At 42.8% G+C, this 117,732-nt stretch overlaps 2 protein-coding genes and 2 long non-coding RNA genes across 9 annotated transcripts; 2 read left to right on the top strand and 2 right to left on the bottom strand.

The window, feature by feature from the left end:
* Positions 1–56,432: 56,432 nt before the first annotated feature.
* On the top strand, positions 56,433–84,266 carry LOC120371996 (carboxypeptidase B-like). Its single transcript, XM_039488607.1, has 11 exons — positions 56,433–56,503; positions 56,612–56,687; positions 61,855–61,979; positions 65,851–65,950; positions 66,044–66,145; positions 66,983–67,084; positions 71,506–71,616; positions 71,709–71,799; positions 72,506–72,711; positions 82,242–82,326; positions 83,899–84,266. Exons 1-11 carry the CDS (start codon positions 56,433–56,435, stop codon positions 84,084–84,086), a joined length of 1,257 nt encoding a protein of 418 aa, XP_039344541.1. The 3' UTR covers positions 84,087–84,266.
* LOC120371998 lies at positions 66,991–74,228 on the bottom strand. The gene is made up of 3 exons (XR_005584687.1): positions 73,822–74,228; positions 72,239–72,281; positions 66,991–68,001 (listed from the first exon to the last, which is right to left on the bottom strand). It is a non-coding gene; the product is annotated as an uncharacterized LOC120371998 (long non-coding RNA).
* On the bottom strand, positions 82,462–102,150 carry LOC120371997. Of its 3 annotated transcripts, none has more exons than XR_005584684.1 (5): positions 101,871–102,150; positions 96,404–96,760; positions 87,314–87,459; positions 83,852–84,022; positions 82,462–82,668 (listed from the first exon to the last, which is right to left on the bottom strand). It is a non-coding gene; the product is annotated as an uncharacterized LOC120371997 (long non-coding RNA). The 3 variants fall into 3 exon arrangements; XR_005584686.1 differs by having other exon boundaries at positions 82,462–82,592; XR_005584685.1 differs by lacking the exon at positions 101,871–102,150 and adding an exon at positions 96,901–96,917.
* LOC120371995 (mast cell carboxypeptidase A-like) lies at positions 96,968–117,478 on the top strand. Of its 4 annotated transcripts, XM_039488605.1 has the most exons (13): positions 96,969–96,983; positions 99,285–99,354; positions 99,521–99,726; positions 99,815–99,890; positions 101,940–102,064; positions 105,505–105,607; positions 106,234–106,335; positions 107,701–107,802; positions 109,163–109,273; positions 110,939–111,029; positions 111,209–111,414; positions 113,491–113,575; positions 117,132–117,478. In XM_039488605.1, the coding sequence occupies exons 3-13, from the start codon at positions 99,656–99,658 to the stop codon at positions 117,317–117,319; spliced, it is 1,260 nt and encodes a 419-aa protein (XP_039344539.1). In that variant the 5' UTR covers positions 96,969–96,983; positions 99,285–99,354; positions 99,521–99,655; the 3' UTR covers positions 117,320–117,478. The 4 variants fall into 4 exon arrangements, with proteins under 4 accessions (XP_039344538.1, XP_039344539.1, XP_039344537.1 ...); XM_039488604.1 differs by lacking the exon at positions 99,521–99,726 and having other exon boundaries at positions 96,968–96,983; XM_039488603.1 differs by lacking the exons at positions 96,969–96,983; positions 99,285–99,354; positions 113,491–113,575; positions 117,132–117,478 and adding an exon at positions 113,161–113,479 and having other exon boundaries at positions 99,541–99,726.
* The last annotated feature ends 254 nt before the right edge of the window (positions 117,479–117,732 follow it).

Raw genomic sequence — 117,732 nt, 5'->3', positions numbered from 1 at the left:
TACTAATTTTACAGTTAATTACTTATACTTTCAATCTTACCCTTAACCACATCCTCATCTGTTCCTCTGCCCTGTCTATCTGTTGCCCGCCGCCTGTTCCCCTCCTATTTCCCTCTGTGCCTTTTCATCTGGGCCTGTTCCTGCTGCCTTTTTTTTATCCCCTTTTTCCTCAAAAAACATTCTTTTCATCCCAACCTCTTTTAATTTACAAATAAATATTCCCAATTCTTTAATCAACAAAAAATCTTCTTAAAAATTTTTCTCTAAAAAACAAAAAAAAAAATGAACACTCAAAAAAAAAAAACAAAAATTAAAGGGCAAAACAAATTAAAAAAAAAAACAAAAATAAACTTTAAAAAAAAAACAAACACAAAAAAAAAAACAACAAATAAAACCAAAAAAAAATCACAAAAAACAAAAAAAAAAACCAAAACAAAAAAAAAAGCAAAAATTTTGGTTCTTTTCAAATTTTTTGTCCCAGTTTTTTTTTCCTTTTTTTTGTTTTTTTTTTTTCAATTTCAATTTTTTTTTTTGTGTGTTTTTTTTTTACAATCAATTTTTAGTCATCATTTTTTCTTCACCTCCAGTGTTATCATTTTCAAATATTCAGGTTATCATCATATTTTCAATCATTTCAATCAATCAAAAAAATCAAATTCAATCAAATAAAATCAATCAATCCATAAAATCAGGCAAAGCAAAATCAATCCAAGATCTCAGTCACGTGATCATCAGCAGGCTTTCTCCAGTCCAACACTCCATCATGTTCAGCAGTCTACTCCTTGCACTTCTCTGGCTCAGTTTCTTCAATCCTACTGTTTGCAGCAGTCAATCCATAATTGCATCCCGCATCTTCAGACTGCTTCCAGTAAGTTAGTTCAGACCTGCTGCTTGCAGGCTCAAATCATATCTTGTTTCAGTTTTTGTCTCTTTTGTTGCAATCTTTTGTTTTTTCTTTGCTGTTTTCAGCTTTTTTTGCATTGAACAGTTTTTTTTGCAATGATTTGTTCTTCAACAAATTGCAGCACAGCCCAAAAAGCTCCAGCTTCCCAAAGCAGCTTTCATTCTTCTCCACACACACACCAGTCTCTGCCAGCTGCACTCTTTTCTTCTCCTCAGGCCTGGCCACACCTGGGGCCCTGGGCAGACACATACTTTACAAGGCGATCTGGGCATTCATTCTACTATGTTAGATATGGCTGCATTCATGCTTCTGGCTCTGGGGATTCTTCATCTGTTCTGCTTTGGGGCCCTCAACTCCAACCGCAACATACTCTCTACCTCTGTCGTCACCCTGTCCCTGCTTCCTCTCCCTCTCATCACCCCTACCTGCCGCATCCCCAATAAAGATTCCTGCCCAATCTGCACTGCATCGGAAAGCCAGTGCGGGAGCTTGAGTGGGTGCAGTGGGAGGCAGGCAAAGAAGGCAAAGGCAGAGGGCTCGATCCCCAAGGCAAGGAGGGGGCAATCGGGTCACAGGAGCAATCGGCCGCACAGGGGTACACACATCGACTAAAGGCAGCGTCCCCATATAATAAAGGGGGCAAAAGGGCACCAGGGCAAGCACCAATAAAATCCCATTATCCCGGCATCAATATCAAAAAAAAAAAATTTCAAAAGCCAGGGACAACCACAAAAAAAGCCAAAGGAAGAACAAGAATCGGAAAAGTCCAAATAAACCATCACTCCAAATGTCTCTGGAACCTCTAAATCTGGGAAAAGAACTGAATCTGTCCTGTCTAAAACTACATCCGGTCGGGTGGCGGCAGGTGTGTCGTCGCTTCTGGGCCAGCTCCGTGCGTCGGCAGGGGCAGTGGTCCCGGCAGGTCTCCCGGTGTGTGCCGCTCCGGCGCCGCGCGCGCAGCACGCGCCGTCAACCGGCCGCAGCGCGCTCCAGCCTGGCGCGCCCAGCGCAGCGCTCGAGTTCATCCATCACACATCACTCGCCGCACATCAGGTGGCCTTTCAGGCGCCCGCCGGGGGCCGGCGGCAGGCCCGTTTTTGTGGCCGGCCGGCCGGCGGTTTCGCCTGGGCCCGCGGGGCCGCGAGCAGGGTTGTAGGCCCGGCCTGTGCTAGCATTTGCTAGCGCCTGGCCCTGCGCCATCCGCCTCGTGCCTCCAGCCGGCCTTGCTGCATGCCTCCATCATTCAGCCTATTCCATCAGTATCATCTCATGCAAGGCATCACATATTCTGTTGCATGATCAAGTGCAAGCTGCAGTGGCAATCAGAAGGCAAGGTGATTCTGATCTATGATCATCAATCAGATCTCTCGATCCAAAAAGGTCAAGTCCAAGATAAAAGGGTGGAATATGGATTTAGCAGGGGGGGAATGGCTTCCAAAGGGGGGGGGCTTTTTAAAGGCAGAGGGGCCAGTTCCAAAGCTGCTGCAGCCATAGCTGCAGGCTCCGGGATCGGGCTGGGGCGACCGCTGCAAAGCGCAAGATCCCAAACCCCAGCAATGGCGGGTAGCGGGGGATCCGCATCCATGCACCAAAATCCAGCATCACAACAACGCCCATCCAAATCACAAAAGCCAATCATCACAACAAGTGTAGTCATAAATCCAGCACCAATCATTCTCCACACAAATGTCTCAACACCATCCCATCAATACCTGTTCAATGAATAGCTGCACACATTTACATTAGACTGTACATTCATTTATCTCCGAATACAGCTGCCATCGATTTCTGTACCCACACGGATCTATCGAGTCGGATCAGGGTCCCGTCTATGATTAGCCTGTTGAGGAGGGGCCCAGGATCTAGGTGAGGTCCAGGAGGTGTTAAGGCTTCGGGGGACTGGCCTCTCAATGCCCAGCCTCATGGCTTCTAGGGTCCCCACTCCAGTCCCCCGGCCCCGAGGGGTCCGGAGGGCGGCGGGTCCGGGCAGGGCGGGGGGGGGCGATGAGGGGAAAGCAGCGGAGAGGATGCGCGAGCGATGCTCCAGCTGTCGTGGAGAACCTTCCATATATGCCCTTCATACATATATCATGCATCCCTGAGTCCCATGGCTTATAGTGAGTCTCAGACTGAGTAAACTGAGTAAAACTGAGGAGTCCGATGGGATGTTCGATCCCGTTTCCCCACCCGTTCCCCACCCCCTTTGCACCCCCAGTGGCTGCGGCACTCCCACCCGTGTGGCCGGCAGGTGGTGGTGCTAGGGGTCGGCTTGGCAGGCTCGGGGGATATCGGGGGTGTATCGGGGGTACAGGGGCGGTAGCCGGGATCAACACGGGGCGGTAGCAGAACAGAGGAGGCCAGGGGTCGTAGCAGGGGCAACATCATCCATAGGGAGGGACTCTCAAGCTCCACCAAACCTCTCACACCACAAAAAAACTCTGGCTCAACCGGCAACACAGGCTGGCTCCCGGCGGGGGGCGGCAAAGCTCAGAGGGGGCTCTGCGCCCTCTGCTGCACTCCTGCCTTTTTTCTCTCTCTTCCTCCATACCTCCCTCAGCCTCTGACTGAGCCCCGCCCTCGAGCTGCAGCCTCTCCAAAGAGCTTAAGCAAAAGCAAATCCAAAGTTTTTCAAAAAAAAACCTTAGACAGAAAGACAGCTCTTCCCCGCCCCGGGACAGGGAGCTTCTCTCCCTGCCAGCGGAGACGAGAGGGCATTCCGACACCGTCCTTTCTTCCATTATTCATGCACTGGCCATTTTTCCGATGATGCGTTGGTTCCTATGTTGCTGCTGTGTGCTCTGCTGGGGCTGGCTCTGGCTGGCCTGTGCCTGCCCTTCACGCCTGAGCCGCCCCCTGCCACTGCGCGCCTGCTCCTGCCGCCCTTCGACGCACGCCTGCCACGCCGCCCTCGCCTGAACTCAGGGTGCCACGCGCTCTCGCGCCTGCGCACTGAGCGCGCCTCAGGTGCCTTCAGGACGCCTCCCTCCTCCGCGCCGCCACTGAGACTCACTCAGCCGCCCCCCCTCCTCCCTTTCCTCCTTTCCCACCAACACTATCCTCATTCAATCATCACGTCACCATCATGTTTCATCGCGCGTATATATGAGCAGCAGAGCTTCAGTCAGTTTGATTGCAGCAAAAGGTTTTATTTCTCTTCTCCAGCATATCTTTTTATACTTGAAGGCAGCAAGCAAGCAGTGTGCTATTGGTTTAAAAAAATTTACACAGCAGCAGCTGTAACCAGGTAGTAATTATATCATCCTAACACCTGTTTGACTTATCATCCTATTTACTGCCTACCAGCAGATAAAAACTAGCCTCGACCTTGAAGTCTAAACACTTCAGCTCTCACATACTTATCTGCCAAGTTCCCACACTCATCTACCAGAGAGCATCCATCTTTCCCATCTGCAGGTTGGCTGGTTGTGGATGCTATCTGCTGGACAAGGCCATTTATGTGTGTTGGATACTCATATCAACTTAAGATGAGAGATGATCTCACTGTCTTCTCATGCATCTGCAAGGCAATTCATCTTCCTATCTGGGGTATGAGTTCCATAGGAGTAACCACATCACAGGCTTGTGAGTTTTATTTTTAAAATTATCTGGGGGGAAAAACAATTGTCTAACAGCAGAAAATGAACAGAGAGGTACATTGGTCAGTGGTTTTGATCACTTTGGCCTCAGGAAAGCTTGTGGCTTAGTAACAAGTGCAGGAAAACTACTGCTTGGTGTTCTAAGCCTGTACAAATCTGGGGCAAATAAGAGAGATGTATACTTGGATGTGTTACTATGGGAGAGGTAGAGAAGGGGTGCACATGGTGTGTTTTTAATGAACAACCAACCCCACATAGGTAATTAGAGGGAGTAGGGGATTAATCTTTTGCTACATAATTCTTTAGTCATGGCTTTTATTGGAGGAGAGGAAGAGAATAGGTGCTAAATGTGTGTGGTTCCTAGTCTAGCATTTGCAAAATCAAATTAACAGATGGTGGATAAGAAACTACCCAAATACTACAGATTAAAATCAAGAAATCTTAAAAAAAGACCAGGCTTCCAAGTTTGCAGCCTCCAGAGACGCTAGGTGGAGGCAGCACTGCTAACTCTTTTAAAACACAGAGTCAGAAGAGTGGGAAGGACAGTATGTACAGTTCCCGGGCCCTCTGCAAAGCCACCAAATTGACATTTAAGAGCAGACTCATCCCTGGTGCTAGTGCTATGGGCTGTTGCAGCAACACAAGTGTGTTCTTGCTTTTGTGCCTCGTATCTCCTAGCCTGCCTTGGAATGCTCTCCACAGGCCAAGTCTTGGTCTCTTGCACAAAATCTGCCTGTGCTCGCTATGTGTAAGGGGGGAGAACAAAGCACTAGCACAGCTCCTTCACAGCCACTACTACAGCCATTGGCCATAGTGACAGCAGCTGCCCCTAATTATGGGGAAGGAGACTTGGCCCAGTGAATCCACATAGTGAAGACCCCCCTCCCTGGCCACGCCCCCATTTCCTCCTCTCTACTTCTGTGGAGAAAGCTGCCTCTCCACATTCTACTGTCGCGGTTCAGCTCTTTGTGTATGGTCAGAAGGAAGGAGTAAGATTTGGCTCCTTAAACACATCGGACGACTCCAATTCACTTCAGTGGGCCTTTAATCAGGCCTGTATAATTTGCCCTATATAAATGCTAGTTATACAGGCCTAAGGAGAACAGACCCCTAAGGGCTTAATAAATACACGGTTTAATAAATATACTGTACACATTGTCCATGTATGCTGGAAGGACGACAGGAGACACTGGATGTGGTTTAATTAGGCCACAACTTTATTCTTAAGTGTCTGGGAGTACCCAGCAGATAACCGTGTACAGTGTAGGTAGTTCCATAATCATTTCACTATATACACCAGGAGCTTCCATCAGCCCGCCCCCTTAACCATCTTGGTCCCCAGCCAGCCAGCTGCTGGGACCTCACCAAAATGAGTGCTAGGGGGTGGCTATAAAGGAGGGGCCCCAAACACTTTCTGTTTCTGCTTTCTTAAATCTTTTACCAATCCACTTTATCTGATCACTGTATCCATTCCCTATGGAGTACTGGTAATGGTCATCCGCCCAACCATGTAAAGAGTTGTGATATTATAGCCTAACTCCCATTTCATGTTTGCCCCAACTAAGCTCCCTCAAACCCACTGTGGGGAAGATGGAAAAACCCCACTTCACCTTGGTCAATCTGGCAGTGAAGGAAAAAAATTTCTTCCCAGCACCCCAAGAAAGGAGCAACTAAGGGCTAGTCTACACTTACCTGCCGGGTCAACGCGGTGAGTTCGACTTCTCGGAGTTCGAACTATCGCGTCTAATCTGGACGCGATAGTTCGAACTCCCCACGCGCTCCGGTTGACTCCGGTACTCCACCACTGCAAACAGCGGTGGCGGAGTCAACCTTGGAGCCGCAGACTTCGATCCCGCGGCGTCTGGACGGATAAGTAGTTCGAACTAGGGTACTTCGAGTTCAGCTACGCTATTCACGTAGCTGAACTTGCGTACCCTAGTTCGACCCCCGCCCTTAGTGTAGACCTGCCCGAACACAATGCCCACAGCAAGTCCTGACAAAACCTGGGATTTGACTACTTCCACAGGTAGGTGCTGCTCCATCTGGTTCACGTAAAAGAGGGCTTTTCCTGCACCAGTGTGGACCTATATAGTCCCCCACTCTTCTGATAAACCTGGGGGGATGGATCAACATCCCGATGCTGACCTGGTCTTCAGCTGCAGCAAAGTCATTCCCTGGCTCTCTAACTCTTATGGAGCACACACCTTTTCCAACAAGCCAGCCAAAGGTGCCCACAGCTTAATGTGTGGTGAGGTCATTATAATGTGACTATTTTAAAATAGATGCATTTATAGATCATCTTTCATCCAGAGAAGGGCCACAGCACTTTACCAACTATGAATCTATCTCTATACTTTCCTCTGTTAGTATGGGAAACTCCTGCAGATATTAATGGGGTCTCTAGCTGTGAATCAAGAACAGTATACAGTCCTAAATACAGGAATTACTTCACCCGCTCCTGTCACTTCACACATATATGCTGTTGCCATGTTTGAATGAATATTTTGTATTTCCTTTCTGCTGGCAGAATCATGTTTAAGCAATGGTACACCTGAGATGTGCATTATATTTATTCTATTTATTGTGTAATAGTACTTTATATGACTCATGTTTCATACTGAACATCCTCCTAGCTTGTACTTTGTGTTCTTATGTTCCATCATATATGTGCGCACTTACTGGACTAAATTCCAATGAAGACAATAAAGTTATATCGGGGATGAATTTGGCCATTATCCTAACGATTTCTGTTTCACAGTGTTTGTCAAGGTACTGCAGAGTGAATTATGCCAAAAGGCTTTTCTGGTTTTCCAGAATTATTTTGTTAAGATTCTCATCATGTACTTAAACAACAAGGAGTCCGGTGGCACCTTAAAGACTAACAGATTTGTTTGGGCATGAGCTTTCGTGGGTAAAAAAACCCACTTCTTCAGATACATGGAGTGAAAGTTACAGATAAAGGCATTATTATAGGGACACATGAAGAGAAGGGAGTTACCTCACAAGTTGAAAACCAGGGTTGACAGGGCCATTGCCTTGTGAGGTACTCCCTTCTCTCCACTTTTGAGGTAACTCTCTTCTCTTCATGTGTCAGTATAATAATGCCTGCATCTGCAATTTTCACTCCATGCATCTGAAGAAGTGGGTTTTTAACCCACAAAAGCTTATGCCCAAACAAATCTGTTAGTTTTTAAGGTGCCACCGGACTCCTTGTTGTTTTTGTGGATACAGACTAACATGGCTACCCCCTGATATGTGTCATCATGTACTTGACATTCTGGCAGCTTCAGTGGCTGTGTATGATTCCCACGTTTTTCTCTTTTCCTTGTGTAGCTTCCTGTCAAAATATACTGTATATTACAATTGTACATGCTGATGTTCCCCAAGATAAGTTTTGCAAAGGAAAGAGGGCCAAATATCAGAAACACTGAAAAAAAACCTACAAAGTGGGAGGTTGCTTACATTGACAATTATCATTTAAGTTTGTAGAAAGTTGTTTTTAGTATGTGATGTTAAAACACTAAACACAAAATCTGTTCATTGTGTTAGTAGTAGTTAGAAAAAGTTTTGAAAGGCATATCTTTGAAAACAGCATGACCAGATCCAAATATACACTATCTATCTACCCTCATCAAGCTGTTGTTATCCCACTGCAAGGCCAAGGTCTCTTCCACGCTGTTCCACTACATCATGCTGATGGGCTTGGCCAAAACCCCATGACACCTGAGGGTGCAAGCCAACGAGGCTGAGTTATCAATCATCAAGTCTGTTTCCCCAGCAACCTTGCTACCAAGGCTGAACTAGCACATTGCTAATCCGACTGGCAAGAGTTGTCAGGCTCATTGCCATTGACTGTCACCTTAGGTTCAAGCCCTGTGTATACATTCATTCAGATCATTATGGGGGGATAACGGATGAATTTAAAACAGCGCAGCAGTGATAATTGTAGTGGCTAGTGTGATGTCCTATAACTTTAAATATATGTATGAAAAACTAAAGCAACAAGATCTAAATGTAGAATGTTTTCTACAGTGTTTTTGTGCAGATAATTTGTAAAGTGGTGAATGTTAACTGTTTGTTGCTTTCTTAGAAATTATTTTAAATTGCATAAGGCCTTCTTGTGTAACTGTATTATTCTTGTATGGGATAACAGTTGCTTCTGTTGTCTTTATTATCAACATTAATGCCTGGGTCATCATTTAATAGATAATGTTTTTCACAGGGGCAGCTTTCCTGTTATGTTGGCCATTAGAGAGTGACAGTTAAAACGTTTCCATTTTATTACAAGTACTTAAGAAGTATTAGAGTTATGATGAAAAGCTGAAAACTGGAGAAAGTGGCAAAGATAATGGCAGTTTGAATGAGATGTTCGCTCTGTTCCTCAATCACGATCAGTCATACCAAAGTTCTCATAATTAATACTAGACTGTGTTCATTGTGCTCCGGGGAGGGTCTGATCCAATTCCCTTTGAAATAAATGCAAAGACTCCACGTGACTTCATTGTAAATTGGATCAGGCACCAGACTCCATGGAGTGTTTATTTGCAGAAAGAATGCAGGATTGGGCCCAAACACAACACTCAGAACTTCTAGGCTAAAATCAAATGGCACCACTCCTGTCTATGTTTTGAACGCTAGAAACCATGCAAATACTTAGCAGTGCTCAGCCCGTGGGCACAGCCTTGTAGAGATTTCCACACTGCAGAAAACAGATGAGGATTATAGTACATCTGGGCCTGTACATTCTTATTTAACTTACTCGGTCTCTATGTACTTTAATTATCTCTATTATTATTATTATTTATATTGTGGAAGTGCCCAGAGGCCCCAGTCAGGATCAGGGCCCATTTTAATGGGAGGCAAACGCGCGCGTGCACACACACACACACACACAATCCCTGCTTCATGGAGCTTATAATCTAACTGGGGGAGCATATTGGCAATAGCTAGAAGCCAGCTGAATAAAAATTAGTTATTTGTGGTAAAAGTGCAAAAATTTCAAACTCATATTTGTCCCACAGGTTTAAAAAGAGCAATTAATTAGCAATTAATTGGTCCTTCTGCTCCTTTTTATCCCTTTGCCACTGAAAAAGGGGAAAAAACAGAATATTGTAAAGGTTTTAATTTGGTGTTTTCTTGTGGGTGGGGGGGGGAGGGGACAAAGTTTCCCCATGCACAAAAAAAATTCCCCCAAATGTTCATAAAAACAGGCTTTTTAATATAAAACTCAAACACAATAAAATAAATCAAATCTTTGGACCGGATCTATTAGTGGCTAGTTGCCCCTGTTTGGCAGCTCTTTCATAAAAAGAAGGGTTCTTAAGGGAAAAAGGCAACAATAGATCAATGGTTTTCAAACATAGTTTGGGAACCCCCTTCGAGTCCCTAGATCACAGTCTAAGGGTCCATAAAAGAAGACTATGAAAATAAAAAAGTCAGAGCCCAGAAAAGGCATCCTGGTTTTCTGATCAAAAGTATGGGAATATCCCCATCCACAGGTCAAAACCCGGACGTGTTATCATTACCATAGAAGCCCAGTTTAGTGCCCTTTCTCATGCTGCATCACATGTCATGCTGAGCATGTGCAACATTTATAGTTTAATTCTGTTCTGTCCGTTTCCAGAAATTGTTCAGGAGTCCACAAATGGGAAAAAAAAGGTGAAGACCACTGCAATAGATAATTCTATACCTATGAAAAGGAATATACGGCAATGTGTATTAGCTATGCATAAATAACCTGCGATCACATATTCCTTAGTTCATTGCACAAAAGATATACATCTACTATATATAAAATATATACACATAGAAAAAAACAAATCAGAGCTGGAAATAAGAGTCTATATATTTATTATTATTATAACTTAGAATGTAATTTTTCACTGTGAAAAATAATCAGGTAAACCAACAATGTTTAAACACACCCCCATCCCCTCACTGTGTACACCATATGACCACCAAGAAAGATTGTAAATGACCTGCAGTGTACCCTTCAGTGATATGGTAAAAACAAATTTTATTATGTGTACATTTTAGTTAATAAAAATATATTAATTTTTAAACTTTTTCAAGAAGCTGGCTCAGATGATTACTTTAGTATGAATGTCAAGAAAAATACAGAAAAGAGTGTGCATTTTCCCATATTATACACTGTTCAGTATGATATTACAAAGCATCTCTGTGCTTTCCATATGGAAATGGTGTATATCTGATATAATTGAGTAGTTTCTCTGGGTATTTACACTAACTTTGTCAATTACCTATTTTATTTATTATCCCTCATAAATCTTTACATGAGAGTTGAGCAGTGGATGTGTTTATTGCACAATCATTAAATAGATGAGATATTTTGATAGTCATGTATTACTAGTTTGAAAATCTATCAACATTTTGACAGGAATCCAGTAGTAATTATACTACTAGTCTCAGAAATAGTAATGGTTTTTCACAAAAGGTTTTCCCGTCAAGTTTTTTAAGCTGTCAGAAACATTAAAACAACCTCAGTCGCACTTAAACTAAGCACTGATTCAAGTTAATCTTCAGTTTGTAACCAGTGGTGGTTTGTTCAAGTTTTGTTTGCCTACAATGTCTAATGCATGTGTTTAGCTTCAGCAGGATATTTGTGAACCTACTGAGGCTACTATTTGACAGTACAAACTAGGAGGCAAGACACCTGGGCTCTGAATGGCTCAGCCGCTGACTCTGGTAGGGCTCACTGCAGTCAGGAGGCATGATCACTGCACAGGTAGGCATATCTGAGCTAGCTTTGATTGAGATAGTTCACTAAAAATAGCAAGGTAGCTATGGCAGCATGAGCAGCAACTCAGGCTAGCCTCCTGACTACAATTCCACCGGAGATCCTAGGTACACAGTTGGGCAGCTAACATGATGCCACAGCTACACTACACTACTTTTAGCAAGCTAGCTCAGCCAGCCAGCTCTGGTATGCTTAAGTGTGCTGTCCCGACTGTGGGGTAGGCATACCATATGTGACCTTAGGAGAGTCTTTATTTTATTTTTTTGATAGGTAAACAAGAAAGTCATACAGGTCTGTTGCATCTTGCATCTTCCCAGAAATATTTAACATGCATGAATTCAGCTTTACACGGTTGGCAAAAACAAAAAAAGAGAAAAACAACAATTAAAATACTGTTCCTATAGTGTGGGCGATTCCGCCCGCCATTACACTCAATGTAATTTTGACTATACGCGGTTTTCGCTTTACGCGCTGACCGCGGAATGTAACCCCAGCGTAAGATGAGACAGGTCTGTACTTCTTTAAAAATGAAGCCTCTCAATACCAGTGTGATATCTTTGGCTGAACAGTGCTATAGAGAATCAGTTTAAACGAGTGTGTGTGTGTGTGTGTGTGTGTGTGTGTGTGTGTGTGTGTGTGTGTGTGTGTGTGTGTGTGTGTGTGTGTGTGTGTGTGTATAAAAAACACAAAACAAAAGAAAGAATGCTGGGTTGCAAAATTGGAAATGCAAATTGTCTACAATATATACTCCTAAAGGTTAGGAAGCGGTAATGTGATTTTTACATTGCTGATGAATTTGGTTTGTGAATTAGTTTACATGATAGACTATAAATGCTTATTAAACTCAGTGAGACTATTCAGGTGTATAAAGTTAAGAATGTGCCTAAGAGTTGGCAGGATCAGGGCCAAAAAGAAACCTTAAAGTTCAGGTTTGTGGTCAATACATTACCTTTATGTGGACCAGTGAACTACGGTATTGTCATAATGTTACAAAAATATGGTACATTTGAAAAATCTTAAGTTATGTTCTTCAATTTTGACCCTCTCTCCAATGGAATGCTGGAAACATTTAATAAATTACAGTCAAGAGGCACATTTTTCACCCTGCATTTTAGTGCTTATCTTGGAGCAGGTTTAGGGTCAAATTCTCTACAAATTAACTCCATTGACTTAAAGTTACACTATCAAAGAATTTGGCCCATTATATTTGTGTAAAATAAGTGGTAACGGTAAAGTGGAATAAGAGCAGCTCTCTTTTGTGTTACCATTTTGTTGATAATGCGTCTGTGCAACAGAAGAGGCTAGCAGTATTTTGTCAAATCTACAGCTCCATAAATTCCAGCTCTAGACATGCTGAGTAGTGTTTTGAGGAATAAGATCCTACTTAAAGTAATCAAGGTGGATGAATCTGGCCCAATGAATTGCATAGGCTGTGACATCTTTTTTTCTTTGAATTCTACACTAAACCAGCCATGTCCGTGCCTGCATTGTTCATTTTCCTTTATAACATACTGCATATACCAACCAGCAACCACGTGCAGTATTTGTGTTGTAGCCACATTCTCACACACTACAAATGCTAATCAAGTACAGTTTGGCTGTTTTTAGGATTTTGGAGGGGCTTAAATTTGATGAACTGTATCTATTAAAGTTTATGCTGAATTCTTGTAATACATGTTCTTTTCTTAACCTTCGGATAATACTTCATCCACAGTTATTAAAGTGGAGGAAAACACAGATGATAATATCAAGGATGCAATCCATAATTTTGTCATCTTATGTTTCTAGTTTTTTTAAATCCAATACACTTCAATAAAACATAAGGAGAAAGGATAAGGCACTCTTATTTGTGGACTTTGTCTATTACCTCAGATTATGTGCAATTACTTTTAAAGGACATCATCAGCTTGGAAAAAGTCAGGTTTCTGTGTGAAAATGTTTTTTTTTATTTTTATTTTTTTGTAAATAAGATCTAAGGACAAAAACTGATTTTTCTTTCTAAATTTCAGTCTGTTCACTTTGTAAAGTTACCACCACTCCTTGTGCAATAAGATTCACTGTTTCCTCTGTATATTCAGTTTCTCCTTCCATTTGTGTGGATCTTTCACAACAGGACAGAAAACTTTTTTTTAAAATGGAAAACAAGTAATAAACACACAAAATGGGAGGGGGACTCATTGGCAGGAGTAGTATCTGAAGCTATTTTCACTATATTACTATTAATAATTAGGCAACTTGAAATCTAATCTGTTTCAATGTCCCTTTTCAGCTCTTTATTTTAAAAAACAAAGGGGGAGGGGGCGCAAACGTTGTTTGGGCCAATCAAGGCTGATTCCCATTTTAGTTTGGTTTAAAGATCTACATCTTCATACACTATAGCAGGGGTAGGCAATCTATGGCACGCGTGCCAAAGGCGGCATGCGAGCTGATTTTCAGTGGCACTCACACTGCCCCGGTCCTGGCCACTGGTCCAGGGGGCTCTGCATTTTAATTTAATTTTAAATGAAGCTTCTTAAACATTTTAAAAACCTTATTTACTTTACATACATACATGCATAAAACAGTTTAGTTATATAGTATAGACTTCTAGAAAGAGACCTTCTAAAAATGTTAAAATGTATTACTGGCATGTGAAACCTTAAATTGGAGTAAATAAATGAAGACTTGGCACACCACTTCCGAAAGGTTGCTGACCCCGGCACCATAGCAATCAGAAATGTAAAAATACATGCAAGTACATAAAGTTTTATACCTAGAACTTAAACTGTTGGAAGATTCTATATTTCACCAATTTATTTCAGCAATGTTTTAAGGGCCTGATGCTAAGAGTTTTGCCATCAACTTCAGTGAGGATATAACCAAGCCTTAAAAGCAATTCTGAAATAAGATGGTCCTGTGATCAAACATGACCCTTCAGTGTGGCTTCTAGCATTCTCTCACACCATTCTGAGATGGGTCTACCTTAGTTCTTTCTACCTAAAGAATTACTTTCGGGAACAAACTGTATTTCAAGCCTGTTAAATGAGACTAACTTGGAATCCCTTGCAATGAACAATATTTAAGAGGTTGCATAGCATGGGTGGGATTATCGGAAGCTCTTCGTGTTGATTTAGCTCTGGTCCTATTGATGTCAAGGGATGGCTTTCCTATTGACTTCAGTGGAAACACACCAATACTGAAAATCAATCAGAAGTAAAATATCAGATGTATAATGTTATCTCTTCTTGTACACACATGAAAATGACATACAATCACAACGCCAGCACTTGTGTCGCAATGGGATGTACACAGTGCGACCCATGAGCTGCTTAACAAAAAGCAATGCCAGTCAAAGTGATAGAACCTTGGGCAGTGAAGTTTTGGGGCCTCTGATTCAAGAAGGAGGGCCAGTTCTTAAATGTGGAATTGCTACACTCACTCAAATTAATATTTAATCTTTGATTCCCTTTTGACTTTCAAACCAGCTTCCTAGCCTTTTTATCTGCCTTTTCCAGTGCCACAGCATTTCTTTTTACCACATATTAATCAGAAAATTAAGCCAATGCTATTGGCACTAGATTGTGCCTCACTAACTGAGAGTTTGGAATAATTTGCGTTAACATGTACAGTGTTGCTTAGACACAAACAGTAGAATAAAGCCATTAATTGGGGGGAAAAAAATCATAGCAGCATAAAAACTTTTATTGGCACTTAAACATATTTTTCCCTGATTGAAGCAGAATTCATGAAACAATTACAACCCCATGACAAAGGCTGGTAATGATTAGCCTTCAAGAACTGCTGTTATTTTCTGACAGTTCAGACGCTGTTTTTGTTTGTTTCAGGAAAGGAAGCATCAAATCTTTTATGGACTATCCAAAATGAAGAGACAGAATAGTGCCTGTTAATTATCCAGTGTCAGCATTTCACTAAAGCTCCCACTGTAGAACAGAAGGCTTATGTAATAATTTAGAATTCTAATTAATTCTTGTCACCCAAGCAGAGTTTTTGAAGTAATAACATGCACTTTAGTACCGAGCACTTACATATTTTCCACCTTTGTACAACATAATATAACCCAATTACAGTAAAGGAATTATAAGGGGAACAGCAGTTATGAAACAATTTTATTAAGTACTGCCAAAATGACAGAAGAAATGACAGAAAGAGAAATGTTATAAAGAGAAAAGTCAATGTTGTAACAAAGTCTATTTTACATGAGCTCTTTCAGCTATTTCACTAAAATTTCTACCGCTACCTGAACAAAGATAGCTACAAATAAAATTGCACAAGAATTACTACTTCCATCTAGCAGTAACACACATTACTTTTCTTGTTAACTTACACTAACACAACAATGTTTCCAAAGATCAGGGGATTCTGAATAGTGTTCTTAAATGTGGACCACACTTCAGAAAGACCATCTCCTGGATCACCTCCCCTTCCAATCAAACCTATTCAAAATCATTCAACATCCTTGTGGCAACTACAGCATTAGTTTATATAGAAAAGCAGTATTGGGAAAGACATTGTACATTTTTATCTGCTTTTAATACAACACATATTTACTCCTCTTTGAAAAAGGACTGATCTCATGGTCTCTTCTGCTCTTCATGTCAGCTGCCTCTTCCATTTGTTCCTGCCCATGATCCTGTACCTGCTTCTCTGTTAACAGGCCCCTAGGTCACTGAAAGGGACTACTGTACCCCTTTCAGAAGTTGGATTTGTTTCACCCAAGTTTTGCATACCCCCAAGTTTCACCTCACTTAAAAACTACTTGCTAACAAAATCAGACATAAAAATACAGTGTCACAACACATTATTACTGAAAATTGCTTACTTTCTCATTTTGTCTGTATGCAATTTTAGTTTGTACTGACTTCGCTAGAGCTTTTTATGTAGCCTGTTGTAAAAGTAGGCAAATAGCTAAATGAGTTGACGTGCCCCCTGGAAGACCTCTGCATACCCCTGGTTGAGAACCACTGCCATAGATTGCCTTCTCCTCATCTCATTTGACAGGACCACATTAAGGCACAGACACTATGACCCAGATCAACAAAGGGATTTAGTCTAAATACTTATAATCACCTGTCTTCAAGAGGCAGGGCCTAAATCAGAATCTCAGCTTTCATTTTAAAAAAAATATTAGATGTTTACCCCTTACTGTTAGAAGCTAGGACTGGACAACAGGGGATGGATCATTCAATAATTCCCCAGTTCTGTTAATTCCCTTTGAAGTATCTGGCACCGGCCACTGTCTGAAGACAGCTGGGCTAGATGGACCGTGGGTCTGACCCAGCATGGGCATTCTTATGTTCCTCCTGGTTGTGAAGGAAAGCTTGAAAACATAATCACAGTTAACCTATGCAATGATGTTTGCTTGAGTCTTCAGACAGCATGAAATAGTTCTAAGAGTGGGGAGTGTTCAATTCATCTGAATAGGGTCTTAACTCCAAGCACCACTGCCCAGGAGGCCCTACCAACACGGCCCAAGCAGAGATCTGTGTGTAACAAAAGAGCGCAGCTAGCCCAACCCACCCAGACAAGCAGATATACTTTGGCTGCTGGGTAAATATTGAGGGTCACCCTGCTTCTCCAGAGGGAGAGGGTGCCCCTGCTCCTCTGCTGATACTGCCTCATGCCACTACTTCTCTGGGTGAGGGGAGGGGGGCTGTCAGCCCTGCTCCAAGTGTGGGGGCCCAGTGCAGACATGGGGCTATAGGGGCAGAGACACAGGGGCCCCATGTCAGGGCTCTGCCCTAGATTTTCTTAAACTCACTCTCCGCTTGCACATATTGCCTGGCATTCTCAGGAAGAGCCCGTATAGCTGAAAACAAGGTCTAGCAGAAACCTAGGTCAGATGCCAGCTCCCTACTGACCACCACCAAGCAATTCACATGGTGCAAGATGAAAACTAACATCATAAATTAAAACATGCAGCCTATTCAATGACAACTTACTTTGGGTTAACACAACTTGGTGCAAGATGCCAGACACAAAAATAGCTAGATTTTAGTACTATAATTTGAATTCCATGATGATGGGTTGCGATCCCCCAGCATAAACACACAGCTGCGAATGGATATACCATTGCTAAAGAACAAATGCCAGAAACCCAAGAGAATGACTTGAATGAAAAGCTCAAACAAATCCATAATTTGCTTCTTTTTCCTCTACCCTGAATGAGAGAAACATATTAACATCTGATGTTTCTACAATTGTAGAAACAACCAAGTAGGAACAGATGTATCCCAGCTGCATAGAACAGTGAAATATGCTGGATAATAAGGATAAGCATTTCTTGCTGAGGGGTAATTCATTAATGGTATATCCTTAGCTTCCCATTACAAAACATGAAGGGTTTTATTTTGACATCACTTATGCAACACATAACACACAGAAAAGTGATGTGTAACATCAACATTCTGTTTAACTTGACACTTGAATCGTCTGTTATTTTAAATATACACAGAAAGATCATGAGCATTTCAAACAGGAGCATGGATCAAGACAAAGGAGGATGAAATAGCCCAAAATAAGCAATTTACGCATCATTGCTTCTTGGAGAGAATGAAGGACAGGAAAAAAAAATTGATCACAAGTTACAAGAAACTCTGCACAGATTTCAATGATATAATACTGACTTTTTGCAGGAACCATTTGCTGCTTTCTCATGAACATAAAATAATCCCTACAAACTTGATATAACAGCTATCCTCAAACATCTAGGATTTTCCCCTACAGCATAAATAGAGATTCTGTACACCGATCATAAAACAGTCTAAAAAATATGACTGCATGAAAATAAAGAGGAAAAATGGCACCTTGCTAAGAATGACAAAAGTTTGGTAGTTAGGCCTGTAAATTGGTGTCAATCCCACCCTACTCTTGCCAGGATAGGTTATACATACATTGCATATACTGAAATTTACTCCTTACCTGGGGTTTGGGTTTAACTGGTGACTCAAATAACAACAAACACAAATCTCAGCCTAAGCTTTCTAGACGGCTGGCTGTTCCAAGTGTTTTGCATGCGCAACCTCCTGTCCCAGGCTCTAGTTTGCTCTATGTGGAGAGAAGCTTTTATAGCCTGATTAAAGTTAGCTGAATTCATATAAGAAACTCAGCAGTAATTCCACTGCATTTTCATGAAAGCTTCAAATACCTGATAGGATGCCTAAAACAAGAGTCCTAGTATTCTACCCTGTTACAAGGCCTAGTATCACGACCCTGGTGTGATGTCTTGCATTGGCAAAGAAGGTACTGTATACTCAGCCCCTGGCTTTGTCCCATCCATCTTGCAGGGCAAAGAGATGCAGCAGATGGGGCAGAAATTTGGGATTGGAGCACAGGATCTCTCTGCCCTCTCTGTTTTTTCCTTTCATATTCACATCATGACACTAAAGCATTAGCATGAGGTAAATCATACATATGTATAAAATTCATTCCATGTAGATTATCTTCAACACTGTAATTATTTAAAAAATCCCCCTCTTTATAGTTAGAGACAATAGAATATACAGAATATATATTTAAAAAAAAAATCAAGCAGATGTTCCTTATGGATTTTAATCATGTTGCAAAAATTATACTATAGATGCATATGAATTATGCTATATTCTGTATTGCCATTGCCTCTGCAGTTCCATTTTGTTCAAGTCACTAACTCCCCATTGTTAGTAAAGTTTGAGCATCCCACCTGGATGTTTTCTCTTCCACACTTTGCTTGCCTTTGCCCTAGCGCTCCACTCTCCTGAAACTTCATCCCAGTTCTCCTCCCCTCTGTATTTCTACCCTTTCATGTACCCGCCCAACTCTTATACCAGTTGCCACTCCAGATCTGCACACACGACAAACAACTATATCTTTAAAAAAATAAACAAACACATTTTGGTTCCAACAAACTCAAGCAACTGCAGTATCTTATCTGTGTTTTTGTGCTCCCTTGACCTACCTTCAGACTCCCCTTCCCTCCCCCTTAGTGTTATCGTTCATGTTGTGCTTAAATTTAAGATTGAAAATTCTTGGGGAAGAGATGCTGTTTTATATAATTGTTCTGTAAATCGCTGGGTGCATTTAAGATGCTGAATAAATATTATTATTTCATAAGACTACTAGTAGGTATTTCTGTTCATGCATACAGTCAAAAAACCCAGAAGCCAGTCTGATCATTGAAAATTCTGGCCTGTTTCACCAAAATCCAATGCTTACGAGACCATCACTGATCCACAATTTAAAAAGTAAGTGAGAAGTGAGGATTCATGGTTAAAATAATATTTGAATTTTATAACTAGTGATAGGGCAATATTTTTTTTTAATATTTTTGTTAGCGTAAGCCATACTATAGTACAATTTAAATACCCTTTCTTATGTTCCATATTCTTTATGTCAATATTACATTGTATCACCAGATGGAAAAAAAACACAAGTTAACATTACTTGTGTAATGAGTACTGTGGTCTAGCATATTAAACACGGGCAAGGGTGGAAAGGGAGTAAAATTCTGTAGAAATGCAAACTATTAAGGCCAGTAAGGGGTAGGGGCACAAATAAAACTCCCCCCATTTCTGGTTCCTGTCTGCGCTTTTAGAACACTGCCACTTCTCCTGTTCCTTTGGCAGATGTTTCAAGATTGAAACAAATGTCACTTTTTGAGCAAGAGTTACTTTTGGAAATTTTGCAAACATCAACCTTGATTACTATGCCACTATCATCACCATAGCGGCAAACTATCTGGAGAGCCACAAAAATTTGCAATTTTTTTGTAAAATAATGCCTGTTTTCTTCAATTTTCAAAGCACAAATCCATCAAAAATATTCCTTGGAAGATAGTGCACCCAGCTCTACCAATAAGGAACAAAATATTCAAACAAAAACCTCTCTCCCTAGGGTTTTCTGTGCTTTGAACAAAAAAAAACAAAACAAAAAAGGAGCCACTCTCCTAAATCCAAAAAAACAAATGCTATACACCAGAGGAACAATTTTGTTTACTATAACTTTTAGAATGACATATATGTTGTTATTATCGACTCTCTAGTGATTAAATGTTTTTTTGTTTGTTGGATGGTTGGTTTTAAATGGATGAAGCAAATCCGATGTTGCAATATGCAAGTACATAGCGCACAACAAAGATAGACACAGTTGTCCATACAGTCTCCAGTGTAACATCTATATTATCTGCAATAATTGAAGACCTCATGAGTATACTTACTGGGCCAGGGTGTAGCACTACAGCTTTGGGAGTTGCACATGTGCAACTGAGACCAGAATTTGGCCAGATATTTTCTCTCTAGGCCTAACCAGCCAGAATCTTAGCAACAGATCATCTCACAGCTACAAGGCCAAGCTCAGCCCAGGTGTAATGACATTGACTTCTTACCCCAGGGCTACCAACACCATGGCAGGACTTTCAGCAGAACTTTTACAGATAAAATTACCTGGAATGTACCATTCATGCACTTTAGGCATATCACTTCTCAAAACAAGAGATAGTCTTAGTTAAGAAGCAAACTTTTGCAACTCCACTGCCACATTCAAAACACTGCCAATATGAGTATGTACAACATTACAATAGTGTCAGCTCACCTCATGATAGGTAATCTGTGCCTTAGTTTCCCTTGCTCTCAGATAGCTGGGTTCTTCAGCCAGTCAGTGGTTTTACTGCTTTCGCCTTCCAGCTAAAGCCAAAAAGCCTTCCCCTCCCAGAGTAAATGAAGTCCAAAGCACACACAATATAGCTTTGGCCCTCCCCAGGCCAGAGCCTTCACCCCCTCTGGGAGGGCTCACCAGGCTAGACAATTTCTTGGTCACCCCAAGTCAAACAGTTCATTCTTCCTTTGCTTCTCAGTGCAGAGCACACACAGTTCCTCAGCCCTGGACCACAGAGCTGTCCATACCATCTCTAAGTGAGAATAATGTATTACAGATTCCAGCCCTGGAACCTTAACCACAAAGGGCTGGCTGGCCTTCTCCCAGGCCAGTTTCATCCACTGCCTATCTTCCTTTGAGGCAGCCTAGGAGCTAGCACCAAACGACTAAGAGCTGAGCAGAGACACACCCTGCTACTAACAGGGAACCAACAATGGTTATAGCAGGTGGAATGCAGCCTATAGGCAGCAGACCACTGTTGAGGGCACAAAGCTTGGTTTATATAGTGCTGCACCCATTTCTCAGCAGGCTTACTTTACAATCCTGTGAGCCTCTGCAGATTACAACTCACAGAAGGTCTGTCTTTATGGGACCAAAACTTGAAGCAGAGACATACAGACCCAGGCCTGTCCTGAAAGGGACAGTAAATCCTGTGGCAAGCACCTTTCACAATGTGTCCTTAATCTTCATTGGTACCTCTAGGAGTTGCTGTAATACATATATTAATACTAACAATTTTTGTCCATTAGAATGACCTATTTCTCTGGACATTAAATTTTGGGTGTGCTGAGTTCTGCAATAGAGATGGGTGCTCTGTTTAACTTTAGCAATTTACCGCTGCATGAGTTTCCTTTGCAGATCAAGAGATAATGTGGAAGTAGAATTTTCTGTTGATTTTTTTTATCTTTCTCCCCCAGAAACAATCAGAAATTGATATTCTTGCAATTAACGTCAACCAAGAACAACCCCTCTTAAATCAGAGGACAATAAAAATACCATGAGCTCCTTGAAGCAGGAATTATCCTCAAAAATTTTGGGGAAATGCCTATCATATAGCTGAAGTCACCATTAATAAGTAACAACAAAACCTATATAAACACCCTAGCAGCCAGGATAGTGAAGCAATAGGTAGAAATGTAACTTGACATGAAAAATAATCATTACTAGCATACTTTCCTTAAATTCTTTTGAAAAACAGTCTTTTTTATTTAGTGGCAAGTTTGAGTTTAATTGGACAAGGAGCTTTTGAAATAAGGGACAAGAAATAAGGGACAAGAAAATAGTTGTTTTTTGCCTTTTGAAAAGTCTAATGATTTTTGTCCATTCGTAATTTAAAAGCTTGTTCTAAAAACTTCTAATTTCCTTTTATGGTAGTTCTCAGTGGCAACTGATAAGCAGGACTATTTTTACTGAAGTGTAAATTGAGGGAATAATCACATTATTAGAGGTCAAATATAGAACCTTCATTATGTGGGGGTTTCACAGGATAGTAGAATTTCTATGAAGTGTCCTGCAGACATTAGGAGCAACAATAAAGATATGCAGAGGTTGTAAACTCAATGATACAAAGGGCTATAGCTTGCTAGGGTTACAAAGGAATTTACTTGTGTATCCTGTGAGAGAAATATCTACAATCATAACACTTACAGCTTACTCCAGCACCCACAGAAGTCAAAGGGGGTTTTTCCATTAATACTAATGGAAGCTGGATCAGACCATTACTCTCCACTTTACATTTCACAATGCTTTAGAGGTCATCTCAAAAGCAGAGAGAAAAATATATGGCTGAAAGTACTTACAGAGCTGCCACCATTTTTAAGTTCTAGAAGAGGAATAATTACAGCTCATGGAACTTAGAAACTGTGCTGGCTTTGCTACTACAGCTGCAATTCATGACACTGATAAGCTCCATTTGCACAGCTGAGAGAGGTCATAAGTGCCATATGTGAAAGAACTGTAGTTTGCACCAGTTAGAAGCTTCAGTGGCAGAGCTGCCAGAGCTTGTAACTTCCACAGTATAATTCAGTGCAGTTACTGGGCAGCTTGGACTTTGGGATATTGTGGCTACCCTAATATGTGTAAGCTTGCAAAAATAGTCAATAGAGAGCATCTATGAAGATAACCTCACTTCATGCAATTTTTACTCTCCATCAGGCACCTTGTGTTACTGATAAACTCTGAGACTGCTACATATGTATTGTAATACCCCACAAACCCTTTAATGGCTTGTAGAGTTTGCAAGCCCCCCAACCAACACTTTATAGGTCCTGATGGCAGATTTTACCATTTCTGCCAGCCTTGCAAGAATCCAGTGGAGACTGTAACTCATGTGAGCTCCTATCACCCACTTGTCAGACCTTACAAGAGCCATGAATCATGGTGACTTATATTTGTTATGAATCCCTTATATAGCAAACACTTGTGAGTTAAAAGGTTCATCAGCTTCCCGGTAGAGCTTGTAAATTCCTGAAGCACTGAAATAAGAGACATGCAAAGGTTATTAGAGAGACAAGGTGGGTGAGGTAATATCATTTATTGGACCAACTTCTGTTGGTGAGAGAGACCAGCTTTTGAGCCACACAGAGCTCGTCTTTAGGTCTAGGAAAGCTACTTTGAGTGTGACAACTAAATGCAAGGTTTAGCAGAAGTAGTTAGTGCATATATTCTAAAGCAGGGGTTCTCACAACACATTTTTTGGTGGCCTCAGAGTGCGGCCACCAACTTTTTTCTAAAACACTTAATAACTTAAGGAAAAACAAATAAATATGCATGTATACACATCCAGATCATTGTAATTTATTTATGTAGAAGTGGTTTTTTTGGCGGACTCAGTAATAAAAATAATGCTGTGAAAGTGATATTTGTATCTTTGTTAATATCGCTTTTCACAGCAAGTCCTGGCAAATTAAGAGCTGGATGGAGGGGTGGGATATGAGGCAGTGGGGGCCTGGGAGGATAGATGTGGGGCTGGGGAAGGGAGCAGAGAACAGGAGTGATGGATGGGGGGGGCCCGCTGCAGCCATGTGGTCGGGGCTGTGTGTCAGCACCTGGGGCTGGAGGTCAGTGCCCTGAGCCAGCACCCACTGGAGCCTGGGGTCAGTGCCCACGGCTGCTGATTGGCTCCCAAGGCCGGGGCTTGGCGCCACACAGCCAGAGCAAGGGATTGGAGCCCACCACTGCGTGGCCAGGGATTGGAGCCTGAAACTCCATGGCTGAAGGCCAGGGCCACGTGGCCAAAGCACGGCGTCAGCGCCTGAAACCCCAGAGCCAGATCTGGGTGTTGGCATCCCATGGCTGGAGCCTTGGTCTGCAACTAGGATCCCTGAGTCCCTGTTGCCCAACCACCTCAGGGCTGAAGCCCGAACCCCACTAAGCCCCACCCCTCCCCCTCTGGTAGAGAACTCACCTTGCTCCTTCAGCGTTTTGCCTCATCTATCTCCAGAGGCGGTGCAGGGCAGTGCATCCAGGAGCAACAGGGAAGGAGCGGGAGGGACCAATGCTTACCGCCCCCCATCACTGCCCAGGAGACTGTCGTGGCCGCAGGCAGGGCCGTAGCAACAAAGAACGTGGCCCCCTCTGAACATATGTCCGGGGCCCCTTACAATGCAGAAACTGGAATGCGGTATTTATTTTATACAATATATAGGGTTCATATTATGTATACATAGGCCTACAGTGTACATGTATTCCGTATTTACGCAAAGCGCTTCTTTCGAGCCTTGTTCTTCGCAAATTGGTTAATCAATGCGTCATAGTCCAGAGATCTGGCAATCTTGTTTTCGACTGAGATAACTGCAAGCGCAGAAAGCCTGTCATCTGTCATGGCTGAGCGCAGGATATTCTTGATCAGTTTCATTCTGCTGAAGCTCCTTTCAGCACCGGCAACAGTAACTGGTGTGGTCAGAAGAATTCTGATGCAAATGCAAAGATTCGGATATATCTCCTGAAGGCTGTTCTTGTATATGTATGTTAAAAAATTGCTTGCCGTGACAAGTCCTCTCTCTTTCTCAATGACATAAATAAAACGATTCAATTCCATTATGAGTTTGTTGGCATCAATGTCTCCCATTTTTCTTTCAAAATTTTTGCTGTGATTCTCCAGTTCATTTTCTCTGTGACACTGCTTCAGGCTGTTAGCGTTGTACAGAAATCCAAACAACTTATACCACTCCACGAGTTGGTCAAATCGCGATGAAACAGAAGATATGGCCTGATCAGTGAGAACAAGAAAGAACTGCGATTTGAATTTTTCTTCGGCAGAAAGACGACTCGAATCATCAGCACATTCGTAATCAAACATTCTCTTCTTACGTCGCACCCTGGTTTCTGGAAACACCTGCTCAATACCCATATGCTCTGCTATTTCACGTGCTTTTGTGACCACAGAGTTATATCCTGCATTTCGATAGTCTTCCAAAAACTTCATTGTAGCACCGACTTCTGCCTGCAGTACGTCAATTGACACATCTGGTGACTGAATTAATTTGCTGGTTTTATTGACGTGAAATAGTATATCGTACCACGTGTACACAGTCAGAACAAAAGGCCACGTAGTAACATGGTCTAAAAGCGCACCGGCTTCTGTTGCTGTATTGCCATCTTTCTTTTTGAGTGCATATTCTCGCAAAGATGACAAAGCATTGCACAATTCTTCAAGGTGATAACACAATGGCTTCACAGCATCAATTCTCGACTCCCAACGAGTGTCCGATAACCCTTTAACAGATATTAGCATATGTTCTTCCTTGCGGGGCCCCCTCTGGTCGGAGGGTATGGAGGGCGCTCGCTACACCTCTGGCCGCAGGGAAACCCTCTGGTAGTGGCATTTGAGAAACATTGCTCTAAAGGGACCATTCAAAGTAGATTGGCCCATTAACACCTCTGCAGCCATAGGACAAAAAGAGGGGGATAGTGGGTTATAGATTGTTGTAATAAGCCACAAATCCAGTGTCTCTATTCAGTCCATGATTTTTAGTGTCTAGCAGAGTTATGGATTTAAGTTCCCAGGCTTGTTTTTTGAAAGTGTTGTGCAGGTTTCCATTGAGGATGAGGACTGATAGATCAGATATCGAGTGATCGCTTTGTGAAAAGTGTTCACCCACAGGTGATAGGGTGTTTTTGTCTTTTATCATTTTGCTGTGTCAGTTCATTTGAGAGCGTAGTGATTGTCTGAGGTAGCTATATGAGGGTTGTCCATTATCTTGTAAATATTTGAGGCAGGCAGCTATGCCATCATTGTGAGGGATGGTGGTGTATAGAGAAGTGACATCCATGGTGGCAAGGATGGTGTTCTGAGGAAGGTTGTTAACATTTTGGAATTTGTGGAGGAAGTAAATTTTGTCCTGGAGTCCTTTATGTGGTCAGTGGTTTGAGGATGGTTGCTAGGAGTCCTAATAATCCTTCAGTAAGTGTGCCATGGCCAGATATGATGGATCTGTCTGGGTTCTCTTGTCTGTGTGTCTTGGGAAGCATGTAGAAGCATAGGTGCTGGAACTAAGAGTGCTGGGGGTGCTGCCAAACCCCCTGGTTTGAAGTGGTTTCCATTATATACAAGGTTTACAGTTTGGTTCAATGATTCTCAGCACCTCCTGTGTACACGGTCCCTGGGGTGAGTTTCTGGGGCATGAGTTTGTAGAGTTTCTCTTTGAGTTGTTTGGGGAAGGATTTGATGATATCCTTAAGTTCCTGGGTAAATTGTGGTGTGGTGTCTTCTCTGAGTTCTTTATAGTAAGTGGTGTCAGAGAATTGTCAGTTGGCCTCATTATCGTAGTCATCACAGTTGAGGACTACATTGGTGTCCCCTTTGTCTGCTGGTTTGATCACTATCTAGTGATTAGATTTCAGGGATTGTATAGTAACTCTTGGTGGTGGAGAGATTATGATGTGTGCATACAACAACTGCAATGATTATAGAATTCTCCAGTTCTTTGTGAACTCTAAAATGAAAGACCCCTGGAGATTACAAAAGTTGCCTGCTTGCCAATGCTAAACATAAAATGAACCATGAGTCTGAGAAGAATGGCTCCTGAAGGTTCCTAGCATGAGTGCAGAGTCTGTAAGCCTGAAGCCCTGAAATTAATAGCTCGCGCAGTTTGCAGATTCCATGAGACTGTCCAAACAGTTTCTAAAGTTAGTAAGAATGAAATTATGGAGTCATGAAGATAATAAAGTCCACTGGATAGTTGAACATATGAACATAAGAACGGCCCTACTGGGTCAGACCAAGGGTCCATCTAGCCCAGTATCCTGTCTTCTGACAGTGGCCCCACAAGGAATGAACAGAACAGGTAATCATCAAGTGATCCATCCCCTGTCACTCATTCCCAGCTTCTGGCAAACAGAGGCTAGGGACACCATTTCTGCCCATCTTGGCTAATAGCCTATCCTCCATGAATTTATGTACTTCTTTTTTGAACATGGTCTTGGCCTTCACAACATCCTCTGGCAAGGAGTTCCACAGGTTGACTGTGCGTTGTGTGAAGAAATACTTCCTTTTAATACTGCCTATTAATTTCATTTGGTGACCCCTAGTTCTTGTGTTATGAGAAGTAATAAACAACACTTCCTATCTACTTTCTCTATACCAATCATGATTTTATAGACCTCAATCACATCTCCCCTTAGTCTCGCTGAAAAGTCCCAGTCTTATTAATCTCTCCTCATACGGAAGCCATTCCAGACCCCTAATCATTTGTGTTACCCTTTTATGAACCTTTTCAATTCCCATAGATCTTTTTTGAGATGGGGCAACCACATCTGCACGCAGTCAGGGCCGCCCAGAGGACTCAGGGGGCCTGGGGCAAAGCAATTTCAGTTTGCCTGGGGCAAAGCAATTAAAAAAAATTGCAATACTATATTCTCATGGGGGCCCCTGCGGGGCCCGGTGCAAATTGCCCCACTTGCAACTCCCCTCCCCCTCTCCCTCCCATGGGCAGCCCTGGGAAAAATAAACCTTCCGCATCTCGGCACAAACCCAGTTTTGAGAAAACTTCTTTACAAGGTATCATTGGTTCTCAGCATTAGCTAGTGCTAAAAGGCACTAAAGCTCATTAAAAGGGTTGGACAAATATTTTCCATCAAAACTTTATTTGGATAATAAACTAGGGGTTTTTAAAAAGCAGAAAAAAATCACGGACAATGTCTGCTTTCCTTCAAAATTTGTTGTGTTTTTTTTAATTGAAAAGCTGAAATTAGTCTGCCAAAACCTGAATATGGTTTGGGGTTTCAGAAGTGTGTGGCCAAATATTTGCTGCTTGCTGTGTTTGATTGTATAAAGAAACAATACAAAAATTCTGCTTAAAAAAAATCCAAAACTTTTGAACCACCTCAGCTTGTGACCAAACGCCTGAGCCCATCCAGTCAGAGATTTTTCCAGGTTTCTGATACTCTGCTGGCTTCCTTGACTCGTATCTGTCTCCATAACTTTGGGTTCATTTAGGTTAGAACATAAGAACAGCCATACTGGCTCAAACCAAAGGTCCATCCAGCCCAGTATCCTGTCTACCGACAATGGCCAATGCCAAGTGCCCCAGAGGGAGTGAACCTAACAGGTAATGATCAACAGGTAGTGATCTCTCCCCTGCCATCCATCTCCACCCTCTGACAAACTGGGGCTAGGGACACCATTCCTTACCCATCCTGGCTAACAGCCATTAATAGACTTAACCTCCATGCATTTATGTTTCCTAGAGACTGGCTCCATGGGGTCCCTCACAAACTGGAGACGGTTACTGTGGGTTTGTCTTTAGTATAGACTATGTACATACTCCACAAAGTGAGCATTTGAGCTTGTTCCAGAATCTGGGATGAGCCTATGTTGTGAAAACTGAAATGCTCAAAATAGCACATGCATGTGAATGGACACAGGGTGCTAAAATTAAATTAACCCAGGGGTTCTCAAACTGAGGGTCGGGACCCCTCAGAGGATCACAAGGTTATTACTGGGGGTCACGAGCTGTCAGCCTCCACCTCACACCCTGCTTTGCCTCCAGCATTTATAATAATGTTAAATATATAAAAAAGTGTTTTCAATTTATAAGGGAGGGAGGGGGTCACACTCAGAGGTTTGCTATGTGAAAGGACAAAAGTTTGAGAACCACTGAATTAACCCCTCTGAAGCCTCAGGGAATGCGGGGGAGAGGGGTCTCCCTTGGTAGGGTTGGGAAGGAGCTAGGTGGTGTAGGATATTGCTCTTCTCATGTGATCCCTCCCCCACAGGGGCGGCTCTAGCGATTTCACCGCCCCAAGCACAGCAGGACGCCGCGGGGGGCGCTCTGATGGTCGCCGGTCCCGCGGCTCCGGTGGATATCCCGCAGGCGTGCCTGCGGATGCTCCACCAAAGCCGCGGGACCAGCGGACCCTCCGCAGGCATGCCTGTGGGAGGTCCACCGGAGCCACCTGCCGCGCGACCGGCAGAGCGCCCCCCGCGGCATGCCGCCCCGAGCACGCACTTGGCGTGCTGGGGCCTGGAGCCACCCCTGCTCCCCCAGTGGCTAATTTTAAATGAAGCTACCCTCCCCTGACATGAATCTCCCTCTGGCACTGAAATTAAATATAGACTATAATTTGGCATTTGAGAAGTAAAAGGGATGGTAGCCCTAATGGAAAAGCTAACAGCTTGGCTCTTCTGCAGGCCTCAAACTGCTGAATGAGCTTTAGGGTAGGGAAGGCTGTGCCTCCCAAACAGCCTGGCCCTGCCCCTATCCGACCCCCACCCACTTCCTGCCCCTTGACTGCCCCCCCCCAGAATCCCCGACCCATCCTGCTCCTTGTCCCCTCACCATCCCCCAGAGACCCCACCCCCCAACACCACCCCGGGACCCCACCCCAGCTCCCTGTCCCCTGCCTGCCCCAACCCCATCCACCGCCTCCCCCCGCTGAGTCCTGACAGACCCCCCCGAATACCCACAATCCAACCTCCTCCATTCCCTGTCCCCTGTCCCCAACCTCTGCCCCCTCCCTGTCCCCTGACTGTCCCTGGGACTTCCTGCCCCTTAGCCAACCCCCTCCCCCCTGGCCCTGGCCCCTTACCCCCCGTTTTCCGCACACCGGGAGCCGAAGCGCATACCGAAGCATCCTTCGACAGCTGCAGCGTGTCTCCGGCGGGGCCGGAGCCCCTCCCCGCGCAGAGCCGTGTGGTAAGGGGGCGGGGCTGCGAGCTCCACGCCGAGCGGAGGGAGCTCAGCTCCGGCCCCGCTGGAGCTTGCAGCCCTGCCCCCTCACCACACGGCTCTGAGCGGGGCGGAGCTCAGGGGCCCTGCCGGAGCCACGCTGCAGCGCTGTCCTGGGACGCTGCTGGGTGCGCTGAGGCTCCGGGCAGTGATGAGCTGCCAAAATACTAACAACCGGTTCCCTCCTCCTCCTCCTCACCCCAGGAGGGGTCATGCCCTCCCTGGGGACTCCTGCCCCGTCCAACCCCCCCATGTTCCTTGACAGGCCCCCCCGGACCTATGCCCTATCCACCCCCCTTCCCTGTCCCCTGTCTGCCCCCTGCCACCCCATCCAACCCCTTCTCTCATTCCTGATGGCACCCGGGGACCCCTACCCCATCCAACCACCCCTTCTCTCTGCCCCCCTGACTGTCCCTGGAATCCCTACCCCTAACTGCCCCCCGCCGCCCCATCCAACCCCTGCTCCTTCCTGACTGCCCCCTGGGACCCTTGCCCCCGTTCAATCCCCCTGTTCCCTGACCTCTGACCGCTCTGACACTAATCACCCCCCCAACTCCCCTGCCCCCTTCCCACACCGGCTCCCTGCTCCCTTACCGTGCTGCCTGGAGCTGGGGGCCCAGCTGGGCTGGGGCTGGGATTGGAGCCACCCAGCCGACGTTGGGGCCGGACCCGGGGGGCCGGACCCCGGGGCAGGAACCACGCCGCCGGGCCGGACCCCGGGGGCCGAACAGGAGCCACGCTGCCGGGCTGGACCTGCGCCGCCCGGCCTGGACCCCGGGACAGGAACCACGCTGCCCGGCCTGGACCCCAGGGCAGCAACCGCGCCGCCCGGCCCGGACCCCGGGGACCGGCCCCCGGGGCAGCAACCGCGCCGCCCGGCCCCGCCCCCGGGGACCGGCCCCCGGGGCCGCAACCGCGCCACCCGGCCCAGACCCTGGGGGCCGAACAGGAGCCACGCCGCCGGGCAGGACCCGCGCTGCCCGGCCCGGACCCCGGGACAGGAACCGCGCCGCCCGGCCCGGACCCCGGGGGCCGAACAGGAGCCACGCCGCCGGGCAGGACCCGGGGGCCGGGGCAGGAGCTGCGCCGCGCTGCCCTGCCCGGCGAGGTTGCAGCTGGACCCCGGGGGCCAGGAGCCGCACCGCGCCGCCCAGCCCCAGGGACCAAGGTCCGGCCCCCACCTCGCCGGGCAGCGCGGCGCCTGGAGCCCTCCACCCGCTGGCGCCCCCGCCCCCTGGCCCCAGCTCAAACTCACCTGGTGGAAGCCTCTGCTTTCTTCTCAGCCCTCCCAGGCTTCCCGCGCGAACAGCTGATTCGCGGGAAGCTGGGGAGGGGGAGGAGAAGCCGGAGGAGCGTTTAGAAGAGGAGGCAGAGTGAGGTGAGCTGGGGCTGGGGGAAGGGCAGGGAGCTGCTAGAGCTTTTATTAAATTTAAAAGCCCTTTTGGAACTAGTTGTTCCTCCAGGAACAACCGGTTGTAAACGGGCTTCTAAATTTAACAACCGGTTCGTGCGATCCGGTGCGAACCGGCTGCAGCTCACCACTGGCTCAGGGTGAGGAGCAGAGGCGGGGTCGGGCCAGGGGTGAGGCAGGAGCCTCAGCCGTTCTCTTGGGGGCCCCTGCGGAGCCCAGGGCAAATTGCCCCACTTGCCCCTCCCTCTGGGCAGCCCTGCACACAGTATTCAAGATGTGGGCATATGATATTTTCTGTCCTATTATCTATCCCTTTCTTAATTATTCACAGCATTCTGTTTGCTTTTTTGACCGCCGTTGCACATTGAGTGGATGTTTTCAGAGAACTATCCACAATGACTCCCAGAACTCTTTCTTGAGTGGTATCAGCTAATTTAGACCCCATCATTTTATACGTATAGCTGGGATTATGCTGTCCAATGTGCATTACTTTGCAGTTATCAACATTAAATTTCATCTGCCATTTTGTTGCCCAATCACCCAGTTTTGAGAGATCCTTTTGTAGCTCTTCACAGTCTGCCTTGGTCTTAACTATCTTTAGTAATTTTGTATCATCTGCAAATTTTGCCACCTCACTGTTTACCCCCTTTTCCAGATCATTTATGAATATGTTGAATAGGACTGATCCCAGAACAGACCCCTGGGGGACACTACTATTTACCTCTCTCCACTCTGAAAACTGACCATGTATACCTACCCTTTGTTTCCTATCTTTTAACCAGTTACCAATCCATGAGAGCACCTTCCCTCTTATCCCGTGGCAGGTTACTTTGCACAAAAGCCTTTGATGAGGGACCTTTTCAAAGGCTTTCTGAAAATGTAAGTACACTATATCCACTGGATCCCCTTGGTCCCCCTGCCTGGTCCCCCTCAAAGAATTCTAGTAGATTGGTGATTTCCCTTTGCTAAAATCAGTTGAAACAACACTTTAAAAGAAAACAGGTTAAATTTGGTTCCCCAAACTGTTAAAACAAGCTAAGAGAGCTAAGACAAACAGAAGAATAGTTAACATGAAATATTTAAAGGACTTTTTTTCTTTTTTAAAACAAACATACCCTTGCAGTGATCTCATCCCAAACAGCACTGGGCTAGTTTATAGCAACAAAAATATGAAGTTTGATTAGAAATTGTCTATTCTCTAAACCCAATTATTCTATTGTCCAAACAGAGAAAAAACAGAAAACTGAAATAAACAGCATAAGTAGTGAAAAGTTTGATTTTAAAATATTCCTTTACTTAATATTCTAAGGCCCCCAGTCTACGATGAGCTATATGCAGGTGAACCTCTGGGGCCACACAGGATTGAGGACTAAGTCAGCAGTTCTCAAAATGTGGTCTATGGGGAGCGGCTGGTCCTTTGGAAAAACCTTTGGCATGGTGCTGGTTCCTCCTTGTTTTCACATTATAGTGGAGTAAAACAAGCTCAAAAGTACATTAAACTCTTTTCCATGTAAGCCAGTTGCTGCAAGGATGTTATGTGATTATGAATGAAAGCAGCTGAGGTCAGCACAGTTTGTGAATGGGAGGGGAAGTGGTACACAAGACAGTCTCTCTCTGACCATGTGGTCTACACTCTGAATAAGAACCTCTGATGTAGATTTATTTTAAACAGATTTTTTTAAAAACATGCTTATGTGATTTCTCAGATTATTTATATAGACATTCATACATATACATATAGAGACATTTATAGTACACATTTATATAGACTGTTCATGTTCTTCCAATCTCTTATCCTACTGCTTGATTGTAATTGTTCAAGGCAGATTTAATTATACAAGGTAAACAGTATAAATCAAAAGCCCTTGCAGAATTGTACTGCAAAAAAAACAAAATCAAGATCTGTAATGACCTTTTCTCCTTACACTCAATTACAAAAAAGGTCCCTTCAATGGGAAAATCTTACTTTTATGATTGTTCTTCTATTGACCTATTTGTTCTGAACTCCCCTGAAAATTTATGAGTACTTTTTAAACTTTGAGATAAAAAGAGTGAAGTAGGTCAAAGTACACTTACATCTATTTTCTGTTATTGCGACACACTGTACTGTAGCAGCCAGAGTCAGCCTGAATTGTATGAGACTTGGAGGGTCAGAATGGTAATAAACTTAAAGCAAGCTGTATTCCCTATAGGTTTAAATGCAAAATAAGAATGTAACTTTTTATTGCCAGTTTTAAAACTTATGCTGTTTTTCTTCCCTTTTAAGGTCAAGTATGAAGTGTTTTGGAAAACAAACAATAAAAAGCATTATTAGAAAGAAAGGAAGATGATATTTCCTTCAGTCAAAGAATACAGAATCATTCTATCATTCTACTGTAACTTTAAGTTGCAAATAGCAATGGCAGCATGAATGACGCAGCGGTTAAATTGCAAATGCAGTATTTAAGACAAAGCTTGAATTCAAAGAACATTGAGATGAGGTGAGAAAGAGTCACATGGGTTATTAGATTATTACTGGAGTCCAGACATTCCACCACAAATCCACATAATATTTAAAATTGCCATACATGGTATCATTTTATACACTAAATATATACACTTTACTATCAGTAATTGATATGAATAACATAAATCAAGAGGTGTAGTTAACATTTGACAATGGCATAATCTTTAACAGTGTAAATATATGCAGAGAACTTGGTAATAGTGGGGGATTTCAATATTGACTGGGTACGTCACTAAGGACAAAATGCAGAGACAAAATTTCTCAATATTTTAAATGACTGCTTCTTGGAGCAGCTGGTACAGGAACCCACAAGGGGAGAGGCAATTCTTGATTTAGTCCTGAGTGGAGCACAGGATCTGGTCCAAGAGGTAACTATAACAGGACCACTTGGAAATAGTGACCATAATATAATAACATTTAACTTTCCTGTATTGGGAAGATAAAAAGGCATCTTTTAAAAAGTGGAAGTCAAATCCTAGTGAGGAAAATAGTAAGGAGCATAAACACTGTCAAATTAAGTGTAAAAAGGTAATAAGAAATGCCAAAAAGGAGTTTGAAGAACAGCTAGCCAAAAACTCAAAAGGTAATAACAAAATGTTTTTTAAGTACATCAGAAGGAGGAAGCCTGCTAAACAACCAGTGGGGCCCCTGGACAATCGAGATACAAAAGGAGTACTTAAAGATGATAAAAGAGGAGGGAGCACTGGGTGGGGTGGTGGGGTGGTGGAGGACAAGGCCACGGTGCACTTCGAAACGTATTGAATGCCAGCTTTCTGTTGCTTGGGCAGTCCTCTGGGGTGGAGTGGTTGGGTGGCCAGAGGCCCCCCCACCCCGTGTTCTTGGGCGTCTGGGTGAGGAGGCTATGGAACCTGGGGAGGAGGGCAGTTGGTCACACAGGGGCTGCAGCGGCAGTCTGTGTTCCTCCTGCTGCCTGGTCCTGCTCAAAGATACACTGGAGAATATGAGTTTGATCCTCGAGTAGCCTGAGCATTGCTTCATGCCTCCTTTCATCACGCTGACGCCACATCTCCTCTCGCGCATCCCTCCTGTCCTCTCATTCATTTTGTGCTTTCCTGCACGCTGACATTGTCTGCCTCCACGAATTCTGCTGAGCTCTTTCAGTGTGGGAGGACTGCGTGAGCTCAGAGAACGTCATCACGAGTGCGTTTTTTTCGCCTTCTAATCTTCGCTAGCCTCTGGAATGGAGACGATACAGTGAGCATTGAAACATTTGCAGCTGCGGGAGGGGGGCGGGGAAAAGGAAGAGTAGTATTTAAAAAGACACATTATAGAGAACAATGGGTACCAGGGGCGGCTCCAGACCCCAGCATGCCAAGCGCGTGCTTGGGGCGGCATGCCGCGGGGGGCACTCTGCCGGTCACCGGGAGGGCGGCAGGTGGCTCCGGTGGACCTCCCTCAGGCGTGCCTGCGGAGGGTCCGCTGGTCCCGCGGCTTCAGTGGAGCATCCGCAGGCACGTCTGCGGTAGGTCCGTGGGACCGGCGCCCGGCAGAGCGCCCCCCGTGGCGTGCCGCCATGCTTGGGGCGGCTAAATGGCTAGAGCCACCCCTGATGGGTACACTCTTCCATGGTGAACCAAGCTGTTAACATTACATAGCACATGTGCTTTCTTTAAGAGGTCGCATTTTGACTCTTATATTGAGGGCCTGCTGTTTGGAATTCCATGTTGGAATGGTTTCAAATAGCAGCGCCCTCATGTCCCATACCAAGCACCCATTGGGTTGGCCATTTAAAAGGAGGGGCTCCGGTTTTTGGGTTAACGTGCAGCACAAACCCAACTAAAGCTCTCCACCCCACCCTGGGATGATTGCTTCCCCTCCCCAACACTGTGCGGTGCACAGCAGAGATGATTTCTGTTCAGCCACTGGCAAACAGCCCAGCAGGAACAGCCACCTCTGAATGTCCCCTTAATAAAATTCCCCTATTTCAACCAGGTGACCATGAATGATATCACTCTCCTGAGGATAACACAGAGAGATAAAGAATGGATGTTGCTTGAATGCCAGCAAACACTGGAACCATATGCTGCCATGCTTTGTTATGCAATGATTCCAGACTACGTGCTACTGGCCTGGTGTGGTAAAGTGTCCTTCCATGGCGGACAGAATAAGGCTGTCCTCCCCAGAAACCTTTTGCAAAGGCTTTGGGAGTACATCCAGGAGAGCTTCATTGAAATGTCCCTGGAGGATTTCCACTCCATCCCCATACACGTTAACAGACTTTTCCAGTAGCTGTATTGGCCGCGAATGCAACCCAAGTCTTCAGGGCAAATTAATCATTAAACATGCTTGCTTTTAAACCATGTACAATATTTACAAAGGTACACTCATCAGAGGTGCCTTCGCTGCCTTCAAGGTCTGTGAGCCCGCCTTGAACGGGTTGGCTGGGTACTGGGTCCAGGGTGATAAACAGTTCCTGGCTGTCGGGGAAAATGTTTTCTCCGCTTCCTTGCTGTGTGCTAACTTCAACGTCCTCCTCCTCCTCCTCCGCTTCCTTGTCCCCTAAATCCGCATTCCTGTTGCATGAGAGTCCATTGACGGAGTCAAAGCACAGGGGTGGGGTAGTTGTAGGGGCACCCCCATGCAGCTCATCATAGAAGTGGCATGTCTGGGGCTCTGCCCCGGAGCGGCCGTTTTCTTCTCTGGTTTTTTGGTAGGCTTGCCTCAGCTCCTTAAGTTTCACGCAGCACTGCTGCGGGTCCCTGTCCTTCATGCCCTTTGAGATTTTTTCAAATATTCCGGCATTTCGTCTTTTGAAACAGAGTTCAGATAGCACAGATTCATCTCCCCATAAGCGATCAGATCCAGTATGTCCCGTTGGGTCCATGCTGGAGCTCTTTTGCGATTCTGGGACTCCATGGTCACCTCTGCTGAGGAGCTCTGCATGGTCACCTGTGCTGATCAGCTCATGACGCTGGGCAAACAGGAAATGAAATTCAAAAGTTTGCAGGGCTTTTCCTGTCTACCTGGCCAGTGCATCGGAATTGAGAGTGCTGTCCAGAGCGGTCACAGTGGAGCACTCTGGGATAGCTCCTGGAGGCCAATACCGTCAAATTGCATCCATACTACCCTAAATTTGACCCAGCAAGGTCGATTTCAGTGCTAATCCCCTCGTCAGGTAGGAGTACCGAAATCGATTTTAAGAGCCCTTTAAGTCAACAAAAATGGCTTAGTCGTGTAGACAGGTGCAGGGTTAAATCGATCTAACGCTGCTAAATTTGACCTAAATGCATAGTGTAGACCAGGGCTAAGAGCAGCACAATAAAAACTGGAGACCTTGAATGATAATAAAAATAACTGAGTTGATAAAAACTGGACTGGGTGGGAACCTTGTGTAGGACATATTGTGTTTCTAATGTTACAGGTAATTTCTTTTGCCTTTCTTTCTAAACATATTTTTCCAGTTGGTTTCAAGTTGATCCAGCTGTTTCAAATACACAATATTGAGAGCATATTAATATGACAGATAACTAGCAGCTGTTGCTGGAAAACTAACAAAGCAAGAGATGGATGCTGCCTCTAAGAATGAACTTGTCCTATAGAACCGAACTTCTTCTCGAATATTTTGCTCTTCTTTTGAGTTTTTTTGTGATGAAAGCTGGATTGATGACACTGAGGGAATACATCTTTTCTTGGTTTAGTTCTAGTAAATGTATTTTAAGAAACACATCCAGGGGTGGACTCCTTCAAGCAACTGAATAGAAAGGAGTGTTTTATATACCACCCCGCTTCGGGCCAGCCCTACCCCGGGCGCCAGGCAATACCAGCAGAGTCGGTGGCACTTCCAGTGGGTAGGCCCCTAGCCTGGGCAGCCCAGCAGGAGGCCCCAGTTGCCACAAGACCCTGCCTGGGGCCTGCCTGGGGGGGCTAAGGCCTGGGGGCTGGGGTGCTGCTGGGGGCTCTGCCTAACGCGAGCCCCCCTGAGCTCGCAGGAGCCCCCCTGCTAGCGGCCCCAGGGCTATAGAAAGCAGGGGAGCGCGGGGGCTTAGCAAGGCGGGAGAGGGCCCCCCCACAGCGCTGCAAGCCCCGGGGCCCGGGCTGGAGGGAGGAGGGGGAGGAGGCTGGAGGAGGGGAGGGGGGGGGAGCACCACTGCCCCTGCCCCTGCCCCCTGACCTGCCACCCCCCAGCCCCCCCCCCCCCCTGCCCTCGCCTGCCCCAGCCCAGCCCAGCCCCTGCCCCTGCCCGCCAGCAGCCCGCCTCCAGCCAGCCCCAGCCCCCCCTGCAGCCTGCCCACCCAGCCCCCCCCCACCAGCCTGCCCTCCAGCCCTGCCCTCTCCGCACCCCCCTGCCAGCCAGCCTGCGCGCCCCCAGCCAGTCCCTCCTGCCCTGCCTCCCCCTCCAACCCTGCCTGCACCCCACCCCCCCCTGCACCCACCCCCCCCACCCAGCCAGCCCCACACCCCACCCTGCCTGCCCTGCCTGCCTGCCTGCAGCCAGCCCCCCCCTGCCCCAGCCAGCCCCCTGCCCCCCCCAGCCCTGCCCTTCAGCCCTGGCAGCCCCTGCAGTGCCCAGCAGTAACCCTGCACACCAGACAGGGGCAGACGGAGCAGAGCATGCACACACCACACATGTGCACAGTGCACCAGACAGTAAGTGTGAAAAATTGGGGGGGGGGGGGGGAAAAAAAGAAAAGAAAAAAAAAAAGGGGAAAAACCCAGGTATTGGTATCTGGTGTCACCACCCACCCCCACCCACAGGAGGACCCACGTGTGAAGCGGAGCTCATTAGCTAGTCTCATTTCATCTTTTTTAAAAAACTTTTTTTAGGTAGAACATACATACATATATATATTCCCATGTCAGGCTTGCTTTTTTCTCTTCGCCCATCCGGGAGGAAAATACAGACATATGGTAAACCTATTTGGTAAAAAAAAATACAAAAATACATCCCTTAAAATCAGACTTTTTTTAGGGAACTTAGGGTTGCTAAGAAATGAGGCTATTTTTTTTTTGTTTTTTTTTTTTTTTTAGTCATCCCTGCCGGGGCCCCGCCAAAAATGTTCAAATTGGGCCCCACACTTCCTAAAGCCGGCCCTGTTTATATATATAGTTCTTTATTTTGATAGCCTCTCTAATCTCCCTTAGCATTTCATTGTCACTATCCCTGTCCTGGTCAGGTGGTTGATAATAGATCCCTACTGTTATATTCTTATTAGAGCATGGAATTACTATCCATAGAGATTCTATGGAACATGTCGATTCATTAAAGATTTTTACTTCATTTGATTCTACATTTTCTTTCACAAATAGTGCCACTCCCCCCGCACAACCTGTTCTGTCCTTTCAATATATTTTGTACCCTGGAATGATTGTGTCCCATTGATTGTCCCCACTCCATCAGGTTTCTGTGATGCCTATTATGTCAATATCCTCCTTTAACATGAGGCATTCTAGTTCAGTGGTTCTCAAAGCCTGTCAGATCCATCCGATCGCGGCTCCCACTGGCCGTGGTTCACCGCTCCAGGCCAATGGGGGCTGCAGGAAGCAGCACAGGCCGAGGGATGTGCTGGTCGCCCTTCCCGCAGCCCCCATTGGCCTGGAGCGTCGAACTGTGGCCAGTGGGAGCCGCAAGCAGCCGGACCTGTGGATGTAGCAGGTAAACAAACCGGCCTGGCCCGCCAGGGGCTTTCCCTGAACAAGCGGCGGACTGGCTTTGAGAACCACTGCTCTAGTTCACCCATCTGATTATTTAGACTTCTAGCATTTGTGTACAAGCACTTTAAAAGCTTGTCACTGTTTATTTGTCTGCCCTTTTCTGATGTGTCAGATTCTTTTTTATGTGAATGTTTCTCATCTGATCTGGCCCATACTTTATCCTCTTCCATCCTCTCCTCCTGACTAGAACCTAGAGAATTTCTATCAATAGACTCTCCTCTAAGAGAAGTCTCTGTCCAATCCATGTGCCCCGCTGCAGGAATTGGCTTTCCCCCATCCCTTATTTTAAAAACTCCTCTGCGACCTTTTTAATGTTAAGTGCCAGCAGTCTGGATCCACTTTGGTTTAGGTGGAGCCCATCCTTCCTATATAGGCTCCCTCTATCCCAAAAAGTTTCCCCAGTTCCTAATAAATCTAAACCCCTCCGCTCTACACCATCCTCTCATCCATGCATTGAGACTCTGAAGCTCTGCCTGCCTATCTGGCCCTGTGCATGGAACTGGAAGCATTTCTGAGAATGCTAACATAGAGGTCCTGGATTTTAGTCTCTTTCCTAGCAGCCTAAATTTGTCCTCCAGGACATCTTTCCTACCCTTCCCTATGTCACTGGTACCTACATGTACCACGACCACTGGCTCCACACCAGCACTACGCATAAGTCTATCTAGATGCCTCGAGAGATCTGCAACCTTTGCACCAGGCAGGCAATTCACTGCTTGCAAGTCATGTTGTTACTGCTTGTAATAGGGTGGTTTGTTCAGTCAACAGGCCTAGTGGTCCAGGCCTCCAAGTCAACTCTTTCTATCAGTTTGTTGCAGGATGGTTTGGTCAGCCAGCAGGCCTATTGGTCTGGGCCTCCAATTCCAGCCTGTTAGTTCAAGGTGTCCCTGCCCCCTGGATGAGGTCTTGGCTGAACTGGCCTCTTCGATGATAACCTCTAGCCCTGCCCTCCTTGGGGCCAGTGGCATAGTTCCAGGGTGATTAGGGGGACCTCTCCACAAGGGTCTGGCCCAGGGTCCTGAAAGTGGAGCAGCAGCAACCCACTTGCTCACCTTCCCCTACACTACTTCCTCCCACCATTGCATTTTAGTTTAGGGCATGGTCACAGTGGACTTAGGGTCTTTACTTTCAAATCGACCCAGTCTAGGGCCAATGCCTGCAGCCTTCTCGAGCCCTTCCCAACAGTTCTCCCTTCCTCCTGGGGAGTGTCTAGGATGGCAGAGGAATCTTACAGCTGTAAGCCTGGCATGAACAAGGAGAGAAAACAGAAGTAAGGAAACAGAGGGTTAACAATGGACAAAACATGAATTCACAAGTGGCCTCATAAATAACAGGTAGTCAACAGATAAGGAAATAGTAAGACGAGTAATGTGTGATAAGCTGGTAGCTGCAGTTTTGCTTACTAGCATATTTTACAGCTTGTGGACAGTTGAAGATTTGTACTGGGGTTGGTTACAAAAATTAGTATGGAAATTATGAAGTGTGGTACAATGTAAAATGTAATGTGAATTCATTAGTCTGTTTTAGAATATGTATATAATGTGATTTATTATTAGGTGCTTTGGAGCGGTGGTAGGTCCCTATACCCACCCCATTATGCTAGAGCTGGATCACCTCAACACAGTGTTCCTGTACGACAATTTAAAAAAAAACCAAAAGCCTGTGACAAGTCCAAATTCAAGCTAATTTCTTGGGAACTGAGTGGAAAGGTCTCGGAGAAAAATCCCAACAGCCAGATGACCTTGGTAGAAGTTTCTGCTCCTATTGCTGAGGCAATGCCTGAGGAGTGGCGCCTTTCTGGCCCACTATTCTAATCCTTCCCCTGTCTCTGCCTTAGTGTGAGGTTTATAAACCCTGTCACACTGCTGTTACAGTATTGCTAGGATGATCTGCTGGCCTTTGCGGACACTGATTTCCCAACCCAGCAGCTTTCCAAACAGCAAACTACATAAAACATTCACTACAAACCAACCAAGTCACCCAACTGTGTTTCATGCAACTTCTAGATTGAGAATTTGAATGCAAAAGGGAAAACAATTCAAAGTCATTTTCTCTGCAAGTCCTGTATCTTGATGCCTTTGCACAAAAGGAATATGTTTTTATTATTGTATATGCCATTAAGGAGACATGTGATAGAAAAGTCCTGTGGCTCAGTTTCTGTTGCTTGGAAACCATAATTTTGAATACCCTGGCTTTTCTGCATTTAAATTCTCAAGCATTAACATAGTATTTGCACTGAAATTTCTTTGGGTAATTTTAAAATGAAAAGAAAAAAAATAAGTGATTGCACATTGAAATAAACATGCATGCAATGTGAGATTCAACTAGTTAAGAAAAAAAGACTAAAATATAAGACTGATCACAAACTGAAATAATCACATGCTTCTGCAGGGCTATAATAATGCAATCAGAGGCACCATTATTATTTCACAGTTTCCCTGGTTTGGACGCATACCTTGGCCCAGAAAATCCACATAAAATAGATACAGGGCCAGATACACTAACACTGCTTTACAGTTCTCTGTAAGTTATGTTTCCACTCACTTTCAGGGCCCTTTACACTGCCAGCACAGAGTAAAAGGGCCTTAGTTTAAATGACAATCAAGCCCACAGTGAATAGATGTGTGCAGTCACATCCTTGCATAGCATCTCAGGATACAGGGTTAAAAAAAAATTAGGTAAGTTCACCATTGATCTGATCCAGTATAACTATTCTTATGTTCTTATACAAGAAGAAAACCTTCAGTACTGCCATTTACAAATGTTTAGCCAGAACTATCACCACTGTGAACTGGAACAACATGTTGTTACTCCTATATTACAGCTGGGCTGGGCAGATTCTCTCATCCAAAGTCTTTCTAAACAGCAAATTACATACCTTTTCAATACAAATGAAAAAACACAACCCCCACAAAGCCTTGCGTTCCATTTTCAATTGATAATTTCAATATAAAAGAAGAAACTCAACTTATGGTTCCCACGGGTACCATATCATGTTTAGCACAGGGGTGAGCCTTGTGGAAAAAAAATAGTATGTGCTCATTAAATTAAAAATGTATCATAATGCAAATGCCAAGGAAGTAGGATTAAAGTTACATGGACAGTCATAACACTGACATTTCCTAGCTTCTGAGTGCTTGATTTTTCAACTTTAATAACATTCTTTAAGTACTTTTGTAGAATTATTTTGCACATATTTGGGGAGCAACACTGAAAAGGGTATTTTGATTTGCAGCAGTCACAGAAGGCCATAGTGCTGTACAGAAGAACACTAAGAATTCTGAGACACCTTAAAAAATGTTAAAACCTCAATGTGAAACTAATAATCAGGATATAATTTTAATTTTCTGATTAAAAAAGCAGGATCATGCCAATCCTTTCCCACCTCTCTCATTAATGCTAGGGGAAAATGTATATGATACAGTGGATGAGCATTACTCTAAGGAACTAATGCTAAATAAACATCCTGAAGGTAATAGGAGTGACTTTGGAATAATATAGGAAAATGAACAGTGGTAGAAGGAAGATTAGGGAAGGAAGGATACATGCCAATGCAGTGTCTCATGGGAATTGTAGTTCAGGTGCCTCATGCCCACATTCTCCTCTATGAGCCAGTCTCCTTGGCCAGACTACATCCCCCATGATGCATCATAGCCTCCCATCTTGGTGTGCTGCTGCTGTGCTTCATGTGAGTCCGTGACCAGAATGCATCATGGGAGATGTAATCCAGTGGGAGAATCTGGCCCATATAGGAGAATGGGGTAGGAGATATGCAAAATACAACTCCCAGGGAGCATGGCAGACACATTTCCAAATTAAAATTATTTGAGTTTTGGCTGAAATTGTTCAACAAAAAGTCAAAATTTTCCACAGAAAGCACACTTTTCAGAAAACAAGACCTTTAGTCAAAAAAAACAAAATATAGTTTAGACAGAAAATTTTGGACCAGCCCTACCGATAGCTTTCTGGGGGCATGGAGTCTACCATTTTGTCGCCGTGAAAGCCCAAAGTGCCCAGATTTCAGGGAAAAGATTCAACTGAACATTGATGAAATGGCCTTAGCCCTAAGAAGTGGGCATTACAATTGTTTCTCCTCCATCAGCAAGGTTCTAGGTACCCTTCCACATGTGACTGCATGTGATGATAGCTTAAACTCTAACAGGATATCTAAGATAACAGCACAAAGGCCATCCTTTCACATACATAATTTCAGACAGGAAAAACTACCTGCAGTTGTATCATTTGGGGAGAAGTGGAAAGAAACCTAGAAGTAACAAAAACCTATTTAAGAAGGACACTAAACAGATTATCCTCTTCAAACAGTGTGAAGATGCTGTATCGTGATATCTGTTCCTCAGTGAAGGACAGTTTCTCCATTTAAGCTGTCACAATGATACTTGTGTGCTCAGTAAATTATCCTGAGAATACCAATGTCTTTCTCCAAGTTTTCAGGGAAAGATATTGTGATAAAACCAAAAACTCATGAGAGAGGATGAGACATGAGGAAAATCTATAACTGGTTATCATTGAGAACATCCAGGGCACAAAAGCTCATATGCCACCCTTCATTTATGTCTGTGTTTCCTTACATCCTTCATAGTGTCTCAGAGTAGCAATGGATTTCAGGAATATGTTCCTCACTTATGGATGTCATGTCAAATTCTCTCTGAAATGCAAATATTAGTGTGTACTGACCTTCTGCACTAGGAATGGTATAACTTTTGTAGATATAAAATTTAATTGCATCACTGTAAAAATGAAGAAAAAATTACTTGTCCAATATTAATGGACCATCCTCCAGTCACTTTTCCACGTGCATCTTGAAAGATTCATACAATATAGGTCCTACTGAAACACACAATAGACGCAAGCTGACACCTAAAATGTGTAGCTCCAGTTAAACAACTAAGGAGCTCTAGGTTATAATGGGCTGGAGACTAACCTACCATCTCGTATCATGCAACACTTTATGTACTGGGCCTTTTCTTTCTTCCTTTATACCTGTGCAATTTCTTGTTTTCCTGGGGAATCTCATACACCATTCAGCTCAGGACTATAATGAAGACCAGTGTGCTTCAGATACTAATGTAGAAGGCTCTGGCCTCCATTTAAAGACTATCCTTTTATTTGTTAAAAAAAAAATCTACATAAAATGTGTTACTCATTGGCAGTATGGCTAGCCTAGAAAAAAGGACAGTGGAGCTTCACTGATGGTGATGGTGGCTGTCACACAAGAGAGCTGTTGACAAACTGACCTTCTAATCCAGTTGGTAAAGACAGTAGGGATTTTGTTTGTTGGGGTTTTTTTTTTTAATGATACTTTATTGGGTAACAACAGAAATAGACAAGTTTCACCACACACAGGTACAGACATGCAGAGTCAAATTTTGCTCTCCATTACACTGGTATAAACCCAGAACCACTCTACTATGATCAATGGAGTTTGGATTTACACTGAAATAACAAAGCAGACTCTGGGCCATTGAATTTAGAATAGTTATGCTGGCTACCAGGGCTGGCTCTACTGTTTTTGCCACCCCAAGCAGCACGCCAAATTGCTGCCGCGGATGGCGGGGGCAGTCTGTGTGCCGTTAGGGCGGTACGCGCTTTTCCGCGGTGGTGGCAATTCGGCGGCAGCTTCTGTCTTCAGCCGGAGGACAGAAGGTGCGCTGCGTGGACAGCTGAACATAGAAGCTGCTGCCAAATTGCCACCGCCGCAGAAACGCACGTGCCACCCTAAGGGCACACACTGCCTCCGCCCTCCGCGGTGGCAATTCGGTGCGCTGCTTGGGGGCAAAAACACATGGACTGCCGCTCCTTGCAGATTGCCACCCAAAGCACCTACTTGGGATGCTGGTGCCTGGAGCCGGCCCTGCTGGCTGCATCTGTGTTACCTGAGACCACACACTGAAGTGCAGGCAGTGCAACCTACTGGTCAGAGTCTGGCAGAGGGCAGAACCAGCAGTCTGGTCAGGAGACAAAGCAGTGGTAAGAGCCAGGAGTTAGGAATCAGGGGTCGGGCAGGACTAGGGCTGGAGCAGAACATGCAAGGCCTGGAGCAAGGGCTGGACAGGAAGCAGATCTAGCACAACTGCAGGTGTAGAATGCATTGAAGAGCACTGTCCTGCTGTTGTTACTAGGACTAAATAGGGATCTGATGGCCCTTCTGACCAATTAGGGAGCAACGTCACTTGTCAGGAGTGGGGGGTTACGCTCAGCTGAGCTCACTGGGTTGCTAGTGACCATGCCCAGAGCCAGCTGAGTTCCTGACACCTAAATTGTTGCCATGTGGAGGGAGTGCTGAATTTGTTCCAAAATGTTGCTGATTTAGTTTGTACTATAGCTTGCACTGTATTTTACAGGCCTGGTTGTAATCTCAATCTAGCTTTATACCAGTATTATATAATGTTATAGATTTCAGTGGAATTAGTTACCAGTTACATTGGTATAAGTGGGTTCAGAACAGGGGCGGCTCTAGGATTTGCGCTGCCCCAAGCAGGGCGGCACGCCACGGGGGGTGCTCTGGCGGTCGCCGGTCCCGCGGTTCCAGTGGACCTCCCGCAGGCACGCCTGCGGATGCTCCACCAGAGCCGCGGGACCAGCGGACCCTCTGCAGGCATGCCTGCGGGAGGTCCACCGGAGCCGCCTGCTGCCCTCCCGCAGGACGCCGCCCCAAGCGCGCGCTTGGCACACGGGGGTCTAGAGCCGGCCCTGGTTCAGAATCAGAACCCATGACTCTATCTTCTTCATTTAAGCATAGAATACATTTTAATATGGTTTCCCTGTGTGTCCAGGTAAAGTACAACATTCTGTTGCCTACTGAAGAATCATAATGAATTATCCTTTGGCTGAGAAATCTGCTGTTACCCTTATTTACTGAATAAAGGGAGTTTCAATGAGCAAGTTACTTGGGCCAAATTTAGTCCCATTCACTTCAATAAATAGAATTTGGTCTTTGGTATTGTAGCCTTGCATCACAAATGGCTACTATGATTGTTTAAATCCAATGGTTCCCTTGTGTATTCAAACACTGTTTACTTGTAAATTTGTAGAGGAACAAGAAGTGCCAAGTTCAATTCTTTCTGACTAATCTGCTGTTCCTTAATCTGATAACAAGCAAACTGCAGCTATGAACTTTAAAAAAATGCATAGCTGTTCAATAACTGCATTACTTGAGGTGTTCATATATTATTTTATTAGACTAATGAATTACTGTGGGAAGTGTTTTATGAATACGTTTGCTTAATGAAGGAGGAGGGGACTGTTTTAAACAGAATATGCTGTGGTTAGATTAATAAATTTATGTCTAGAGTACCTGATTTATCAAAATTTGGATTGTTTGGGATTTTTCACATTTTGTTTATTGATTTTCACAATTTACAATGTGATATATCAAACTATAGACCCATAACTTCTGCATTACAAAGAAAGGGTGGAAAGTAATACTAGTGTGCCTCAAATTATTTCTATCTTTTGTTAGTAGACAAGAAAAGCATTGACCCAAATTCATCTGTGGCTGGAATTTCTCTGCTTAATTAATTATTTTATTATTAATTTATTAATTTATTTATTTGCATTACCGTAGTACCCAGGAGCCTATTCCAGTGGAGTTGTTCCTCCTTATGCCAGGGGTAAATTTGGCTTATTTCCTTCAATAAATACAGTTGAGAAAGTTCCCTTAGCTCTAAAATGAGTTGGGTTTTAGTAAATGGGGAACTCCCTAACCTTCATCCCTTCACACCAGCCTAACAGTAGTTCATCCAGCCTGCTTCTCATCTAAGCAAAGGCCACCAGATTTCAAAATCATTCAGAGTTGAAGGTAATCATCCAAACACTGAGCTTTAAACTTTATCACGTCTAGGGATCACAAACACCAGATGCAGAAGAAAAGAACGTTCATGATTTACGTCATCCATGAAGGCCAATACACACCAAAAGCAAAACAGAACAGTAAATTACCCAGCAATCCTAAAAAAATTCCACTACAGTCCACATTAGAATCAAAGCAGCAATTCTCTGTCTATTCTGTTCCTGACCTTACACAACACATTTTTGTGATGTTTTACAATGCATACTGAACTCTCAGCTTATCTTTTCTTTTCACAGTGATCCAGGCATATCCTACAGTGCTAGGCTAGCTCCAGGACTGTGTTGTTGAGACTCACTTAACTGGGCAAGATGGAGTTTCAATTGTCTGCCCAAATGCTTATGCTAAGGAGGCAGATGGATGATTGTACTACTAGTGCCTGATTCATCAGTCCACGCAGCGCCCAGGACAGGTACTAAGAGAGTATTGAGAGGTACAGTGTGTTTTAGAGCTTAAACTAGTCTCTAATGATCAGAAATCAGGATTTTTTAAAATTATTATATGGAGATATATCTCACAGAGCTGGAAGGGACCTTGAAAGGTCATCGAGTCCAGTGCCCCGCCTTCACAGCAGGACCAAGTACCATCCCTGACAGATTTTTGCCCCAGACCCTCAATGGCCCCCTCAAGGATTGAACTCACAATGCTGGATTTAGCAGGCCAATGATCAAACCACTGAGCGATCCCTCCCACCATAGGATGAGACCTATGTGGTGGGGTGGGGCAGAGTATCTCCTACTTAATGAAGGGGGTTTATGCCATTAACTGAAGCCTCTGGTTCTGGCTACTATTGAAGACAGGATGCTAGTCTAGATGGACTGCTGGTCTGAATCAATATGACAGTTCCTCTGTCCAGCGATAGGATAATGAATTGAAAGTCAGGAGACTTGGGGTCTATTCCTGGTTCTGCCACTCAACTGCTGAGTAATACTGTGGTAAGTCACTTCCCCTCTCTATGCCCTAGTCTCTGGGGTGGTAGGACCCTCCATTGCTAGTACCTTGATTTGCTTTTTTCTGTTTAATCTTGTCAAGAATGAACGTCAGTCTTCAGACATGAATCATCTTCCACCCAAGAGTCAGATTGCAGCACTTGAGAACAGGTTTTCCGAAGGATGTGACTGCAATGCATTCGTGAATTAGACAGGCTGGAAGTGACAAATGCAAGGCTTTGGGTAGTATTAGCAGAGTTGTAAATATAATTTGAATGTCATTTTTATTCCAGACAGGAACACTTGAGGGAGTGGCAGTAAATTGTACCAGATGCTAAGTGCATTTTAACAGCGTTTTAGCTGTATTTCTCATATTCACAAAGAGGCTCCCATTTTAATTTTCAGGTAACTCCAGATTTTCTGCAGAGTACCTGGGAAGAGAGAAATTGAAATTATTTTGTATTGAAGCTTAGTGCATTAGTTGTTTGAGTTTTCTTAACATATGCTTAACTTTATAAAGCACAAACTAAACTTTCCTAGGACCTCGAGGAAGAGCAAACCGCTGAGAAGCCAGTTTCCTGCTTAGCAGCTCTGTTATTGCTCCGCAACTGCATCCACGCAATTAAATTTTGCGGGTTCAGAGTACAATATTTTGACCTTTGACTATTCCCAGAGTCTTTTATCCAACAGGTACACAGATGACATACAGACACTAGTCTAGACCGTCTACACATGTTATAATTAATAAATCCCTTTTGTTGCTAGATTAGATTATTGCACAAACATATCTAACAGCCTCTTTTGTAAATGAGTGATAAAAGTGGAACATTTTGAATTTATACAGTTGATTATCTCAAAATGCTTTCCAAAGTGGGAACAGACCCCAGATTCCTGACACCTACTCTCTTGCTGTAATTCCTAGACACACTCCCTACTGTAGAACATATATAGTGCCCATCTATAAAAAGGGAAATAAAAACAACCCAGAAAACTACAGACCAGTTAGTTTAACTTCTGTGCCAGGGAAGGTAATGGAGCAAGTAATTAAGGAAATCATCTGCAAACACTTGGAAGGTGGTAAGGGGATAGGGAATAGCCAGCATGGATTTGTAAAGAACAAATTGTGTCAAACCAATCTGATAGCTTTCTTTGATAGGATAACGCGTCTTGTGGATAAGGGAGAAGTGGTGGATGTGGTATACCTAGACTTTAGTAAGGCATTTGATACAGTCTTGTATGATATTCTTATCTATAAACTAGGCAAATCAGTTTAGATGGGGCTACTATAAGGTGGGTGCATAACTGGCTGGATAACCATATTCAGAGAGTAGTTATAAATGGTTCCCAATCCTGCTGGAAAGGTATAACAAGTGGGGTTCCGCAGGGGTCTGTTTTGGGACCGGCTCTGTTCAATATCTTCATCAACGACTTAGATATTGGCATAGAAAGTATGCTTATTAAGTTTGCAGACGATACCAAACTGGGAGGGATTGCAACTGCTTTGGAGGACAGGGTCATAATTCAAAATGATCTGGACAAATTGGAGAAATCGTCTGAGGTAAACAGGATGATGTTTAACAAAGACAAATGCAAAGTGCTCCACTTAGGAAGGAAAAATCAGTTTCACACATACAAAATGGAAAGAGACTGTCTAGGAAGGAGTACGGCAGAAAGAGATCTAGGGTTATAGTGGACCACAAGCTAATTATGAGTCAACAGTGTGATGCTGTTGCAAAAAAAGCAACGTGATTCTAGGATGCATTAACAGGTGTGTTGTGAGCAAGACACGAGAAGTCATTCTTCCGCTCTACTCTGCGCTGGTTAGGCCTCAACTGGAGTATTGTGTCCAGTTCTGGGCACCGCATTTCAAGAAAGATGTGGAGAAATTGGAGAGGGTCCAGCGAAGAGCAACAAGAATGATTAAAGGTCTTGAGAACATGACCTATGAAGGAAGGCTGAAAGAATTGGGTTTGTTTAGTTTGGAAAAGAGAAGACTGAGAAGGGACATGATAGCAGTTTTCAGGTATCTAAAAGGGTGTCATAAGGAGGAGGGAGAAAACTTGTTCACCTTAGCCTCTAAGGATAGAACAAGAATCAATGGGCTTAAATTGCAGCAAGGGAGATTTAGGTTGGACATCAGGAAAAAGTTCCTAACTGTCAGGGTGGTTAAACACTGGAATAAATTGCCTAGGGAGGTTGTGGAATCTCCATCTCTGGAGATATTTAAGAGTAGGTTAGATAAATGTCTATCAGGGATGGTCTAGACAGTATTTGGTCCTGCCATGAGGGCAGGGGACTGGACTCGATGACCTCTCGAGGTCCCTTCCAGTCCTAAAATCTATGAATCTATGAAATGTAGTGCTTCTGTTTTGCAGTTTAATCCGGAAATCTGATGTCATACTGGATGACAGAAGATAGAGAGCCTGTTTATTTTACCATTAATTGTACGAATAACCAGCTGAAGCAACAACTCTTGCAGGCCATTGTAATAAATCAATGTGCTGCAAACAACAGACAACTGGTTACACATCACACACGTGGGGGACTTGGGACTAGAACCCAGCTTCTCTAGCCAGAGGTCTCTACCACTTGAGCTAAAGGACAGCTTCTGTAACTGTTTGTACCAGTAGATCCTTTATCCTTGCTGTGGTTCAGCCACTAGTGGGCAACACTGACTCACTCAGTGATACCCGTTAAATCTCACAGGAAGCAAGTAAGGAGAAGAAAAGTCCAAAAGAATGTATGATGTACAGTATGTTTCCTCACAGCTGTGGTTTGCCTACATCCCAAATTCTTCATAAAACAGCTTTCATCTGATAGAGCCACGGAAACCTAATACCCAATAGGTCACAGGAAGCTGTGGCATCAGCCATATCTTTTTTGACCAAGCATCCCAAAAGGCTGAGGTTCTTTGTTTGAAGAGAGCTTTCAGGGGGTATTGGGCCAGCAGTATATGCAGTCTGAAATCCTCCCAGTCAGGAGGGAATGGGATGTCTCTCCCTATAACACCAAGCTCCTTCTGCCTCATTTCCTCTCTATAGGTGCTCACTAATGACTGGGCCCAGCTGCTCCTGCTTCCTTGTCCTATACCTTGAGAAATATTCTTCTGGGTCCTAGGTCCCCAGTCACACACCCCCAACTCCAGTAGGTATACCCTGTTTTATAATGAAACTGGAGCATAGGGGAAAACTTGAGGTCTTCTTCCTATACCCCATTAGAGATGGCCTATCAGGCATTGCCACTAGCTATTTTTGCCCTGAGAATCCTCATAAATGTGGGTTCTCTGCTACAGAGGGGGCTCTAAGGGGACAGAATTGGAGGGGAACAATATGCACCCCTCCAGCCATGTCCGTCCCTTTCCTCACCCCATCCAGACCCTGTCCCCTCCTACCAGACAAATCCCAATTCAAGGAAGTGCCCTCAGATGGCCTAAGGGAAGGAGAATGTGGCCACCAAAGGGGACAATCTGGTCCCAGCACATTAAACTATGTCTGCAAAGGTGAAAATAATGGAAGATATCTATGTACAGCCACTAAAACAGCCTACCTCAATAATTAGGGTTACCCCAGAACAATAAAGTTGAAAAAGCCTTTGATGAATTAAAAATATAAATAGAGAAAAGGATACAACAAAGCTTGGCACATAGGCTTGATGGCAGATTCTGCAGTTCATGATATCTTCAAAGAACACTCAAAGGTCATCAGAATATATTCAATAGCAATATCTTCCAAACTCAGGTTAAAGTTCAGGTATTACGTTAACAAATAAATGAAGGCAGGAAAGTTCCCATTATTCAAACATGTGTTGGTGTTTGGTTACATATATATGACATAGTTCAGATTTGGGCATTCATGAGTTTCTCATTAGTCTGTATTAACTCTTTGGAGCATAATAAAGATTTTCAACCAGGATTACAAGAACCTACAGTATTTTGTGACCGAGAGTACTGGAAAATTTTAAAACACAGTTCAACCAGATATCTGAGTCAGGAAATCTGTTATCATGTTAGAACTAGAGCACAGATATTATTTATACTCGTAGTGTTGGACTCCGTATGATAACAAATAGGGCAAAAGGCTTCACAGGATGAAGGGTGCTTGTGAAATGGTGACACTAATATGTATTTTTCCTCTTATCAGTCTGTACTTAGCCTTCACATGCATCTTCAAAATGGAGCACTGCAACATTCATGTTCTTAAAATTGAAATCAATAAATTGCTGGGAAAGTTGATTCCCTCTGGAATATACTCATTTATTAGTACACATCCTTTATTAGAGTTCATGTAACAGAGCCCAGAGAACGTTTCTTGCAAGTGGCAAAATTCTATGTGGCTTGAATGCTAGAAGATGCACAAGCAATAATGACCAGAATAAAATTGTGGTGGCCAATAAGGTTTTTTTTATGCATTAAATAACTTACTCCTTGTTGATGAACTCCTAAACCATGATACATGCTGTCTCTTCTGTTTGTTTGTTTATTTGTGTTTTATTTTTGGTTAAAAAAAAATCTTGCCTTCCAATCTTTTCAAGAAGATAGGCAATGTGCATAAACAAAGCTACCCAATTCTAACCTTTTCTGTCAGTTCCTAGTATATATGGCAATGGTTTATTCATCTATGTCCAGCTGATGTGCTATGGTCTTGTACTCATAAAATGAAGGGAGCAGCTGGTCTATCCAAATTTAATTTGCTCTTTGATTTCTCCCTGGGCTGCTACTTTACCATACCGATATTGAACATTTATCTAATGCGGTTAGAAAAACAAGCCCGTGTTTAGAGCTAGCTTATGAGATAATTTGACACATAATCATCAATCCTGGGATGCAAAATGAACCACTTCAATGAGATTCCATGTCACTAGTTTTCTCTGACCTAATCTGTGATGGACACAGCAAAGACTGTCATCAGAAATGATAATATTCTACATAGTTTGGCAGCTCAGTAGTACTAGCAGTAAAGCTGGGTTAGTGATTGTTTTGGAAACTGCATGAAAAGGCAAAAAGAATTTCTTAAAAGTGAATTCAAACACTGAAATCTGACAGTCTTCTATTTCTGAGATGCTTCCTAGAGCTCAACAGGGAATGATGACATCTGAGATTTATTTGATTACTTCTTGTGATCATTTATTCATTGCAAGTTCTGAGCTTGATCATTCTGCACTATTGTCTTAGCAATGTTCATGAGACCATACAATTTTATCAAATATGGTAGAGCTCATCTTAAAATTAAAACTTTTGAAGTCCTTGCATTATTGTTTTGGCAGTTTGTCAGAATAACTCCTGCTGTCATCCTGCTTAGCAGACTTGACTCTAAGTAAGATTATTGTTTGTGACAACGTGCAGTGTTACAAAATTAGGTCATTAGTTGTAAATTAAGTTCAATCCTTATATTTTGGCAAATATAATTCTCAAGTACATAAGATACGTGCAATTTGGGAATCTTGTTTAACCAACAAATTCATCAGGGATCAGACTGTTAGGTGCAAATGGCTGCATATGTTGGATGTTCCAGTCTTAAAGTATTTCTAGGCTGTTCAGTGTAGTTTTGCAAAATTGCCTTCCAAGAGTATCATAGGATATTCAGGTGTGGAATCATGTTCATTCTTAAAAGAGTGTGACAAAGTTCCTCCTCTGCCTTGATGTGTTCTGCGCTTTCTGGTGGATTTGCTCGCCTCAGAGGTTTTCAGCAGTCTTCAGTTTGGCTCCTTTTGTTAGTGACACAAACCTGCCGTTCACTCGGCTAACCTCATCACAGCCAGCATGGGGAAAAGGAGGAGAATAATCCCCCGCAGTCTCTGCTGGCCCACCTAATGGGTCGGGGGACAGGCCAGAGACCTTCCCCTCTGGTGGGACCCACAGTTCAGATCAACTCCTCTTATATCAAATAGGGAATTGAGGGGATGGGGGGAACCCAGCCCCACCCTCTACTCTGGGTTCCAGCCCAGGGCCCTGTGGATTGCAGCTGTCTTTAGTGTCTCCTGTAACAGCTGCGTGACAGCTACAACTCCCTGGGCTACTTCCCCATGGCCTCCTCCCAACACCTTCTTTGTCCTCACCACTGGGCCTTCCTCCTGATGTCTGACAGCACTTGTACTTCTCAGTCCTCCAACAGCACACCTACTCACTCTCAGCTGCTTGTGTGCCTCTTGCTCCCAGCTCCTTGCACACCCTCACTGACTGCAGTGAGGTCCTTTTTAAACCAGGTGCCCTGATTAGCCTGCCTATCTTAATGGATTCTAGCAGCTTCTTAATTGGCTTCAGGTGTCCTAATTAGCCTGCCTGCCTTAATTGGTTCCAGTAAATTCCCGATTGTTCTGGAACCACCCCTGTTACCTTACCCAGGGAAAAGGGACCTGCTTAATCTGAGGCTTGTATATCTGCCTTCTATCACTCTCCTGTACGCCCGTCCACTTCCTGGATGCCAATAGGATCACTCTCTTGTAGCCACCTGGCTCGACTCTGTCACCAGAGGTATCAACAATTTGGGTCAAATTCAAACAGACATCTCGGGATCAAAGAACCTAAATTACATCATGTGCACCCACACTAGCATTGAGAGTAGAACAGACTAAATGGAACTTATATATTGCATAAAAAAATGCATCATAAAACTTGTGGCAGCAATATTTCTATAAAGGAGAAAGTTTTGTCTGATTAGTGCACTGAACTAGTGTTTCGTCATTATACATAAAAGGATTTGTTTATCAGGATATATTATATAATGTAGGGTCAAAATCTGTAGTCCTTATTTGAGCAAAAGGCTCACTGTATTAATTACATTTGAATTCAGTATTCATTTTGATTGTTACAGGCCTCCAAATTTGATAGACAATGTTCATCCTCATACTCAGCACAACAACCCTGAATATTTGCTCACCTCTGTTGAAAGCCTCATGGAGCTATTTTTAAGTAGAATTCTGCTATGCTGATGAATATCTGAGAAACATATTAGTTATTTCAATCATCTGCATTTCCAAATTGACTCTATAGTTTCTAAACTGGGAATATAAATTTGTTGATCCATTAGTTAAAATCAAAATGCAAAAGTGCAGCCATAAAGTCCAATTCTGTCTTTAGTAACATGTATGGCTGAAGCCCTAGAATCTACAGGACCACTCAGACATAACTGAGGACAGAATTTAGCCCTTACATTCCATTTTTTGTACATCTGGGGATAGCCCATCAAAAGAAATTGAAAGACTAAAATACAAAGTTTAAGTTAGTACCACTGAACACCATTAAAATGAACCTATTGCTTGGTGAAGTGAGTAGTATGACATCTAACTATCAGAGTTATGTGTTGTTATGAGCAAAATAGGGGCAAGTACTATTTTTCCTTTGCAATCACCTGTGTGAAACGGAGGGAACAGCTGAAAATTTGGCCCTTTATTTATATGACTACATGGCATTAGATTTTCTTTGTCCATATGCGGAGTAGAGTAGAGTATTATGTAAGCATTCAGCATATATGAAGGGTTAGAGGCAAAGTCCTCCTAGACATTTAGATTAGAGATGCAATCATCACCTAGACAATCACAAGCAATGATCTCCACCTCGCTGAATGACGTACAGGGTGTGTATAGTGCCCCTGTGGACCAGAGATATACTGAAGGCCCAATTAGCATACAGCTTGTGCACCCAATTTGTTCTCAGGAACATCCATTGAATTACTTTGAATAAAAATTCATTAAAATTGTTCACCAGTAATTCACAAGTGAAAAAAAAAAGAGCAAGATTATCACATACATTCTCCGCTATGAATAGGTCATCCAGTTTTAGTGGTGAGTGCCCTGAGCCAGCTGTGAGACTCAGCTCTGTTTCCACAGGTGTGCCACAAAATACACAGATGATAAACAGTGTACAGATAAAACAAGGACAGGAGAATAATCAATCAGTTAATGAAGGGCTGCTTTGCTGTGTGATTAGTAACAAACAGGATAAACCGGATTATAAAAGCAGATGAGAATAATCACACTCCCTCTATTTCTAAGAAAATGTGGGCTGTATTGGTTCTTGTAGGTGCTGCAGCTGCTTCAGCTTCACTTCACAGACACAACTTTGACGGGTAAGAATTCAAATTAAGGTTAAACCGGCACTTTTTTGCTAAACAAAACTTTTAGCTGATCTGCCTGTTTTAATCATGCCTTTTTCTCCCGCCTCCTCCATCGCCAAGAGACAAGGTGTTTCGTGTAATACCACACAATGAAGAGCACGTAGAATTCCTCAACACCTTGGCCAGCAACATACAGGTAAATAAGATGGAATTGGGTGGGGGAATAGACTGTAATTTAACGCTCTTTTGTTTTATCAATACTGATCTAAGAAATACTGTATGTCATACTGCTGAATTAGAAGCCTGATCCTGAGTCCATTCAAGTCAATGTGAATTTTCCTGTTGAGGGAGCAGGACTAGGTCACAAGACAGGAGCTAAATAAACACATTTCTAGAAAATCTAGCTGAATAATCCAAGCTGCATGTTAAAGCACATAATGCAACAGACTCTAAAAAACAAGAGAAAAAATGTGTGGTACGATACTTTTGAATACGTGTTATGCTAAACACCACATGAAAATTCCGTTTCCAGTGGTTTTAACTTAATAGTTACAACAGAATTTGGTCACTTAGAAATAACCTAAAAAACTAGGCTCGCATCCAACTTCAACTTTCCTTTAGCCTCTCATGCAATATATTTTCTTCCTTGGATTTTCTTAAAAGCTTCCTACCATACCCAATCAAGCTGCCTGTTTTTTTACTAACCTTGATGTAGATATATGGTGACATGGCGATGACGTGAGAAAAAATAATAAAGACAGCAAATGTGTTTTCAATACTTCCCTTCAGCTTTGATGTAGTAAAATAGCTGTGGAAAGAAAAAATGCCATCATCGGTGAGATGAAAACATGATCTTTTTAATGATATGCAGAAGTGGAAGCACTATCACCAGCAATCGAGTGATATATGAAAAGGCAAGGCTATTGGTGTGCCACTGCCTCCTCATCCTCATCATATAAATTACCATGCCATACTTTCTTTCAAGTGTGCCTTATAAAGGAATTAAATTAGAGGGCTGGTTTTTCTTTTTCCTACAAAATGAAAATCAAAAATCTATGCAAAATTATGGCCAAAATAGTTGACAGTCAGGATTAGTAACCAATTCTGGGATAACAGTTAGCTCACACACAAATACAGCATTCATGGATGGACACACCAGCCACAACCTCTCTTATACTTAGGGAGGTGATGGCCCGAGAGGGGGCATAGCCAGGAAAGATGGTGAATTGGCTCCTTGCACAGCACCCTTTACTAATTGGAGTTTAATGAAGCCACCAGTGAGATTGAAAACTGACTTCTCCAACCAGTAAACCCAAGGGAAGTTTGCAGAAGTACCACCACCAGTCCTCTTGGGGCTGAACTCCCCGATCTGGGGAAAAGAAACAGGTACAATTTGCATCTTGTACCAGATTTAGTGAATTAGGCCCCAAATTATTTATTCACACAGTGATTCCCATCTTACCGATTTATGTACAGTATGTGTACAGTGCACCTGTGGACTAGAGAGACTCTGTGAGCTCAATTCTGCAGATACTTTGAACCCAGAATTCGGATTGATCTGAATAGGAGCGAAAGGAATGCAGAAGCTGCTCTTATCTGTTAGTTATAATTCATGCAAATAATAATAAATTTAATATTTATTCCGTATACAGTAATAATGGGGAAAACATGCTGGTGCCCATATAACAGCAGACTTGGTTATCAGGAAATAACAATATGGACTACAAAAGGACCAAGAAAACTATAGTAATCTTTGCATCAAAAATTACTATTCCAAATGAAATATACTTGAAAATATTTGTTGTTTTTGGAATCAGAGTTGCCTGTGCTTTAAAACATTTATGCTTGCCAAAACTTCCCCACTGAAATCCTTCAAAAAGAGAAAAAAAAACTTTGAACTATGCTGAAAATTACAGACTGTGAGGAAATTGCATAGTAAGCAATATTCACTTAAGGAATGGTACGACACAAGTGCAAGTAAGATATAAATAAATAAATAGAGCAGCAACAGAAACAACAAAAGATCTGATTTTTTGTATTACTGTTAGGAAGAGAAAGTTATAAATCTTAAATAGTGAACACACATTTATCATTGTATATTTCGATGACACCACTCCCTGTTTACATTATTGTAATCCCCAAGGTAATAATATTTTGTTCATTGCTTAGATTCCAAGGAAAAAGATGCTTTAGAAATGTCTTTACTCACATCAGTAGCCTTTACTCATGCAAGTAGGCTTAGTTAGTCCCAGGCAAAATATATACACCTTAAAGTATAAATACAAATATAGCCCCTACGGCAGTGGTGCTCAAACTTTTTCAGCAAAAACAACGAGGAGTCCTTGTGGCACCTTAGAGACTAACAAATTTATCTGGGCATAAGCTTTCGTGTACATTGGCCAAACCGGACAGCCTCTACGCAAAAGAATAAATGGACACAAATCTGACATCAGGAATCATAACATTCAAAAACCAGTAGGATAACACTTCAATCCCTCTGGTCACTCAATAACAGACCTAAAAGTGGCAATTCTTCAACAACAAAAAACTTCAAAAACAGACTTCAGTGTGAAACTGCAGAACTGGAATTAATTTGCAAACTGGATACCATCAGATTAGGCCTGAATAAAGACGGGGAGTGGTTGGGTCATTACGAAACCCAATACTAATTTCCCCCTACTGTGACTCACACCTTCTTGTCAGCTGTCTGAAATGAGCCACTCTCATTACCACTTCAAAAGTTATTTTTCCTCCCTTGGTATCCTGCTGTTAATTGATTTGTCTTGTTAGACTGACCTCACACTTGGTAAGGCAACTACCATCCTTTTATGTATTTATACCTGCTCCTGTATTTTTCACTCCATACATCTGATGAAGTAGGTTCTAGCCCACAAAAGCTTATGCCCAAATAAATTTGTTAGTCTCTAAGGTGCCACAAGGACTCCTCGTTGTTTTTGCTGATAGAGACTAACACGGCTGCCACTCTGAAACTTTTTCAGTCCCCTTCTCCCCCAGTAGTGAAATCTGTCCCTGCCCCCCTCCCGTCCATTTCTGCACAACCAAGTCTTCCTCGCAGACAAACTTGGGCTAAAGGCAGAGCTGGGGGCAGAACTGGGGATCGGGGAGGAGCTGGGGCTAGGCACAGACAGAGCCAGGCTGGGGGTTGAACAGGGGGCAGAGTGGAGCTGTGGCTGGGGGCAGCGATGAATGAGGGCAGAGGCCAGTTGGGAGTGGAGCAGGGGGCGGAGCGGAGCTGCGGCTGGGGACAGAGCTGGTCTGGGGACAGAGAGGGAGTGAGAGCAGAGCTGGGCCTGGAAGTGGAGCAGGACTAGGGCCTGAACAGGGTTGGGGGGAGGAGCGAGGCTGGTAGCAGAGCTAGGCTGGGGACAAAGTGGGGCTGGAAGAATGGCGCTCCCTCCCTGCCCCCTGTGGGGGCTGGCTCCAGCCCCACCACATGCCCCCCGAATGTTCCTCCAAGGCCCACAGTTTGGGGACCACTGGCCTATGGACCTAAGCCTATAAGCAGCTATCCAAAGTCAGACCACTGAGCTCCATTGACGTTAATAGGGTTCTATCCACATTGAGTTTATTGCAGGATCAGGGCCTAAGTGCCCAATCCTACAGTCCTCATATAGACAAAATTCTCACTGAAATCAAGAGTTTTGGCTGCAAGAGGATCACAGTTGGCATTAGTGAGACCATTACTGTAACACTGTGGAAGTTCCAGTGTTCACTCTTCCAAAAAAATAATGAAAAATTGTAAAGGGTTGGAAAAGAGCTAAAAGAATGATCCAAGGTCTATAAAACTTGCCTTTCTAGTGAGAGACATAAGCCCAATCTATTTAGTTTATCTAAGATAAGGTTAAGGAGTAACTTGATCATGGGAAAGAGATTTCAGTTAGTAGAGTGCTCTTTAAACTTGCAGAGGAAGGCTTAATAAGAATAATGTTCAGAAGTTGAAAATAGATACATTCAGAGTATTAAAAAGGCAGAAAGTTTTAACAGTTAAGATAGAATCATAGAATTGTAGGACTGGAAGGGACCTCGAGATGTCTTCTAGTCCAGTCCTCTTTACTCAAGGCAAGACTCAGTATTATCTAGACCATCCCTGATAGGTGTTTGTCTAACCTGCTCTTAAAAATCTCCAATGACGGAGATTCAACAAGCTCTCTAGGCAATTTATTCCAGTGTTTAACTACCCCGACAGTAAGTTTTCTAATGTCCAGCCTCAACCATCCTCACTGCAATTTAAGCCCATTGCTCCTTATCCTATCCTCAGAGGTTGAGAACAAATTTTCTCCTCCCTCCTCCTCCCTTCTCCTCCTTGTAACAACCTTTTATGTACTTGAAAACTGTTATCAAGTCCCCCACTCAGTCTTCGCTTTGCCAGACTAAACAAACACAATTTTTTAAATCTTCCCTCATAGGTCATGTTTCTAGACCTTTAATCATTTTTGTTGCTCTTCTCTGGACTTTCTCCAGTTTGTCTATATCTTTTCTGAAATGTGGCACCCAGAACTGGACACATTACTTTAGTTGAGCCTAATCAGTGCAGAGTAGAGCAGAAGAATTACTTCTTGTGTCTTGCTTACAACGCTTCTGCTAATACCATCCCAGAATGAAGTTTGCTTTTTTTGCAATAGTGTTACACTGTTGACGCATATTTAGCTTGTGATCCACTATGACCACCAGGTCCCTTTCCACAATACTCCTTCCTGAGCAGTCATTTTCCACTTTAATAATTATTAATTCATTATTGATTATAATTAATCATTGGAACAACTTACTTAGAGACATGGTGGATTTTCTACACTTGACGTCTTGAAATCAGGACTGGATATCTTTCTCAAAGATGTGCTATAGCTCAAACAGGACTTATGGTCTTGCTGGAGAACTTACTGGAAAAAAGTCTGTGGCCTGTGTTATGCAGGAGATCTCACTTGATGATCATAATCATCTCTTTTGTTCTTAAAAATATATGAAAGATGATATTTCTAATTTACTTACTCAGATGGACATACACATTTGTCCAGAAGTTGTCTTTGAACCTGCATGCTCATCTCCTGACTTAGGCCCCCAGCTCTTAAGTACTTTGCTGAACTGAAATTTTGGAAAGCTGTCACTGCCATCTGAGCAAAACTACATCTCATAATGTGTGAACTACATGCCCGAATACAATCATTGTAGTTAATTTTCCATGTGATTTTATGTTTAATTTTGGAAAACTTAGGTAGATCAATGGAATATAGTCCTGGTGCTGTCTTGAGTTAATGAAGTTACCATATTATCACTATCAAGCCATAGATACCAACCTAACAATCACAATCACATATGTATTTATTTTCATCTGTTCCGCTTTTCAGATTGATTTCTGGAATCCAGAGACCATCACACAAGTAAAACCAGAAATGAGAGTTGATTTCCGAGTTGAAGCAGACAAGTCCTCTGATGTTGAGAGTCTCCTGGAGCAGAGTGGAGTGGAATTTGAGTATGTTTTTTTCTTATTTGATATTTTGAATATAAGAAGGGTAAATACTGAGAAAATTTACCCAGCCAAACCTCCCATAACAGAAAGGCCTTCCCATAACAGCCCTCCCACAACAGAAAGGCATAATTGTTAGGTAATATATTTATTAATTATTATTATTACTGTAGCCCCTAGAGGCTGCAATTAGGATTAGGGTCATGGGTGGTGGATATCAAAGGCTGGGGGAGGCTGAGCCTCCCCAAACACAGCCCTGCATGGCCCCGCTCACGCTCTGCCCGCAGACTCCCTCCTGCTTCCCAGCACTCTGCTATGGGCAGCTCTTCCCCTGTGGCTGGGGCTCTGTGCTGGGACTTATGGGCATCGGCCTGTGGCCAGGGACTCCGCCCGGCGCTCCGGGGCTGAGGGCCACGCCACCCGCCTGCCCGGCACTCTGGGGCTGGGGACGCTGGGGGCTTTGACACCCGCTCACCTGGCGCTCTGGGAATGGGGGGCATGCTGCCCGCCTGGCACTTCAGATGGGGGGTCCTGCACTGCCCGCCCTCCCAGAGCTCTGCAGCTGGAGGCACTCGGGTGGCCTGGGGCTGGAGCCGGGGGATGGGCTGGCAGCCGCAGCATGGGTGGGGATGCTGGGCTCCGGCGGCAGGGGCGGAGCCCTGGGAAGAAGGGGCAGGCTGGCTTCCCCAAGCCAGGGGCTCACCCACTGCCCATGATAGGTAGACTCTGTAAAACATATAGTAAGAGATTTGAAGAATTTACAGTATAAAAAGTCAAAATAGACAAAAGGCAGGAAAAGACAGAGGCCCAGCAAATTGAAGTGAATTGCCAAAGGCCACACAGCAGTTCAGTGAGACTGGAAGAGGTTTCCTCACACAAACAATATTTTCATTTATTTTTAAGTATCATCATAAAACTAGAAAACCTAGATTTCACAGACCCATCTGTTTACGAAATAATACCATGGCGCTTTCTGAAACAATCTGTCCAATACAATACCTTGAGCAATGTGATTTACTTACAACAAAGAATACTGAATCAACTCCTCTATTTATTATTGAATGGCTGCAGAGCTTTGTGGCTTGAAAGCTTGTCTCTTTCACCAAAAGACATTGCCCAATAAAAGATATTACCTCACCCACCTTGTCTCTGCATTAAACAATGTCTCTGATGGTTAGAAATTCAGCAAATTAGTCAGCCTATTCTTATGTAATCCAGGAAAAGATCTCTTGGGTGCAGTGCCTTCAGTTAATGCTTCCTCCTCCTGAGGTCACTTGGAATCTTTCCACTGACTTGAATACAAGTCAGATCAGGCCTTAGGTGGAACAGTTGCAGTATTATATATATTTTCAAGTCCTCTATTGATCTCAAGGAAGTTCCACACTTTAAATAATGCTCTAAGGAGAACAGTAAATAATCAGTCCCTCCAAATAGGTCCTGGATCCAGTTATCATCATGAAGTTGTAAAGGGACCATACATATAGCTTCTTACAAAGTCTTCCAATATATCTGATGCAGGACTATTCAGTCCCAGAAGCTCCTAAGAGATATCACAGCAGCACTCAAGCAGGATGGAAGAATTCTGATAGTCCTCATGCCCACACAGTGAAGGACTTGTGCTGCTAAGTCACTTAGGCGCCTTTGAAAATCCCACCTGTAATTTATATTTTCAAATGACTATGCAAACACTGAGCCAGGATCAGCAGTATGTTCTGGCTCCTTTGTGCCACTCTGGGGCAGCTGCCAATAAGATTTATGGAGTATAGTTGTAGCCATGTCAGTGCCAGGATATGAGACCCCCGAGGTGAGTGAGGTAATATCTTTTATTGGACCAACTTCTGTTGGTGAGAGACAAGTTTTCTGAAGAAGAGCTCTGTGTAAGCTCGAAAGCTTGTTTCCCTCACCAACAAAAGTTGGTCCAATAAAAGATATTACCGAACCCACCTTTTCTCCCTAATAAGATTTATGGCTGACTTGTGTCACCATAGTAGTACAAAACAGCTGGAACATATGGATATATGTGGACCATTAATTGTATAGTGGGTAAGTGAGTATTATCTCATTTTACCAATATACAGAAACAAACACCAAGTCAAGTGGCAGAGCTAGATTAGGGTAGACAAGCTTTTGGCTCACAGCCCCATGCTCGGCTCACTAGATCAAACTCCTTCCTACTAGATCATGCAGCTCTCATTAAATTAGTCTGTTTAATCTGTTAAATCTGTGTTTTCAGTCTGTTAAGAATCCATCCCTGGAGACATTTACTGGAGCTCCTTAACATATCATAGGACAAATGTATGCAAAATAACTAATGCTAATGGAACATTTACAAAAAAATTACCACTAATATTAAAGCAGAGACCTCAATAGTTATCAGCGGTAGTAACGTTATTTCATTAAAAGACATTAAAAGACCAAACGGTTTCTTTTTCAAGTCTTAAGGAAACCACAGCAGAGCTATTAATGCTTCACTTGCTGCTATAATTGTATTTCTGACATATTCAGAGTAGCCCTATGAAGGAAAGACCCATATATTTTGGCAATAAAAATATAATCATAGTTCTTAAAAAGATTATTTTCAGTGCTCTTACTGCCCCCTTATAGCATAAGAATCCGTTGAAAGTAGGATTTTCTCTTTGGCAAAGGAGTTATACTGGTATGTACTAGAATTTCCTACAATATACATGAATTTGCACAAGTTCATGCACCTGTCTTCTGACTGCGGGGCCATGAGGGTCGCAGGGTGTCCCTGACAAACTTCAGCAGAATGTCCTTGTGACAGCCAAAGTAAATACAATTCTTTGATCTGCAGCTGCAGTGCCCTGAAATTATGTCAATGCAACCAGTTCAAGTGTTTGTTATGAAGGCTGGCGTCACACAGCAAATTGACCTCTTGCTCTTCTATCCAGATCACTTTGATCAAGAACATATTGTTTTTGCAAATTTTGACCCTCTTGCCATTCAGGGTAAGACAAGCACTGGGAAAACAAAAAGTTAGAGTAGCTGGAATAAAAGCAAACTGTCTCAAGGTACTGCCTGATGATAAGCCTTATCCATTAGTCTCAGTCCATGGGAAAGGTGAGTAGCAGAGATCCAGTCAGAGGCAGAGAGGACTTCAGTGCCTATGTGATGTTTGTTTGTTGGATGACTGCATTCACCTCGCTGCAGCTGGCATACAACAAATATAGTAGAGCTGAGATTATTGTTCTGTCCATTGGCTCTATGAGGCTGCCAAACCACACCTGAACACGGGGAGTTTGGTTTGACAGAGTGAGGGTTATCATTTTACAGATGTTTGCTCGGTGGTGCCTTTTCAATGCATTGGGATGTTACATCATCATGTTGTGACATTATAGGGCGAATGTCATTCTGTGCTATCAACTCAAGAAAGGCCCCATTCTCTAGAAGCCCATGTCCACAAGCAAAAAAATGATGGCCACATAAGCTCACACTGCGGTGAAGGGGAGTGGGCTGCTCACAGAGGAAGAGCACTTGCTCCATGAGCTTATCCTTAGAGCATGGGGAAAAGAAGGTTGTTAACTTCCCTGCACCTGACCCAAAAGAGCCTCCTCAACCCTCCCCTCAACTGTGGACAGTTGAGAGCAAAGAGCTGACCTGGTGGACAGCTGCTGGCCAAGAAGAGCCCATCCTTGGAGAAGAACATAAGGCAAAATTAGATGTGAATTCACCGTACATTGTGGTCAAGAATGTAGTTCCAACCCAAACACTTCATTTCAGAATCACTGTAGTTCCAAATGGTAGATCAATGACATCTGCCCAATGCTTTCTCCTGCAGGGAAAGTCAAATTTTCTGGACAATTTCACCCCACTGACAAGTCTTCTTTCTATATTTGATATCACTGTGGGCTTATTGCAGAATTCTGATTGACAACCTGAAGACGGTACTTGATGCTCAGTTTGACAGCCATGTTCGTGCTACTGGACACAATTATGAAAAATACAACAACTGGGAAACGGTAAAATCTATCAATATGCTACATTCTTCATTCATTAATTGCTTTGGAACTGGGGTTAGAGATGCCATTTAACTTAATGGTTGTATTAAACAGATAGCTGCTTGGACTGCTGACATTGCTGCTCAGAACGCAAACCTTGTCTCCCGCACTGAGATCGGGACTACATTTCAGGGACGGCCCATATACCTCCTGAAGGTGATTGTTTTTAATTTCTTTTTAACAGTCTGGTCTGTTCTCGTAACAATAATAAAATTACAATATTTATTAAGGCATCACTGACTCTGACATATATTATAAATCCTCTAGGAAATCAAAACAGATTTTGAGAGCTACTTTTATTGTGAATTTTTATCCTTTTGATTTAAGGTAAAGGGTTTATAGAGTGAAACCCATAATAAATATTTTGGAAGTTCAGACCTATCAATTTAACCACATTCCTGTGAGCAATGTAAATGATAATTTACCTTTATGTAATTGTTCACGCCATCTGTTGTTTGTAAACCCACTTTCTATAAAGGGATCTATAAATGTCAGTCTATCTGGCAACAGGAAACAAACCCAATTTCTCTATCTTCTTCAGATATCATTTTCTGTCATCATAAATAAGATACCAAGAAATAAATGGGGGGGGGGCAAGAAGGAGGGGAGAAATGGAGAAACAGACAAAATTACTTACTCAAAACAACACCAGCATTCACTAGAATGTATATAGCCAACTTGGTCTTTTCAGCTAATACTACTATCATATGAAATCTACCAACACTATGTAGTAATGAAATATTCTGTGAAAATATGATCGTGTCTGCATTAATAAAAAATAAAGCAAATAGGATTGTACTATTTTAATGTGAACAACTTAATTGTCCAGAGGGGCAAGAATATACTCTGTTAGTATTAGGTTTTCAATTTAATCAAGGAATATAGCTCATACTGCTGTCAAGTTTCACCTTTAGAGTCACTAGTCTGGAGACAGAATATTAATAATTTGTACACCAAATAGGTTGTTTTTTCATGACATTTTATTTACTATAGGTGGGGAAAAGTGGTTCAAACAAAAAAGCCATCTTTATGGATTGTGGTTTCCACGCAAGAGAGTGGATCTCCCCTGCATTCTGCCAATGGTTTGTGAAAGAGGTTGGTAAACTCAGTAACAAAAAAGAGTTTTCACAAAATAAATCAACTTTAGAGGAAACTGACACAGACTGTAATAAACGTGAAATAAATACAATAATACGATCTCTTGCAGTTCAGTCCTTGGCAGTTTCTAATCCAGTGCTTTCTAATTTTATTCTCTGATTTGGGATTTCGTTTGGAATAATACAACTTGGGCTTCATTGTCTCCTTGATGTGAAGTGTATACACACTGAGGGCCGGATCCTCAGGACTGGCCATTTGACACCTGAGCAGCTTGTGGAAACAAAGAGCATCAGGACGCATCAGGGATGTGATGACCCCTGAGGGGGCCATTCCAACATTCAGGAATTGCTGCAATCTGGGCTGCTTCTTGTCACTGGCCACATCCACTACACCAGGGACAAGGCTGGGAGGCAGAGGCATAGTGCAGGCTATTCTGGCTGTCTGCCAGGGTAATCCCAAGGCAACCACTCAAGTTTGCTTTGAGGTTTTAAGTATTGCCCTTTAATTTCCATTAAAATTATTTAAAAGAAATGAGCTACCCATTTTCACTGTGGTAGGTGTGACTAGAATCCCCTGTGCATCTATGTATAAAGAGAGCGGTGATAGATGGACAAACCAATGAATCTGCTTCATGTTTATAGTATTATAACACTATAGTAACACCACAAATCCAGTCATGCTCCTGGCTCAGTTTGTGGTGTAGAAGTTTTGACACTGAATTCAATGGTTCAGAATTCAGCCGTGTGTGGTTTTAAAGAATGGGAGAAGTCAAGGTAAACTGTAGAAGGCATCTGAATGTACATTATAGAAGTAGGATGGATGCCTGTCTTCCTAATGCTTCATATTCCTGGGTTCCTTGGAATCATTCTTTTTCTCCAAGAAAAGAAAGAGAAAGGGTGGAAGCTTTTCTTCACCTAAACAGAACAAGAAGATTATGGAAACGTAATCAAAGGCTGGGAAGACAGCTCCCTGAATGTTGTATTCAGGGGGAGGAAACTAATAATGTTGGTATTATTTGCCTTAAACAGAGTTACCACTTCTTACCAATAAATATAATTTGTTACATATAATAAGAAATAACATTTTTCTGTAACTAGAAAGCATCACCTTCTAGTACCTGAGACGCACACGTGAGGTGAGGTTCACTCCATGCTGGTTTTATGAATTCTAAAAAGAAATATAAGTTTCTATTCTCTCTCTCTCTCTCTCATCTCCTAACACTACATAGGTAGGGAGTGCTGGTGAACACTGTACACACAGCCTCCTCTAAAGGGAAAAAGATACACTCCTCTTCAGTAGAATAATCTTTAAAAAGCAACCCCATGCTGCTTAATTCTCAAATTTTATAAAAATTCCTACATTTAAAGCTTTTAAAACACAAGCAACAGGAGATAGTTAAAATCCAAACAAAGGAAAACCAAAGCATTTGATTGGCTCATGCTAGCATAGACATAGTGGTGATGTGGCTAATCTTCCTGTCCTCCGAGAGACATCCATGTAGTTTTGCATAAGGAGCAATGGAAATTGAAAGTGACAAGTAGATGGGCAAGTGATCTCTTTATCTCCCAGTAAAACTGAAGATAGTACCTGTTACCATTTTTCTTTTAGCAATTATTTTTACTACAATCATTTGGGGGGGGTGTTATCTGAAACAGTCAATATATGAATGTACTCGACTGAAGGTGATGACTTTCTTCAGTGGTTTTGGGGAGGGAGGAAGTACTTTAACATTATGATCCTCCTTTGTTTATTTAAAAGTGCTACTGGACACAAATGTCCAAAGGCAGAAAGGAAAGGCATGAGCTGAGTTAGAGAATATGCAAAAGGCAGGAAGAAGCACCAGTTATCATGGGCGCCAACTTATATGGGCTCGTGGAGCTAAAGCCCCAGGAATATTCAAAATCAGGGGCTCTGCTCCACCAATATTTGGAGCTAGGTTTTGCCCCTTTAAATCCCAGCCGCCGCAGGGAATCAGAGGGCTCTGGGCTGCCCGCTGCTGCGGGGAGCCCAGAGCCTTTTAAATCTCAGCCGCGGCTGAGAATCAGAGGGCTCTGGGCTGCCTGCAACCGCGGGGAGTCCAGAGCCCTTTAAATCCCAGCCGCGGCCGGGAATCAGAGGGCTCTGGGCTGCCCGCTGCTGCGGGGAGCCCAGAGCCTTTTAAATCCCAGCCGCAGCCGGGAATCAGAGGGCTCTGGGCTGCCTGCTGCGGCGGGGAGCCCAGAGCCTTTTAAATCCCAGACACGGCCGGGAATCAGAGGGCTCTGGGCTGCCCGCTGCAGTGGGGAGCCCAGAGCCTTTTAAATCCCAGCCGCGGCCGGGAATCAGAGGGCTCTGGGCTGCCTGCTGCGGCGGGGAGCCCAGAGCCTTTTAAATCCCAGCCGCGGCCGGGAATCAGAGGGCTCTGGGCTGCCTGCAACCGCAGGGAGCCCAGAGCCCTTTAAATCCCAGCCGCGGCTGGGAATCAGAGGGCTCTGGGCTGCCTGCAACCGCGGGGAGCCCAGAGATCTTTAAATCCCAGCCGCGGCCGGGAATCAGAGGGCTCTGGGCTGCCCGCTGCTGCGGGGAGCCCAGAGCCTTTTAAATCCCAGCCGCAGCCGGGAATCAGAGGGCTCTGGGCTGCCTGCAACCGCGGGGAGCCCAGAGATCTTTAAATCCCAGCCGCGGCCGGGAATCAGAGGGCTCTGGGCTGCCTGCAACCGCGGGGAGCCCAGAGATCTTTAAATCCCAGCCGCAGCTGGGAATCGGAGGGCTCTGGGCTGCCCGCAGGGGCAGAGAGCCCAGAGCCCTTTGAATCCCAGCCGCGGCGGCTGGGATTTAAAGGGCTCAGGGCTCCCCGCGGCTGCCAGCAGCTCAGAGCCCTTTGAATCCCAGCCCCTGGCTGCTGATTGCCCCCTCCCCGGACTCCCACCCCCTATCTAAGCACCACTGGTCCTTGTCCCCCGTTACCCACTCCCAAGACCCCTGCCCCTAACTGCCCCTTGGGACCCCAGCCCCTATCTAAGCCTCCCTTCTCCTTGTCCCCAACTGCCCCCTCCTGAGACCCCACCCAACTTCCCGCCAGGACCCCACCCCCTACCTGTCCCCTGATAAACCCCCTGGACTCCCATGCCTATCCAATTGCTGCCTGTCCCCTGACTGCCCCTCCGAACCTCTGCCCCATCCAACCCCCCCTGCTCCTTGTCCCTTGACTGGCCCCTGGAACCCCCTACCCCTTCTCCAACCTTGTAATCTTGTGGCACTGACGCGTTGTAGCTTCATTTTATATCGGCTTACAGGGCGGGAGTGGGGGGGCACCACCATTTTGGGCCCCACCAAAAATTATACAAACCTGCCGCCTATGCCAGTTATCCCAGTAACCATAATCTGCTTTTGAACACTGTTTATCAGTCAACAAACTACAGGCCTGATTCTCAACTGCTTTGCACCCTCTGTAGTCATTCACATGTGTGCAAAGTGAGGGAAACATAAGTGCAATACTACCAGATCAGAATGGCAGCTTTTCTATGCCCCACTTACACTCACTTTATACAGGTGTAAGTCTGTAAATGATCACACAAAGCACAAGGCAGTGGAGAATCAGGCCCTATAGCTTTAGTGAAGGAGTTTTGATGATGCCTCTGTGTGCTAAGGAAAGGAGTGGGGAAGATCATGTAATGTTCCATTATCTATGCTTTTGAGACTGTTTGTGATGAGAGCTTGCCAGAGTCAGAAGTGTATCTATTGTACTGAATGTCTCAGGAGGATCCTCTCTGTACAATTCTATGGGATATTTTCTTGCATATTTTCTTGTATGCAAATAAAAAGTTTTAAGATGGTGAACTACAGGGACACAAGAGCCCTTACAGAATATGTGGCCAGGACCACTGAATACCTCTAAATAGGAAGTCATTCTTTGGAGAGCTGAGTCTGCCCACTGGCATGCTGATTTAGTGCATTGCTCATGATCAGTTCTTGTTCATCTATGCAATGTTAAGTTAGATGAATAATGCTGCTTTAAAAGAGTAGTGTGGTTCTAGCTGATATAACTTGGGATTTATTCCTTGTTCTTTCCAGTACTTAAAAATATCTCAAAGCTTCAGCCTGTCTCATGTCAGAATATGGAGTGTACAGAATCACTTTCCAGTGCTAAACTATTATCGTTAATTCTAGGGTGCTTGGGCCAGAGCCAAAACCCACTGAAGTCAGTGGAAAGACTCCCATTGACTTCAGTGGCTTTTGGATCAGGCCCTTAATGAAGCAGGCTACCTCAGAAGAATATACTTGCACTTTTGGATTTACATTGGAGGACTGGTTTGCACAAAAGATTATGCATCAATGCAAAAGACAACACACACTTGTGCTTTTAAAAATACATTTCAGAACCACCAGCAATTCCTGATTCCATGAAAACAACAGCTCTCTCTTTAATCTATATCTAGGCTGTTAGTACCTATGGAAGTGATACCCTTATGACACGTCTTCTCAACAACTTGGATTTCTACGTCCTGCCTGTCCTTAATATTGATGGCTACGTCTACACCTGGACCAATGTATGTACACTCTTCTTTCTGAACAAGAATCTCACTGAATGGGTCAAATACTGTAACTATCCATTAGTATTCACATGCACTTTCCGTTTCAGTACCGCATGTGGAGGAAGACACGTTCCACAAACTCTGGCAGCAGCTGCATTGGTACCGACCCCAACAGGAATTTTAATGCTGGGTGGTGCAGTAAGTATTTTCTAATGTTTGATTAAAGTTAACATTGAAAGGTGCAGCATGTAACATATCAAAGGGATGCTTCCACAAAGATGCTTCCCTCACTCCTAAAGTTGGTCCTTCCAGGCCTGGAGGAAGGATCATCATCAACGTACTTTAGGGAAGCTTACACCGTTGTTGTGCATGCTACACCTGTTCCTTAGGATGAACAGAAGACTTCTGTCACCAGGGCTGTCAGTCTGGAAGTTTCTGTGGGCACTGAATTCATACCGGGGGAAAGCATTGTACTAAAGCAAGAAAAGTGACAGTCACTAGACTTCCACTCTAATTCCTGGGAGTGCCCGGTGTTATGCAGCAGACATTCAAGGAGAGGTCCCTAATAAAGCACTGCAGGTCAACAGAATTGTTTACTTCTCATACATTAATTCACTTACATAATATGATGACTTACTTCAGTAATGCATGAAATGGTTTTATTCCTCCAAATATAGTAGCTGTGAAAGAAACAACAAGTATTTGCAGAATGCTATGACACACTGCCTAAAAGTGTGTGATCACATAATAAATATTCTGACTCCATGTATAGTATATGCTCCAGGGGACTAACTTATGGTTGCCTAAAGAGTCTTAACTATAACTTTGGTGACAGTAAATCACCACCTTTATGGTCCATTAACATAATTCTGTTTCATTAAATACAAAAATTCGCCCTTCCCAGCAGGTGTTAATGCCTCGAAAAGACCATGCGATGACACTTATTGCGGCAGCGCCCCCGAGTCTGAAAAAGAGACCAAGGCTCTGGCTGACTTTATTCGTAAAAATCTCTCCACTATCAAGGCATACTTGACTATTCACTCCTATTCCCAGCTGCTGCTGTTTCCTTATTCTTATACTTACTCTCTTCCAGAGGACTATGCAGAGCTGGTAAGTACAACACAAATATTGTGTCTCTTTGTAAGTTTGGTGTACTGGGGAGAATATGCAAATTTCATCACTTGCTATTTAGGTCAGGTTAATTTCAGAGGTTTTCTTACACATCTGGAGAAAATCTGGACAGTAAGCTTTTTAAAGTACATTGGTCTTTTATAGCAAGAGACCTTGAAGAGGGTTTAGGCATGAGATAAACTCAAGAATCCTTGATACATCTCCATCATACAAGGGTTGGATTTGTCTACAAGGCTGTGTTTGTCTGCAAATAATATCATATTTAGAGATGTAAATTATACAGCACGGCTTCCACTTTATTCAATGGGTTACAGTGTATCCGGCTGCAATACATTACATACAAACATCATGCTCTGTTGGCCAGATTCACAGCTTGTGTAAGTTGGCATAGCTGTATGGCTTCAATAGAATTAGAGTGATTTAAACCAGCTGGAGATATGACCTGAAACATCATTATTTAATGAAGTTTAGGGCCACACCCAAGCCCTACAGCTTTTTAAGTCTGATAAAGGCAATTTAGTAAGTGAATTATTTATCCTTTAAAAAAAGATTTAAAAAATTATAAATAATAAAATGACTTCAGTTCTCTGGAATATTAGCAATTAAAAGTTGTTGGCATGAAAAGCAACACAACAAACAAAACAAAAAAAAACCCATCTTGATCCTCTCTCTTCCCTTTAAGCTGCCAGAAGTCTAAGGCAATAGCATTAAGTTGGCTTTACTGCTGCAGAACTATGACAGATTTATGAGGGCTCCCACATGGATCTATCATAATTCTGTAGCAGAAAGGCAGAGTATGGCCAACTTAATAGTTTTTCCTTGGACTCCTGGCAGCTTAAATGGAAAGGAGTGCATTAAGATGGGAGGGAGGGGTGTTTTGTTTATTATATTACTTTACATGCCAGAGAGTTTTAATTGTAAATATTCCAGTCGTTTCTTACATCTTTTTTGTTTGTCTTTGTTTTTACTAAATATTTCAAATTTCACACATTAGAGCTCAGTCTAAATAAATAATATAAACTCCTGAACTGCGTCTTTGTCAAGCTCACAATTTCCCCCATATGCCAGAAGTTTGCATGGTCTTCTTACCAGTTTGCTGAGTCAAGCTCAAGTGTGATGAAACATATTGCTCCAAGTACAGCATGTTTCTAACATCATTACGTTCAGATGGGAAAAAGTTCTATTGACACTCAGACACAAAAAATACAGTAAAACTTAACTTTAAAAAAAAATAGACAAAACATTAACAAAAAAAATCCTGGATGAACAATTTTCATATTAACTTGACTGTTCTACAGCATTATACACTAGAAGAATATATAAAATCTTGAAGCTCGGCTACAATCATCCATGCCAAGGTTTTGCAATTTTATGAATAATAAAAAGCCCAATCGTTTTTTTAAAATTTTGGCTTAGAGATTGAGTCTTCCATTCTTCAGTATAAAAAAAGGTAATTCAGGAATGCAAAGGTATCTATGTCAATAGGTATCCATTTGATTTCACTTAATATAAGTTAGTCTTTCCATTGTAATTGTATCCCGTATTTTAAATCAGCCACCATGATCCCAGGGGGAGTTCTATTATTTTCCACTACAAAAGAGCACATCCTGTCACCACTAAAAGGTGGTGATCTGATCAACTGTCCTCATGTCCTAATTAAGGAATATATTTCCTCAATTGGAGCTCCCAACAAAAAAACAGCAGGATCCCAAGGGACACGCAACTTGTACTAATATTTGACTTGACAAAAGGAGGATACTTTTAGCCAAAAACCTTGGCTTTTGAGAAAGAGATCAACCAATCAGCACTGTCTGTAGCTGGGATATCTAAACATAAAGGGCCTGATCCAAAGCCCATTAAAATCAATGGAAAGACTCCCACTGACTTCAATGGGCTTTGGGTCAGGTCCTAATGGTGTAGATTTCTGGATTACTTCAAACAACTAAACATGTTCACATGAACAGTCACAAAGAAATTAGGTTTTCTCTTAGCAATTCCTCCTTGGTTAAAAAATGAGACAGGAAAAAATAAAAGGGCATTATATTATATACCATTTAATGTGTGTTATATCAGCAAAGTTCTGCATAGATACAGACTTCAGAGAAAGGCTGAAGAACTGGCATCTAAAACTTTATATAAATTGTTCTGGCAAATAAAGGGACCATAAATCATGCTCTAACTGAAGAAGTAAAATTTAGAACTATTATCTTATCTTAGATGTTTATTTTTCCGCTGACAGATCTAATAAATTAAAGGAAGTATAGTTGATATTTCTTATCTTTTTCAATGTGGGATGAGATATGTCGTTGAACCACAAAACTTCACATGCCTACTTATCATTATTAACATATTGCTCCACACTGTTTAATTCAGAAGTTAGTTTAATACTGTGGAGCTAATGTTCCAGTCCAAAGTGAGGCATGAAGGAAGGGAGCAAAATCACCCTAAGCCTGTGGATGAGGGGAATGGAGGAGCCAACATAGCCTTCTTCCAAGCCCGCTGAACCTTCCTTTGGGCACAGTCCGCTGTGAGACTCTGCAGGTATTCAGGAGGCACATCAGGGTAGGTGGGTGATGCTGGAAAGCAGCCACTCACCACAACATTCTTCTCTTAGAACCAGATATATAGAAAATATCCACAAGGATGTTAATTAGCATTAATGCCTCTCCACAGCTTCACTGCCTCTGAAAGAGGAGTGCAGAGAATGGGCCCATGGAAGTTAGCAACTGATAGCAGCACTCTTCATTAAGTTGTGCTTCCAGATGGGACTGGGGCTACAGGAAGCAGAAACCAAGGTCAACAGTGGTGGAGATGGTTGCCACCACATCTTCTGGATGGGTTCCAGGGCATGCCCCCCGGCCCTAACATAAAGCCTTTGAAAGGAGAATGTAGCTGTAACTCGATGGGGCAGATCCTTGGCCCTATTTTGTTCCCTGTGCACTGTCCTAGCAGCACAAGGAGGACAAACAGCTAACTTAATGAGCAAGATGGAACCTGCTCTTGTGTAAGGCAATCCCTAAGTGTGTAAAATGGTGCCACAGTTCTTGGTTTTCAAGGCATGACAGGGCATTCTAGAGACATTCTGGGAATTCCAGTGATCTCAGGCCTAGAGGGTCATTACAAGTTACAACAGCCTTGATGCTACTCTAACTTAAATTGGGAACAAAAGTAGCCCTTCACTGCTTCCAGTATCAGGGTGGAGGACAGTGGTTGAAGCCACGTATGTCCTCCCTGGACCACGTGAGGTATACACAAAGGATTTCCCATTCATGGGTTTTTTCCCCATGGGAAGGAAAACATAGTCCTGTATTAGACACAAGTCAGTTCTAGGGTCAGCATTTTCAAGCAATGCTTGAACGACAGTGAAAATACTGACCCTAGAACTGACTTGTGTCTAATGCTTGAACAACCAAGATAATGCCACCCAAGATAGGAAAAACTGGGTCAGCTCAGGAGTTTCACACAAGTAACAATATTCCTGTGAATGTTTTCTTGGGAAAAGTATAACTGTCCTCCTAAAAGAATACATTCTGTGTATTGCACCACTGCCCTCAACTCACTCTCTACCATATCCCCAGGTGTTGCACAGCACAAAAAGAATATATGCTTGGATCAACCAGAAAAAAATGTATCTTCCATTTAAAGAACAAAAGCTTCCCCCAGCCTTCCATAAGTGAAAAAAATGATTGGATACAGACCAATTGTCCATCCGCTCTACAGCCAAGCTTCCCTTCAGCTTTCTTTTAATATTTACACTTAGCTGCTCTCTCAATAAAACTCTGTGCACATTTAATCACTTTTTTCAGAAACATTTCAGGCTGTAAATTGAATTTTCTCACATTTTGGCCCATGTTGGAGGGGGTTAAAATACTTTTTGCATTTGTACCTACATAAGGAACAAATATTTAATAATGGGCTCTTCAGTCTAGTAGATAAAGTATATCAGGATGCAATGGCTGGAAGTTGAAGCTAGACAAATCCAGACATGTACAAGCAACAGAAATCCTATATCAACAGAGATCAGGCTTTGGTGGCATGTGTGGCAGGAAGCAGGTTACCTGAACATATATTGGCTACCTTACTATTTATATATTGTATAGGGGGAAATTCACCCTTCTGCACTAGCTTATGGACCACTTAAGCCCTACTTGAGCCCTTAAAATGTGCAAAGGAGTGAATTTCAGCTATACTGCATCGCGTGGTGAATTTTTATGTGATGATTGTTCACCTCTTGGTTGAAAACCAAGTCCAGTAAACTAGTTCTGGGTTTTACTAGTGCTCATTTTGAAGTTATTTGTGAAGAAGGTCAGCATAAGGAACTCTTAATGATCCAGGACCCCAGATTAGTTGGGCAGGTATACCTCAGTGGGGCATAATCTATGTTTTGGCCACAGGGGCCTGAACCTAAACTTTTTCTAGTGGCTTTCTGATTGCTTGCTTGACTTGTTACAAGTAGATGTAGGTGATCTTAATTGTGGAGAACAGGGAACAAAAGGAAATAATGAGAAAGGAAGATGGACAGGTGTAAATTATTTTTAGAAGTGGCTACTGAAGTAAAGAAGAGGAAAGGGGGTTTATATATTCCTGCCTCTCACATTACCTCATACAATGGTGTGTTCTGTTATCAAATTGAGCTATCTTTTGTAACAACTTCTTCATCTTGGCTCATGTAGCAATCTCAAATAGCCTCAAGGCAGATTTCCCTCGGCTTGATGCTACTGGATCAAAACAGTGACAGCATGCACATATTTCTTGGAATGTCTGTGTAGCAGTCACAAAGAGGGTATAAGAAGGGCAGTGTTATATACTGTGAGATTAAAGTTCTTGCATTGGATGGACTCACTTTGGACTTTTAGTGCTACCATTTCAAAGGGAATTCAAGGGATCCCTGGATAACAACGAGAGCATTACAGTGAGGACAGTGCAGTTTAGAGCTCCTTGCGGAAAGCTGACTTGAGAAGGGCAGAGCTTAGAGGCAATAAAGAACAGGATAGGGGTAGAATGACAAACAGGATTCATGGAGCCCAGTGGTTAAAGGAAGCACTGCTATCCATCACAGATTTTTCAAGATCCTGGAGTCCTGTTGTGTCAATAATCCCATCAAATATCCCACTGATGTCAATGGGAGTTGCCTGTGTGCAGCAACTGTGTAATCAAGGCCCCCGGAGTGTTTTTAACCAGCAGCAATTTGCAGAGACAAATCTGAGTTGAGAATATGAGAGCAAAAATGAGGAAGCTGCTCCCAAAAGATAATCTATTAACAGATAAAGGTGATTAGTCTGCTATATTATCCTATTAGTACAAACCCTTAGATGCAGTAAGGAGAGAGGCCAGCATTACAAGCTTTTCTTTAAAAGCTAGTGGCTGAACTGCTAGTAACTGAACTTCAGTAAAATGAGATAACGAGATCAGGGAACACGATCCTTTTGTTACACTGACTAGCTGACATGCTGCACAAGATTAAGCAAAACATTAAATCACTAGGAACTGCAATGGAAACAAAGCTGAGAGATCAGCACAGAGAATGTTAGATTCCCCTGGAACAGGCAGTTTCTGGAAGTTCAGCAACAAGTCAGAGAATGGAAGATCATTTCTGCACCCAGTTACATGGTATAAATCTGGAGTAAGTCCTTTTACTTCAGTGACGTTACTTGGTTTTCACTAGTGTAACTAACACCAGAATTTGAGTGTTATGAGTGAAGGATTCTTGACAGAGCAGGAGCCGGTGATGGGTCTTACAAACCCCGCACTCGAGAGCAAGGGGTTAAGGAGTCACTCTGTGCCCAGGCTGCCCTGCCCAGCTGTACCTGCAAAGCCTGCACAAGCTGCAGGCAGAGCAGCTCAGATAGGGGGCGGGAACTACTGCCCAGGAGTTCTTGTTGCCTGAGAACTGGAAAAACAGACCTATTAAAACCTACAGAGGACAGAGATAGGTGACTGACTATGAAGGTCAGAGACTTTGTTTGTGGTTCTGTAATTTACTCTGAGTGGAAAAGGGAGACTTGGAAAGGAAGTGATCCACGGGGCAGTTGCATGGCACTGCAAGATGCAGAACATACCTGCCCATCATCAGGGCCTGGATTGGAGCATGTAGGCCCGGGCTCCCCTACCCACTCCCAAAAGATGGCACAAGAACAAAGCCTTTACCTCAGTGGAGAGACCCGCTGGGGAAGACCCTGACCCTAAAATCCCCATACTAAGGTGAAAACCCTGAAGCCCTTGGGAGAGCTGAAGGCCAGGACTATAACTGAAAAAGGGTGACCACCTGCTGCACCCCTGCCTGACCACTAGGCAGAACTGGTTGTGAGCGTTCCCTTTTACAGAGCCCAAACCAAGAAAGCAGAAAGAGAATCCTGTAACAAACCAGGTGTTCAAATTAATCTTGAGATCCAGTAGAGTCCGTAGAGAGCTAAGAGTTTTTCAAAGTTAAGGGGAGGGAAACCACAGCACTGCCTCCTCTTTTATCAGAGACTCTAGGCCTAGTCTCATCTCACAAAAGTTAGATACTGTTTCCACTTTTGAAAGTAATAGGCATACAGACAAGATGAGGCACATAGTAAAACCTCATTCCAGTTTCCCCGTTGTTTTAAGAAGGATAATTGTTTGCCATCATTATTTCTTTTTCCTTTCTATTTTTTTTTTTTACTTACACCTTCTAAACGTTCTTGCTTTGGTTGCTATAAAATGGCACTTTCATTTTGGTGCTGATGTTTTGTTTTTTTCAGCCCTTTCCATACATTAAGCAAGCAATTGGGAAAGAGTGTTGCCTGGTGATCACAGGAAGAGATCAGATATCAGGACTCCTCGGTTCTGTTCCTAGCTCTGCTACCGACTTATTTTGTGGTGAAATCACACAGGCACTGTCAGTTTACCGTATTATAAAATAGGCCATTTATTTCCAATACCATGTTCCAACCTGGAAAATCTGAGGGTGTCTTTCAACAGCTGAGAATTTCAGTTCTTCCTCTACAACAGTGGTGGCAACCTGGCCCGTCAGGGTAATCTGCTGGTGGGCCACCAGACTGTTTGCTTACAGTTGCCAGGGGCGGCTCAAGGCATCAGCACGCCAAGCGCGTGCTTGGGGCAGCAAGCCATGGGGGGTGCTCGGCCGGTCGCTGCGAGGGCGGAAGGCAGGTTGCCTTCGGCGGCTTGCCTGCGGAGGGTCTGCTGGTCCCGCGGCTTTGGCGGACGCCTGCGGGAGATCCGCCGAAGCCACAGGACCAGCGGACCCTCCACAGGCAAGCCGCCGAAGGCAGCCTGCCTGCCATGCTTGGGGTGGCAAAATGCCTAGAGCCGCCTCTGACAGTTGCACAGCCACCCACAGCTCCCAGAGGCTGCAGTTCACTGTTCCCGGCCAATGGGAGTTGCAGGAAGTGGCAGCCAGGCCCGCGCCACTGGGAACTGCGGGCAGCCATGCAAATGTAAACAAATGGTCTGGCAGCCCGCCAGCGGATTACCCTGATGGGCCATGTGCGGCCTGCAGGCTGCAGGTTGCCCACCACTGCTCTACAAGCACCTTTCTTTACAGTTACGTGGTCATTATGATAACTCTGATCCACAGTAGGGTCATCCTTTTCACAGGAACCTTTCCCAGCATATTTTCTGATAGCTAGTCTCCTAAATTTGGCAGATACAAGTATCTGATGTTTTAAATTTGCCATCTGGCAGCTGGCTGACACTTAATGCCTCCCCCTCCCTCCCTATAGGAAATATTCCTATTTTATTTTACTTAGTTTCTTGCCACTGAGGAAATGACACACTCCCACAGACACTATATTAGCACCATGTCCCATCCACAGTACAAGGCACTGCCATGTTGTATGTTTTCTCTCTATGTTCACTATAAAAAGAAGCAAATTATAAATTTGCAACAGAACTCTTTTGTGAGGTGAACAAGAAATCTTTTATCTGCAGATCTCAGCTGCATGCACACTGATTTAAAGTCAATATAAACAAAAGGTGACTGAACAAAATTTGATACATCACTAATAGCAGATACTAGTCCCATGGACATCCATAGCAAAATTGCTATGGATTTTAATAGGAGAAGCGTCATCTCATTAAGGCAATTTTCAGAAGTCGAAGATTTAACTATTCTGATTATTAGGATTCCAAGGTGTTTCTTTGTATGTCACAACAGCACTCTTCTTCAACTGCATATATATAGAGAAGAGAGAGGCCAGAACCAAAGCCCCGCATTTAAATCCCACCCAGTCTTTGGGGAGTGTTTGAAACCTGCTCTCAGATCTAAACCTGGCTTTTGTAAAAGGCCTCCATGTAATGCGACAAACCAAAGCCCTACATACAAACTCCCAGAATTCTAGGGTGTACAAAACTCAGTTCTCAATGTGAATTTTGCACCATGAACCTGTTTTATCCCACTAGAAGCAGTTACAATCTCATGATATAAAAAACTGCCATACCATGAATATGGCTTGTTGCTACTTTCACAGAAACAAATAGTCACTTTACCAATCTATTTTTCAAACCATTTTCAAATGCAGCTTTTGGAAAATTCATAAAAATGTGCAAGAACTAAATGGAAGTCAGAATGTTTTAAAATATCTCTCCTCCTTGGGAAAATAATTTATGGTGTAATCTAGAGTGAAACAAGAGAGTTGAAGAAATTCTTTTGAATACCACATTTTCAGCTCTGAACTACAGAGGCAGATATGGTAATCCATTGTTTGTTTGCATGCTGAACATCTGTTCTCAACTAATGATATATAGACAAATATTTACTATCTCTTAGGAATACTTTCCATAGTTTTATTACCAACATGCCATATTATGAAGAAATGGGAAAGCCACACATTCCAAAAGGAAAGTCTGTAACTTTTCATAATGCAAACATTCAGAGCTGCATTTTAGTGTTGACAGACTTTATGCAACCCCCACTGAAGTCAGTGGAACTTGGATGGATCCCAATCTGCACAGGAAATGCAAACTGAAATCACTGAAGTGCTGTATAAGGCTCCAGGGTAATTCATGCACTGGGTATAGTATTGTTGACATTTGCAATCTGCATTTAAAGGATCTAATTCTGATTTCACTTATACCACTTTTACTGTGTTGCTCTGGATTTATACTTGTGTAAGTGGGAAGAAAATGCTGTCTTCATCATTTCCATATATCCACTGTTGCCTAAACCTCACCGTCGTTTTATTTAATATTTTTAGTTAATTCTCACAGATCCAAGTACACATTTCTGATAAATACAGTAATCCCTGGATCCTGTTGTGCCCTTAGTTTCCAGGCTCCAGATACATTTCATAATTAGAGCTCTGAGTACAGACTACTTATTGATATGCTACATGAACAAAGTGTAGACATTTGCAGATTGTTAGACGATGACAGCATAAACTCTCTTACTGATTCTCAAAGAGGAACTACAGTTACAAATAATTTAAAACTTCTAAAATGAGGCCCTCAGGGATTAACTCAAATTTCTGAGTAAAGCTTTAAACGTCTGGAATAACTTCTTATTCTGCAATTGTCCTTCCTTACAGAATACCATTTCTAAAGCTGCAGTTCAAGAGCTGGCTTCATTGTATGGCACAAAATATACCTTTGGTTCAGGTGCTGCAACAATCTGTAAGTATTAACCTAAATATCAGAAGCAACTGTAGTAAGAATTATTTATCTAGACAGTGGGAGAAAATTATGTATTATGACTCAAGAAAAAAACACAAGATGAGCCCTGCCCATACACACCCTACTTACCTCCCTCGTAATGGTGTAGACTGTGATATCTTTACTCTTGTTGAGTAGTACTTTTCTTTGCAACTGGTCCCATTTACTTCACTGTCCTGAAGGTGTGGATGCAACACTTCCAGTTCTGCAAATGTGCGAACATGCGCCTGTAGGTTACCAATGAGATTTGCACAATAACTATGTAACGCCCAAATACTAAGGTGATGGGCACACTAGGAATTCCTAAAACAAACAGATAAAATTAGATTAAAACATGAGAGAATTGGACTTGTTCAGCCTGTGAGTTTCGTGATTTCTGGGGCCTGCAAACCTATGTGACAATAGTATGTGAAATCTTTTTGACCAGAATTTGCCTTCACAGCTCTAGCCAGCAGATTGTCACTTTCTGTTACTGTGTGCAGATTTTAAAAATCTATAATTCCAGCCTCACTCTAATCCTCTCTTGGAACCCAGCTGTTGTGTTCTGTCCTTTGCGATGTTATAAAGCTGACCTTAGGGTGACCAGATGTCCCGATTTTATAGGGACAGTCCCAATTTTTGGGTCTTTTTCTTATATAGGCTCCAATTACCCCCCACTCGCTGTCCCAATTTTTCACACTTGCTGTCTGGTCACTCCAGCTGACCTGGTGTTTCCAAACCCAGTTTTCCAGAGTTTTATAGCTCAGATGTTTTGGCTCCTAATTCCTCAGGCTACTGCCTGCTTGAAATTCAGCATTGTAGGACTTATCAATCTGGAAGCCAATGTTTTTGTCTTAAATATAATGGCTGCAATTGTTTGTCAATGTTTAAAAGATCTATTCAGATTTTTAAAAATGCTTTTGGGGATTCCTAGCAATTTTGAGGACCACCTATAGGATAAAAAGTATTAGAACCCCATTCTCTCCTTACAAGGAACAACCAAGAGAGTATACTCTGAATTCTCTCATCAAGAGGGAAAGGAGCAGGGCTTATTACCCAATGAAAAAGCAGAGTTCATATCCCCAGCTTTGTGGATCTCCAAAGCTCTGTGTAGACCTCAGGGAGATCCTCCAGAGACAGGAGATTCAGTGTGATAGATCTTTGCTCCTGCAGATATCATGCTTCCAGTCCTCCCCTCAGGCAAAATATACCCCTCCCACCGCTTCTCAGGAGGAATCTCTACAGTGAGGAGGGAGCAGCACTGCAAAATAAATCAGACACTATATTCTGATCAGGATTGTTTTTAGAAGGGGGACATGGTCATATTTATCTTTCTACAGCTACAGATTTCTATTTTCCAGGCTATTAAAGTGTTTGGCAAGCTCTCTTTCATATTCTGGATGCAAACAAATGGTTCACTGACTCTCACTGCTATTTCCTCTGCCCTTCCTATATTTCTAGCTATATGGTATAATAGTTATCAGTTATAATAAACCCCACTGATTACCAGTGAGTTGTCCTTTTCTAGTCAAGTTTTCTTCTCTCCCAATGCAGATCCTGCTGCTGGTGGTTCTGATGACTGGGCTTATGATCAGGGTATCAAGTACTCCTTCACCTTTGAGCTCCGTGATAAAGGCACATATGGATTTGCACTCCCTGAATCTCAGATAAAGCCAACCTGTGAAGAGACTCTGAAAGCTGTTAAATATATTGCCAATTATGTCCTTGACCATTTATATTAGAATGGTACTACAAAATTATTCAAGAAAACTTGTTTCAAATATACTGTCCCTTCTATTCTCTTTCCCTGATGGCTGACGATTTCTGCTTTACAGGGTGCTGTTAATTCTCCCTTACACTTGAGCTCTAGAGCCAATGGAAATATCTTGGGATTTTTCTATTAATCACAAATAAAAATGGCAATGACTCACCTACTGTTTGAATATTGATAGAACATCTGTTACTCCAGCGACTGGATTGAAGGGATGAAGAAGCCACCAGTGTCCATTCTGACTGTTTGGCTAGTTAACATGTTTTTTAAAAGCCCTTTAATGAAACCAAATTCAATCATGGGGCATTAACGGCAATGGAGCTGCATGACAGATCTAGGAGCAGAACCTGGACCTCTCTTACTAGGCTAATATTAATCAGAAGCTTTAATAGCAGCTAGTTCCTAGGCGAAACAAGAGTGAGGGCAAATGAGAGCCCCACAATAATGTAGTTGGGAGAAAACCTAATAATGGACTATATCTAACCCATCCCTATATCAGAAGCAGGCTGAGATCAAAAATCAGATAATGAGAATGGAGGTAGGGGTCCTGTCCTGAAAACTAAATGTAACAGGTTAGCATTTGAACTGAAAATTAAATATAATAAAGAAAATATGAAAAATAATAGCATAGGAATGAACTGATAGACTTCATCAGTCATTACAAATTCTACACATACTTATGTAGAAAATGGTTACATTGATTACTCAGGCTTTGTTCCAACAGGTTTAAATTAGTTAAAGCAATATGGACAGTACTTAAGAAGTCAGTCAGATAAGTAACTCCTTTCATATGTTGTACATCATCCATCAGGTAGGTATGCTCATGTCTTTATATTTCTGCCTGTGTAGAATGTAATCCTTGAATCAAATAATAAAAACCACGAACATAAATCCTGAGCTGCTAGCTTCATTTTGTGACTGAGAACCAAATGCACAGACACACAGGAACACCTGCACTCCCAGCAAAACTTCAGTAGCTAAACAACTGAAATGAACAAAACCAAACAAAATGCCAGTGGAGCAAATTCTGTATAGATTCTCTCTGTATGCAAGACAGCTGTCTGGTGGAACTTGAGGAACTACTTAAAATGTGGATGGATTGGTATACCGTGAAAGGCAATTAAACCCTCTTTCTGAGCCATGACCTTTAAGTCCCAGAAGCGGTCCATCTGACTAGATGTGCTCTTTTCCCAACTAGTATAGGCTAGCGTCATTAGTGCTATTAGCATCTCAGTCATTTGAAGAGTAGGAAGGTTCAGATAATAATAAAACAATCTCCAGTGAAGCTCTAAGAGAAAGTCAGTTGCTTGCTGAGTAATAAGAAGGGGAAATATAAAATGTGACAGACAGTATTTGCTATACAGAGAAAAAGCAGAACCATGAAGTTTATGTTGCTTTTAGGGCTTGATTGCAGCAACTCATGTTGTTCCTCACATTCGTCGCTTTGACAGATAGAAAGCTCTCTGAGGATCATTGGCAGAAATTGTATCAATGATCACATTAGTTCAATATTATGTACACATTGTAGCACAGAAGAGCTGTACCAGACAAATGTACCAGAGGACCCCTGCTTCAAATGGACTAATAGGCAAAGAAAGGGGCTGGAACCGAACAGGAGTGTACAATGTAAAGTTATGGCTGTGACTGGTTACTGATCTCTTTTGAAGTAAGAAAATGTTTCATGTTTCATTCAATCCTCAGAATGACAAACAAGTGAACTTCATGAAGGACTTGGCCAGCATCACACAGCTGAGACATTTTTATACAGCATGCCATATATTTAACTCTTCACTTTAATTTTTTTCGGCTTCTTGCAATGGTCTCAAATCTCAGATATGCAGGTGTAACTCACCATATACTGTACATACATCATTATAATATGGGGCCAAATTCAGAAGTGGTACCTCAAGTGGCATTGCTGGATTCTCTCTTAAACCTACACTGATGTACAAGGGAGTATAAGCAGCAGGTAGAAGAAGGCATAAGAAAGTGTGTGTTAAAGAATCCTCATCCAGAACTTAATATACACCTTCTCCCAGCTCCGGGGCATTTAAGTTATGTTAATTTAGACTCCTTTATGCATTGGTAGAGCAGGTGTAGGTAGGTCTAAGGGAATCTATGGGTTACGCTATCTTAGACATCATCTAACAGTTTTGCCCACAAAATCTGCTAATTCCCATGTATACACCGAGTAGCTGATTCTTTTTATAAGATATAGTGTTACACACACCTGTTATCTTGGGATTACAATTGAGCCTTGTGTAGCGTGGTGCAGTCTCTGTATAACAAAGGGTTTATAACAACTCCTAACAATAAAGGATATCACCGGCAGAGCAAGTATAGGCTACACTGGGAAGGAAGGGATTGATCTTCTGTAATTTTAAGCAGTATGGTTGAATATGTGCTCTATTTTTTCTGGTTTCCTGAGCTGACAAGCTACATTGAGTATGTATCATAAATGTTTAGTTTTTATTCCTATTTGGTGGTGTCAATATTATTTTGAGCCATTGTCATATTTGACATCTTAATGGTGCTTTAAAGATGAACACAAAACATATTCCTGTTCATTCTTCAGATTAGCAATCTATGCGGAAAAGCCTGAAAAAGGCATAAGTCCTAGCACTGTAAAATCTATATTCAACGTCTCATAAATAATTTGTACTAATTACCATAATACTGCACTATAGTGAGAGAGGCTTCTCAGCAGTACATTGGACATTCTCCAGAATAGATTATTTCATGACTTCCCCAAAATGTAATAATCCTTGGTTCATGTTCCGATCCATCTAGATATTGAATGGAATGAAAGCCACAAACCATCTTCCTGTGAAATATTTAACACATCTTTAACTCAAGAGAAGCATTCCAAACAATTTATTAATAAAGGAATTGAATTCTATATAGCTATACATACAATTTATGATAGCTTTGTGGTGAGAGAAACTAAGAGAGGAAGGACAGTTCAGTGCTTAGGGCATTAGTCAGAAACTTGGGAAACCCAAGTTCAATTCTGTGCTCTACTTTTCTGTGTTACCTTTGGAAAGTCACCTAGGATCTTAGCTTCCATCGGTAAAATTGAGATAATAGCTACTCCATACCTCACAGGGGTGTTCACAATTTAAAAAATAAAATCAGTCAATATCTAGAGTTGTGGCAACACTGTACCAACAGTTTTTCATTACAACTGTACATACTCACCAGGCCAATTGCACTATGTAAGCACTAAAACGAGACACTCCTCATTTCTCTGTGCAGCTCAATTTCTGTCATCTGGATTCAGCTCATGATGAAGTTGCTAACGTGGAAGTGGATTTCTGGGTCAATCCAGATATGTCCAGACTCTCCTGAAGTAGAATGAAATACCAGTAGTTCATGTGTATTGAAGAGTAATGGGAGACCATGTGCTTTGTGGTCTCTTCCAATAGAAATCTCTTAGCTAGTAATCAATTAGATTAGTGTGTTGATAACTGTCTACACATGTTTAGTTGAGTAGTTTCTAATACTGGCACCAGAAAATAGACGTATGACAGTAGGATGATGGATCACATGGATGAGATATTACAATAGTATTAGGAGGCACTCTGTGGTGCTTGCATGATGTAGGTGGTCAGGTGTGGCTCCGTCACTAGAAGGAGTAAATAACAAAGCTCTGAGGAAAACAGAGCTTCATTTGCAAGGGTCTGTGTGAATATTTGCTTAGGTTTTGCTCCAAGTGATCACTGAGTTCCAGGCTGGAACAAAACCCAAATCTTCAAACAAAACTTAGTAGAAACCACCAAATTTCACCTAGTTTTGTGTTGAAACTAGGATGACATTAATCAAAGTGTTCCAGTAGGTGAATGAAGAGGGATGATAGAGACCTGCAGAAGGTTTGGGAGGAGGGGAGGCAGGGATGCATAAAAATATCTAAACTTCAAATTGGCCACCTCTTCTTCCTCCCTGCCCATCTCCTGTTCTCTGCTTCCTCTTATTTGAAGCTTCAAATCATTTCCTTTGGCCTTTTAAATGTCTCATTCTCTCCTTTTAACATCTCAGCTTCTCTCATCCCCCTACCTCTTTCCCTCTTCTTCCTCTAAATATCTCTATCTCCTTCACTCTTCCCCCTGGTTCCCTTAATTCTCCTTTCACATCTCTCTCGTCTCAAAATCCCCAACTTCCCAATTTTCTTTCCTTTATTCTGTTCCCCCTTTGTCTCTCTTCCATCCTTATTTTTCACTTCCCACCCCTTCTTCTTTCCCTTTATCCTTTTGATATCTGCTCTCCCAACAATATACACTGCCCATATTCCTAATAAATGATTCCAGCATAGAGATTTCAAATTAAAAATGCTCTCACGGCCTAAGGAAATATATAAGGTGTTTCTGACGTGCCAAAGGACAGAAAGACATAGGATTTTTAGAGGAATATGCACGTCACTCTTTTCTCTTAGTCTTCCCTTACTCCCCACTCATCTCTCTCTCTCTTACTAGAGCGTGTCAAAAAATGATGGGGGTCTTCCATGAACAATTTCAATTTTGTTAAAACAAATGTTTTGACAAAAAGTCAAATTTTTCCATGGAAAGCAGATGCTTTTTGTGAAAAACTATATAGTTGAAAACCAAATTTTCCATTTAAAAACAATTTCAGTGGAAATTCTTTGAGCAGCTCTACCTCTTATTAAAACTGCTCCATGATCTTTATGAAAATTTGACATGCACCTGCAATTGACTTGGGTTTAAGGCCCACATCATCTAACCAAATGTATAAACATTCCTGTTCCCAATTACATCAGATGCGTAATTTGCTCCTCTGATCCGTGCACATGCCATTATGGTTCACTGTTCACTTTGAACGCATTCTTGAAAAATCAGGCCTCTGTGACTGATAACGTGTAGTGCCTCGCTGGCTAGCTGAATTCTGCTCACTAAGGGCTATATATTAGGTTAGTCTATCCAAAGTGCCCCTATTGATATCAATGGGGATCCTGCAAACAGACAAGTCGTTTGCTATAGGGGACAATTAGGTAAAATTTCATCTGGGCAGTGTATCACAGAAACACAAATTTCTCCATCTTCTCCAGCCTTACATGAACTCCTGTAGCATGTATCCTGGTCATGCTAGTAGTGTTCTACAGAACGGTTTTAGTATTCATCATGCCTTAGTTATACAAAATTAATAAAACTGAGTGCCAGAATGTACATAATGCCTATACAGCCACTCGTCTACTTGGAGGATGAATGGAGACATGCATGTGCTCTCTGACTTTCTTCTCTGACACAATAGCCCTCTGTTGCTATGTTTCTGTAAACAAGTAGTAGATATGACAATTTCCTTTAACCAAAACAAATATATTTTTTTCTGTCAAAATGAATTTTGTTCCCTAATCTCCAAGAGTTACAGCGCTATTCCTTCAGAGTGCTATCCTGGACTGAGCAGGGATCCTCCCTTTTAAGGACCCACCCATCTCCAGGTTTGACAGATGTCACGGGTGCATTGGGCTGGGACTGATTATGCCAGAGAAGCACTGCAACACCTTGACTGGGGTGGGGATTGCCCCACTGTGCAGGGGTAATATTCAAACTCATCTCTGCTCTTTACCCTTATTTAAATACATTTCAGGGTCTGATAATTGTTCTCTCATTTAAGATTGCTGCACAGATCGCTAATATGGCTAAGCATCATCCCAAACTGGTCTCTCGCATCCATGTTGGGACAGCTTTTGAACCGGGCCTTATGCACCTTATCAGGGTATGGAGGCTTTGTCTGATTTAAAATATTTTATAATAGCTTTTGTATTGAGCCACAGGTCACTGACTGAATGAAAAGGTAAATAAAAGCCAATTGTTTTCAACCAACCAACCATCAAATGATGCCATGCTACGCCAAAGTATTTCTGAGCAGGAGGAATGATAGCTTGGGCATATGACAGTGAAGGCAGAAAGTGAAAATTCAGAGAAAATGGTGGGGACAGGAACATGAAGCATTTCCCTCTTTCCCCCTTTCAAAGTTAATGGACAAATCTGACCAGGTCCTGGAACCCAAAACCTCCTTTAAAGTATTTTACAGCTATACCTAGAATTGCGTGGTTATAGCCTTTCAATGAAGCTGAATACTTTACTATTGGTTCGAACATTACTATCTATGGGAGGCTTTTTACAAAAATTAACATTTCAAATGAATTAATTGGAGTGTTTTTATACGGTCTGTAAATATAAAAGAGCATAGAGTGTATGGAATTACTTTACTGCTCATAAAGAGTATTGTGTGTTGGCAGGGCCAGTGGCAGGGGAACAGGAAGATGGGCCACAGTGCAGATTTTTATTGTGGGCCCCTCTCTCAAATTTTAAGGAGTGTAACATTTACTTATACACATCAAACACACCATGCAGGGAGGGCTTGGAGCTAAAAGTCCAGACTCTCTGGTCAGATGTGAACTGGAGGAACACCCCCCCCACACACTCCACACACACACACACACACACACCTGTCAACTGGGGGAGAGGGGCAGTGAGCTGAGACACAACCCAGAAAACACATAGCCCCCACACAGGCCCATGGGGGGCAGAGGATAAAGTGGTGGTGGAGATGGAGTTCAGGGGCAGAAGGCCAGGGTGGCGGGTATGAGAGGATATGGATACTAGGATGTCGTCCAGCTGTGGAATGGAAGGTATATTGGGCTGCCAGTTGGTATTTACCCGAGAACATGACACCAACCATTACCTCCTGGCTCCTGTCCCATGGGACTGGCTGGGCTCAATTACCCATGTGAGGTGTTGTGACCTTAGGGAGGGCCAACCAGGCCAAATTTGAGAGAGTGGCACTAAGACCCATGAGTAAGGCTACGCTGATGTCACGGAATCCCTGACTTCCAGAGACCTCCCCAACATTCTCTGCTTCAGCCCCAGGGGCTGCTGGACTCTGGAGCTGGCAGCCAGCAGGGTTCCAGCGACAGGTGACAGCAACAACAGGTGGCCCCCTGCAAGGTTCCAGTGACAGATGACAGATTTCCACGGGGGCCCTCCTCAGAGTTCCAGCGATGAGCGACAGCCTCGCGGGAGGGGTGGGAGGAGCGGATGCCTTGGGCAAGCAGCTGGGGGTGTCCCATTTTCTCTTTGGGAAATATGGTCACCCTGCAGCTCGCAGCCACTGTGGGCGGGGGGGGGTGGGACCTGCAGCTTCCAGCTACTGCAGGCGGGAACCCAACAGCTCCCAGCCACTACAGTGGTGGGGGAAACCATGGAGCTGCAGCAGCAAAAGTCACTGACAGGTCACGGCTTCCATGAATTTTTGTTTATTGCCCATGACCTGTCCGTGACGTTTACTAAAAATAACCATGACAAAAATCTTAGCCTTACATGTGCCATGTCACACTGCCACTCACACAAATATGACTCGGCCAGCTCTCCCAATCAGGGGCTAGCCAGATCAAACCAAAGTGGCACTGTGAGGAATGGAGGGGAGCCTAAAGGCAATACAGAGACTGGGCTGGCTAGCCTGCAATTACTGGGGGTGCTCAAGTGAGACTTCCTGCACCCAATGCCCTGACAATCCATGTTACAAGGGGTGTCTCCCATGGATCACCAGCCAATGCAATAAAGATAGGCCATGATCCCTTCCTGCATCACATTTCTGGCAGCAGCATTCAGGGGAGATCTCACTCTTTAAACCTTGCAGAGGTTTTGAAGTAAATGGTCCTCTTTTGCCTTTGCCCCAGGGAGGGAAACATAGGGCCCATATCTGTAAAGTCAATACCTCAGCATTAATTTTTCTTTATTCTGAAACCACATTTTGTGCATTACAGTATCTAGTATATTGCGAAATACAGAGATGGAAATAATGAAGGACCCAAAGGAGCAAGGAGCATCTGAGCTGGCAGCAGCCCTTCTGCCCATCTGAGTTGGCAGCAACAAGGGCCGGGTTCAGTATCTTGGGATTCTGTTTCCATAACGCAATGCAAAACCAGCTTGAGCCCCCACCCAGTGACCTGGGACAATTACATACCACTCCCCAGACACCTCTAAGAGGCAATACTCTCCCTCTCGCAAGCACAGAGTCTGAATGTAGCAAAATCCTTTTAATAAAGGAGGGAAACAATGCAGCATTATGTTGGGGAAACACCACTAACAGGATTCATAACACAAACCATGAGCAAAAGACCCACCCCATCCCCAAGTAAGTTTGGCAGTATCCTTTTCCCCTCAGGGTCTTAAGTCCAGCAACCCAAAAAATCACCCAACAGGTTACAGGCCCAACAAAGAAAATAACAGAACGCCACTAGCCATTACCTTCAGCCCCCAACTAAATGTCTCCGGCTCATCAAGGATCTACAACCTATCCTGAAAGATGATCCCTCACTCTCACAGATCTTGGGAGACAGACCTGTCCTCGCTTACACACAGCCCTCCAACCTGAAGCAAATACCAGTAACCATACATCACAGAACAAAAACAGGACTAACCCAGGAACCTATTCTTGCAACAAAGCCTGATGCCAACTCTGTCCACATATCTATTCAAGTGACACCATCATAGGACCTAACCACATCAGCCACACCATCCGGGGCTCATTCACCTGCACATCTACCAATGTGATATATGCCATCATGTGCCAGCAATGCCCCTCTGCCATGTACATTGGCCAACCCAGACAGTCTCTACGCAAAAGAATAAATGGACACAAATCTAACATCAGGAATCATAACATTCCAAAACCAGTAGGAGAACACTTCAGCCTCTCTGGCCATTCAGTAACAGATTTAAAGGTGGCAATTTTGCAACAGAAAAGCTTCAAAAACAGACTCCAACGAGAAACTGCTGAACTTGAATTGATATGCAAACTAGATACTATCAATTTAGGCTTAAATAGAGACTGGGAATGGCAGAGCCATTACACACATTGAATCTATTTCCTCCATGTTAAGTATCCTCACAGCTTCTTGTCAAACTGTCTTAAATGGGCTATCTTGATTATCACTACAAAAGTTTTTTTCTCCTGCTGACAACAGTTCATCTTAATTAATTAGCCTCTTAGAGTTGGTTGGGCGACTCCCACCTTTTCATGTTCTCTGTATGTGTATATATCTCCTCACTATATGTTCCATTCTATGCATCTGATGAAGTGGGATGTAGCCCACAAAAGCTTATGCTCAAATAAATTTGTTAGTCTCTAAGGTGCCACAAGTAATCCTGTTCTTTTTGCAGATACAGACTAACACGGCTGCTACTCTGAAATATAATCATTATAAATGAAATGTAGCTTTACATAGTTTAAAAGGAAGAGTGGATAGAAAAATGTTTTATGTTTAGCTTTGGTCACCATTATTCCTTTCACACTTTCCAGTTGTAAGTTGTGCTGTCATGGACAATAGCAGTGGGGATAATATACTCTGCAATAAATTGCTAGCACTGCTGAGTGCCCTAGAGGGTACGACACAGGTGACTGTTGTCCCCTCCTGCTGCAGAAAAGAGATGGCTTGTGGCTGGAAATGCACAAGTTACACTTTTTGTAAAAATAGAGCAAAGTCCACTAGTTATACTGGGTTAATTACTACGCAATCTGATGCCCTGATATGCTCCTGGCATCCCCATGCATAAAGCCTCCAGCTATCATCACTCATGTGGTGCACCTTCACTCCCTTCCGAGTGGCTCTGAGTACTGGAAATTATTAATTTTCTTTTAAATCCTGGAGCCCTGGAAGACTCTCTTCTAAGAAACGATGATTAAAACTAACAGTCAAGTTATTTGTATCCATTGCCATGTCTTTGACACAAGATACCAGTCAATCTCAGTGTGTTTTAGTCCTGGTCTACACTACGAGTTTAGGCCAAATTTAGCAGCATTAGATCGATTTAACCCTGCATTCATCCACACGACTAAGCCATTTTTGTTGACTTAAAGGGCTCTTAAAATCGGTTTCTGTACTCCTCCCTAATAAGGGGATTAGTGCTGAAATCGACCCTGCTGGGTTGAATTTGGGGTACTGTGGATGCAAGTTGACAGTATTGGCCTCCAGGAGCTATCCCATAGTGCTCCATTGTAACCATTCTGGACAGCACTCTCAACTCAGATGCACTGGCCAGGTAGACAGGAAAAGCCCCACGAACTTTTGAATTTCATTTCCTGTTTGGCCAGCACAGTGAGCTGATCAGCACAGGTGACCATGCAGAGCTCATCAGCACAGGTGACCACAGAGTCCGAGAATCGCAAAAGAGCTCCAGCATGGACCGAATGGGAGGTACTGGATCTGATCGCTGTATGGGGAGACGAATCCGTGCTATCTGAACTCTATTCCAAAAGATGAAATGCCAGAATATTTGAAAAAATCTCCAAGGGCATGAAAGACAGCAGCGCAGTGTGAAGCCTACCAAAGAACCAGAGAGGCAAACAGCTGCTCCAGGTCAGAGCCACAGACATGCCGCTTCTATGATGAGCTGCATGCCGTTCTAGGGGGTGCTCCTTCAACTACCCCACCCCTCCCGGGCTACTTTGGCAGTTATCCCTCCATTTGTGTGACGAATTAATAAAGAATGCATCAATTTGAAACAATAATGACTTTATTGCCTCTGCAAGCGGAGATCAAAGGGAGGAGGGGAGAGCGGTTGGCTTACAGGGCAGTAGAGTGAACCAAGGGGGCGGGTTTTCATCAAGGAGAAACAAACAGAACTTTCACACTGTAGCCCCCTGGCCAGTCATTAAACTGGTTTTCAAAGCTTCTCTGATCCACGGCGCGCCCTGCTGTGCTCTTCTAACTGCCCTGGTATGTGGCTGTGCGTAATCAGCGGCCAGGTGATTTGCCTCAACCTCCCACCCCACCATAAACGTTTCCCCCTTACTCTCACAGATATTGTGGAGCACACAGCAAGCAGTAATAACGATGGGAATATTGGTTTTGCTGAGGTCTAACCGAGTCAGTAAACTGGACCAGCAAACTTTTAAATGTCCAAAGGCACATTCTATCACCATTCTGCACTTGCTCAGCCTATAGTTGAACTGCTCCTTACTACTGTCCAGGCTTCATGAGCCATGGGAGCACGGGGTAGGCTGGGGTACGTGCGACTGTGTGGTGCTGCTGACTGGGAGAGCAGCCTGAGGCAGAAGCCTCCAGCTGGCATGATATTCCAGGCAAGACTGAATCTCCATTAGATGAAACTTAAAGAAGAGAATGACCTGGAGTCATTCCCATTTTTGTCCAGGTGCCCCGACCGACCTCACCAAGACCGACCAGAAGCACCCATGTCTAATCGAGGTTGGCCAGGAGCACCCACGGGACGACGATGATGGCTATTGTACCGTTTGCCATCTGCAAGGCAAGGCAAGGCAAGGCAAGGCAAGGCAATAGGATGCTGCTGTTTAGCACTGCAGTACTGCATCTGCCATCAGCACCCAGGAGACATATGGTGACAGTGAGTTAAGCGGGCACCATGCTTGCCATGGTATGTCATCTGCATGGGTAACCCAGGAAAAAAGGAGAGGGAGAGGGGTAGGGGGGCCTGACAACATCTACCCAGACCCACCCACAACAATGTTTTTGCCCCATAAGGCATTGGGAGCTCAACCCCGAATTCTAATGGGTGGCGGAGACTCCGGGAACTCTGGGATAGCTACCACAGTGCAATGCTCTGAAAGTCGACACTAGCCTCGGTACTGTGGACGCACACTGCCGACTTAATGCACTTAGTGGGGACACACACAATCAACTGTATCAAATCCATTTCTAAAAAAATCAACTTCTATTAAATCAACCTAATTTTGTAGTGTAGACATACCCTTAGTGTCAAATGTGTACTTCTCACACAGAACGCTCCAAAGGGTAAGTTGCTTTGAGTACAGCTGGGAAAAGGATATGTCACTATTCACACAAATGATGAAAAATAGAATGACTAACTCATACGTATCCATGTTCATAAGGAAGAAACACAATGTCACTGATTCTGAGCTCATACCAGATTTATACCTTTCGTTTCAGTGGAGATGTGAGAGCAGATTCAGACCCACTGTTACCAGGAATTGTTAAGACCTCTCCAGTAATGTTTTATAAAAGTCCTCATTGATGACCATTTTCATCCAGAGCCTGGATTAGTGGTGCGCAGGCAGATTCCTCCATGCTGCCTGCCCTCTCCTAAGGTAAAACCTCTTATCTTTTCCCCCCACTGAGCAACATTCAGCCCTAGTGACCTTTTGTTATGACTTCTACTGTTCCTAACAGCTTATTTTTGACACTTCCCCCCCCAGAGGGATATTGATTCCCTCCCAATAAAAAACCCCAATCACTTTTTGGTAAATTTATTCTACTCAGCCTCCCTGCCTCACCTCTATGGGACACAATTCAGGAGCCAGGTATGCTGTGTCACACGCGCCCAAGAATTTCCCCAGCATGTCAGCTGCAGCCATCTCCTCAGAATACTGTCAGATCTGGATTAATTATTGCAAGGTCTGTTTCACTGTCTCATCTCCAGCATCCCTAAGAAATCTTGAAGACTTATTTCCAGAACTGCTACTAAACACTAGCAAATCTTGTGTAATTCACAGTAGGTCTCCTGGTTATGTCAGATGAGAGAATTCCTCAGGCAATTGAATGTAAGGAATGTAAGAGTGTGCATCATATGCATGGAATGCTACTGCATGATGTTCATCGGAAATATTCTGTGGTTGCTATGGAGCCGCCATCTGTTTATAAATTTAAAGAAAAATGGGGATTCAGTATTTCTTTGTATGAGAAAGACTTAAAAGAGCTTAACAAGTTTTTTTGGGGGGAAGGGAGATAAGAGAGAACATAGCATAAGGTTTCTCTACAGTCAGTACTGTACCTTTCATGCTGTTCTTTCTTCCTGAGAGAGAAGAGAGACTGTTTCATCTACAGTTCACGTGAGGAACTGCTAGGTAGAAATAGGTCAGAGTAGATAAACTCAGCAGCTGTTTATACCCATAAGTGACAAAATATTACCCATTTTCATAGGCTGTATAACTACGTTTGAATGACTAGGACTTGGAACTTAACTCTAATGCCTAAAAAACACCAACAGAAGCTGAGAAATAAAAAGAGACAGATATACTGAAGGCAAGGCAATTAACACAGTTCCCCATCTATTTATGCACCTCCTAGAATGTCCACAGTTTCTACATTTGGAGGATGATAATCAGAGCAATAGTAAGAGCTAATACCACTATCAGACATAGCTATAATTACATTGTATTTGTGGCCAAAGGCTCAGTGTTGCTCTGAACTTAATTCTTTCAGCCATCAGCAGAGAGAATTATGTATACAATAATGCAAAGCCCAGGATTCTTTTGAATTGACAAGCAACATTTTATCAGAGAAATGGACTTCGTCCCTACTAAAACAAGTCTGACTACTAGTAGTATAGAAAGTAATCTGGCTAGCCTTTTAGATCAATGAAAGAGGGACAAGAAGGAGAATATAAGGGAGGTCCATGGATCCCTAATTGAGACTCCAAATACTTACATGTGTGCTTAAGTTTACTATCATGAGTCACCCTACTGAAGTGAGTGGGACTGTTCACAGTTAAGCACAATAAGTATTTGTAGGATCAGGGCCCAATGATAGAGAAAGGGTGAATAAAGTGGAGGTAAGACGGGAAAGTCCTACAGAAATGTTAAATCTTTTATACCAAATCTAGAAATACCACATGCACATGACTGCTGAATACTTTTTCATTGGTAAACATTAAAATAGTAGAGAAGGAAAAATGGAATGTACATGGTATAAAACTCTTGAATAGATAAGTAAATACTTTTAAATAACAAATCTAGTAGAGAGGAAGATTCTGAAACCTGCAAAAATAAGTGTTAAAATAGATCATTAAAACAACATCAAACTGGTCAAACTATATTCAAGCAATATATGTAGCAAACGTATCTGTAGTACATGAAAGGTAAAAATGAGAAAGTGGGTGAAATTCAGCCCTGATGTAAACAGGCAAAGCTCCACTGAAATCAGTTAAGCTGGTCCTGCTTATATAAGGGCTGAATTTGAAAAAATGGGGAAAAGATTTCTCTCAGCTACGCTTGTGTAAATGTGAGCTATTGATTTTATTATTTGTGCTGCAGTAGTGCTTAGAGTCCCCAACAAGAGACAGGGACTCATTATGCTAGACACTGCACACATATAATAACGAAAATACAATCCCTGCTCCAAAGATTTTACAATCTTTCTCTAAAGTTACAGGGGTGTAACTGAGAGCAGAATTTTGCTCAGAGTTGATAGCAGAGAATGTGAGGAAGTAATAGCATTGGTAAGCAGTTTTGTGGAAGGAAGAGTTACATAGTACACAAGTAACAAAGGAAATGGATATGAAAGACTACTGTTGTCAAAGTACTAGGTCCAGATAAAATATAGTATGTGTATGTGTGATAAAGGACATAGGGATAAAAATCAAGCAGAACTTAATTATAATTTTTGACATTGTCTGATAGCAGTTTAGATTTCTGAGGAGTGGCTGACACATACATAACACTTATCTGAAGAAAAAGTGTCAGACATCTAAAGATGTAGTGCCAGATCCTGTTCCCATTGAAATCAATGGCAAAATTCAACACTGACTTCAATTAGCCAGGATTTGACTCAAGCCTAGGGAGTATGTCTACACTACCCGCCAGATCGGCGGGTAGTGATCAATTTATTGGGGATCGATTTATCGCATCTAGTGTAGACACGATAAAAATCGATCCCCAATCACTCTGCCATTGACTCTGGAACTCCACTACGGCACGGGGGAGTGGCAGCGGTCGACTCGCCACCATCCTCACGGCCAGGTAAATCAACCTAAGATACGCCTAAGATACCTAAGTTGAGTATCTCAGGTCAACTCCCCCCTCTAGTGTAGGCCTAGCCTTGAAAAGGCCACAAGCAGAAATAAACAAGTTATTTAAATGAGCACGTTAAACTAGACACAGGTTGGGATAACTCTGACACTCCATTCCCATATGTGTCTGCACTGTGAAAAAGGAGAGGAAACCAGAGACATTCACTCAAAAAAAAAAATCTAAATAAGTGTGTCTTATTTAACTTGCCCATTTCCCACAGTCCTTTTAAACATAAGCTCCCAATGACTTCAATGGGAGATTTATAGGTGAAATTTATGAGATTTATGGGTAGCCAGTTGTTGGCTGGGTTCTAATTTATACAAATCACATCTTCATCCAGGTAACTGTTTCTTATTGTACCTTTTAGCCAGACTGGCCTTACTCAAAATGAAGAGTACCTTACACAACTAACTGAAACAAATGGGACTTCCTGTGGAGTAAGTTACTAATCACTGAGTCTTTTAGTCACAAGCCAACCTTCAGTTGTGCGGGGTTTTTTTAGATGTTAAATGCAGGTGATCACACAAAGTAGGCATAGTGTTCTTCTCCGATCTAGCCTGGAATAATTAATAAGAATCTTAATTACATTAAATATGCATGTAGGTTGTCACAAAACCCCACAAAACCACCACATGCTGTCCAATAAAACCCCAAGAGGAAGTGAGTTGCTCACGGAGCAATAAGAAGCAGAGTAGAACTGAGCTGACAGACAGTATTTGCTCTAGGGAAACAAGAAACATGAAGTCTATGGTGCCTTTAGGCTTGATTGTAGCAACTTTTGCTCTTACTTCTTCTCGCTTTTTTGACAGGTAGAGCATTCTCGCTTTAACCTAACCTGGATAGAAACATTTTTGATGCTTAGATCTGTTACTCATTCCTTTCCTTTATGTTTTGAAGTGCAAAGGTATTTCGTGTGAAGCCTCAGAATGAAAAACAAGTGAACTTCTTGAAGTACCTGGCCCGCATTAAACAGGTAAGAAATTTTACAGGGATTTTACAGGGGATTTGGGTTCTGATTATTCAATACCTAGTATGTTGTGGTGTGGAAATTTTTAAATGACACTACATTACAAGACAATGTCATATTTTTATTGAGTTCTCACAACGTGCTCGGGACTGTACAGACATTAAACAAGACACAGCCCTTATCCCCAGGGGCTTCCAATCTAATTTAGAGACAGATAAAGCAGTTAAGACATCACAGACAAATTCTGCACTAACATATATATGCACAGCTGCCACTGAACTCAATTGAGGTTGCAGTCAAATTTCTAAAGACAGAGGACTCTACACACTATCCTCTGCTCTGTGCTACACAGGGTAAAATGCACCCCAAAAAGTCCCTACTCCCACAGAGGTGGTCAGAGAAGCAGCTCTGCTGAATTCTTCCCCATAGTCCTAGACTATTGAAAAGCTCTTTCTCTTTGCAGACTAGACAGATTTCCAACTGCAAGTTTCTGCTGATTGGACAAAGATACAGAGAACTTGAGGGATCCATGGATTTAACGGGGAAAAAATCCCATGCCAATTCTGAGGAAAACCCATTTCTCTTCCCAGATGGAATGAATCAGAGGAAAATATTTTCTAGCTGCTATGTGACCTTTATGTTAATATAAGGTTTTCCACATTCACAGCCTTTTAGAAAGTACTGTACCTGGCATTTCAGTATTATAGCAACTCCAGGGCTATTTTACTTAGGGGCCTATGAGAAGTGTATAAATCGTCATAAAATGTTGTTCTCATGTGAACCTTAGTATAAAAAGCTTTCTGTTCAGAAAAGAGGGCACTAAAATAGATATATGGCAGATCCAGCTGCTTTCAGAACACTTATCTTTCCATGTCAAGATGTTTATAAAGCAAAAATGTAAAACAGTTTTTGAAAACCATGCAGGGGTTCCATTGACATTTTAATGGAACTGTTATGACTTCAGTGGCAGCATGACAAGCTGACTTTTCCACACTGTGTAGCCTAAGGACTTTTCAAAAACTATGTTACTGTAATTAAGCCAAATAAATAAAAGCAACAAGAAGCATCAGTTTATAATCAAAATAACATCAAAGTGCTAGGAATTTTTTTCAAATTAAACATATTTTTCCTCCCCACATCAAGAAAACATCTAAAGTCACTTAAAAATACTGAACAAAATTGGACCATATTTAAGAGAGTGCAAAAATATATTGTTTGAAAGTTTCCATAATTTTCAGCATGATGCAATGTAAATTGTATGCAATCTACATCTCCAAAAAGAGGTGTTGCTCTTGGAATGCCTAATACATTATTAACTATGCAGATAAAAATGAAATGCTGTGCATTTACTTAATAACCTCTGGTGAGCCTGGTCTTTCTCCCATTGAAGTCAATGTCAACATTCTTTTTAGAATAGGAATTTTGCCATTGGCTACAATAACAGAAGGATTGTGACTTCTACTATAATATTAAAAGAAGTTCTACTAACATCTAAACAGCAGCAGAACTGGAGCATCACCTTTTCATAAAAGCAGGGGCTGAATCTTAAATTCATGCTTGCGTGTTTTAAATGAAGGACCCTCCTGATCCAGCTCTAATTGAAACCAATGGGAGTTAGAGCAGACATGTAATGCCTTTTTACTGGGGCCCCAGTTTCACTTTCTTCGGGTTTGTAGGTATCCTGAAATATGTTTTGTGCGACTGGAGCAATGATACAATTGCAGTTCTCTTCTCCTGTTTGCCTTCAAGGGAGTATTTTAGGAAAAAATATTATTTTTAAATCATAATCTAAAATTACACCAATTATGATTTAGCACAGTTATTGTTGAATGGTCAATCCCAGAGCAGTTGAAAAATGGTCCTTCATAGCAGACTTGAACTTCTGAGATGGTTCCATTCTCAGAAATATATAGAAATAGGGCTTTATTTCAAAGAGAAAACAAAACACTGACCTATAATGGTTCTCCTGAGCATTAAACTACTCACCATTCACAAGTGCACGCTTGACTTTGACTACATACTAAAGTAAGACACTTTGAATTTCTCCCTGTGCAGCTTGACTTCTGGCACCCAGATTCAGCCCCTCATATAGTCACTCAGATGCAGGTGGATTTCCATGTCGGTGCACATCAGTCTAGATCTGTCCAGACCCTCATGGAGAAGAATGAAATACAATATGAGTAAGTTTTACTTAATTCTTCTAGCCCAATGGAGACTAAAACAAAGTTGTCTGGAGACCAGTGGGGAGGTCATGTCCCTCTGACTTTCAATTAATCCCATATCTGTTGCACTCCACTCAAACAAGAAAACCTTTAGACAGGAATACCATTGTATAGGGTTGCGAAAGGTCCAAGGATTTAGATTTTACTTTGGTTCCGAGTGCTAAGAATTTTGCATCAACCTGAGTTTACGCAAACCACTTCTCTGATTTGTTTTAATGCTATAGAATCCCAACAACACAACAAAGGCCCCTAATCTTGTAAAGGATGCATGGGGCAGACCCTTAAACATACATGGAGTCCCACTGACTTTGACAAGCATTGTGGGTGCCCAGTACTGCTGAAAATCAAGCCCAATGTGTCCTCAGATGGATACCCACAAAAAAGGGAAATCTGGGTGTTAATCTGCTTGTCACCATCTGTAAGATGAGGATATTAATTACATCACAGTGAGACTTAATTCATAAGTGTGTGTGCAAGTGCTTTGATGTCCTCAGATAAAAGACCCTAGAGAAATAACACATGCTATTAATATAGTGGGCTCACCAGAGAGAGAATGATTGAGTACCTAGAGACCTACAACTTCCTTTAGCGCTTTAAGCCGTTGTCTGAAGTAAACTCAACTATACTAAAAATAATGTCTTGGAAGAGTATTATCTTTCTGAACCAAGTACAAAGACTTTACTGCAGTTAGTCTGTGCAGCGTTTTTCCTATGGCCTGATAATACTATGTTATTAAATATACCTGAGAGAGGAAGGACGGTCCAGTAGTTAGAGTGCTAGCCTAAGACTCAGAAAATCCACAAGCTCAATTCCTTGCTCTGCCACAGAATTTGTGTGTCACCTTGGGTTCTTAGGGCTTCTCTACACTTAAAACGCTACAGTATGCTCAGTGCCCTTAGATCTAGTATGGGTGCTCCACTGTAGGTGCATCTATGCCCCTGTGCCTCTAATTGGAGAATTTTGGTAGCAGAGTCCATTTGGTCCACACATGCGCCCTCCCTCAAGCTCTGCCATAAGGCTATCTAGCGCTGTGCAGGCCAACTGCCCTTGGTTCCTTCTCAGCCGCCCTTGTCCTGAGACGGAATGAGTAGCAGTCCAGTTCACTTACTTATGTTATATTTAATAGTGTTAATTTATAGTACTTCTTAGAGTTTCCATTCTTTTTTGTAGTACTTTAAAGTTTCTGTTCTTCAATTCTAAAAAAAATAAAAATTATTTTGACTGGTTTTCCCACCTTTGTTGTGAGATTGTCCCCACAGGAGCATGCCTGGTTCCCCTGGCTTTAAAAGGTCCCTCTTCTGCAGGGAGACAATTCCCATAACTGACTAATACTCTTGCTGCATCCGGTGCCTTGTAGAGGGACAGATGCAGCAGAAGTGCACCTTCTGCCACCAGCAGGAAGCTAGGTCCCGAAAGAACTGGGAGCTAAAGCTGAAATTCCTCCTCATGGAGGGCACTCTTAAACCAGCATCTGATCCAGTCCTAAATCCTCTCCAGGACGTAGATAATCCCCAGAGCTATCTGGCACTCTATTGCCAATATATGTAAAACATGCACGCTATAATGTCTAGTATCAGGGTGTAGCCATGTTGGTCTGTATCCACAAAAACAACAAGGAGTCCGGTGGCACCTTAAAGACTAAAAGATTTATTTGGGAATAAGCTTTTGTGGGTAAAAAACCCACTTCTTCAGATGCATGGAGTAAAAATTGCAGATCAGTCACTATATAATGACACATGAAAAGAAGGGCGTTACCTCACAAGTGGAGAACCAGTGTTGACAGCGCCAATTTGATCAGGGTGGATATAGTCCACTCCCAATAGTAGATGAGGAGGTGTCATTTCCAGGAGAGGAAAAGCTGCTTTTGTAATGAGCCAGCCACTCCCAGTCCCTATTCAAGCCCAAATAAATGGTGTTAAATATGCAAATGAATTTTAATTCTGCTGTTTCTCTTTGAAATCTGTTTCTGAAGTTTTTTTGTTCAAGTATAGCTACTTTTAAATCTGTTATAGAATGTCCAGGGAGATTGAAGTGTTCTCCTACTGGATTTTGTATGTTACCATTCCTGATGTCCGATTTGTGTCCATTTATTCTTTTACGTAGGGACTGTCTGGTTTGGCCAATGTACATGGCAGAGGGGCATTGCTGGCACATGATGATATATATTACATTAGTTGATGTGCAGGTGAATAAGCCCTTGATGGTGTAGCTGATGTGGTTGGGTTTTCTAACGGTGTTGCTAGAGTAGATATGGGGACAGTGAACAAAAAAACTTCAGAAACAGATTTCAAAGAGAAACAGCAGAACTAAAATTCATCTGCATATTTAACACCATTAATTTGGGCTTGAATAGGGACTGTGAGTGGCTGGCTCATTACAAAAGCAGCTTTGCCTCTCCTGGAAATGACACCTCCTCATCAATTATTTGGAGTGGACTACATCCACCCTGATCAAATTGGCCCTGTCAACACTGGTTCTCCAACTGTGAAGTAACTCCCTTCTCTTCATGTGTCATTACATAATGCCTGCATCTGTAATTTTCACTCCATGCATCTGAAGAAGTGAGGTTTTTTTACCCACAAAAGCTTATGCCCAAATAAATGTTAGTCTTTAAGGTGCCACCAGACTCCTTGCTATATTGTCTGTCACAACTTTTGTCTGAGTCTCTCTGATGAGAGGGAGTAAGTGCGTGCAGGCATTTCTGACAGCTCTTAGTTCCAAAAGATTATTATGGAGGACCAATTCCATGAGAGACCACTTGCTCTGGATTTTGCGGTAATTTAGGTGGGCTTCCCATCCTATTAGAGAGGCATCTGTTGTTAGAATCAGTGTTGGTGCGAGTTGCATGAAAGGGATGACTGCATAGATGTTGGATAGTTCTTGGATGTTGTTTGGTACGGAGGCGGTAGCTAGGTCGACAGAAGAATTCTTCTAATGCTATCTACACAGGGACTTAGGTCGGCTTAGCAACACTGCTTGGAGGCGTGGATTTTTCATACTCCTCATCAATGTAGTTAAACTAACCTAATTTTCTAGTATAGACTAGTCCAAAGTATCTCTGTGCCTTAGATCCCCATCTATAAAATAGGGATAGTTCTTCCCTATCTCACAGAGATGTTGTAAGAATAAACTCATTAAAGTATGTGAGGTGCTCATAGGCTATGCCAATGGGCCTTATAAGTACCTTAGAGCATTGTTTTTCAATCTGTTGTCCTTAGACCCTTGGGGGCCTACAGACTATGTCTAAGATTTCCAACGGGGTCTGCTCCTCCACTTGAAATTTTTTAGGGGTCCGCAAATGAAAAAAGGTTGAAAACCACTGCCTTAGACAGACATATTGAATGTGATTAATATTCTCTTTCCCAGCCAGCACATATATGTATTATTTTGTATTGTAGAATTTTATTGCATAACCTGCAAGAAGAGATTGAAAAACAATTTGATGGCAAGAGGAATTTTACTGGCAGACACAGTTACACAAAATACAATGACTGGGACAAGGTATGGTACAAAGCTTATGGATTTACGGGCAAATCCTGGCCTCCCCTTCACAGCTGCAGAGGTCCCTTTGGCAAGGATTTGAAAAGGCCACAGAGAAAGTGTACACCTTTTGCACAGAATGGGGCCCCATCCCTGTGGGCTAGTCATGTGCAATGGGGTTTGGGAATGGGACATTGTGGGGGAGAAGTGGGATCAGAGAATCTGCCACCATACAAATCCCTCTGCACAAAGGGAATGGGGGAATAGGGAGAAATTATTGAGAGGCCATTCCTGCTTCCAAGTAGCCACCAAGGAGCATCTCCACAGTTCCCCTGAAGCCTTGAAGAGGGAAGGGGGAAATGAGATTGCTCCGATTTTCCCCTGTATATAACCCAAGCAGCCAGCCAAATTACTCAGGTTGGGGAAAGGACATTTAACCCTTTGAGACAAATGGAGCCCTGAATCAAGAAAACAAGAAAGCATGTGCTTACGTCCTACTGGTTTAAAGTTAAGCATGGGATTACATGCTGCCCTGAATGAGGATGCTTTCCTGAATCAGTACTGTAATCAGAGACAGTCTCCCCTTGATTGTGAATCATATTTAATCCAAAACTTGTTCAGTAACTGCACATGATTTATTAATCTAGATTGCTGCCTGGACTGCTAGAATTGTTAAAATTTATCCAAAACTGGTCTCCCGCATCCAGATTGGAAATACTTTTGAAAAGCAACCTATGTACCTCCTTAAGGTATGCATTTCTTTCCGGTGAGATTACGCACATGAAGAGTGGTTCAGATATTCAAATATCTTACCAATTAATTAAATAGAGGTGAAAACAGCATCATACATAAATAATACCGCTCCAGTCTATTAAATTTCCAATGCTAATATGCAGAAACACATTTAGATGACATATTGCCTTAGAAAGTGACCAGATTTAACATCGACACTGCAGTTGGGAAATAGCAATGGAGATATAGGATTTGCAGAGGCAGACTGGATACTGCAGTGATGTGTGTGGTAAAAGGACCTGGACAGACAGATATGAGCCAATACTGAGTACATTAGCTATGGTCCCTTAAATATGGTCTAGATGCTGAATACTTAACAAAAGATCTACTGAAATACACAGATCAGCGGGTCTTCATTTAGAGCCAAATCCTGTAAGCCTTACTTAGGCAAGACTTCTGTGAGAAGGACTCAAATCTCATGGATCACACCCATGGGGTGAGGATGGAGTGCTGCTCTCATAGCATTTCCCTCCTCTTTTGGGACCATGGAGAAACTCCTCTCCTGCGCAGGGACTCTGTTGCTGAGAGAAAGAGAAGTGGAAGAGAGGCCCAGCCACTTTCTGTGACATTGTCTCATACTGAGGCCATGGATATCCAATAAGGAGTTAATCCTGCTTGAAATAACATTTCCCATCAAGACTTTTCAATTCTGTGTCAGAGGAGAAAGACATCAAAAAATGCTGAAGCCAGTATAAAAGTGAACTGGGTTCTAGCCATACACAAAATACCCATAGTTTAAAAGCCCAGTAGGCTTGAATCTCAGTTACCCCATTTAGACTAGGGGCAAAATAAATGAGTTTGCTGGCCTCATTTTTAACACTCGATAAGTTTTCTGCACACAAAAACTATATACTTTCAGTGTAAATGACTTACTGTAGGTTAAGAGAAAACAATCAAAACAAAAAATAGTAAAGTCTTCATGAGACAGCAGCATGTTTTATGTCTCACGAAATGGCAGTTGCTTCTTCAGACAATAGTCTATGTGATATTTAAAGCAATCATAAAAGAAAACAAGATCATAGTTGTGGTAAAGCTGCAAGCACCATAGTAGGTAACTAAACTGACATTTTCCTTCTACCATACAGAAGAGAGGGGCAGGTTTCATGGCATCACTATTCATATCAGATCTGAATTTTCTAAATATAAAGTGCAGCATTCACTACTTTGGATACTTTTTTTTTTCTGTAAAGTTCTCTCAAAGGGCCACAGGCTGAAAGGGGCATGTTTTATCTTGTAGGAGTGTCACTGTGGTCTCTACTGGGCCCAGTTAACAGAGGAATAGCTCCATAACGAAGAAGAGTAACATCTTTGTCTTTGAGCAGGTTGGGAAGGAGAACGTCAGGAAGAAGGCCATCTTCATGGACTGTGGAATCCATGCACGAGAATGGATCTCACCTGCATTCTGCCAGTGGTTTGTGAAGCAGGTGAGCAAACACGATCTTATTCAGATAGTCCACATTCAGAATTTTGCTAGGGGTTATATCCTGGTCTACTTCCTTTGCTGTATGGAGCTATGAAGCCTTGCCACGCGCTCAGTTATCACAGAGTACTACTCGTATCCTATGGTGGTTGCTCCACCAAGAGTAGCCAAATATCCTTTCCGCAGCAATTAAATGGAATGTGAAAGATACCTCATAGACTGTAATAACTGTACTGTAGGAGAGGAGACGAAAGCCAAATTGGACACTTGCCGCTTTTCTCAGATGTGGCTGCTGTTGGGGTAGAGTAAGAGAAGCAGGATTTGAAAAAGATCCCTCTGGGTGGGGTTTTGGCCTAAATTAAAAGGCAAATTTATAATGAAAAAGATCTTTTTGATCTCTTGGCATATTCTGTGTTAAAGTACTTGTTTGCTGAAGCTCATCTGTATTTTGTGTAGTCATTTTTTATTACATAAGTGGTGTCTTCAGCAATGTAATGCTGGGACAGAGCTGCACTAAACCAGTGGTTTTCAAACTTTTTTTCTAGCAACCCAGTTGAAGAAAATTGTTGATGCTCACGACGCAACAGAGCTGCGGATGAGGGGTTTGGGAGGGGCTCAGGGCTGGGGCAGAGAGCGGGGCTGCAGGGGTGAGGGCTGCAGGGTGGGGCCAGGAATGAGGGGTTCAGGGTGTGGGAGGGGGCTCTGGGCTAGGGCAGGGGGTTGGGATGCAAGAGGGGGTCAGGGCTCTGGGCTGGGGATGCAGGCTCTGGGGTGGAGCCAGGGATGAGGGGTTTTGGGGTGCAAGGGGCTCCGGGTTTGGGGGGGCCCAGGGCTGGGGCAGGGGGTTGGGATGCAGGCTTACTTTGGGTGGCTCCCAGTCAGAGGTGCAGCGGGGGTGCTATGGCAGGCTTCCTGCCTATCCTGGCACCACGGACCGCACCGCACCCCGGAAGCGGCCAGCAGCAGGTCCAGCTCCTAGGCGGAGGCACACAAGCGGCTCCATGCGGCTCTCGCCCACAGGCACCACCCTGCCCCCAGCTCTCATTGGCTGGTTCTGGGCCAATGGGAGTGCGGAGCAGTGCTTGAGGAGGGGGCAGCGCGCGGAGTCCCATGGCCCCCGACCTAGGAGCTGGACCTGTTGCTGGCCACTTCCGGGGTGCAGAGCAGTGTCAGAATGGATAGGAACTAGCCTGCTTTAGACAAGCAGCACCGCCAACGGGCCTTTTAATGGCCCGGTCGGCGTTGCTGACCAGAGCCGCCACGACCCAGTACCTTACATTCCGCAATCCAATACTGGGTCACGACCCGCAGTTTGAAAACCACTGCACTAACCATACTTCTAAGTACGTGTCTCTCTCTTACAGGCAGCCAGCACCTATGGGAAGGACAAGATCATGACACATCTACTGGACAGTCTGAACTTCTATGTTCTTCCGGTGTTCAACATTGATGGCTATGTCTGGAGCTGGACTCAAGTACTACCCATTCTATCACTAACCTATTTTAGTGTCTGAGAGTCATTAAGATTTTACATCCCCACTTAAAATAAAAACATCTCTCTAGGACCTTGAAGTTATTATTCTGCTTGGAAATAGGTACCATATTATAACAACATTTAACATTCCTGTGGTGGGAAGAACACCTCAACAGCCCAACACTGTGGCATTTAATTTCAGGAAGGGGAACTATGCAAAAATGAGGAGGTTAGTTAAACAGAAATTAAAAGGTACAGTTACTAGAGTGAAATCCCTGCAAGCTGCATGGAAACTTTTCAAAGACACCATAATAGAGGCCCAACTTAAATGTATACCCCAAATTAAAAAACACAGTAAAAGAACTAAAAAAGAGCCACCATGGCTTAACAACCATGTAAAAGCAGTGAGAGATACAAAGGAATCTTTTAAAAAGTGGAAATCAAATCCTAGTGAGGTAAATAGAAAGGAGCAGAAACACTGCCAAATTAAGTGTAAAAATGTAATAAGAAACGCCAAAAAGGAGTTTGAAGAACAGCTAGCCAAAAACTCAAAAGATAATAACAAAATGTTTTTTAAGTACATTAGAAGCAGGAAGCCTGCTAAACAACCAGTGGGGCCCTGGACGATGAAGATACAGAAGGAGCACTTAAAGACAATACTGTAAAGCCAATATGGCTTTTTTATGTTCTTGTTCAAGACTGAGATTCACATCATTTTCCATATAGAGGAACATAGGTTTTTTATTTTTAGTTCATGTCACCACCAAAACCTTAGGATAAAATTAACCCAGGTAAAGTAGGAGGGCTTGATCAAAGTCCTCGATGCCACATAAGTCCCTCATTGACCTTCTGTGGAGATGGGGAAATGGATGAAGAGGTAACACAGCCAGTCCTTTGCATCTTCTGCTAATCATAGTGGGGCTCTATGCTGGCCCTGAATAGGCTGGTGCAGAGAATACTATTTAAGTTGGAATGGGGTGGCAATACTTGATCCACACTTACACCAATCCAATTGCCTCAACCCCATGCATAGGGGACACCAAAAGCTGTGCCCCTTCTTCAGACAACAGTGGGAGTGGGGCTGTGTTGCAGTCCATGGACTGGCTGTGAGGGATAGATTCTATCCCCTGCCCCTATACAAAGCTTGATTACATGGGTTATAGGGAGCAGGGGTATATATTAATTTCACCCATTAATAATTACTTCATTGCTTCTCAAATATGATATTTTGTTCTAAGATCAGAACAGGACACTTTCTCTTTGTATTCTCCGCAGCTCTCAGTACTTTATCTGCAGTCACATCAGGCCCTATGTTTAAAGTTACTTGAAAGCATCATATATAGCCAGCTGGGAACTGAAATCCAAACAAATGGGAAGAAAAATGCCTGTTCTAATTGTTCAGTTCTTTGCTAACACATTGTAGATTTGAGGTACAGTTCATGCTTTGGAGACTCAGACTGACACAGGAAAAATTCATTAGATGTGCATTCCCAGTGGACTGCTTTTCCTTTGACTGGTATTGTCTTTTATTTTAAAGATGAAAGTCCTCCTGTTAACCATGTGAATTTTAGAAAAGTTCTGAATCAATCTTTACCTTTCACATTGTGCCCAATCTGAGAAAATAAGGAAGATGAGGTTTAAATACTTCAATCATTTTGTCTTGCAGGATCGCATGTGGAGAAAGAACCGTTCCAAAAACTCCACCACCAACTGTATTGGCACTGACCTGAACAGGAACTTTGCTGCTGCGTGGGGCAGTAAGTAATTTAACTAAAATAAAGAAGATATTAAAACTAATCAGCAGGAGTTGGTTGATGATGTAGGTAAATTGGTCAGTCAATGAAAATGAAGAAGTTTAATATTCCAATTAACACTTAACTAAATTTAGGCTGTAATTCAAATAATGATAAACTGTGAATACAAACCTTATTTGCAGCTACTGGTTTCATCTCAGATGACCCATGTGATGAAACCTACTATGGACCTGCACCAGAGTCAGAGGATGAGACTAAAGCTGTTGCCACCTTCATTCGTAACCACCTATCTTCCATCAAGGCGTACCTGACCTTCCATGCTTATTCGCAGATGCTGATGTTCCCTTATGGCTATACTTTCCATAAAGCACCTAATCACAATGAACTGGTACGTTGAGAAAAAATAGACCCATGATGAGTTTGTAAGGGCTGAATTTGAACTCACACATCACTGACTTCAGCAGAGCAACTCATGATTTTCATCAGAATAAATGAAATCAGAATCAGGTTGGGTAGCTTACTCATGTAAATTTTTGGAAACTTTTTGGGGGGGAGATTGATCTAAGTTATGCAACTTCAGCTACGTGAATAACTTGAAGCTGTGTTTAATCCACATGTTATAATAACGTAGCTGAAGTCAACGCACTTAGGTCTACTTACCGCTATGTCTTCACTGTGGTAAGTCGATGGCTGACACTCCGTCTACTCCGCCTGCGCTTCTCGCTCTGGTGGAGTCCTGGAGTTGACGGGAGAGCGCTCAGCAGTCGATTTATTGCGTCTAGACTAGAGGTGATAAATCGACCCTCACTGGATCCATTGCTGCCCATCAATCCAGCATGTAATGTAGACGTGCCTTAGATACTGAGACCTTCACATGGGTTCTTGTGTGCCTTCAACTCCCATTTAAAGCTGGTGAAAATTTTTCGACTGAAACTTTTTAAAAAAATCAAACAATGCCTTTTATTAAAATGTTAAATTTTCACATCTTTATTTGCTTATATTTTTTATGGAATTGGAAAATGAAATATTTAGTCAGTTTTTCTTTTTCTTGTTTTCTTTTCAATTTAGTATTTTTTTCTTTTTTGGAGGCAAAATAGGAGAAGGAAATAAAAGTTTAAAGAGGAAAGAGGGAGAAATAGGGAAAATAAGATAACTTAGTTTTTTCCATATTCTGTTTTCAACAAATATTGTGAAATATTTCAAATAATCAAAAAATTTCTTTTCAAAACGTGGAATAAACACAGCTTCAAGTTATTTGTGGTTTTCCCGCTCCCCATTATCCAACCAGCTCTGCTCCTATTATCTATGCAGAAATCCATCAGCACCTTGGAGGAGAAGATCAGACCCCTCTCTACATTTGCAGCCAAATTCAACCTTTTCTTACTGGATCACTGTCAAATTTAACAAGCTCCAAACTGCACCCTCTCTAAATGCCCACCCAATAAAGAAAAAATATATATATACCAAACCCTCCAATGTAAGTGTCTCCTCCAGCTGCTTGTTTAGCTAGGCAATCCAACAACAAAGTCATGGTTATTAGATTGGCTGGACCTTTTTATTAGCTGCTTTTGCCCCATTTCTCTATTTTCCAGATGCAGGTGATCATCTCCTGTTAATATCAGATTTTATAGTAATTGTTCCTTAAGTGAATTTAGAAAGGTGATCGGCTGATCTAGAGCAAGCTCCTCGATAGGGATAGAGGCCTGCTTTCTGAGTCCTTAGCCTCTCAAGTAAGACTGCCACAATGGCATTTGTGGTTTGGAAATATCCTAAATCCACCAAATGAAAAATAAAACTGGCCACTAAACAACAACAAATGTCTAATCATTCACTACTCTACCAATTTGTACCACATTAAAACCAGTGATTTAGGCCTGAGGCACTACTGCAGTTTTATTCCAAGTTAACTCCAAAGGAGTAACACCAGTGCAGAACTGGAGTAATACAATGGTGAACCGGTTCAAAAGGATTCTCATCCAATTACCAAGCCCCTTAATCTTTGTAATCCTTCTTCCAAAAGCTACTGAATGATGCCACAGAATAAGTGATTCCTTGATGACCATTTCCTTGGCCACTTTTGCTTTGAACTTAATTTGTAATTTAAGAATAATGTAATCTATCCCCTTTCTTACAGTATCACCTGCCAGATGCCCTCTGTGGAGATGAAACTCAATCCCGGTCCGCTGAAATCAAAAGCAAAACTCTTGTTGATTTTTCTAGGTGCAGGACTGAGCCCCTAGTTACGAATAACAACTTTTACACATAAGAGCCAATGTATCTTTCCATAGGTATGATGTAATGTTCTCCGAGAGTACAGGCAGAAAGAGGCAGGCACGTTCTAATTGTTAAGACAGACTTTGTTCACCAAACAAATATGCTTTCATGGCATTTGCTCAAAGTATTTAAATGTCCAAACAACTAGCTCTCCTTTTCACCCTCTCTCATTCTTCCTTTTGAAAACCAGACTGAAGTTGCAAAGGCAGCCGTGGAAGCTTTATCCAGCCTGTATGGTACAAAATACGAATATGGTCCATCGGCCACTGTAGTGTGTAGGTATCTGAATCCATTTTCTTTTACATGTATTCATTCAATTGCATCTCGTTATAAACACAAACCACTCATACCAAAGTTGTTTAGTAATACAAGGACTCGCTGCCCTTTCCACCTCCAAAGAGAGAGGGAATAAAACCTGGCAGACCCCCAACTGGGGGCTGGCAAGGTCAATTCAGTGAGGAGTGTTGCCTCACTCCCTTCCCTGACCCCACGGAAGATGCTAAATCTGTAGCTGGGAAGGGGATGGTCAGGAAGTGTGGGGTGGCTACTCTCTGTCCAATCAAACCCACAGGACATTAGTATTAACCCTATCAGCTTTAACTTTAATTAAATGAACTTTCCTGCTTTCATAGTAATCCCTCCAGAGGAAAATTTTCTGGAGCAAGGTAAATTCTCTGATAGCCAAGAAGGTGTAGGGATCAAAGGGAACCAATACACACGCGCGCGCGTGCACACACACACACACTTAATGTGCCTTATCTTGCTGCCCCATCTAACACACACACACACACACACACACACACACACACACACACACACACACCACTTAATGTGCCTTACCCTGCTGCACCAACCACTGGAAGATAAGGATTTTCTTCTCTTCTACATGGGAGAGACCCATATAAAGGACAGTATGTTCCTCTGGTCCAGTGCAGAGTGTTTGTGAGATCTATAGTTGGATCTGATGGAAGAAATACAGCATGAAGGCCAGGTTTTGCCATGTTTGTCTCTACCTGAGAAGAAGAGTGGAAAATTACATCAAAAATTATAATAAAGATTGCAAACTCACCAATATTTTGATCACCCAAAAAGGAGCAGGTTTAGTGCACAATTGTCATGCAAAGATGTGAGGTAGCCAAATATAATTTTACAGCAAGATCCAGGATCCAAAATGTATTTTGGCCAGGAAAGACATTTCACTATATGCTGCAAGCATTTAAGTTTGCAAATTAAAGCATAGTAAATAAGAGAACCAAAACACCCTTGGCAAATACTTAGATTTCCAGAAAGCCTTTGACAAGGTCCCTCACCAAAGGCTCTTACGTAAATTAAGCTGTCATGGGATAAAAGGGAAGGTCCTTTCATGGATTGAGAACTGGTTAAAGGACAGGGAACAAAGGGTAGGAATTAATGGTAAATTCTCAGAATGGAGAGGGGTAACTAGTGGTGTTCCCCAAGGATCAGTCCTAGGACCAATCCTATTCAATTTATTCATAAATGATCTGGAGAAAGGGGTAAACAGTGAGGTGGCAAAGTTTGCAGATGACACTAAACTACTCAAGATAGTTAAGACCAAAGCAGATTGTGAAGAACTTCAAAAAGATCTCACAAAACTAAGTGATTGGGCAACAAAATGGCAAATGAAATTTAATGTGGATAAATGTAAAGTAATGCACATTGGAAAAAATAACCCCAACTATACATACAACATGATGGGGGCTAATTTAGCTACAACGAGTCAGGAAAAAGATCTTGGAGTTATCGTGGATAGTTCTCTGAAGATGTCCACGCAGTGTGCAGAGGCGGTCAAAAAAGCAAACAGGATGTTAGGAATAATATAAAAGGGGATAGAGAATAAGACTGAGAATATATTATTGCCCTTATATAAATCCATGGTACGCCCACATCTCGAATACTGTGTACAGATGTGGTCTCCTCACCTCAAAAAAGATATTCTAGCACTAGAAAAGGTTCAGAAAAGAGCAACTAAAATGATTAGGGGTTTAGAGAGGGTCCCATATGAGGAAAGATTAAAGAGGCTAGGACTCTTCAGTTTGGAAAAGAGGAGACTAAGGGGGGACATGATAGAGGTATATAAAATCATGAGTGATGTTGAGAAAGTGGATAAGGAAAAGTTATTTACTTATTCCCATAATACAAGAACTAGGGGTCACCAAATGAAATTAATAGGCAGCAGGTTTAAAACAAATAAAAGGAAGTTCTTCTTCACGCAGCGCACAGTCAACTTGTGGAACTCCTTGCCTGAGGAGGTTGTGAAGGCTAGGACTATAACAATGTTTAAAAGGGGACTGGATAAATTCATGGTGGCTAAGTCCATAAATGGCTATTAGCCAGGATGGGTAAGAATGGTGTCCCTAGCCTCTGTTCGTCAGAGGATGGAGATGGATGGCAGGAGAGAGATCACTTGATCATTGCCTGTTAGGTTCACTCCCTCAGGGGCACCTGGCATTGGCCACTGTCGGTAGACAGATACTGGGCTAGATGGACCTTTGGTCTGACCCGGTACGGCCTTTCTTATGTTCTTATGTTCTTAAATACATTCACTGAGCAAAAGCTTTTTTAAAAAAAAATACAAAAGACTTCTAGGCTGTAACAGCAGAGGCCAACAGTTCAAGTGGGCTGTTTACTCGTTTTATTATTTACATTTACTATGGTAATGATAGGAATTAAAATGTCCATTTTGCAAGTCTGTCCACCATAAGGAACATGGATCATGTTAGAGGGACACTATCAAGTATCCAAATAGGTTTTCTTTTTTATGCAACTTTCCACTGTTTGTAAAAAAGTTTAGAAGCTTGAAATCAACATTAGTTTTATCCTTTTTATTTGGCAAATGCTGATTTTGTTTTCTTACAGCGTGAAAGCCAACCTACCATAGTCTGCTAAGTATTTATTCTTGTCATTAGCATTAGCAAACTTATTATGAAGAGTGTCAGCATGGTTTTGAGAAAAGGACCCTTATTAGTAGGCTCCTCATTCTGTCTGGTGAATCAAAACATTACATGGTCTTGAATGAAACAGAGGGGGTGGTACATTGAACTATGTGACTTATGATTTTGCTCTGGAGATTATATCTTTCAAATAGAAAGCTTGTTTTGGCACATGATGCTTTTTAAGCATCTATCTGTTAAGTCCTTGTACTTCTTCTTGCCCAGTTCCAGTGGAAAAACACAACTGTCACTCATTCCACCAGTGTTAGAAAAATAAGACCTTTTCCTGCCACTATCTTCAGTAGTATTTCCATAAAAATACTACAGTATTTCCATAAAAACTGTGACCCAAATTCTCCCTCTTGTCATTATTGGAAGAGTAGCCTCCCACTTTCCCATCAGTAGCCACTATACCTTTTCATTTGGTTTTGTTTTAAATTCTTCTTAGACAGAAGGACTTCTTCACTATCTCTGAATGGATTTGTCTTTGTTTAGATATCATCCTATTGTTACACTTCCTGTATTCAATGAATGGCTATATGCTTTTGGTCAAAAGTACCGTTATTTTAGATTAAAAGAACAACACAGGAAATTAAGTAAAATCTCTGAGCCAGATCCTCCCCTAGTATAGTTCAGTCCTTTTACATACTAGTCGAATACATACTCCTGCAAGATCTTCTGGGCAGGGACCAGTCCTCATGCTTGACTACTAAGTGCCTAGCACATTATTGTGCTATATACACAATAATAATAATCTCAATGACCTCCCCATCCCTCTGACACACATACCCTCCTATTTTAAATGGTTTTTTGCCCCTTTTCTCCTGTCACTATGTTTCTGTAGTACCAACTAATTATGCCAATGTTGTATGTTTTATAGACCCTACTTCTGGTAGCTCTCTGGACTGGGCTTACGATCAGGGCATCAAATACTCCTTCATCTTTGAGCTCCGTGACGAGGGCAGATATGGTTTTCTCCTCCCTGAATCTAAGATAAAGTCAACTTGTAAGGAGACTATGCTGGCAGTCAAGTCTATTGCCAATTATATCCTCAGCTATGCTTCATGACTCTTGCCATATGTACAAAGCATATTTTGCTTTCAAATAGTTAGAAATGTATTCCCTTCAGAGCTACTATGAACCCATAGAAGAAAAAACAGTACCTATTATAGCATTTGCTGACCGAGTGCTGATATTTACAAACCAATAAACAAGTTCAATAAGGTTCTTAAGCATGTGTCTAAATTTAAGCACATGAATAGTCCCACTGAAATCCATTAATTAGTAGAACTGGTTGAAAAAACAGAACATTTTTAAAAAGACATTTTCCCCCATTTTTTCTGGAAATTTTAAAATGTCCAACTCCCGTTTACAGGTGAGGAAATTGGGATACAGAGCATTTGGGGCACCTGTTTTACATTAATTTACAAAAAAAGTCAACTAATCTTTCACTTCCAATTCCAGATTTCCTGTATTTTATT

This window comes from Mauremys reevesii, linkage group 9 (genome assembly GCF_016161935.1).
Source record: "Mauremys reevesii isolate NIE-2019 linkage group 9, ASM1616193v1, whole genome shotgun sequence".
NCBI classification, from domain to species: domain Eukaryota; kingdom Metazoa; phylum Chordata; order Testudines; family Geoemydidae; genus Mauremys; species Mauremys reevesii.
This window is presented reverse-complemented; position numbering and strand designations above follow the sequence as displayed.

Bases quoted from the DNA above. Each gene is read 5' to 3' on its own strand.
- LOC120371996 (XM_039488607.1), top strand. From the start codon at position 56,433: ATGTGGGCTGTATTGGTTCTTGTAGGTGCTGCAGCTGCTTCAGCTTCA. The intron at 56,688-61,854 runs GTAAATAAGATG...TCCGCTTTTCAG, and splicing joins CCTTGGCCAGCAACATACAG to ATTGATTTCTGGAATCCAGA. The intron at 71,800-72,505 runs GTAAGTATTTTC...CGCCCTTCCCAG, and splicing joins TTTTAATGCTGGGTGGTGCA to CAGGTGTTAATGCCTCGAAA.
- LOC120371995 (XM_039488605.1), top strand. From the start codon at position 99,656: ATGAAGTCTATGGTGCCTTTAGGCTTGATTGTAGCAACTTTTGCTCTT. The intron at 99,727-99,814 runs GTAGAGCATTCT...TATGTTTTGAAG, and splicing joins TCTTCTCGCTTTTTTGACAG to TGCAAAGGTATTTCGTGTGA. The intron at 107,803-109,162 runs GTGAGCAAACAC...TCTCTCTTACAG, and splicing joins GCCAGTGGTTTGTGAAGCAG to GCAGCCAGCACCTATGGGAA.